This window comes from Notamacropus eugenii, chromosome 3 (genome assembly GCF_028372415.1).
Source record: "Notamacropus eugenii isolate mMacEug1 chromosome 3, mMacEug1.pri_v2, whole genome shotgun sequence".
NCBI lineage: Eukaryota > Metazoa > Chordata > Mammalia > Diprotodontia > Macropodidae > Notamacropus > Notamacropus eugenii.
In genome coordinates, this window is record NC_092874.1 from 396,328,837 (window position 1) to 396,430,761 (window position 101,925).

Sequence of the window (101,925 nt, forward strand, 5' to 3'; positions counted from 1 at the left end):
ACCAATATTTTCCCACTGATGTTATGTGGTTTCAAATGGCAGAATATTTTGATCTCAGAAGAACCATGATTACAGGCTTTGCTTAGTGAGTATAAACAGGCTGCAGCATATTATTAACATTGACTTGTGCATGTGGAACACAGTATCAAGGACATACATGAACGGAAAAGGACATGGGCCAGTTAGGTTTTGCGGGTGAAGAATACAGATGGAGAACTTGAGTGTAGCATTTTCATCTGTTAAATATTAAGAGAGTAAGACAAAGACTTCTAGTGCATTAGATAAATACTCTCTTAGAAAGTGCATGGACACATAACACGAGGGAAGATGCATAATTTGTAAAATATTAATCAATCAATAATCAATCAGCAAGCATTTATTAAACACTTACTACATGCCAGGTACTGTGCTAAGTGCTGGGGTTACAAAGAAAGGCAAAAACCATGGTCCCTGCCCTTAACAATCTTACATTCTAATGAAGGAGATAGCATGTTAACAACTATGCACATACAAGATATATACAGTGTGCAAAAGGGAGGTAATCTCATAGGCAAGGCACTAACAGGGACAGGAGGGTAGGATTTAAGATGAGTATTGGAGGAAGTCAGAGAAGTCAGGAGGCAGAAATGAGGAGGAAAATTCCAGGACAGCCAGTAAAAAGCACAGTCAGGAGATGGTACATTATGGGCAAGTAATAAGCAAAAAGGCCAGTGTTGTTGCATCATACAATCTGCAGAAGGGAGCAGTATAAGAAGACTAGAAAAGGCAGGAAGGAGACAGTTGTAAAGGGCTTCCAAAGGCAAATAGAAGATTTTAGACTTGATCCTAGAGGTAATAGAGGGCCACTGGAGTCTAATGAACGGAGAAGGCAGGATTTAGACAGACTTGCACTTTAGCAACTGAGTGGAGGATGGACTTGAGTGGGGAGGGACTTATGTCACAGAAACCAACCACAAAACTACTGTAGTGGCTTAGGGGTAAGGGGATGAGGGCCTACACTGAAGCGTCAGTTGTGTGAGCACAAAGAAAGGGAATATACAAGAAATGTTATGAAGGTAGAAATGACAAGAACTGACAAGAGACTGAATATATAGGATGAGTTGAAGCGTCAAGAAAGAATTAAATCACAAGCCTGAGATCATGGATACTTTTAAGAAATCCTTGAAATTCTTTAGCTCTTCAACAACTCTCTATACCTAACATCTCCAATATGATGGTTATTTCTGGATTATGCAGGAACATAGGAAAAGGAAAAAAAAGAGGAGGAAAAAAGGTGATGTAGGGGAACTATAAAATGTCTAGTGGAAACAAATGGTAAGGGTTTACAACAAAAGAGATGATCTTGAACTCTTTCATAGAGTAAAGCTCTCTTTTTCATTCTACAGATTCTTTTAACTCCTGCCTCCCCTGGTGGTTTAGATGGAGGATTTTATGTTCGTAGTAAGCTCACCGATGCTGTTCCAACAGGACCAACATTAGCCAACATAGCCAAAAGCTAGAGCCACTAAAGCCTGGAGCACCTAAAAAAAAGACACAAAGAACAATGTATCATGGCTACCATGATGGATGTGAAGCCCATCAAACATCCCATGGTCCTTACAAAGTGACAGAGCCAAAACATGAAAAACAACAATAAAATAATTTAAAGCATATCTCACCACCTCTACTTTACCCCAAGTACACAGACTCTAAATTATAGTTTTGAAGTTCAAAAGGACCTCAGAGATCATCTTGTCCCATTCCTTCTGAAGAAACTGATGATTTCAAGCAAGGTTAAATGACTTACCTTTAAGTAACTCAGGAGTCGCAACGACTCCTTCCTACCTTTCCAGGTTTCATACACATTATTTCTTTCCATGCATGGTATAGTCCATTGATATTAGACCATTTGCTGTTCCTCACATATGACACTCTACCTCCTGTCCATGTCTTTATAGTGGCTGACCTGGAGTCAAGAAGACTCATCTTACTGAGTTCAAATCTGGCCTCAGAAACTTACTAGCTATGTGATCCTGGGCAAGTCAATCCCGTTTTCCTCAATTCCTCATCTGTAAAATGAGCTGGAGAAGGAAATGGAAAATCCCTCCATTATCTTCACCAAGAAAACCCTAAATGAGATTATGAAGAGCTGGACATGACTGAAAGAATTAACAACAACCTATGTATCTGCATTATTCTCTCTTCTCACTTCTTGTTAGTCAGCCCAAAAGCATTGATTAATTGCTTACTATATGTCCAGCATTGTGCTAATCTCTGGGGGATAGAAAGAAAGACATGCACTGCTCTCAAAAAGCTCCCAGTCTGATCGAGAAGACAGCATGGGCACAACTCTGAAGTCTTTTACATGAGGCTTTTCCTGATCCTGACACTTGACTGACAGAATGACCAAGGTCAAATAGATAGTAAGTAGTAGATCCAGAACTTAAAATCAGGTCCTGGTGATTTCTTGTTTTTGTTTACTTACTTCTGCATCACTTCATGTCTGTCCATGCTTTTTTTCTGTATTCATCATCGTCAACACAGTAATGAATATTTTAATCCTTCATCCTTGCCTTTTTTTTTAAACAGACCAGACCAGACCTTCAGAGATCATACCTCCCTCTCTAAGGGAGTAAAATCTCCCCATCTTTGGAACTTCTCCCTGGGGGTGAGCCTAGCCATAGAAATTAATATGTGAATAAGTACATTCAAGTAAAAAAAATTTTAACCTCTGCTTTGGAAGTTTGGATATTTCTTAAAAATTTGTTATTGACATATTTTGGTTTTACATTGCCTAAATTTTCTCTTGTTCTGCTTTTTTCCCCTCCCAGAGAGACGTTGTTTTTTTCTTTTCATTTCCATTGTGGTAGTCATCGGGTATATTGTTTTATTAGCTCTGCTTACTTCACTCCGCATCAGTTCATGTAAGTCTTTCCAAACTTCCCTGTAGTTCTCATATTCATCAGCACAGTAATTAAGGCTATTTTTATTCTTTCTGGCTGCTTCTTTTAGTCAGTGCTAGTGCTACAAGTCATGCAGACACCTATATAAAAATATTTAACCATTGTTTATGTTTGCTATTTTGTTTTCCTTTGATGTTTTGTATTTTGAATTGAATTTAGCTCAATAGCTTTTGCCAGTATTAGGAAGATTAATTACTTGTCGACTTTTAAATTTTAATTTGGTTTTGTTGCATTTTACAGATTTGATACACAATTTGTTTTCTTTAAAAGTCTTTTTTCCCCTTCCTGCTATTTTATTTCTTCTCTTTAGCTGAAGTTTGTAGTTCAATTTTTGTTTTGAATACTGTTTCTGTTTTGTTTTTCTTGTTTTGTTTTTCTATTGATTGTATCTGGTCTTATAGCTTCCTCCTTGTACCTGGTCCCAGAGTGGTGGTGTTGTTCAGTCATTCAGTCATGTCTAACTCTTTGTGACCCTGTGAACCATACTGTCCATGGGTATTTCTTGGCAAGGATATTGGAATGATTTGCCATTTCCTTCTCCAGTGGATTCAGGCAAAGAGAGGTTAAGTGACTTATCCAGGGTCACACAGCAGTGTCTAAGGCTGTATTTGCACTCAGGTCTCACAGTACCTCTTCCCTTTGCACTCAATTTGCTGCATTCCTGTGTTTAATTTACATAAGAAAGCATGCGTTCAATGATGCCCATAGTGACCCTGCATATGATTTTGATGCTTGTTGGTGAAAATGGAATACTGCTACTGTACTCTGCCTATTGTTACTGTAGTTCATCTGCTTTACCTTATTCATTTTATTTAGGAGAGAGCACTGTTTTGTCATATCATTGTTATATAGTATTACACAGCTAATTCACATTCGTTATGTAGTTAATCCAATATTGTCATTGTGAACCAATATTTTGAAAAATAAGAGCTACATGTGAAATGAATTATTTTCTAATGAGCATAAAGTACAGACTCTGGATATGAGGCAAAGGATATTACAAAAAGATTCTCTTACAACATGGCCATAAACTGTTTGGGTGAATTTGTGAAGAGAATGATGATTGGTGATGCCAGTACAAATGCCCTGCTCCAAAGGCCAAGTAACACCAAAGCTATGGTAATATCTAAAAGAGTGAAAGATGCACATACACACATATACATATATGCACACCTGTCCATATAGGCAAATAGTGTACATATATTCATGTGTGTGCATGTACATGTGTAAACACATATGTACATATATATAATCTAGGCTACAAGCAAATGGCCCAGTAGCTGAATGTTTCAATTTCTACCAGACAGCATGTGAGCAGTTTATGTGAACCTTGCTTCACTGAATCAATGTTCTTTATCTCATTTGTTTGGATGACTGGAAGTGAAAGCAGATGACTGATGAAGGACTGAGAGAAGTGACACAATTTAGGAAGGGAGGTCAAAATGCTAAAAGACTCAGGCTTCAGACTTTGAAGGCATATTCTGTTGGGATAATGAGAGAAGGTGGACTTGTATAATAGCTTACTATGCTGGACTGGCTCTGATTCCACACAGGGTAGTTGTATTGAAGCAATCGAGAGTCCCTTGGCACATATTAGTTTATGGCAGGCCTGCATAACTTGTAGCCAGCACACCATTTACCACCTTTGGGACTCTTGCAGCACACCAAAGGATTTCTGGAGGTGAAAAATGGAGAGGAAAACATCCTTTGTATGTAGAGGAAATCCTTTGGTGTTCCTCGCGCCATAAATTGTGTAGGCATGGTCTATGGCCATGAAATCTTTACATGATTATTTTGGATCTATGGGTCAGAAGAGGACCCTAGCACTAGTAAGAAAGAGGTTGTAGTGACCCTAAGATAAGCTGCTGCTATCACCAAGAAGTGTGACACTTTGCCTTTTGTGTACTAAGGTAAGTATTACCAATTCATAGTGTATCTTTGGAGAATACAAACACAAGCAAACCTTTGGATTTGGTCATCATTGACTTCCTATCTCTGGAAGATCATAAAAACATGTATCCTATGTAGGTGATGACTGAACATTTCATAACATATGCACAAACATATCCAGCCAAGACCCAGAAAGCTGTCATCATTGTTAAAATGCTATGGGAAAAAATAGTTCTCAGTTCATAGACTTCCTCCTAAAATCCATTTAGAAGAAGGCATTGACCCTGAAAACCTATTGCTTGAGTTGATGTTAGCTTCAGATGACATCATCTGAAACCATCCACACTTTACTACCCTCAAGAGGACCCATAACTTGAGTCTCTGGTTGTATGCTGCTGAACAAATAAGGAACACAGATGGGAAGATCTCAGTGGAGGCAAGATGTGATTTTCTTAGTAAACAAGTACAACTCCACCAGGAATAATGACACAGGCTCCATATCCTTCCTTCTGGGTGAGAGCTACCTATGGAGACTCTGAGGATCCATAACCAGTACACTTCTTGTCTGAGAGAGAAGTTGAAAGAAGCTTAACACCTACTTACAACATCAGTTCAGAAGACTGCTTTAAGAAATAAATGAGCGTGGGGAGGGACAGGATCAAAAGAAAGAGAAGAAGCAATGGGGGGCAGGATGGGATGGAGGGAAATATAGTTAGTCTTACACAACACGACTATTATGGAAGTCATTTGCAAAACTACACAGATATGGCCTATATTGAATTGCTTGCCTTCCCAAAGGGAATGGGTGGGGAGGGAGGGAGGAAGAGAAGTTGGAACTCAAAGTTTTAGGAACAACTGTCGAGTACTGTTCTTGCTACTAGGAAATAAGAAATACAGGTAAAGGGGTATAGAAAGTTCTCTGGCCCTACAGGACAAAAGAGAAGATGGGGACAAGGGAAGGGAGGGATGATAGAAGAGAGGGCAGATTGGTGATAGGGGCAATCAGAATGCTCGGTGTTTTGGGGTGGGGGGAGGGGACAAATGGGGAGAAAATTTGGAACCCAAAATTTTGTGAAAATGAATGTTAAAAGTTAAATAAATTAATTTAAAAAAAAAAGAAATAAATGAGCGTATGATACTCAAATCTCATTGTCAAGACCTTCAACAAAAAAACAGTTTTTTCTGAGAAATCTTGATGCCCATGGGGACATACAAGTTAGCAGATAAATGGAAAGATCTCCATTCCTGGATGTGGAGTGACTGGACAATGTGCCTTTTTACAAAATAGTCCTAGAGATTTGTAGGGTCTCTCTAAAGGCAATTCACCACAACCAATTTTTGCTAAGTGAGTTGTTTAGACTCTGAGATATGTAGGTAGAGACTGATGGACATCTACCTCACTGGGTTCTTAACAAAAGAGGCCTCCCACAAGTTACACAAAGACTATCTGGATCATATTATGGCTCAGAAATGAACAGGTCAAGAGAAGAATTTGTTTCCAAACTACTCCAATATCTGTACCAAGAAAACCCCAAAATGAAGAGTAAGACACACCAAAAATGACTGAATAACAACAGTGACAAAAAACCCAACAAAGATTTAAAATAATGGGAGAAGATGAAACCCAGAGGAAACACTTTTCCTGCCTGAAACTTCAACTGTGGAGATGAGTAGGGCACAGAACACAATAACGCTGTTAGTCGGCCTGGGCCCTCCACAAGTAAAGGTTTAAGGATGAAAACTATAGCTCTCACTAGAACTCTGACAAGTCCTATCAGGGCAGATGGGTCAGCGTGTCAAAGGATATCTAAGTTTATTTGACTTTAGGACTAAATTGAAGGAGAAACTGGAGAAATGGTTCCTCATTGATGTTTACCAACTTAACATCCTTTGCATATAACTACATATAGACATGCACTTACGCATGTGTATGGACACATTTCTATAACATGTAATATGTTCTGCACAAAATTTAAACCTACATCACAAAAATTGCCTCTCAAGTAATACTTTTTCCATTCTATGTATATTCCATGTACTGTTGATATGTGTTTGCTGTTAATAATGCCCTGAGATGATTAGCTAGGATACTAAGTTAATGTTGCTTCTTCCATTAAGAGCTGATTTTGATGCTGTGATGTTTAATTTTACATGGCAAGCATGCCACAGATAATTTTGTAAGGGACTACAAAATTCTGACGTTCGGGAAGAAAGTAGTGGGGTGCCAGAAACTGGTATTCTATATTTATCTTCGGAGTCTCAGAAGACTTACCCATTACCCATTTCTAAGGGAGTAGGGGGAAAAAAGACATTTCCAGAGGGAACGATGTCAGAAAGGCTGGTGGGAATGAGGAGAGAGAGAGAGAGAGAGAGAGAGAGAGAGAGAGAGAGAGAGAGAGAGAGAGAGAGAGAGAGAGAGACAGAGAGAGACAGAGAGAGAGAGAGAGAGAGAGAGATGCCATGCAGAATGCTACTGCTGCTGAAACTGCCTCCCACTATTACCATGACTGAACTGGTAGAAGAGAATGGTGAAATAAAAAGATTAGTTGCTGAGTAGATACAGTTTTGTCATTTCTCTTGCCAAAGGGGGAAAAAGCCCTAGTAATATCCAAACTTTTTCTCACTATCACTCTTACATTCTCAGGAGAATGCTGAGCTGTATTCCCAATTTTTGTCCCATAAGTCTATTTGATTTCTAGGTGTAGGGGTTTGCTTTTACAATTTGTTTACAATTAGTTTTTGTAAACTACTGTGTCTTCTTAGGGTAGCATAGGCTTGTATATGTTCCCTGTGGGGTTAAACACAACCGAAAGGGAAACAACTGTGTGATAACTATAGCTGGGAGGTAATGGCAAAAATACAGAGGAACCATACTAAGAGATATTTCCAAATCTTTATTTTATAACTGTCCAACAGCAGAGAAAAAGGCCACATGAATCTGGACCACATGAACCTAGAAATAGCCTAAACCTAAAACAGCATATTTAGAAGAGGAGAAGAGATATTTGGAGTCTTTTTTAAGCTCTTTTGAGGCCCACTGCCTCAGGTATCTTCAGTTCTTTTGCACTCTTAGCTCCAGGATGAAATATAAAATGCTTTGTTCGGCATTCAAAACCCTTCACAACCCTAGTCCCCTCCTGTCTTTCCAGACTTCTTACACTTTACTCCTCTTCATATCCTTTGCCATCCAGCAATACCTTCCTTCTTCATCTCGTGACTCTGTGCCTTTTGACTAGATGTTCCCTATGTCTGGAATGTGCTCCCTCTTCATTTCGGTCTACTGGTTTCCCCGAGTTCCTTCAAATCTTGGCTCCAATCCCACCATCTACAGGAGGCCATTCCCATTTCTCACTGCTACTGCCTTCTTTTTAAGATTACCTCCCATCTACTCTATACAAATCTCATATGTACATAGTTGACCGTAAGGTGGCTCCTTCCATTAGAATCTTCTTGAAGGCAAGGACTATGTTTTCGTCTTTCTGTACATCTCCAGTGCTTAGCATAGTTCTTGACACATGGTAAGTGCTAATAAAGACTTGAGTAACTTTTAGTCTAGAAGGTTTAATGAAACTCCTTCCCCAAAGTGGGGAAAAGAAGGCAGAGACTAGAGAGAAAAACATACCTAATGCCTGATGGAGAAGTCTGGAATGAGGGGTGCCACTAACATAAAAGGAGGGGAGCCCATCAAGAAGGAGTAACTAGTTCTAAGCACAAGCACCTATTATCCCACACAACTGACAGACATTACATCCAGCCCTAAATCATGCTCCATATTCATGTAACCAGGACATCTGGCTATCTGCCCCATCACAATGCACAGGTATTCTCATCACTTCTTAAATGTTTCTATCACTTGTTCTGGGAATAGTAATTAGAAAACTATTTCCATCACTTCTGGAAAGAGTATGACAATCTATTCTCCATGGCTCCACTTACCATCCTTGTGACTTATCAGGCCAAAACTATCTTTTCTTGTCTACCTCTGCCTCATATGTGTTGTCTCCCCTTGTTAGAAGGTAAGCTTTTTGAAGACAGGGACTGTCTCATTTTTGTCTGTGTACCCTACCTCTCGGTACCTAGCACAATGCCTGGCACATAGTAAATGCTTATTAAATGCTTTTTCATTCATGGAGAAAAGACAGAGGAAAGGTAGTCTAAGTTCAGCGAGCTGAAGTTTCATCAATTCCCACCCTATATGATACTGCCCTCCTCATCTTTGAAATCTTGCTGTTTTTAAAAAAAACCCCATGGTGGGTCAGCAGAGGAGGAAGAAAGAGTAACAGAAGAGTGTATACTAGGTAACCAGATTACCCTGGTAATTGGTAGAGTAATTCTTCATCAGAAAAATAGACCCACAAGAATATTTATTTTAAGAGGAAAAAAAAAGATGAAGAAACTCTTTTGTGGGGGGGGGGGGAAAGGCTTCCTGCCCAAAATTGCACCTCTAAAATGTGGATCTTGCAGACTCAGTGGGCATTCAGACAGATTCTTGGTTACTCTGAAACTGCTAAACCATCGTGGGAATTATTTTGGCTTATTTGCTTCTCCTCCTCCTTGAATTCATTGCTCAACATTTTGTTGACATTTGTTGAGTTTTAGGTTGAAAAAGTAGATAAAATGTATACCAGGCAATATTACTTACTGGGTCCAGCTCTGGTAAATTAAATGTATTGGGGTACACAGACATGAGCTATAACTGTATGAAGTTGTGAAATTGATTTCATTCATGTCAGTGTGAAGGTGTGACCACACATCACCTGAACCTTTGATCCTGTGATAGTTTTTAATTACTAACATTTTAACTAAACTCTAACCTCAAGTGTTCAGGACATTGGTTTAGCAATCTAAAAATCAATTCAACGAGCATTTATTGAGTGTTTTTCTACGTGCAAGTCACTGTACTAAGCTCTAAGGGTACAAAGAAAGACAAAAAAAAATAGCCTTGGCTCTCAAAGAGCTCACAGACTAATGTCTTATAGTTTAATTCCTTTCAAAGGGTAGAGGGATCCCATATTTTGCTTGGCTCAAGATCAAAGTGGAAGTGGAAGTTACAAAGTGGCAGATTTAGGCTGATGGCCAGGAAATTTCCCAGAAATCAGACCTGTTCACAAAGGGCTATCTTGAGAGGTAAAGTTATCCTTCCCTGAAGTTCTTCTAAGTCTAGAGGTCCAGTTATCAGAAATATCAGTTTGATTATTTTTTCCATCAAGTTTCCATTTTAGGTGGCAAACCACTACTGTTCCTTCAAGTGTTTGGAAGGAACTAAGGGATTAACAGCTAGTTGCAACAGTTTGGGGTGGGCAGTAGGTTTGGAGTCCTTGCTTGGCAACAAATAAAATCGAATGATTGAGGGATGGGAGGGAAAAAACTGGGATGCCAAAGCTAAAGGAGCAGACAGAAAGTTATAATAAAGTCTGATTTAGGTGAGGCAGTGTGGTGTAGAGGAAAGAACGCTGAAATTGGAGTCATAAGACCTGGATCTAAATTTTAGCTTGGCTTGTTACTCATGGCTAGTGACTTCGATCAAGTTACAGTTTTAGGTATAAGTAAGACTAGATAGCCTCTGAAGTCCATTCCAACTCAGATTCTGACCTCATTGATAACTTCTTTGGGCCTCAGTTTCCTCATCTGTAAACTGAAAACATTATATAAATAATCAGTAATGTCCCTTCTTTTTCTAACTCCTATGATCCTCATTCAGGAGGCCTGAATCCAAAGCCAGCCTCCAAGATTTACTAGCTATGATACCTCGATTGGGTCATTTAAATCTCCAAATCTCTATTTCTTCATCAGTACGATAGGTAAAATAATACTTGTACTATATTCTTCATAATGTTTATCTGGGAAAATAGTCATAGAATTTCAGAATTAAAGGGGACCCCAGAGACTGCAAAGTCCAATAATAAATAAATGAATAATGACTAAAATTTTTTAAAATCTAGCCCCAAAACCTCAAAATATAAGCTCCCAGGCCATCACCAGTTGCCTTGGCTTTTGTCTTGTCATTAGACTTCAGTGACTAGAAGAAAGAAAGTAACTGATGACTTTGCACGGTTCTGCCTCACTTCAATTCAATTCATTCCCAAGACTCCTGATGTCACTGGTCCTCATCAAGAAAGGACAAACAAGGGGGTGGAGCCAAGATGGCAGAGTAGAAGGATGAACCAGCTCTAGCTCTACCCCCAGAGCCTATAAAATACTTGTAAAAAATTACTCTAAACAAATTCTAGAGCAGCAGAAGCCATAAAAACAACAGAGTGAAAGAGATTTTCAGCCCTAGACAGCCTGGAAGGCCGACAGGAAAGGTATATCGCACCAGGCTCAGAGAGGAGCGCAGCCCAGCCTGGGCCACACAGCAGGACTGGAGCAGGCTTCTGGGCGGGAAACCATGAGTAGCAGCTGCGGTTCCCAGATTTCTCAATGAACAAATGCCAAAGACAGCATTAAAGGTTAAGAAAGCTTTCTTCCCCTGGGTAAGAAGGGAGCCCAGTCTGGCCCTAGCTCCGGCCCTAACCCTGGTCCCAGGGTGGCAGCAACATCCACTTTTAGAGCTCTCGGCCTAAAGATCCTGGGGGAATCGAGTGGCTGAGCTGGGTCTCAGCCCTGAGTGGCGGTCCTGGGGAGAGGAGGAGCACTGGTGTGGCAGAACTGGTGGTGGCTCTGGAAAGGGAATCCTACTCGCAGTTCCAGGCCACAAAAGAGTGCTTGTGGTTGCTCACAGGCCAGAGTGCAGGCCAGGAGAGGAGTAAACTCCTGTCTCTTGATTAGGCCACCTTGAAGGAACTGAGAACTTACAGGTTCCTAGAGCATACCTTCCACTTGACAAAGGACTCAAAAGTCAAGTAACTGGCTGGGAAAATGCCCTCAAAAGTGGAAAAAGATAAGACTATAGAAGGTTACTTTCTTGGTGAACAAATATCTTCTCCCATCCTTTTGGATGAGGAAGAACAAAGCAGACCATCAGAGGAAGACCTAAAAGTCAAGGCTTCTACATCCAAAACCTCCAAGAAAAATATGCAATGGTCTCAGGCCATGGAGAAGCTCAAGAAGGATTTTGAAAATCAAGTGAGAGAGGTGGAGGAAAAGCTGGGAAGATAAATGAGAGCAATGCAAGAAAATCACGAAAAGTGAGTCAGCAGCCTGCTAAAGGAGACCAAAAAAATTGCTGAAGAAAATAACACCTTTAAAATAGACTAATCCAAATGGCAAAAGAGGTCCAAAAAGCCAATGAGGAGAAGAATGCTTTGAAAAGTTGAATGGGACAAATAGAAAAGGAGGTTCAAAAACTCAGTGAAGAAAATAGTTTTTAAAAATTAGAATGGAGCAGATGGAAGCTAATGACTCTGAGAAACCAAGAAATTATATAACAAAACCAAAAGAATGAAAAAATACAAGACAATGTGAAATATCTCATTGGAAAAACAACTGACCTGGAAAATAGATCCAAGAGAGATAATTTAAAAATTATTGGTATTGGTTGACCTGAAAACCATATAAAAAAAAGAGCCTAGACATCATCTTCCAAGAAATTATCAAGGAAAACTGCCATGATATTCTAAAACCAGAGGGTAAAATAAAAATGGAAAGAATTCACCAATCATGTCCTGAAAGAGAACCCAAAAGGAAATCTCCTAGGACTATTGTAACCAAATTCCAGAGTGCTCAGGTCAAGGAGAAAATATTATAAGGAACCGGAAAGAAACAATTCAACTACTGTGGAAATACAATCAAGATAACACAGAATTTAGCAGCTCCTACACTAAGGGACTGAAGGGCTTGGAATAGGATATTCCAGAGGTCAAAGGAGATAGGATTAAAACCAAGAATTACCTTCCCAGCAAAACTGAGTATAATACTTCAGGGGAAAAAATGGATTTTCAAAGAAATAGAGGACTTACAAGCATTCTTGTTGAAAAGACCAGAGCTGAATAGAAAATTTGACTTTCAATACAAGAATCAAGAGAAACATGAAAAAGTAAACAGGAAAGAGAAGCCTTATGGAACACATTAAATTTGAACTGTTTACATTCCTACATGGGATATTATTTGTAACTCATGCGACCTTTTTCAGTATTAGGGTAGTTAGAGGGAACATATATATATAGGTGGGTATAGGTATGTATGTATGTGTATATTATATATGTGTAAGTATGTATATGTACATGGATGTATGTGTGTATATACATGGACATATACATAGACAGGGCACAGGGTGAGCTTAATATGAAGGGAGAATACCTAAAAAAATAAAATTTACTGTTGAATGGAATGTACTAGGAATAAGAGAAAGAGAGAATATAACAAATCATCTCACATATAAGAGATAAGAAAAAGCTTTTACAATGCAGGGGAAGAGTGGGGAGATGAAAGGAAATAATTGAGCCTTACTCTCATGAGATTTGGCTTAAGGAGGAAATAACACACACTCAATTGGATATGGAAATCTATGTTACCCTGCAAGAAGGCAAGGGGGAACAGGATAGGAGAGGGAATATAATAGAAGGGACAGCAAATTGGGGAAAGGGATAATCAGAAGCAAACACTATTGTGGGAGTATAAGTCGAAGGAGAGAATGGAATAAATGAGGGGCAGGATAGGACAGAAGGAAATGTGGTTAGTCTTTTACAACATAACTATTATGGAAATGCTTTGCATTGTTACACATGTATGACATATTGAATTGCTTGTTTTCGCAGTGACGGTGGATGGGGAGGGAGGGAGAGAATATGGAACTCAAAGCTTGAAGAATGAATGTTAAAAATTGTTTTAGCATGCAACTGGAAATTAAGTTATGCAAGCAACAGAGTACAGGAATCTATTCTGCCCTACAGGAAAATAGAGGGGAAGGGGATGGAAGAAGGATGAGTAATGGAAGGGAGGACAGATTGGAAGAAGGGGTGGATAGGGTGCATGCTGTCCTGGGGTGGGGGATGGGGAGACATAGGAAGAAAATTTTGAATTCAAATTCTTGTGGAAGTGAGTCTTGAGAACTGAAAATAAATAAATTATATAGTTAAAAAAAAAAAAGAAAGGAAGGACAAACAACAACAAGCAAGTGATTATTCAGCTTCCACCTGGAAACTTCCAGAAAAAGAAAAGAAGAAAAAAAGAAGGAAGGAAAAAAGAAAGAAAGAAAGAAGAGAAAGGAAGGGAAGGAATAAGCAAAGAAGGAAGGAATGAAGGAAGGAAAGAGACCAAATTTGCCTCCTTACAACTCTGACCTTTTGCTTCTAGTTCTGACCTCTAATGCCACACAGAAGGCTAATCCCTCTTCTACATATCAGCTATCATGTTCCCCCTAATTCTTTTTACCAGTATAAACAACTCCAGTTCCTTCAAAGGTTTCTTAGGTGCTAAAATGAAACTAGGTTGAGGTGTTCAGAACTTTGACCCAGGGTGCTAAAATGTTGGAAGCACTGATAGTACCACACAAAAGCATAGAAAGAACAGAGTTTAACACCATTATCAAAACTGACTAAAATGGGAAGGTGCCACTAGATGTCAGCATGCCCCAGTTGAGCTGCTATAACAAAATGAGTTCTCCCTAGGGGACAGAACCTTCCTCAATTCTCTAACTGAATCTGTCATCTAAAAAAAAAAAGAAGAGGGTAGGGCATGAGTTTGGAGAAGCTTGATCTAGGGCATGAAAATGCCAGTTGTGGCTCTGTTGGTATGATATGATCTGTAGTCCCCATCCTGGCTATCTTCCCCTGGGCAAGTTCTACCAGCTCATTCTCTCCCTTCTGTCTCCTTCCCTTCCTTTGAGGTTTTCAGGTTTACTGGCTGGATGTCCTTCCTTCCCTCCCTCCCTCCCTCCCTCCCTTCTTCCTTCCTTCCTTCCTTCCTTCCTTCCTTCCTTCCTTCCTTCCTTCCTTCCTTCCTTCCTTCCTTCCTTCCTTCCTTCCTTCCTCCTTCTCATTCCCAAAACCTTAAACCCAGTGCACTCTGAAGCCCATGGGCTGGACAACAAAGGTCCTGCCCAAGCTCCACTTAATAGCTTAGAGTGACTATCACTAGTAACAGTGTCTGTAGATTTTTAGGCATTTTTTTCTTTTGTTCATTAAAAGGGCCATTCCCTGACTACTTCTTAAAGAGGCCTATTCACTCAATGGGCATTACTTCCCTCTAAGTGAGTACCTGAAAAGGCTAGCCTAAAAAGCCAAGATCTCCCATTGCATCCTGGGCCATCTCCAGTCAACCTGATGAACATCTGGTCACTGGACCCAGATGGCTCAGGAGGAGAAAGTGAGGCTGGTGACCTGCACAGCCCACCCTCACTCAAAACAAAGCCAAGCGTGAGTCACATCATCATTTCTCTGATATCATGGTCTTCTTCAAAATGAAGGACAAACACAGACAGACAGACCTTGTCAATATCCTATCAACTCCCTTGTCTGGCAAAACATGCCACTCTGATGCAGAATTTGTGGAGTTTTGTTTTGTTCTCTGTCCTAATCCACTGTTAACTTATTTTGAGCTCATGGTCTACTAAAAACTTACAATGGTTTTTTTTTTCACACGAATTACTAGATAGCCACATTATCCACATCACAGAATTTGTAAAGAAATTTTTTTATCCTGTGTTTTACATTTATTCCTATGAAAATTCAGTTTATTTAATTCACTTCATCATTCTAGTTTTAGTGACCTTTTTATATCTTTATTGTCATCAAAAATGTTAGCTCTCCCCTCCAAACTTCATGTCAAACTGCAAATTCAACAAATATAACATCTCTCTTTTCATCTGTCATGGCTAATAGTACTGGAAAACACAGGCTGAGTTCAGATCCCTGGGACCCTCCAAGTTGACATTGGCCTGTCAAGTCATTGATTTGGATTATCCAATCAGTTCTGAATCTGTGTGTGTGTGTGTGTGTGTGTGTGTGTCCATCCTATCCACATGGATGGCATGTGAGACTTACTCAAGTGCTTTGCATCTTGTAAATATCTAAATAATTTAGAAGTATCATTACTATTATTGTTAAAGCAACTGAAATGCAATCACACAACAGAGGAACCAGAACAGAAACCAGCAATCAGGATTTCAGGGAATTATTCAGAGATGAGCTCTCTGTCTCTCTGTCTCTCTGTCTCTGTCTCTGTCTCTCTCTCTCTCCCTCTTTCTTTTTCTCTCTCTGGCTTCCTCTTAACAACAAGTTGGAGCATGTTAAGCCAATCCTAGTGAACCTTCTCTCCCTTAAAGGAAACAACTCACTGGAATACAAAAGCTGTTTCCAAAGTCTTCCTTTTATAAATCAAATTCAATTAGGATAAAAATTTTGTAACTAAAAAATTTATAAACCCTAATCAATGATCCACTTGGCTGAAACAGTAGTACAACCAAATTCTAGTACAGCCAATGACTGGAGATGATTCCTGTCTATTTAGTGCTTGAAGATTTGTCCTAGGTAGACAGCAGATCACAGTAAATTATTAACTTCCTGAAGCTAGAAAAGCAGAAGAGGGTACAACATGATATCTCTGGCTCAGATCTATCTATCTATCTATCTATCCATCTATCTATCTATATCTCTGAAATGAAGGACGCACACATATGTATATATAAGTATACTCTTATACACACATATATATATGTGTGTGTATATATATCTATATCTATCTGCCTCTTTATTCAGAAACACAGTGTACTAACCCATTCTCTCCTTGTAGAAATGTAGACCTAGCCTGAAAAGATCAAGTCTGAGTTCTGATACAATCTCTTAGATTTCTGGAAAGAAATATACATATCACTCAAGCCACCTCCACCATTCCTCCCAACATCATATCACTTGCTTCTTAGGCAAAGCATTAATTCCACCTAATCAATCAATAAGAATTTATTGAGCACCTACTATGTCCAGACATAGTTTTGAAAATACAAATACAAAGAATGAAGTAATACCTATTCTCTAGGAACTTGAAGCAATGAAGGTGGATATTGTATGAATCCCAATTTTTGACAGTTCTGTCTTTTTAAGGACCTAAAAAAGTACATGTGCCAACCTACTCTTAAGGAGAAACTGTGCTCATTCTTCTTGCCTTACAAAAGCTGTCAAGTCTACCAAAAAACCCAGAATTAACACACTCTAATAATATCTCTAGAATTTTTGACTCATCCTTGTCTCTTCACATTCGTCCTATTTCCATTTTCCTCTGTTTACTCTGTGGTTCCCACTCTGCAAATTGTACCCACAGGTCACATTCCAGTACACCTTCTGTGGGGTAAACCTCACTTTTAGGTTACATTAGAATTTCGCTTTATTAACCATTGTTTTAAATAACTAGGCTGAGTTTAGAAACATTTCTGTTCACATAAATATGTATGTCATAATGGTATTTGTTCTTTGTTCAGCACTTTAAATGCAGGTTTGTTTCAGGTGATTTTAGAGTTCCTCTCTACAGGAACATTTTCCCAAAGGAAGTGGAGAGGGTGATTCTTTTGGAGATGTGTTTCTTCTCTTTAGAAGTCCTTGACTCTACTTCTGGCTAACATGTTTGAGGAACAACTAAAGTACTCAACAATGAAATAGCCCCTAACTCAAAATGCCACCAGGCACACATATTGCTTATGAACTAAGTAAGTGATCTGTATTTGTATATACGAGGAGTAACTTTCCACATTCCAAGGAGTCCAGAAGTCCATTTGTATAATATATGTTAAGTATCATTTGCATTTGTCCATATATACGGGATGACAATGTTCATCTTTATAAAATTTCCAAAGTAAAATTGGATTTGAGTCCATATTTAAGGTGCTAGTGAAGAGGAAGAAGGAGAAATAGCTCCAGATTGTCTTCTAGCAGCTTTGATGCTTTTCTAGCTTCTGAGTAGGTATCTAACATCTGTCCCACCTTTCCCTTCTCATGTTCTCTCTCTCTTTCTTTTCCTTCTTCTCTAAAATCCTAAATACGGAGATGGGATTGAGGAAAAGAATATGAACAAGACTGTGGAAGAGATTCATGGAATTCCTCTTTTTCTTCCCTCCTCCACCTTAAATTCAGGTTATTTTTAGAATATACACACAAATACACATATCAATCAACAACCAAATCAAATCAACATGTATATGGTATGTAGGTGTGTTCTGGAAATAAACAAAATCATTCTTTTATGTGGGACAGGAAAGAAAAAAGGGGGAATTGTCATGATTTTCTTTCCTAATCTTGACCATGTTGACCAGACAAATCAACAAAATTTATGAAGCACCTACCATGTGCCAGGCCCTGCGCTAAGTGCTAGGGATACAAAGAAAGGTAAAAACAGTCCCTGCTCTCAAGGAATTCATGTTCTAATGACAACATGGAAATAGTTATACACAAATAAGACAGATAGATATAGATGCATACATACATACACACAAACACACATGCATTTATATATATACACACACATATACATATGTATGTATGTATGTATGTATATGAATTGGAGTTCATCTAAGAGGGAAGGCACAAGCATTAAGGGTGCCTGGGAAAGGCTTCGTGCAGAAAAAGAGATTTTAGTTGAGACTTGAAGGAAGTCAGGGAAGCCAAGAGGCAAACAAAAAGAGGGTGAGAATTCCAGACCTGGGGGATACCCAGTGAAAATGCATGGCCTCAGGATATGGATGTATAGTACCAGACCTGTGACTTCGTTGGTACAGACAACCTGTAGTGAGAAAAGTGCTTCTCCTAATGCAAAAAGGCAACTATTTTGCACTTTCTGATTTTAAAGAGTAACCCAGCACACTGAGGTTTGGTGACTTCCTCATAGTCACATACTCTGCATGCATAAGAAGTGAGATGAGTCCAGGTATTCTTGACTCCGGGGTTAGCTCTCTCTCTACTATATCATGCTCCTTCTGATATCTATATCATGTTATTTACATTTCTATTATCAGTGATTCATGAACTATAACCCCTGAACTACATGTACATTCAAAGAAGAGGGAAAAAATATCAAGCCAGGGCAGGTGAGTCCTAGGTGGGTATGATATCCAAGCTCAATTCTAAGTGGATATGGGACCTTGTGCAAACTATATAGTGTCACTCCTCTTTTATTTCATACCACAACTCCTTATCAACACTTTCCTCCAGGTGAAATCTGGTTAAAATGAAAAGTCGAGGACAGTCTTGAAGAAGAACAGTGACCATGGACTCTAATGAGTATGAGAGAAGGGCATGATGCAGTTCTATTTGCTTTGCTTTAACTGATGGAAGCCTGTATTTTTTTTTTCTGTCTTTCAAAAGGACTGATCTTGTGTACACTCATAAAAAAGATGTGCTTTATTACCTGCTGGTAGAAGCTACTTTCCCTGTCACTAGTGTCACTAGCTAGCCAATGGTCACTACAGGTAAATGGGACCTTAGTCCCAGAACATGGGACCTGAGTATTTACCCTAATTTTAGGAATAACTTGGCCAGGGGAAGAGAAGGGGAAAGAACTGCCTGAAATTTGTTGGGCATTGAGTGGAAAATACCACCCTCAGACTCTCAATATCTCTCTGATACAGTGTACTGCATATATATGTGTTGTAGAGAGGAGAAAGGAGGGACAGAAATGTAGTTATGCTCACAGTCAGAGGACGGGGAATGTGCCATGCTGGTGGTGCCCATATTTAGCAGTGCCTCTAGCTGGAAGTTGGTCTTGGCGCCATCTAGAGCCATCTGGAGACTCTGCAGCTGCAGCATGTTGAGGTGTTTCCTCTGGGGTTCTGTCACCCAAGCAGCATTCTCAGGACCCAAACTGGAGATCTGCTCTGGAGACAGTTCCTGCAAGATGGGAAAGAAGAAAACATCCTCAAAACATGTCACCTCAAAAACGTAAAAACAAAACAAAACAACACTAGAAGCCTTCCGAGCCACATTGTTTTCTATCAATTGTTATGTAGACCCTTACAAATAGCTGACCTCCAATCTCCCGATACTCTTTACTCTACTGAACACTTATTGATTTAAGGGAGAACCTCATCTATAAAATGGGGATAAAATTACTGGTATTATTTTCTTTCACAGGGTTGTTGTGAGGCTCAAATAAAATAATGTGTCTAAAAACACTTTTTAAAAGATGCTGCAGAAATTAAGCTACAACGACTATTTTAGAAGAAGGATGATGAAGAATGCTACTCAGCTCTTGATGTAACGGAGTCAAGATGCCTAATGAGACATTTTTAGAGACATCCAATATGGGAATTATTTTGTTTGACTACATATATTTGTTATGAGGGTTTTGTTTTTCCCTTTTTCTTTCTCAGTGGGGAAGGGAGAATGTGGTGGGAGACTTGTTCATTTAATTGTTAATTGTTAATATTTGTTAATTTTTCAAAAGACTTAATTTAATAGAACTAAGTTATATCATTTCTCATAGATTTAGTAATAATGTTTATATGTAATTATTTTTTTCATTCTCAACTACTGCTTTACTGAGTTATTCCTCTCAATGCTAAAGTCCTTTTTTAAAATTTATTTAAGTTTTCAACATTCATTTCCACAAAATTTTGAGTTCCAAATTTTCTCCCCATTTCTCCCCTCCCTCCACCCTAAAACTCTGAGCATTCTAATTACCCCTATCACCAATCTGCCCTCCCTTCTAACATCCCTCCCTTCCCTTATCCCCATCTTCTCTTTTGTCCTGCAGGGCAAGATAAATTTCTATACCCCATTACCTGTATTTCTTATTTCCTAGTTGTATGAACAACAATATTCAACAGCTGTTCCTAAAACTTTGAGTTCCAACTTCTCTTCCTCCCTCCCTCTCTATCCATCCCCACTGGGAAGGCAAGCAATTCAATATAGGCCATATCTGTGTAGCTTTGCAAATGACTTCCATAATAGTCATGTTGTGTAAGACTAATTATATTTCCCTCCATCCTATCCTGCCCCCCATTTCTTCTATTCTCTCTTTTGACCTTGTCCCTTCCCAAGAGTGTTGACTTCTAATTGCTCCCTCCTCCCATTGCCCTCCCTTCCATCATCCCCCCACCCTACTTATCCCCTTCTCCCCCACTTTCCTGTATTGTAAGATAGGTTTTCATACCAAAATGAGTGTGCATTTTATTCCTTCCTTTAGTGGAATGTGATGAGAGTAAACTTCATGTTTTCTCTCTCACCTCCTCCCCTTTTTCCCTCCACTGAAAAATCTTTTACTTGCCTCTTTTATGAGAGATAATTTGCCCCATTCTATTTCTCCCTTTCTCCTTCCTCTCTCACCCCTTAATTTCATTTTTTTAGATATGATCCTATCCTATTCAACTCACCCTGTGTTCTGTGTGTGTGTGTGTGTGTGTGTGTGTGTGTGTATAATCCCACCAACTACCCAGATACTGAAAAAAGTTTCAAGAGTTACAAATATTGTCTTTCCATGTAGGAATCTAAACAGTTCAACTTTAGTAAGTCCCTTATGATATCTCTTTCCTGGTTACCTTTTCATACTTCTCTTGATTCTTGTGTTTGAAAGTCAAATTTTCTTTTCAGCTCTGATTTTCCCATCAAGAATGCTTGAAAGTCCTCTATTTCATTGAAAAACCATTTTTCCCCCTGAAGTATTATACTCAGTTTTACTGGGTAGGTGATTCTTGGTTTTAGTCCTAGTTCTTTTGACTTCTAGAATATCATATCCCATGCCCTTCAATCCCTTAATGTGGTTTATATGTAATTATTACTGTTATTACAAATAACCTCCATAAAATTCCTATTCTGATACCTTATTGTAGTATGGAGGTAGTCCACGAAATAGCCAAAAATACAAAATAGCCCTTAATCCTATGAAATCACCTTCAGCTTCTACAGCAATGGTGGCAGTCAGTCAATAAGAATGGCAGAAAAGAGGTTCATTTGGACTCTAGCAACTCAGAATACCTCATGTGCTAATAAAGGACTGGATGAAGCACTCAAGGAAATAAATTTAGGAAAAGCAACTGGACCTGATCAAATATATACTGAGAAAATAAAATTTATCCTAAAGAAGACAATCTAAAAAGTAAACACTTTTTAAAAATATATATCAAAGAAGAAAAGGGACTTATACAAATGAATGGAAAAGGTCATAGTCAAGGCTAATGTCAAAAAAGGCAATCAAAACCACATCAGTAACTACTGACTCATAGAGCTACTATTTTGTACTCTTCTCCCCCTGCCCAAGATTGTAAGATATCTGAAGGACAATACCACGATGTTTTTCTTTTCTTTGTATCTCTTTCAAGACCTAATACAATGTTTTACATATAGAAAATTCCCAGAAGTGTTTCTTGTTTTTTGTTGACCTGCCCTCCTACTTTTTAAGATTGACGATTAAGAATGACAGTGACAATGCCCGGTGATATAACATAATGAGAATTTGTTCAAGGGAAAGTCTTTTGGAGGGCAATAAGGAGACTGCATGGGGCAGTGGACAGTAATGAACATGAAACACTGAAATTGAGCTCTGGACCTAAACTTGAATCTTGGTTTTGCCAAGTGTGAACGTGGGCAAGTCATTTAACTTCTCCAGGACTCAGTTATCTCATCTTTAAAAGGAAAGGATTGGACCAGATGATCTTTAATGTCTCTTCCAGCTCTAGATCCTAAATCCAATAATCCAATTCACTAAGCATTGTCTTTTATCTGCCCATATTAGCATCCCGATACTAACAGTTTACCAATCTCTCTCTCTCTCTCTCACACACACACACACACACACACACACACACACACACACACACACACACACACACACCAGGGTGGTTGCATTAAAACTATCTTGTGCCTCAAGATGGTGAGGATGACATCACTGGGTTTTATTAGGAGAATCACAGAACTATGCAGATTCCCTCCAAGGTAAGAACCTAGTCCTCATCCCTCTCTTGTATGAGGAAAAATGGTTTTAACTCATATTTGTTCTTTAGAAACTGAATACTTACTTTGAAGATGTCTTCAGGAATGCATTTGATTGCTGATGGCTGGAAATAAGGCATTAAATCCTTATCAAGCATACTTAATTCTTCCTTTGTTAATCCAGCTAGGGAAGAAAAAAATTGTAAACCTCAGTCATTTCACTAATGTATTGCCTATGAGGCACACAAGTAGCTGTATGCTTATTAATATGTTGACTATAGGTGACAACAATTTGAAAAAGATCACAAAATTTAAAACTTGAATATATATACATAAAATATTTAAAACATACATATGTACATATATGCATATGCATATACACATCTTTGTATGTATAAAAACATTTAAAACATACATATATGTACATGCATATACACACATCTTTGTGCATACATACACATGTGTATGTACATACATACACATGTGTATTATATTGGGCAGGTAGGCATCCCAATGGATAAAATTCCAGGCTTGGAGTCAGAAAAGCCTGAGTTCAAATCTAGCCTCTGACACTGACTAGTTGTGTGACTCTGGGCAAATCACTTAGCCTTTATTTGCTTCAGTTTCCTCCTCTGTAAAGTGGATATAATTATAGCACCTACCTTCCAGAGTTGTTCCTTCCCCTTCTCCTTTTCCTTCCCTCCCCTCCCCCTTCATTTCCTTTCCTTCTCTATGATCCTGGACAAGTCACTTCACTTTGCCTCAGTTTCTGGATCTGTAACATGAGTTGGAAAAGAAAATGGCAAACCACTCTAGTATCTTTGTGAAGAAAACCCCAAAATGAGGTCATGAAGAGTAAGACGCAAATGAAAAACAAATTAACAATATTATAATATCTTAATGGCCAGATATTCTCATTAATGTTAGAATTAGAGTATGAGAATATGTTAGAATACATATACATGTATGTGTGTATATATACACATGTAAATATGCACACATGTGCATGTATATGTACGTATACATATACACATACATATGTAGAATTTTAGCTGTGATTTCACAGCTATAGGAAACTCCTGAGATGTAAATTCCCTTTGTCAAAGCAGACAGGGCACTTAAAGTTTAGATAACTTGCCCAGGGTCTGTGTCTGACATTAGTCAGTGTCTGAGGCCAGATCTGAACTTAGGTCTTCTGAACTCCAAGCTGAGAGATCCACTATACCACACAGCTACCGTTTAGCAGTGCAGAAGTTAATCTCATTCATTTACCTCCAGTTTGGATCTGAAACACGGTAGATTTTCTTGTTCTAATTAATACATGCTTTAGAGGAAAAGTGCAGCTCAAGACTAGTTGCATGAACCAGCAAGGTGTTCTATAATAGGGTTCTATTTTTATACTTAATGTTGGGAGGGGGTGGGGAGAGACATGGCAAGACCATGCTTCAATATCAGTACAGAACACATATTACCTGCAATGGTACCCAGCTCCCATATCACTGAACTGCTCCACTCAGTAGGATCCCCAAAAACAGCCTCTGCCTTCCTCTTGAATGCTCCCAGGATGGGAGTGCTGCAGAACAGAGTACCAATTCTAGCAGCAACAGTGCTAGGAAAAGAGAAGAATTGTAGAGTTACTTTGGTGCACCCTATAGGAAAATATTTCAAATGTGGTCTCCCTTTCCAAGATGGATTTGGTCAAACCCCATTCTTTGACTCATCCTGAGAGCTGGAACTAGATTAAGAAGTGGGAAATACCTAGGACTGACGATTTACGTGTTTGACTTTGTATTTTGTTTATCAACTGGAAAAAGACAACAGCCCATGGAATATACGTCCCCTCTGAAACCAGTAAGTTTTTCACAAATTTCTTGCCAAAAACAAAAAACAAAACACAACTTGTATAGCTAAGACTATTGAGAATTTCACTAGGGATAGGAAATGGTTGTCTAGTAGAGTACTAAGACACAAACACAAATACAAAATTTCACTCTTAAGTGCATTAAAAATACACAGATGAGATCTGAGGAAGGAATGGTTTTTGCTGATGGTGGGAGAGAGAAGAGAGAAATCGGGGAAAGCTTCATAGAAGAAACGGTATTTGAGTAATATTCAATGAAAAGGGAGAAGGTAAGGAAAGTACATTTATTTGAGGGATAGAGAGAGGTCCAATGTGGCCACAGTGTAACTTGTTTGGAGGGCAATTATACATGAGAAAGCTAGAAATATAGTAAAAATAGAAACAGATTGAGGAGGGCCTTAAATGCCAGGCCAAAGAGTTTGAGTTTTACTTAGTACGTGTTAGGAAACCACTAAAGATTTCTGAATCAAGACCTGATAAGATCAGTTCACTAAAATCAAGTCCACAGCCCATGTCATAATGTGCTCCTTATTTATTGAAAGAATGGTATGGAATCTTAATTTAGAGAATAAATAATGAAATATACTTCCCTCTTCTCAGTAGAGATGTGCAAGACTGTGGATATGGAAGGTATGATGCACTGTCAGGCTCAGTTGCTTTGTGGGAGGTTTTGTTTAACTTTTTCTTTTTTAAATAGAAAGAAAGGTTCAATTACAGGGTAGGGAGAGAAGTATTTTAGCAAATGACTGGTATAAAAAACAAACAAAAAAATCAATACAACTTCTAAATAGCAATGAAAACAAAGGGTGGTACATAAGAACTGTGATTATAACCATGATTGTATTCCTATGTTAGTATGACAAATCACTCATTTACATGAATGTTGTTCAAAGGACTGAAATGAGTACATGGCCTTCCAAGGTAACTATTATGAAGAGTTCAATACTCGTTCAAATTCTTAAGTTGTGGTATGTTTTTAAAAAATCGATTTCATTACTTTATAATCAAACGTCAATAACTGGATAAAGAATCCCGATGGGGTCTTTGAAGCAGTCCCTGAAATAGTGTTATGATACTTCATGTACCAAAATTAATCTAAATGAGAAAGTACTGAGTAAGTTTAGTTGTTTGTAGTGAGGCTCAATGTTAAGTTTTTATAAAACTTTTTTTTAATTAAAAAAATTTTTTAGAAAAGCATATAGCTTAGATACAAGGAATCACAGAGGAAAAATATTAAACAAACACTAGAACATGTCTTAGCTTCACATTCCATGTAGCTGGTTGGTCAGGCCATCAGCTCCTTCCCATCTGCATCTCGTTACCAGACTTTCTCGAGTCTAGAACACACTCCCTGTGACAGTTAACCTAGTCATTTCTGGAGCTCCATAAGATCCAACTGTATGTATGTGACACTGTATGTATGCAAACCAATCCACTTAGTTTATAAATAAATAATAATATAATATTAAATCAATCAATAAATTAAGTAACCAAATAATGAAAATAAACAAACAAATAAATACATGATAAAACAAAAATACTAAAATAAATACTGGCTGGCCCTAGATACCAGACCATGCTTTAGAACATTCATCTCATTCAACCATCCAAGCCATCTCAATGTCTGGATCATATCCACTCTTTTCCTTCTTCTGTCTTCCCAGAACAAAACTCCCTTCCCTGTTCACCTTTCTTTTTATATGCTGTCTTTCACTATTAGAATACAAACTCGTTGGGGGGAAAGACTGTCTCTATTTTAATATCACTGTCCCCAGAGCCTAGCATGGTGTCTGGCACCCATTTTAAAAAATGCATTTTCATTCATTTATTCAAATATTGGTGATAGCTTCGATAAACTTCTCTAAAGGCAGAATTTGATAATAAATGACATCTGGAGGACTTGATCCACTTGAATATACTATCGTTTAGGTCATTTCTTACCTAAATTCTGAGATACTTATCAATGGAACTTCATTAACGCTGATGGCACACAAATTTGCACCAAGTCCTACTAAATCAAAGCTCTTTAGTTCCTGTATTTGATGACCTGAGTCTTCCAGAAAACCTCGAAGAATGGCACTAGCCTGTAACAAGACAATCAGAGAAAAGGTAAAATAAACATTCAGGCATCAGGGAGGATGACAGAAAAATGAAAATTTGTTCCAGAATCACTATTCAAGTTGTTTTTAAAGGAGAAAACAAATTTACTATATTTTGAGTCATCATGAGAGCTACCTTAAATACATTGAATTTTAAATGAGGAAGGTACCTCATAGATTATTCAGTTCAATCCTACTCATTTTACAGATGAGGAAACCAAGGCCCATCGAGATGACTCAACTTATCTAAAATCACAAGAGAGAGGGAGCGCCAGCCTACTACATTTCTCTTGTAGTGCCTCCCTAATTAGTAAAAACAATTAAGCTAACTTCTTCTAAGAGTAAATTGACCTTCCATTTTAAACTAACTAAAACTATTGTTTTATTTTAAATACAAATTGACATTCCCCGATTGAGAAATGATCAATGGATATGAATAGGCAGCTTTTAGAGGAAGAAATCAAAGCTATAAATAGGCAGATAGAAAAATGCTCTAAATCACTAATAGAGAAATGCAAATGAAAACAACTGTGAGATACCAGCAGATTGGCTAAGATGACAAAAAAAGGAAAATGACAAATGCTAGAGGGGCTTTGGGAAAACAGGTACACTACTAATGCATTGTTGGTGGAATTGTGAACCATTCTAGAAAGGAATTTGTAAATATGCCTGAAAAGTTATTAAACTGTACATACCCTTTGATCCAGCAATATTGCTACTAGGCTGATATCCCAAAGAATTTTTTTTTAAAGAAGGATCTATATGTATAAAAATAACCATAACAGCTTTTTATGTGGTAGCAAAAAAATTGGAAACTAAGGAGATACCTATCAATTGGACATTCACTAAGCAAGTGAAATTATATAAATGTGATAGAATATTAATGTTCCATAAGAAATGATGAAGGGAATGGTTTCAAAAAATCTGAGACTTGTATGAATTGATACAAAGTAAACAGAACGAGGGGCATAATTTATATAGTAACTGAAATATTATAGAAATAATCAACTTTAAAAGACTTAGTATCTGATCAACACAATGACCAATCACAAATCCAAAAGGCTCTTGATAAAACATTTCCACACAGAGAGCTGATGGACTCAGAGGACAGACTGATGCCTATTTTCTTCTCTTTCTTCCTTTTTCTTTCTTTTTTTGGACACAGTGAATGTGGCAAATTGTTTTACATGATCATATATATTCGTAATGGGTTTTATCGTCTTGCTTTCTCAATTGGTGTAGGAGGGGGAAGAGAGATGGTGAGAATTCAGAGCTGAAAATAAAATAAAGTTGAATAAAAAATACAAATTTATAGTCATTATAGCCTCTGAGCTATTGTATTTTAAAACATGCTTGCCATTATGCTTTCTTACATGGACTCAAGTCATGGTTGGAGTTAGCATCCCCTCTATTTACCTCAAATAAGGTACCTTCACTTGGGACTTTTTATTGAAATTAAGAAAAAATGCAATTAAAATGCAAATTAATTAATTATAAAGGTCTGAATTGATGTCAACCATTCTATACATGAATTACCTAGAGTTCAACTTCCTTTTTACAAAGACTGCATAATTTTGGCATCAATGTCTTTGCCTGTCCTAGAATGGAATTCAAGAAAGGTTGACAGAAATCCTTCCCCTTCTTATTCCTAACCTCCTAAAGCAGGACTTGATAGTGTAGCTCCACTCTTTTCTTGGTAATAACTCAGATTCCTAGAATATTAGACATCCCTGTAATTAAAAGTGAATGCAAACAATACATTTCAAAGTTAAATTATTTTCTTGCTAGGCAGTATTAAATTGTTCTTGCCATTAATACCCATAAGAATGAAGCCCAGCATGAGAGAGAAATCAGAATGTATTCCCTCGTGTGACTCCACAGTCTTTTCCTAATGATTCCAAAGCAATTAATGCTAACACCTTGAAAGCAATACTAAGAGCTGAGAAATGAATTATTTTAAGATTTCCATCACTGTTCACAACTGCACTTTTGGCTTTTCTTTCTTGTAATGGTTCTTTGGCTAAAGTAGCCATTAATATAATTCTAGGAAAGCTGAATTTTCCTCTAACAGCATCCACTGAAGTGAGGTCATATCACCAAATAACTTACTAATGCAAGGAACATAATCACCTTGTCCAACTCCTTCATTTTACAAAGAAACAGAGGTTAAATAACTTGCCTAAAGTCAAAATGGCAGGTGGTGGTCAAGTTGCCACTAGAATTCAGGTCTCCTAACCACAGCCATAACTGGGGTGTGGGCATGGGAACAACTGAATCACTGGTTACCCTGAACTTGCACAAAGACAGAACTTAGCAACTGGTTAACAGAAATGATTAATTAAGAAACGAAGCTGCCAGATGGCAGACTCCTCCTCCATCCCACTTTGCTTCTCTTCTAGTTGAAGATATGTCTTATATCACGGGTCCTGGACACAAAAATTCCTAATGTGGGCTCTGTCCCTAATGCTCAGTCTAGTGTTCTAGATCAGAGGCATCTGTGCCCAGCAGGCCTCCTTAGGGCCAGCAATACTTCCTAGAACAGCAGAACCAGATTTAAATGTAATTGGGAAATAGTTAACAAAATAAAGATACAATAGAACATAGATAATGTTAATATGTGGTTTTCTAACTCAATAAGCAACCACCAGAGATTCTTATGTATATATGGCTTAGTGGCCTCATTTCTATTTGAGTTTGACTACACTGCTCTTGACAGCACACAAGTAGGGATCATTTGCACCTAGCCTTCCTCATTGTCTCACAAAGCTTCTCACACCCAACAGGGTACATGTGGAAGATGACTGGGTTAATTGAAGATACAGGCTAAGACCACAGAATAGAATGAAGCTGACTGACTATATCATCAGGAGACTGAATCATAGGCTTTGACAGGGCTTAAATAAGCACCACAGACCAACCAAGTAAACCAGCAATCGAGTACATATTACTATCAAAAATGATCCAAACCGACTGCCTTAAAAAATTCATTAAAGGTTTCCTAGAACTAGCAAGAAATAGAGAAGGAGAGGGGTTGGAAGACGAAAATTATAGTCCTGGTTCTTCTGCTGCCTTGGATAATTTATTTTATTTCTCAGAGCCTCAGTTTTTTTAGCTATAACATAAGGAGTTTAGGTTATATTGAAAGTCCTTTTTTTTTTTTTAAACAACAGCCTGAGTCTATATCACCTCAGTTTCTAGTGAACAGGTGTCGGTATGCTATGAAATCCCTCTATCCTCCCTCTCCATCTTCAATTGACACAATTTATAGATACTTTTGAATGAGGAATTATAACATCTCAATTACTTGTTCACTCTAGTTTCAGTGAGAAAGGCTGGCATAGTAGGCGAGGTGCTAGCCTAAGTTTGAATTTTGCCTACTTCTCTGAAAAATGGTATAATAGCACCTATGTGTACAGGGTTGCTATGAAAGTCAGATGAGATAATGTATGTGAAACCTGTGCAAATCTTAAAAGAGTCTACCTTTAGTTCTTCATCATTATTGCTTTTGTTTATTCATTGACTATTGTCTGACTCTTTGGGGTTTTCTTGGCAAAAATACTGGAGTGGTTTGCCATTTCTTTCTCCAGCTCATTTTACAGATGAGAAGACTGAAGCAAATAGAGTTAAGTGACTTGTCCAGGGTCACATAGCTAGTAAGTGCCTGAGATTGGATTTGAACTCAGATTTTCCAGACTTCAAGCCAAGTGTTCTATCCACTGTACCACTTAGTGGGCCCCACTATTGTTCCATTGTTTCCTTATTATAATGGAGTGTTTTGGGTCTTCCCCTATTGTGAATACCTTTTTGTCCCAGACAGAAGGATCTTGTGCATGTTAAGTTCAAATGTGATCCTTACAGGTGCTAATTTTCAGTGGACCAAAAATTGACTCTCAGGAAATAGAAATAGATGGTCAAATAAATTGATGCCAGTGTGGCTAGAGAGGTAGGAAAGAGAAAAAAAAAATGACTGCAAAAGGAGCTAAGGAGATAGGAAGAAAAATGGATGTCAGAAAATTATGACTTTGAGTCAAAAGGGATTGATGAGACTTAAAGCAATACAATACAGATTTGATTTATTTTGTTGTTTTGTTTTTGGAGGCAACTGGAATTAAGTGACTTGCCCAGGGCCACAAAGCTAGTATGGGTCTGAGGCCATATTTGAACTCAGGTCCTATTGCCGCTTGCCTCCTCTATCTACTGTACCACTTGGCTGCCTCCAGCTCAATTCATTTAAACAAACATTTGATACGCAACTACTTTGTACAAACCATCTGGGATACAGAAGAAAACAACATAGTAGCTACTCTCAAGATATTTATAATGTAATAGGGCAGATATAATACATAATGATAAATGTGATGCAAGGTGGAAAATGACAGGGTAAGTTTGTAAGAAATAGATAATGTAATTAGACAAAATTGAAAAGCTTTTGTCTAAACAAAATCAATGAAACTAAGATAAAGTGATTGGGGAAAACAATCTCCACATCAGCTATATATTTTAAGGTCTAATATTCACAACATATAGGGAATTAACTCAAGACCAAGAGCCATTTCCTAATGTAAAAACAGTTAAAGGATATAAACAGTTTTCAAAAGATAGATGCAAACTACTAATAATCTTATAAAAGATCGCTCCCAATCAACAATAAGAGAAATGCAAATCAAAACAGATTTGAGGGTTTAAGATGAAAGATGAAAATAATGCTGGAGGAACTATGGTAACAAAGGCACACTAACACACTGTCAGCAGAGCCAAGAATTACTCTATTTTGTAAAGCAATTTGGAATTATGCCTCTTTTAAAAAAATTATGCCTCCAATATACATACCTTTTGACTCAGAGATCCCTGCCCTAAGCATTTATCCCAAAGAGGTCAAAAGACAGAAAGGTCCCATATATCTAAAAATATTAATTGAGGTACTTTTTGTGGTAGCAAACAACTGGAAAACAGGATCGATGAACTGCAGAATGGCTAAACAAATTGTGATCTATGAATGTATCAGATTCTAATAAATTGTAACATAAGATACAAAGACTATGAATAATTCAGAGAAACATGGTAAAGCATATAAACTGAGATACAGTGAAGTAAACAGAACTAGGAAATTTTATATATATATGTATGTGTGTACATATATACACACTATGTAACATATACATATATACATGTACATCTGTATAAATTCACATCTATCTTATGTAGGTACATATATATATATATATATATATATATAGAGAGAGAGAGAGAGAGAGAGAGAGAGAGAGAGAGAGAGAGAGAGAGAGAGAGAAACTATAATAATGTAAATTCTAAGAATAAAAAGAAGCTACACACTGGATAATTAAAATCAATTGATCCAAGTTGAAAAAATACACCTCCTCTTCATTGCCGGAGTAGAGGACAACAGCATTCATGTGTTGGCTGGTTTTTCTGAACATGTTTGTCTTTGTTACAAGGGATAGCTTGCTTAGGAAAGGCCAATGGGGAGGCATAAATGTGGAAGTGAATGTGATATTAAAAACTAAAAAGGCGTCAATAATGAAACTCAAAACAGAATTTGACACGCATTTATTAAGCATCTATGACACACGAGCAAGCTGTCAGGGATACAAAGACAAAAGGAAAAAACATTCAAAGTCAGAGTAAGTTTCTAAATATAAAAACATATTACATTTTAGAATTAATGTAATAAAGAGAATCATGAGACCCATACACATGCAGGCATGTGAGAGTGCTCGCGTACATGCATGAACGTGTATGCCCATGCATGTGTGCGTGCATGCGCACGCGCACACACACACACACACACACACACACACACACACACACACCCCTGCCTCTTCATGGTCTTGTTTTAACAGTCATTTCCAAAATTATTTTAGTTCTAATATTGCAAGTGACCAGTGAAAAAAGAAAGTTTCTAGTTTCTACAAGCCCACAGCTGTATGGCTCAGTCTCCAGAATTGTTCCAAGTAGCTTTAAGTATGGGGGTATTTTAAAATGGACAATGGATAATATCACTAACAGAAAACTTCTGGTGTGGGGCCAAACACATAGGGCAAAAGGGCACAATAGAAGAATGCAGAAGGTCTGTGAGGCGTGGCAGGAAGAAAGAAAATTGCATTTAAAAGCAGGAAAAAAGGAATGCAGACATCTAGAGAAATACAATTAAAATAAGATTTCTGGCAATAGTAATCAGCGAGGAAAATGCAGCCAACTCTGGGTTGTTTGGATCAATAATACTGGCTGAAATTCAGGGGTTTTATCTGGAGCCACCACCAAAAAGAACCAAAAGAACTCTTTCCTCCTCAAGGACCATGGGGATGAGAAAATCTAGATGGTCTAGGATAGGAGCAGTATGAAATCAAGAAGAGAAAACAGATTTCTCTTTCAAACTGAGAAAAGGTAGATTCCATAGCTATGCCAGGTACATGTTATTTGCCAGCTTGTGTGTGGTTTGTATCTAAAGATTCCTCATGGAAGTAGTAGCTTAACTTCTACAGTACTGAGTGGATTTCACTGCTTCTTTTTTCCCTTTAAAAATTTTTGACATAATTTGTTATTACTTGCTTAATTTCTTCTAGTACACCTCTCCCTTTATGAGAGCCACTCCATATAAGAAAGACTATTTTTTTGAAGGATAAAAAATAGATAAAGAAAACCTTCTAACAAAACTGATAGATAAGCAATAAGAATGAATCTTAGGTTTTGAGCCTGAGGGACTAGGAGGAGGTTTTGTTTTCTTATTCAATCTATAACTCCCTTTTTTTATTGGATAATTTAATCTATTCACATGTAAAGTTATGAGACTTAGGTTTATATTTTTATCCTTGTCTCTAATAGGGCTTTATTTTTTTTGTAATTAGCTGCTTCCAAGGTCTTACTATAGAAGAAAGGTCAATATCAACAAATCAAGGATTTTATTGGTGTGGAAACTTAGCCCACCCAAAGAGACTACAACAAACCTGTCTCAATCACCCTGCTTCAGCCTCAGTCCTTCTGGAGGTTCAGAGGTTTTCACTGGCTTACCCACGTTAACACAGTTAGAAAGTGTCTGAGGCAAGACTGGAATGTAGGTTTTGCTGATTCCAAGCTCTGTGGAATCTACTGTACTGTACCCGTGGAAGAGGGAGAGCTGAAGAGAATTATGCGTCAAAATCACGTTGCAAAGATTTCACTCTTCCAGAGAAAGAGAGACAGAGTCTGAGAGAGACAGACATAGAGGCAGAGAGAGATGGAGACTCTTCATTTAATTAATTCATTCAGTAAACATTTATTAAGTACCTGCTATGTGTCAGTCACTGTGTTAAGTGCTGGGGATACAAAAAGAGGCAAAAGACAGTCTTTATTCTCAAGGAGCTTCCAAGGTAATGGGGAAGAAAGCATGCAAACAAAATGTATAAAAGGCAAACCACATGTATACATGGGATAAAAAATAATTAACAGAGGGAAAGCACTGGAATTATGAGGAGTTAAAGAAGCCTCTGATAGAAAGCAGGATTTTAGTTGAGACTAAGAAGGAAGTCAAGGAGGTCAGTCATTGGAATGCATGAGGGAAAGTGTTCCAGGCATGGGGTAGGACCAAAGAAAATGCCTGGAGCTGAGATATGGAGTGCCTTGTTCATGTAACAGTCAGGAGGCTAGTGGCACTATATCAAAGGGTATGTGTTGGAGAGTAAGGAGTAAGAAGACTACGACTAGGAGGGCTTTGAATGCTAAAGAAAGCATTTTGTATTTGGTCCTGGAGGCAATTGGGAGCCCATGGAGTTTACTGAGTAGGGGGCTGACCTGATCAGACCTACACTTTAGGAAAATCACTTTAGTGACTGAATGGAGAATGGATTGGAGTGCACAGAGACATGAAACTGGTAGACTCACCAGCAGAGTATTACAGAAATCAAGGCATGAGGTGATGAGGGAATGTACTAGAGTGGTGTCAGTGTCAGAGAGGAAAAGAGGATGTATTCAAGAGATATTACAAAGGTAAAATCAATAGGCCTTGATAACAGATTGGATATAGGGGGTAAGAGATAGTGATGAATCCAGAATGAATCTGAGGTTTCAAGCCTGAAGGACCTGGAAGGTGATGTTGCCTTTACAGTAATATGGAAAGTGGGACAGCTAGGTGGTACAGTGGATAGAGCACCAGTACAAGAGTCAGGAAGACCTGAGTTCAAATCTCACCTCAGACACTTGACACTCACGAGCTGTGTGACCTTGGGCAAATCACTTAATCCCAATTGCCTCATCTTGGGTCATCTCCAGTCATCCTGATGAATATCTGGTCACTGGATTCAGATGCTCTGGAGGAGAAGCGAGGCTGGTGACCTGCACAGCCCTCCCTCACTCAAAACAAAGTCAAGTGCAAGTCATGTCATTATTTCTCTGATGGCACGGTCTTCTTCGGCAACGAAGGACAAACACACAATAGGGAAAGTAGGAAGTGGAAAATGTTTAGAGGAGAAAAGATAATGAGTTCTGTTTTGGACATATTATGTTTAAGGTGTCTACTGGATATCTGGTTTGAGACGTCTGAAAGGCAGTTGGGGATGCTAGATTGGAGGTCAGCAGAGAGACTGGGGAAGGATAGGTAGATTTGAGAATCCTTAGCACAAAGATAGTATTTAAATCCATGGGAGCTCATGAGATCATTGACTGAAGCAGTATAGAGAGTGAAGCCCGTAGTACGACCGAACAGAACACTGAGGGACACTTCCTGTTACAGGGAGGGATCTGTAGGAGGATCAGGCAAAAGAGAAGTAAAGAGTCCAACAAATGGCCGAACAAGATTAGCAGCAAAACAATTCCCAGATGATAAAAATAAGTTTTCAACCTAAAATATTTCAGGACTGAATAGACCCACTCAAATGCAACACACTAGTAGAAGGAAAGAGCTGGATTTGATGTTCTGTTGAGCAAGGTGCAGAGCGAGCTTGGATGAGGCAGGAAGGAGACCAGGATTTCCTTAGTCTACCAATTCAGGACCGTGGCGCTACACACAGTTTTAAAAGCAAAGTTCCTCCTAGGATAATATGTTCTTCTAGGACAAAACAACCTGATCCTCACAAGTCATGAAAATGAATCAAAATCTTGGTCTAAAACTATCTCTAGGGCATGTGGGAAGAAACTTCTGTTTCTAGGATGGATCTTTTCTTCTAAAAATTAAGCGCTCTCCCCCAGCTTCTGGGATAAGAACTCATTGTTTGACAAAAATTGCTGGGAAAACTGGATAACAGTGTGGCAGAAATTAGGCATAGACCCATACCTGACACCGTACACAAGAATAAAGTCCAAATGGGTACATGATTTAGGTATAAAGATCGATACCATGAATAAACTGGAGAAGCAAGGAATAGTGTATTTATCAGATCTATGGAGAAGGGAAGAATTCTTTACTAAAGGAGAGATAGAATGCATTATGAAATGCAAAATGGATAACTTTGATTACATTAAACTGAGAAGTTTTTGCACAACCAAACCCAATGCAACCAAAATCCGGAGGGATGTAGTAAATTGGGAAAGAATTTTTACAGCTAAGCTCGGGGATAAAGGCCTCATTTCTAGAATATATAGAGAACTGATCCAAATGTATAATCATACAAGTCATTCCCCAATTGATAAATGGTCAAAGGATATGAACAGGAAATTTTCAGAGGAAGAAATTAAAGCTATCTATAATCATATGAAAAAATGCTCTGGGTCACTATTGGTTGGAGAGACGCGGATCAGGACAACTCTGGGGTACCACATCACACCTATAGGATTGGCAAACATGACAGAACAGGAGAATGATGAATGCTGGAGAGGATGTGGGAAAGTTGGAACACTGGTTCATTGTTGGTGGAGCTGCGGGCGCATCCAACCATTCTGGAGAGCAATTTGGAACTATGCCCAAAGGGCTACAAAAATGTGCATACCCTTTGACCCAGCAATATCCCTACTAGGACTATATCCCCAAGAGATCATAAAAATGGGAAAGGGTCCCACATGTACAAAAATATTTATAGCAGCACTCTTTGTAGTTGCCAAAAACTGGAAGTCAAGGGGATGTCCATCAATTGGGGAATGGCTGAATAAATTATGGTATATGAATGTAATGGAGTACTATTGTGCCATAAGAAATGATGAACAAGAAGACTTCAGAGAGGCCTGGAAGGACTTATATGACCTGATGCTGAGTGAAAGGAGCAGAACCAGGAGAACTTTATGCACAGCAACAACCACAGTGTGTGAGAGTTTTTTCTGGTAGACTTAGATTTTTGTAATAACACAAGAACTTCTTACCAAAAAAAAAAAAAAAAAAAAATCCCAATGGAGGATCTCAAGGCAAAATGCCTGCCACACTCAGAGAGAGAAATATGGAAGTCACTCACATATTGTAGCAGATCATGTTTGTGTATGTGTATGTGTTTGTGTATCATGTTCTGATTTGTTATACGATTTCTTTCATTTATCTTAGTCTGACTACACAGCATGACTATAGTGAAAATATACTCAACAGGAAAGTATATGTAGAATCTATACAGAATTGTATGCAGTCGTGGGGAGGGAGGGGGGGAGTGGGGGGGTAGGTGGGGAGGGATAAAATCGCAATTGTATGGCAGTGATTGTTAAACATTACAAAATAAAAAAAAAATAAAAAAAATAAAAAAATAAAAATTAAGCGCTCTCTCTCTTTTTCTCTCTCTCTCTTTCTCTCTCTCTCTCCCCCTCTTTGTCTCTCTCCCTCTTTCTTTATGTCTCTCTCCCTCTCTGTCTGTCTGTCTCTCTCCTTCTCTGAGGGAACTAAATTCCACCGGTGACACTAGCTGTGTGACCCTCAACAAGTCACTTCACTGCTCTGTGCCACAGTTTTCTCATCTGTAAAATGAGGGAGTTGACTTTAATGGTGTTCAAGATCCTTTCCATCTCTAGATCTATGAGGATCCTAAATTCCTGGTAGAATCTGCTTACCTGTCCCACAGTCCACTCTGTGTGCTGGCTCAGGGAGGCCACTGTGTCAATCGAACTGAGGTCCAGCTGTTTTAGCTCATTCTCATTCAGAGCCAGAGCAATGCGGCCCAGGGAGACAATGTGATGATTTTTCCAATAAGACGGAACATTCCAGACCTTGGAAAACAAACCCAGATTCAAAGTAAATTGGTATAATATGTACTATACTCTCCCAATGTTCAACAGCGTTGGCAACTGGTAGCTGTTGTACTATTGTCTCTTGCACAGTACTTATATTTAGGACCTAAAATAAACCCTAAAATGAGTCCCTAAAGGTATTTAAGCCAACTCTGCCTCTCCTCTTTCACCATCTTTCTGTTAGGTTTTAAAGAGAAGTGGTAGGAATCTGGCATTTTCTATAAACAGGAACTTTGTTCTTTTAGTCTAACAAAGTCAGGGAATCCTCAGCTCCCCTTGTACCCTGCCTTGGAACTGTTTAGTTTTTATAGGCAAATGTCATTTAGAATGTAAGCTCCTTAAGAACAGGGACTGTTTGGCTCTTTTCTTTGTACCTGCCCCAAAGTCTAGCACATAGTACATGCTTAGCTTTCTTTGATTAATTGCTAAGGGGCAAAGAAGAAAGAAAAGTAACCCTAGGAAATGTAGGTTGTTAATGCTAATTCTGAAGGCTGAAGAAGAGGTTGGGTACCTTTTCTGTAAAACGGAGCTCTGTCAATAGAAATTGGCAGGTTTGGAATAACCAGTGGCATGGAATAGGCCCTGGATTTTCCTGAACAACTAACTATGTGCCTTTCAGGTGAGGAAACTGATGCATTTTGCTTCTTTCTCTCTCTCTCTTTCTCTCTCTCTCTCTCATCTATCTCTCTCACATACACATATGCAGATATATGTATGTATATATGAAATATATATACACACATGTTATATATATCATCTCTACCAAAACAAAGATGTAAAAAATAAAAGAAAATGAAACTTCAAACTGGGATTGGGTTCAAATTCTAGCTCTTGCTATCTGTCTGACCATGGTTGTGACCAAGTCACAACCTCTTTGAACTTAAATTTCCTCATCTATAGAGGAGAGAGTTGGATTACATGACCTCTGAAGTCTTCCAGTTCTAAATCTATGGTGCTACATACTTTTGAAATAGGCTTGTTTGTAAACATTATTAGCAAACATGGAGTTTGTGAGTGACCAGACAGCAATGGCCTCTCAGTCTTTTTCCTGCTAAACCTTGGCCATTACCCTGACTAGAGTAAATGGGAGCTTTTATTACTCCTTATATGAGGCAAGGTTGACCTGTTTTGCTTTCTCCTTCAGAGCCATCAGTTGCAGCTGGCTGAAACTCAGGATGGTCCCTAGCATCTCAACATTCTTGGTAAATGTGTCCTCTTCCATACACAGCAGTTCTTGAGGAGACCAGCAGGCATTGGCCTCTGCTAACTTCCAGATGTCATCTGAACTCGGAATTGTGACTCCTTGGCATTCTAGAGGGGGAGAGAAGAAAAACACTCTTCAGAGGGATCATTTTGGAAGAAGTTTTTAAGAGCTGGAAGGGGTTCTAACAGTGCTCATCCATCCAGGCTTGGAGGTAAAGCAGCAAAGCAGAGATCTTATTACAAAGACAGGTCTCATAGATTTTTCCTCTTGCAATTAAAATTACTTGGATGGAGAGGTTAAGGACTACAGACTGAAATTCACAAGCTATGTTGGCTTGAAGGTTCTAAACCTTGGCAAACTGCTTCCTTAGGGCAGCTAGGTGGCACAGTGGGTAGAGCGCTGGCCCTGGACTCAGGAGGACCTGTGTTTAAATCCAGCCTCAGACACTTGACACTTATTGGCTACATGGTCCTGAACAAGTCACATAATCCCGACTGCCTTGCCAAAAAAGCAAAAACCTTTTTTCTTGTTGGAATCCTTCTAATTGCCATGTTATGAAGAAAATATATAAAGGGAATTGTATGAAGGGTCTATAAGGAAGTAACAGGAACAGTGTATCTTTTAGACGTTGGCTGGGACTACTGAGAGGTAGAAAAAAGAAAAAACCACTAATCCTGAGGAGAAATAATGAGAAAATTTTTGAAGGACTTTAACCAGTATTTCAAGTGACCTGAATTGTGTAAGATTGAGTTTTTAGACAAGCACAGAAGAGTCCACTATGGCCACACTGAGGGTCTGAAGTGACTCAGGCTGGGATCAGTCATAGCCAAAATACTGTAGACAGTTACATATCTTCATATGCTTATTATTGCTCTCATTTATTCATAAATAATATCTGGCAAGTTTATGATTTCCTTATAGATAAATAAGAATAATTACTACTGAGGAAGAAGTTTTATTCATTTAATTATGTAATTGAATATTAAAGAACTGTGGTAAGGGCTCAAGCTAATCAATTAGTGGCAGTTAGATGGTACAGCTGATAGAACAATAAACCTGGAATTAGGAAGACCTGAATTCAAATCCTGCCTCAGATGCTTACTAGCTGTGTGACCCTGGGTAAGCCACTGAGCTGCTAAATGCCTCAGTTTCCTCAGCTGTCAGTGGGGATAATAATCGCACCCACCTCCCAGGTTTGTAGTGAGGATCAAATGAGATAACATGTACAAAGCTCTGTAAACCTTAAAAACGATTTAAGGGCTAGTTATTATTAATATTGTTGCTATTAGAGGACAAGATGGCAAATTTATTCATGAGAAATAATTTATATAAATTATGACTACACCTCTAGGTCCCTATAGAGTTTGAAAGGATAAAATTAAAATATATAGCAATGAAGCCAAGGGCAAGCTAAGGTTGAACAGCCTATAGGTAAGTATGGTCAGGTCCAAGATTCCATTTACTTTGTTAAGTGTGAAGGGATGAGGTACAGACTTTCTACAACCTGGTATGTATCTTGAGAACTTTGTAAACTTAAGTGTTGTATAACATCAGCTAGTACTGCAATTTGGAGGGTGCGGGGGGCACATCACTGAGATCACAAATTTCAGCAGGGGAGGATGACCTTCCTCTTCCTACAAGGGAGCCCTAGTACATTCCCATGATGCCGGACCATTCAAAAGACTGTAGAGACAGTAGGTCACTGATGTTCTACTTTGCTAAAATGTAAAAGAAGTAACATTTCATTCACAGGCCCGATGGTACCCATTTTCAACCTTTTTTGTGTGTCATGAACTCCTTTGCTTCACCCTTCTGGTGAAGGCTATGGAACCCTTCTCAGAATAATGTTTTTCAAATGCATAAGGTAAAATATATAGGATTATAAATGCAACCAATTATTAAAATACAGTTATTTTTAAAAAACCAAGTTCATGGATTATAAGTTAAGAAACCTAGCAAGGGGTCCTAACCCTATTTATCATGAATTGGGAGATTTCAGAGAATTAGAGATTCATAGGAGGCTCAGTGGATAGAGTGCCCAAGCCTGGAGGCAGGAAGACTCATCTTCCTGAGTTCCAAATCTGACCTCAGATGCTTACTAGCCATGTGCCCCTGAGCAAGTCATTCAACTCTGTTTGCCTCAGTTTCCTCATCTGTAAAATGAGCTGGAGAAGGAAATGGCAAGTCACTCCAGTATCTTTGCCAAGAAAATCCCAAATGGGATTATGAACAACCGGACAGAACTGAAAAACAACTGAACAACCAGGCTATTAGAGTTGAAAGAGACCTGAGAAATCAGCTAGTCTAACTCCCTCATTTTCCAGAAAAGGAAACCGGGATCAAGAAACTTGATTTCATGGACATTAGATTACCTTTTTCAGGACGATTCAGTTCAACAAGAACTAATGAGGGTCAATTAGGTACCCTACAATTTTCCTAGGAATTTTTAAAATGACATCTTCCCATGACATGAAGCAGAGAAAAATGGGAGTGAGAACAGGACCAGGATCATGGTTAAATCTTTAAGAACTCTTCCTAAGCTTCCTGCTCTGTGATAGTCCCAACTACTACCACCACTTGCTACCACTTAACCCAATAATAAAAACTGAGCCTCAGAGGTCCTAGACTATAGTGAAGTCCTTCAAAGACTCCCTTCAGCTCAAATGCAGGAAACTTATTTGTACCCTCTATCTCTAGTATATGCCAGTTTTACACTATTAAACTGTTTAAGGGAAGGGATTGTGTCTCCTATAGACTACAAACTCAGTATGAACTATGCATAGTGTTCTGCATAGAGAAGGTATTTAATAAATGGCGGCTGAATTGAATTGAACTCAATCTAGCCAGTCCCACAACTTCATCTATACTTTCTGATTTTTAATATGTCCCTCATTCTTTGGAGAAAAGTGTCCAAATCTAATTGTCACGTGGTAGCTTAATTGAATGTTTGTTGGCTTGACAAATATATGTTGACTATAGGCCCTGTCCTGGCTTCAGTCCCCCCACATCTGGTTCAGTAGATTAGAGGTGTCAAGAAGGTTTCCTGAGGGACAAATTCATATCTGGTTTTCTAAGCCAACATGAGCTGGCAGGGATTCTTATCTTCCCTTATATATGGTTTAGTGGCCCCATTTCTATTCGAGTTTGACACTACAATAGAGGAATACTTAGAGCCTGAGAATTTGAACAAACAATCCATTTAATAAATATATGTTTAAATGCCCCTGGCAAAAGCGGTTCCCAAGGGGTTGATCAGGAAGATAAAGTAAATAAAAGCCTCCAGGAAGGAGGTTAAAAGCACTTGGCAGGAAGGTTCCCTGGAGTTTCAGGAGCTCCTGCCCAAGTCCTAAAAACTGCTTTTATAATTTTCTTGCCCAAAGAGCCCACAGATCTGGATGCCAGATCAGTCCATAACAGTTGCAAAGTTAACCCCAGCTGCTCCAGAGCTGCACCACAACCTCCTTGCTCATGACAGTCCCAGGCGCTGTTATGGGAGGGTGGGGGGTTAACTCTTGCCTCCCCAGTTCCACCAGTTTTGTAACTAAAAGACCATCTATAACTGATGCTTCTACTTCCTTTCCTCTCATTCTCTTTTTAATTCTCTACAGTTTGCCTTCCGGTTTCATCACCTGACTGAAACCATTTTCTCCAGACTTACCAGTGATCTCGTAACTGCCAGATCCTTATTCACCTCTCTGCAGTCTTTTATACTGAGGATTCCCCTCTTTTTCCTGATACCCTCTTTTCTTTAAGACAATATTCTATCCTGGTTCTCCTGTTACCTGTCTAACTGGTCTTTCTCAGTCTCCTTGCTAGAGATCTTCATTCAGGTCACATCTCCCAATACTGTCAGTGTTTCCCAGGACTCTGTCCTGGGCCCTGACCTCCCTCCCTTTCCCTCATTTTTCTACTTTCCTCCCTTCTCTTTTCCTCCTACTATTTCATTTGGTGATGTCATCAGCTTCCATGGGGTCAGTAATCATCTCTATGAGGATTATTCTCAGATCTACTTACTCATTCCTAATCTTACTCTTAACTTCTTTTCCAATTGCCCATTAGACATTTCAAACTGGATGTCCCACAGACATCTTTTACTCAATATGTCCAAAACTGAGCTCATTATCTTTCCTTCCAAACCCTTCTTCCCTTTCAAACTTCCCTATTACTGCTGAGGGCACCACTAGTCCCCCGGGCTCAAAACCTAAGTGTCATCTTCTCAGCCCCTCATTCTTTCCCTCTCCATATCTAATTTGTTACCAAGGTCTATTGATTTTACCTTGGGAACATCTCTTACATATGCCTTGTTAACATCTCTTGTATATGCTTTCTTCTTTCCTCTGAAACTACCACCACTCTGGTGCCCTCCTCACCTCCCATCTGGACTGTGGCAACAGTGGTTGGCCTCCTTGCCACAAGTCTCTCCCCACTCCAGTTCATCTTCTAGTCAGCTGTCAGATTGATCTTCTTAAAGCACAGGTATGAGATCACACACACACACACACACACACACACACACACACACACCTCATTCATTAAATTCCCATATGTTTCTATTACCTTCAAGATCAAATAGAACATCTTCTGTATGGTATTCAAAGCCCTTGATAACCTGGTCCCTTCCTACTTTTCTGCTTTTCCTATACCTTACTCCCAATTATGTACTCTGATCTCATTATTATTTTCTCATCTCCTCTCCATCTCCATCACCCCCCATCTCTCAACCCTAAGCATTTTCATGGGATGTCCTCCATGCCTGGGATGCTCTCTCTCTTCATCTCTGCCTCCTGGCTCTTTAAGTTCCAACTAAAATCCTACCTCCTACAGGAAGCCTTTCCCAATTCCCCTTAATTCTAATGCCTTCCCTCTGTTGATTATTTCCAATTTATCCTGTATATAGCTTGTTTGTATACAGTTGTCTGCATGTGGTCTCACGAATTAGATTGTAAGCTTGAGGGTAAGGACCGTCTTTTGCCTTTTTTTGTATCTCCAGTGCTTATCACTGCCTGGCACATAGTAGGTGTTTAACAAATAGTTATTGACTGATTAATTGACTGATTAGCATCCTGAGGCCTAAAAAGGCCAAGCAGAAGCACTCTGGTATAAGAAAGTGCTGAACTAAGCCTAGGGAGATCTGAGTTCTAGATCTGGTCTGCTGTTAGCGATGTGAACCTCAGTAAGTCACTTTATCTCTCAAGGCTTGAGTTTCCCAATATAAAAACACAAGGCGGTTTCTGGATCAGATGCCTTTTAAAGTCTTTTCCAGTTCTAAAATTCTATGCTTCAAAAGCAGCTCACACATTAACACACAAACTAAACCTTTAGACTTAAGGAGAATCCTCAGATAAATAAGGTAATAGAAGAATTGCTTAACTTTTATAAAGTCTAAGAAAGGAGATAATGAACAAGACTGCTTCTCCTTTCAGACAGGCCAGGCCAGCAGACCTCCTTGGCTTTCTCTAAGTGACTGGAAAAGCAAAGTAATTCCCCATATAGTCGATAGTCTCAGGTTTCCTTTGTCAAAAGAGCTCCATTTTTTATACAAATGAGACTGTGTTTGCTGGTCCCAGCTATGGGCTGTATAATGGACAACCAACAAACTGTGTTTAGAGAAAGTCTGGATTTATTTCCTGGGAACTTTCAACTAGAAATGCCATCTTCTAGTAGATACCTGTGGTTATTTTTTCCAGATGGAAAGTGAGTCCTTTTCTGTGGAACCTATTTCTCTTCTATTCAACTTGACTGGATACTGGTAGTTATACATATTGCTAAATCTGAGTGGTTATACATGATGTTCAGCTATTGGTACATCATGCCGGGATGTACAATGCTAAAGTCAATTCAGTCAAGTAAGCTAATGAAGAAAGAATAGTAAATGAAACACCAACTCCTCACGCTGGGGGCTTTGAGGAAAGCAGTTAAGAGCTGTAAGAGGATATTAAATATCAAGACAGAGTCCTGGTGCTAAACACACAAGTTTGGAAGATACTGGGAATAAATGCTTCTCAGATCATCGACACCTAATGCTTATCACCAATCAAAAGGTCAAACTGGCATTAAGGTACTGCTACAGTACATAGGAAGTATTTATAAAGAAAAACTTCCTAAGGTATATAGTTATCTAAATAACTTCCTTAAGGAATCTTCCCTATCTAAAAATTTTCTTTTACACTTTTAAAAAAGGGTATACTTTTTAAAAAATTTTATTTTTAGTTCCAAATTCTCTACCTCCACCCCCTCCTCCACCCATTGAGAATGCATGAAATAATGATACTCATTATGTATATGAAGCCATGCAAAACATATTTCCATAAGGGATATAGTTATCTAAATAGATGGTGGGTCTTAGGAGGTAGCAGGCTCTCTCTTACTAAAGATCCAGGCAACCATTTCTTAGACATGTTATAGAATGGATTCCTGTTGAGATACAGGTTGGATCAGATGACTTCTGAAGCTGTAAATGAGAAGTGGCATATACATTTATTTCTACACCATCTCCCTGTTTCTCAGTGATCTTTGTAGGTTGCTGTTGTAAGAGGTTCCATCCAGAACAGTGCTCTGTAAACAGTGGGCATTTGATAAATACTATTGGTTGACTGATTCTTATCCTGAAAAATTCTCCCTTAGTTCTTCCCACAGTCTCCAGGGTCATGGTAATGATCCACCTGGCATGTAGGTCAGTCTTATTCATAAAAGGATGATGACTTCAGGAAGGTTCTGCTGCATCCTTAAAATATTGCCTTCCTTTGCTGATTGGTGCCTGAAATTCTAGTTTAGGGGAAATACTTAATCATTAATCTTTCTTGCTGTTCTGTCATTTCAGTCATGTCTGACTCTTTGTGATTTCATTTGGGGTTTTCTCAGCAAAGATACTGGAGTGGTTTACATGGATCTTTTACATTTTTAGTAAAAATGAATCTCAGACCTTTTCCTGAGAGCAGGTTTCAACTGGGCTTAGAGGAAGAGATAATTAAGGAACTGAAGGAAGGAGTTGAAATCTTGACCCTAATGGGAAAAGAATGGTACAGAAGAGGAAAACTAGTGGGGCTAAACACAAACCTTCCAGATTTCACAATTTTCCTTACAGTCATTCTAGGTGGGAATGTTAGGAACTTAGAGAACCTATTCAGTTGACCAATTTCAATTGCAAACTCATTCCCTGCTAAAACATGGCCCAAGCATTTTTTTTCCTATGCAAAGGAGGATATAAATAAAAAAAAAATAACATAGTATGAAACTTGTTTATCTGTGATAAAGCTCTGGTCAGCAGCTCTGGTCAGCAGCACTGAGCCCTGACTAAAATATCTTTCAAAAAGTTGAAATTATTTGACATTTGACTTTTTGTAACTCTTTCATTTGATAGCCATTCAATCAAGCCCTGTGAAAACAAGAGGCCCTCAACCTGCTGGGAACTCAGCCAGAAATACCACTACTATGGAATTGGCCCAGGTACCAAAAACACACTCACCATCTCTAGAATCAGATGTGTGAACATTTCTGCTGGTGTTCTGGATGGATGCAAAAAGAGTCCAGAGAAACTCTTTAGGGAGTTGGGTTTCCATCATTTTGGCAGCTGTTTGCTGAAGGATATCAGGGAACTGTGTGAGGGTGGGAGATTGGAGGGATGGGGATGGGGGGAGTGGAAAGCATGGAGGGGAAAGTGAAACATATTCATTAAAGCAAATAAACGCAACAAAAGATCACATTCATCTTTATTTAAATGGCAGCCCTATTACTTTCTCCCACAGTAGCTTCTCCTATTGATTAAACTCACTGCATAGTTAATCCCAGTCGGTTTATAAATGTGGGGCACTAGCAATTACCCTAGGCAATGGACTCCCAAGGAGTTGACGTTCAGTTGTTTCTTCAGTCGAGTTCAACTCTTTGTAACCCCATTTAGGGTTTTCTTGGCAAAAAAACCTGAGTGCTTTGTCATTTCCTTTTCCATCTCATTTTACGGATGAGGAAACTGAGGCAAATTGTAAATGATTTGCCCAAGGTCACAAAGCTAGCAAATGTCTGAGGCTTGATTTGAACTCAGGAAGATAAGTCTTCCTAACTCCAGGCCCAGCACTATCCACTTCACTACCTAGCTGCGTCGTAACAGTAGTAATAGACAATAGAGTTGGAGTTGGGAAAACCTGATTTTTGAAACCTATCTCTGATGTTTATTAGCTTATTATACTTATTGCATACCCATGATCATGGATAAGTCAGCTAATATCTCTGAGGTTTTAGAAATTTACTTTTCTTTTTTTCAAAGTAAATTTCTATTTTTCAGTTTTACATCATGTTCATCTCTCTCTCTCTCTCTCTCTCTCTCTCTCTCTCTCTCTCTCTCTCTCTCTCTCTCTCTCTCTCTCTTCGGCCCTTCCTCATTCCCTCCCCACTTCCTAGAAAGCCGTTCCTTATCACAAAGAATATAAAAAATAATAACGGCTAATATAAATATGGTGCTTTAAGGTTTGCAAAAAGCTTGACCTTATTTTATCCCCACAATATTGGGAAGTAGGTGCTATTATTATCCTCACTTAACAGATGTGGAAACTGAGGTTTAGAGACATTAAAATGATTTTCCCAGGGTCAGCTGGGAAAAGCCTGAGGCTGGGTTTGAACAAATACAGTCCCGCCAAACTGTTCATATACTAAACAACGTGTAGAAAAAGTCTGACGGTACATGTACTGTTTCACATCCACAGTCTCCCCACCACCTCCACCTCTGCAAAGAAGAGAGGTAGGTATCAGGCAACTTCATAAGGCCATAATTCACAGGACTTTACCTGCCAATGGTTGAGAGGGCTTCCAGATAAATGAAATCATAAATCCCTGACATCAGCATATGACCTCCTTCAAAGAGATGGGGATGGGGATGAACTCTAATCTAGAATTTTAGGTACCAAATCAAAGAGGAAGACATTTTTTGAGGGCCAGCTTTTGGAGCAGAAAGGCCTTCCTAGCATCCTTGAAACTATTATACCTGATCTAGAACAAATGTACTTTTTTTCAAACCTGAAATTCCCCAAACTTCACATAATACTTTGCTTTGTACCACTCTGATGTACTTATTAATACTGTACATAACAGTCACCCATGATGCCACCTCCCTCCAGAAGGCCTCGTGGAGAAGTCAAATTTAATTAAGTTGCTATTTTACTGCTTCCTGGGTCTCTGCTTGCTTGAATTTCACTGGCACAAAAGTCCATTCCAAAAATTTAGTGAGAAGCTGGGCCCTCTAAGATGGGGCAAAGATGCTTCCACCCTCACTAACTGTAAACCCCTCTGATACATTAATTATGTCATATGCTGTCTGTCATCACTCAATTTAATCTCCTAAAATCTCTGAAACCAGGGACTGAGAGGTACCTTAGCAGCAATGACATTCAATTCATCTCTTGAAAAGAGAATTAGAAATGGCCCAATGTCCTTTGTCGTTTCAACCGTCCAATTTTGGGGGAGCCTGGTAAGGAAGGAGAAAAGTGAAAACCACAAGGAATTACAAGAATGTAAGAGGAAAGCCACATGTTTTGTCTATGTTAGCAACACAGACTTTCTTGTATGAGACAGAGTTTTACTGGCTCAAAAATAACTTCCTCTCATATTTGATAGGAAGAAGCCCATAGCTTATTATGGGATATTATTTTCCCACAATTAATTCTGCAGGACGGCCCATTTAAAGTGAAAAAGAGGTGGTTAAAAACCACATCACATTTGGTGGAGTCTTTTAAAGGAGCCTACCACATTGGCAATTGGGCTTCTCCCTTTGTGCTGGAGAAAGATAGGATCCTTTAGCTGGAGAAGTGCTTATTATTCAGATAGCTGAAAAATAGAAAAGTAGAAAAATAGAAGTACTGCCCTGGCTGCTGTTGCTGTTGCTACTTAATCCTTTCAGTCATGTGTGACTCTCTGTGACTCCATTTGGGGTTTTCCTGGCAAAGATACTAGAGTGGTTTGCCATTTCCTTCTCTAGCTCATTTTAGAGATGAGAAACTAAGGCAAACAGGGTAAAGTGACTTGCCCAGGGTCACACTTTAAGAGCACACTTGAACTCAGGAAGATGAGTCTTCCTGACTCCAGGCCTGGCACTCTATCCACATGCCACCTAGCTGCCCATTACCCTGATACCTGGCCAAAAAACTCAGACATTTTTCTCTCAGTTTCAAATTCTGTTTTTTCCAGAGAGATTTCTCTTGCCTAAAAGTGAAAGTTCATTAATAATTTTATAATGAACATTATTAATTTTCTTTTTCTTCAGAGACAGATGCATGGCATAGTGGATAAAGCCAACCTCCAAGCCAGGAAGGCAGAGGTTCAAATCCCAATTCTGACATACATTAGCTATGTGGCCCTGGTCAAGCCACTTGACCTCTTAGTGGTCTAGGCAACTCTCTCAAATTGTAGCATAATATGAGACCCCAAGCTCATTGGTATGGGACTCTTTCCCCCACTGGTGGAGACCAGTGCCCTGAGCCTGCCTGAGGGATGGAGTAGAGTTGGTGAGACAGAGAGAGAGAAGTCTTCAAGTCTCTTTAAGCTCCTGGGTCTCTCCAAGCTCTTGAGTCCTTGGATATCTACCAATGAGGAGAGAATCCCATGCCAAATGGGCATTGGGAATTACAACAGATTGAAGAAAAAGTCCTGACCTGCATTGATAGAGGGAGTTGCCTTTACTACTGAAATCACTGGTCTACTCCCTTTCCCTATTCATCATGAAGACCAACGATAATGCCAGAGATTTGTATAGCCTTTAACAATTTTCAAAGCTTGATAACAATTGCCTACCTTTAACCCAGGAAGGGCAGGTACTGTTATCCCACTTTTACAGATGAGGAAAGCTAAATGAATCCCTAAGGCCACCTAATGAATCAGAGGAGGAGCCAAGACAAAGGCTCCTGAGCATGGTGTGGAAAGAAAGGTATGCCAATATCTAATATCAGGAGGAATCGGACTTCTGAATCAATTCAAGAGTCTCTCTGTTGCTAGAAATTTGTGTTTCTTTGCATTATGTCAGCAAGAAAACAGAGTGAAAGCCATTAACTAGGAAAAACAAAGACAGACTGACCCAGGCTGTGGGTAAAGCCAAAGGCTGACCATCTCACCCATGCAGCTCCAGGAGTTTGTGCTTCACTTCAGTCTTCTGCTCAGGGCTGAGGCTGGTGCAGAATTTGAGTCTGTCCATTGCTGTGGCCAAGGCCCTAGGGTGAATCCCACTTTGGATAATGGCTGGAGGCAAATGGCAGATGAGGTTTCCAATGATGTCAATGTCGTATTCATCAGTAATAGAATCATTCTGAAACCAAGAGGCCAGAGCTGGGAAAACCGTCTCCCAGGCACAGCTAGGAGAATGTTTTGTTATAGTCACTTGACAGGAGGTGGTTTTACTTACAACCCTATCATATGCTTTGGTTGTTACAAGACCTTCAGTCTCTTGGATTAGGCGAAAATGGAACATGACCTGAATTTATCCCAGTGATGCAAGCATCACGTTTTTGGAAAAGTGCATTGTAGACTTGGCATGCATAAGATACAAAATCTTAAAGAGACTGGAATGTGTGAGTGGGGATGGCTAGGAAACAAACAGAAGGTGGGTGCTTCATAGATGCATTAGATATTTGGATAATTGGATAACTATTTTTTTTAAAAAGAGGAACACTTGATGAGTCTCCCTTCTAACACAGCTTGAATATACTGTCACTGAAAATGGGCTGCTTCAATCCCTCTAAGGAATTAAATGGATATGGTTGGTCTTCATGCATACATCCATGGAGTGGGAAGCAGTCAACATCCTGTAATTTGAAGACTGCTCCTTCAAACTCTTCCCCACTGAGATCTGACATTCCATCATTAGTGACTCATGCTTTGGTATTAAGCATTATACTCAGCACGGAATCTTCTTTTTAAATGAATCTATCAAATTACTTTCCTTTCTCACAGGAGAGACTGGGACGATATGAGAAATAAAGGTATCCTAGGGCAAAATCATAAGCCAAAAGGGAGAAAGGAGGTGGGGCAGAGAAAGAATAAGGAGGCAGAGAGTATCAAATATAAACTTTGCTGCCTCTACAATTTTGTGTGGTATCAGCCAGACTGGGTCTTTTCTTTTTCTTTAGGATGCTGATGCTTCAGTGTAAAAGAATATCACTTCACCCTGAGAAAGAATGAATTGTGAAGAACTCAAAGAAGAATAGGAAAACTTATATGATCTGATACAGAGTGAAGTAAACAGAACCATGCTCACAGCATGCACAATGTTTATGATAATGTATTGGGAAAGAACAAGAAAAAATGAAATGGAACACTGGGTAACTATAATTAAAAATAGATGTAATAACCACAATGACCAATCTTAAACCCAAAGAAGAGATGATAAAATGTACCTCTCCTCCCTCTGCATAGGTTTTTTTTTTTTCTCTTTAGGCAGAAGGAGACTATAGGTTTGTAACATATAGGTTTGTATGTATGATCAGACTACATTGATATGTGGATTAATTTTGCTGAGCTAATTTTCCCTCTTCTTTCATTTTTATTTTTTGTCACAAGAGATAGCTTTCTGGGGGAGGAGATCAGAAAGGTATGCATGTGGAAGGAAGGTGATATAAAACCAAAAAAATGAATAATTTTTTAAAAAAGTATGCTAATTCAGAACACTATTTTCCTCACTATTCTGGGGATACGCCAGATTTCCGAGGGGTGTCATGAAATGCAAGACTTGAATACCATTTGGAATTTTTGCCAAACTGTTACTATCCATTCCTTCCCCTATTGTGCAGATGAAGAGGTGGTTGCTGTCATCCTTCATTGCCAAAGAAGACCATGCCATCAGAGAAATAATGACATGACTTGCACTTGACTTTGTTTTCAGTGAGGGAGGGCTGTGCAAGGTCACCAGCCTCACTTCTCCTCCAGAGCCATCTGAATCCAGTGACCAGATATTCATCAGGATGACTGGAGACGACCCAGGTTGCCCTGGAAGACCTTGGCCCTACTGAGACTTTACAGAAAGGATAACCAGTGTCTACTTTGGATAACAGAAAACACTTGGGGAAGTGTAAGCATCATGCAACAGAGGAGGGTGAAACACAAACCTCTTTCAGAGCAGGAAGGACCTTTTCTTACCAAGCACTGCTGTACTTTTCTGATAATTGAATTCTTTTTGTGAGAATCTAAAACGAGAGTGTTCAGCTGGATCTTCCCTAGGCTAATCAGAAAGGGAACACACTGAGAGGCTGAGACCAGCTCCAAATAGCGGGCCCTGGAAAGAGAGAAATGGAAATTGAGGAGGAAAAATACAGTTTTTCCCCTGCCTTTATCAGCCATATCACAGTTTTGTACTTAATTATGTTCAAGTTGATTCCTGGGGGATTCCTTCCTCAAATTAATTAAAAACTCCTATTAGTCAGAGACCATGTTTGATACCCACAATGCCTAGCACACCTATAATTCCACCAGGCTTCTGACTTAAGCTGTAAAATTCTACCCAGAATGAAGAGCCATCTGTTAATTCTTCAATTCACAAGGAATGAAGAGTCTCTTTCTGATTTGTTTTTTTGCACAGAGATCCAAAATTTAAATATTGATCCTAGATTCCTAAGTGTAAAGATGAACTTTATTTTTCTGGAATTATAATGATATTTTAGTCTGTACATTAAAATTACATTCATTTTTCTCATCAAAAGATTAAGAAAAGTCCAACTTACTGCCTTTAGATTCCCCTAAATCATTAGTTCATTATTGGTGCTTCTCACTTCTATCTTGATGTTCAAAATGAACTTTCTAGGCTGCTGAGGTCTCTGAGATATTTAAAGGACTAGCAGCTTACAGATCAAGCTGGCTTCTATTTAATAATAATAGTAGCTAATATTTCTATAATGCTTTTAGTTTGCAAAGTGCTTAACATTTTCTATGTTGTTTGATCCTTAAAACCACCTTGTAAGGCAGGTGTTGCTATTATCCCCGTTTCACAAGGGAGGAAACTGTGGCTAAGAAAGGTTAAGTGACTTGCCCACAGTCACGCAGCTAGTGTCTAAGGTAGAATCAATATAGAGTGAGTGTATGTAAACTTTGAAGTACTCCATGCAGGTAAGTAAGGGAGAATTATGATAAATTATGATATTATATAAATTATGATAAATTCCCATCAGTGTAACTGCCAAGCCAGGTTTAGAATCCTGACAACGCTTACTTACGGGAGTGCCGATAGGAGAAAGAGAGGCAGAGATGAGCGAGACTCCTTCCAGTACTTCCAAGCTAAACAATTAACCTGAAAGAATAAAGCCTTATGAGATCTGAATGAGCCAAGCCTAGCTTGTTACAAGTAATTTAAGATGAGCTTGACTTCTTCAAAATAATAACAGTAATAATAACAGCCAGCACTTATAGAGTGCTTTAAAGTTTGCAAAGCACTTTAATTATGCTAACTCATTTGAATCTCACAACAACTCTGTGAGTTAGGTGCTATTATTATCCCCATTTTACAGATAAAGCATAGTCTCAGAATGTCCGATCCCCACCAATTTAACTGGGCAGGGCAGAGCCTTTCATGCGTCTAAGAAACAGATGCCAGGTCCTTCATCAAAGCTTTACAGCCTCTTCTAATAGAGCTATAAAACAAATATAAATCTTCTTTTTCCATCATCCCTCAAAGAAAGAACTGAGTGAACTAATGGCATAGAGATCTTTTAATTCTAATTTCAAATATATCTGAGTAAATGGAAGAAAACTACTCTCCATATTCACCTAGGAAGAGGTACCGTGCCCAAGGCCTTGGGTTCTGCAGATATTTCCAACTCATGACATATATACTATTAACTCCAGTCATATTTATACTCTCTCAAAAACGATGATAGATAAGGTATACTGATGACACATCTCATTCACAGCATCAAATAATCTCACACTTTTTTAGGAGATAAAGTTTTATATGAAAAATATTCTTAGAGCAGTTTTTAATCAAATACTCTAATAATAAAGGACGGTAGTATGTATGGGGGGGGTTGGTGGACATTTTTAAATTCAAATAATTATCAGCATATATATAGTAATTTTAAAAACAATCACTCTTCTCACACATTACAAATGTATTTCTTAGTTCAATTATGAATTTGGAATAACCATGCCATGCTGGCTTTGGTTGCCAAGATATAAAGGTCACCAAGTCCAAATACTTTGCCCCCTTTAAAAATATGAAACTGGAGAAAACTTGGCTTGAGTCAGACAGTTGGCCCCAAACTATCACTGGCATCTGAAAATTCCTAGGAAAAAGTCTTCAACCAGAGCAACTGACATGAACCCACTTATGGGGGATGGGCAGAAACAAAATTAGAACTGGAAAAAAGGCTGCTAATGGTACCTGATATGGAGAAAGCAGGTGGAGATTGTTTTCAAAATACTTGAAATGGGCCAAAAATGAGTCAGAGCTCATGCTCTCAATCTGCTGGCATGTTATTCCTTTAACCAACTGCCCTACACTGAAAAGAGAGATGGGAGAGGAGGGTAGGGGGAAGTGGGGGGGAATCAAGTTAGAGGCAAGAGGGATATTAAAAGGACACAGAGACTCTTTCATATCACTCTGAGACACTGGGGTAGGACCCTAGTGGAGGATCCCACGGACACTAGTTAGTTATTCTTTCTTACCTTAGGAGGTCATCAGGCTTTCTCGTCGTTCTTGACAAAAAATCATATAGAAACAAGGCCTATAGTGAGAACAGTCAAAAGTAAATACGTGTGGGTGTGTTTGTCATGGAGCAGAATGTTGAAAAACAAGTCTGAAATTCTGTCTCAATTTCTTTTTCTACAAATTGAGGACTTATCTCCGAGGATTTTTGCCATGATCAAAATTTTGCCAGGATCTGTTTTTCACATCCTACTTATTAATTAGAAGGGGACTAAATCTGGTTGTATTTCTTCTGAGACTCAATTTACATTCCACTGTTCTTCTTGACCTTCATTCCTACCCCACCCCAGGAAGAAAAAATTTGAAGGAAAATCAAGGAACCTTGTATAAACAAACCGGAACAGAATTCTAAGGAAAGGTATTCCTATCTCCCAAGGGGCTATATCCAAACCCTTCTCCTGCCAGTATTTTTAGAGCAAAAACTATACATTTGGCTGACTCCTGTTTCAAGGAGAAATACAGTTGCAGAATCTCTAACTCGTAGACTAGGGCATCTATTTGTTTTTACAGAATCTGTAATTTAACCCTAAGTAATTTCCAGAGTCAAGTAAATCATGTGATAGATGGGGACTTGCCAGCTCTGTAATTCTACTATAGGATTTTGGAGATGGAAAGGAACTTAAAATTCACTTAGTACAACCAATACCTGAACAGAAGTTTCATATACTACATTCCAGTAAGTAGATATCTAGTCCTTACTTGAAAATTTCCTTTGATAAGAGGCTCAACACCACTTGAAGCAGCCTTCTCCACTTTTGGACACCTCTAATTGTTTGGAAGTTCTGTTTTTGTCTTTTCTCCACAAAAGCTGGGTAGTGAGGTGAGTGGAAAAACTCAAGTTTGAATCCTGCCTTATACACTCCTCCGCTGTGTGACCCTTGGCAAGCATTTAATCTCTCTGTATCTCAGTTTCCTCATCTATCAAATGGGGATAATACATTATTCCCTACCTCACAAAGTTCTTGTGAGGATCAAGTAATTTAACCTATGTAAAGCACTACGCAAATCCTTAATGAGTGATATAAGTGCTAGCTATCATTATTATTCTTGCCATCATTAGAATTATCAATATTACTATAAGTGGAGCTGATATCTAGCTTCTCAGCTCATTGTCCTCTAGGGGCTAAGTACAACTAGTGTTATCCCGTTACTACGTAACAGCTCTCATATCTGATCTTGTAAAGGGGCATAGCACTGGATATGCTGTAAGGAAGACCTGTGGTAGAATCTTACCCTAGACACTTACCATCCATGTGCTCCTATGTACTCCCTAGTACCTAACCTCACAGGGTCTCAACTTCTTTTTCTATAAATTGAGGACTTATCTTGGAGGATTTTTGCCAGGATCAAATGAGATAATACATTTAAAGCTTCAAACCTGGAAGTGCTCTATCAGTGTGAATTATTGCCACGTATGTCCCTTCTAAATTTTTGTTATCCAGACTAAACATCACTATTATAAATACTCAGAGAAAAAGAAATGTCAGAGAGTTTCAGAGGATAGAGTGCCAGGTCTGAAGTCAGGAAGACTCAGATTCCTGAGTTGAAATCCAGTCCCAGACATTTACTAGCTGTATGGTCCTGGGCAAGCCCCTAACTCTGTTTGCCTCAGTTTCTTCATCTGTAAAATGAGCTAGAAAAGGAAATGACAAACCACACCACTATCTCTTCCAAGAAAACCCCAAATGAGGTCACAAAAAGTTGTACATAACAAACAAATGAACAACAATAAATATTTCGAGATCTATTTACATATAACATATGATATAATACAACAACATTAATATATAATACAATATATAATAATGTATTATATGATGTATAATATTATACATTTTACAAAGAGGTTCCTGAGTCAAAAAAATATGGCAAAATTTTGCTTTGACATTCCTGATACCACTATACTCACTTTGGCCATAATGATGGCCACAGCGTTCATTAAAACTTTTCTCATTATAAATATCCATCTTAATCTGCTGTAGTGGATTATATATCTAATCTGATTACATAGGGCTAGGTAATACCTAGGTGAAGAAACTTCTATTACCAATGTAAGTTGGCACCAGGAGGTGCCAAAGTTGAAATGAATTGCCACTTGACCTTAGAAAGTTACTTTGAGTACCAAGAGGTTAAGGGACTTGCCCAGGGTCACATAGCTAGTATTATCAGAAGCTAAATTTATCTTCCAGAGTCTTCCTGGTTTTAACACCAGCTCTCTATTCATTATGTATGGCAATAGTAAAATAGTGCTATCCTTCAGAAGGCCAACTTACAGTTCACTTTGCCAGCATGAACTTCTCTAGAGGAGCAGACTCATGTCTACTACTAATTACCTGGCTTCTCCTGAGCTCCTTTTCTTTGACAACTGTAGAGTTAAAGCCTGGTTCCTTCCATAAATCAAAGAGAGATACTTCCTTAAAGAAAACTCCTTGTATATCCATGACTGTTGAAGAAGCATCACCTGCTTCAAGCATCTAACCAAAAACAAGAAAAAGACAGGCATAGTACAAAAGGTATATGATGAGGCTTTTAGGTCTAGTGTCTTGAAATTTCTGCCATTGTACATAACATTCTGATGACTAGATGGGCCCTGAAGACTTAAAACTAGGATTTAGGATCCTAAGAAAAACACTGATGTGGTGGGGGAGGGGTCCAATACTGGCCTTTGGGGGGCAGGTAAGTATAGGGAGAGATGGAGGACATCTCGATGGCAACATCTCGATGGCAACACCAAGGTCCCTTCTAGCTCTAGTATTTTATGATAATATTGCTAATCAGTCATCATTCACTAAGCATCTACTATGTGCAAGACCCTGGGGATACAAATAGTCCAATCCTCAAAGAATTGACATGCTCCTGTGGGGGAGGGGGGGCAAGAAATCACGATCGGAGATAAATCAGTAAATAGAGAACACATATAGAATAAATACAAACTTACGGAGCGTAGCACCAACAAATGGGGGAATCAGGAAAGACTCTTCAGAGTCAGAAGAGGTCCCAAGCAAAGCGATTTTTTTAGTTGTTCTGTTTTTGTTTTCGTTTTGTGCTGAAGAGACATCTAACCCAGAATTAATCCCATAGCCAAAATCACGTTTCACCTACAGGGATTCTGAAACCAAGAGCTCTGGTTTGAAATGACTATTTATCAGAGAGTTTCTCATTACCTTGCTGAGGATACCTTGTTGCTGGACGGGTGACAAATCAGATACATGTTGGGAGATGGTGCCTTTAATGACATGTGAGAGCTCCTTTGGATCCATGCTGTAGAAAGCTTGGGTGCTGATACCAGCCAGCAACGCGCCCATCTGGCTGACGTTGTAGAATGATATGACCTAGGAGAGAGAACAAGAAGCCTCATGGAACAGAAGCTTTACAAGAAGATTTGGAGAGAATTTAGGTCACTTTTTTTCATCATTAAAACCTATCTAAACTTTACAGTAGGAAAGACAATAAAGGAAAATGGAAGGAGCCTAATTCTCCTTAGTGTTACGTCAATGGAACATAATGGGCAACAATGTAATAACTCCTTGTATTTCTATAGGGCTTGATATTTTTCATAGCAATCAATAAATCAAAGAGCATTTATTGAGTGACTATTATATGCCAACCACTGTGCTAAGTATTGAGGATTCAAAGACAAAACTGAATAGTTCTACCCTCATGGAACTTATATTCTGTTAGGAGAGACAAAATGTGTGTCTAAGTATATACAGAATACATTTGTTAAATGCATCGTAGTTATAGGGGTGGAGAGAGGGGAGACAAGCCTTCAGAAAAGGCAAAGGTGGTACCTGAGCTGAGTGTAGATGGAAGAGACTCCAGGAAGTAGAAGGGAGGAGGGAGTGCATTGCAAGAATGGAAGACAGGAAACAAAGGATTGGAGACATATGTGAGGCATGGCAAAAAGGCAGTCTGTGTGGATGGCAGCATGAGGGATGGGGAGTAAAGTATAATGAGGCTGGAAAGGTAGGTTGGGGCCAGATTGCAAAGAGCTTTCAATGACAGAGGAATTCACATGGTAGAGACCCACAGAGGAGAATTAGGTAGGGAGACAAGGTCAGATCTGCTCTTAAGGAAAAGCCCTTGGGAAGCCATGTAGGAAATGGATTGGAAAGGGGATAGATTCAAGATGGAGATCAATTAGGAAGCTATTACAATGAACCATTCAAGAGATGATAAGGGCCTGAATTAAGGTAGTGACTGTAAGGAATGATAAGGAGGTTGTTGATGCAAGAGATATTTTTGGAGGAATTAACAGAATGATTTTGGCAGCTTATCGGATATGTGGGACAAAGAAGAATGAGACGTTGGGGATAATTTAAAAAGTCCAATAGGCAGTTAGTGACGCAGAACTGAAACTCAGGGGAGATTCTGTGGCTGGAGATACAGATCTGTGAGTAATCTGCATAGAAATGATAATTAAGCCAATGGGAATTAATGAAGTCATCCAGCAAGAGAATGCAAAAAGAGAAAAGCGTCAGCGACAGAGCTATCATATCCATTATTTCACTTCAGCCTCTCAACAATCCTATGAGGGAGAGAGTGGGGGCAGCCATCATTATCATCTCCCAAATTTTACAGATGAGAAAAGTGAGTACCAGAGAAGTGAAGATCCCTGAGGACAGCTGTCACAGGACAAAACAGCAAAACTGGCAAAAACAGGACTAGATAATCTCCCACCCCCACCTCCAGACCCCTGGATTCCTAGTCCAGTGCCTTTTTCATATAATATTTAAATAAAAAGTAATTGTGGGAGGACCCACTGAAAACACATCTACCTGGTTAGGTCAAAGATCCTGGACTTGGTTTAGAATTTGAAAATAACTGCTTTAAAAGAAAGTGTATGGATCCTAGACACTTAAGCTGGTGCTAAATTTCCTTGTATCTATCATTTAAAGTACTTTTTGTGTGATTCCAATATTGACCCATATAGTTTTTAAAAGTCCCAGTATTTAGATGGTCTTTACTACATTCAAGAAGTCATGAACTGAACTGACCTTCTCATGGGTCAAGTACTTGGTGGACAAGATAATGACCTGGCTCTTGGCCCACCCTGAGACCTGGTTGAGAGTTGAGATGGCACTGTGCACTGCTTCTGGAGACAGGGTCTCTAGCTGGCTGCACGTCAGACCCACCACTGCATCAGACAAAGAGCCAAGGGTATCATTCAGGGTCTGGTTCTCCATAGCAATGTCCACAAGTTCAGCCTTGAGCTGAAACAAAAACATCATAGAATGAATAAAACAGAAAATAAGGGTTCATCTACTTGGGCAAGTTTGCTGAGATGTCATTGTGTGATTTCCTGACATACTATGACTTAACAGTTAAGTCTCAGAAAGGGGTTCCAAGGGGTTAAGTGAGGAGGCCAGAATCATAAAGCTAACAACTGTCAGAGGAAAGATTTAATCTAACATCAAGACTGCTTCTATGATCTGCTTACTTCCTAAGAAATCTCTACTGTCTGATTTCTTCAGCATAATCTGTAGCACTCTCAGTCAAATGTTGATGACCAGAAATAGCATGCAGAAGGAAGTGTTATAAGCACAGCAAAGCAAAAGTGCTGCAGAAAATACTTTTTCTGGCTTTAACTTCACTTTGTCGTAGTTTACTTTGAATCATCACTTTATGTGTTTTTGCTAAAAGTTCCTAGCAGAGCAAGGGAGGATTTGACCATTTCAAATTCAGAAAGGAAGGAAAGGGGATATATAAGCATTTTTTAAAAAATCTTTTTATATCTTTTACTTTAACATCAAATTCATTTCTGAATATATCCCTACCCAGTTAGCCATCTTTTTCTATATCTACATCTACACACACACACGAAGCTTTAATACATTAAAAGTATACCAAGACTTTTGGGACACCCTGTATATTTCCATTTATTTATCCATCTACCTATCTATCTAAAACTCATTTTAGATAATGTACATGCACATACTCTGTGCAATGCCTAGGTGGTAGCTGAAAGGCAATGTGACCTAACCAAAAGATTACTAGCCTCGATTTCAGAAGATCCTGGCTCTGCCACTCACTGACTGTGTAACTTAAGGTGTCATCTGTGCTTTTTGGGCCTCAGTTTCCTCATCTGCAAAATAAAGGAGTCCACAGTCCTTCCACTTCTGTGACAATTTATGACTAGCCATTTGTTATCACTCTTGATCAGGACTGAACCTACCAAAAATGGACAAACAACCAAAAAAAAGGGGGGGGGGAACTGAACTACACATTGAAAGGGATAGCAAAAAACACCACAGTTGGAATGACTTTTGGTAGAACCCTGTCAACAAGCCTTTAAGTGAAACCAATTCCCCTGGCTCATGAGCCCTTCCCAGAAGTCATGTCTTGCATCCATGCTGTGGGTCTAGAATTGGCTCTCCTCATTATTTTTCTCCTCGTTATTATTTTGCCATGAGGACTCTACTACCTGACAACTCCACAGTGGGTGGGTGGGAGAGAGGAAGGGGGAGGAAAAGAAGGGAAATCAGAGAGACACCAAGAAAAAAAAAGACCCACCTAGAGGAGTTAGAGGTTATTTGACCAGCTCAACAGTACAGACAACATCTCTCCACTGTGACTTCCTTAGAGCTGCCGTGGCAGGTGAGTTGCCCTTGTATAAAAGTGAAGATTTGTGCTGACCTTTACTTCCCAGGTTTCATTCTGCAGATGCTGCCTAGCCAAGGTAAGGCCCTTCACAGCTGCCTTTTTCTGTTTCTTGGGGTAGGGAAGGAAGTCAGTACAATGACTCCTATTTGAAAATGGAGGAAAAGCCTAGTACGGACTCTGTGTTCCATATATTACTACCAGGGTGTAGAAAAAGCATCATCAGATCTTGATCCATGTTTTTAAATTATACCCCTCTCTGTATTTGAAAATGACACCTGCTTTATGGATGTAGTGCATAGAGTGCTGGGTCCGGAATAATGAAAAGCTGGGTTCTAATCTCATTTTTATAATAATAATATCACCTAAAATTTATATAGTACTTACAATGTGCCAGACTCTATCCTAAGCACTTGACAGCTATATTGATCCCTGTAACAACCCTGGAAGTAGACACTATTCCTATCCCTATTTTCATAGATGAAATAACTTGGGCAAATAGAGGCGAAATGACTGGCCCAGAATCATACAGCTCGTAAGCATCTAAAGCCAGATTTGAACTCATGTCTTCCTGACACAGGCCCAAATCTCTATCCACTGTGATGATGGGCAAGTCATTTAACTTCTATAAACCTCAATTTCTTCATCTGTAAAATGGGGATGGTAATAATTATTATGCCTCAGAGGTTTCTTGTGAAGTTCAAATGAGATGCTGTATGAAAACACGTTGCCAGCTTAAATGCCAGTAACTATTATTATTGTCCTCTAAAGGCTTTAAATTTTCCTTATAATATGACTACCTTATCACAAATAAATATATCTACATGTTACAGAAAATCAGATTTTATGACATTAAAATATGAAGGGTTGGGATTGAACCTGTGGTATAGGAAACTCCTCAGTGAGGAAACTCCTCTACCAGTACTGATCAGTACCTTTGTGTAATTTATAGCCCCAGACTGGCTTAGATGAGAAGCGTCAAACATAGGCCAGCAGGGAACGTGGCCCAGTTGGGAGATGTTAACAAGACAAACAAAAACACAATTTTTTGTTATTCAGTCATTTTCAGTCAAGTCTGACTCTCTGTGACCCCATTTGAGATTTTCTTTGCAAAGGCACTGAAGATGAGCGTGTGACTACAAGCTTGGCACTCTATCCATTGCACCACTTTACTTTGTATGTTTCCTCCTCCCCCTCCCCCACCACAGAACATAGATAATGCTAACATGTGACTTTCTAAGTCACTTTGAAGCCCATAGGGATGTACAGCGTAACAGTCCCTCTTTCTGTTTGATTTTTACACGAGTGGTTTATAACACTGAAAGGTTCAATGAGTTGTCCAGGGTCATACAGGCAGAGGTGAGATGAACTCAGGTCTTCCTGACTTTGAGGCCAGTTCTCTCACCTGTGCCAAGTTGCCTTTCATTAAAATACACAAAAAGTCATTTTTAAAAGTGTCTTTTGCTGTCCCCATCCCTTCCCTGGCTGATATTATTGAATGCTCTGATCTTCATGTTATATCCTGGGTATCTGCTTACCTTTCCTCATGTCTAGTTCTGAATATCACAGAGTGGACATTAAAGAAATATAGTAGGTGGTGATAAAATATACATTATAGCCCTGGACTATTACAGTAACTTAACTGGTCTCTTCCCTGTCCAATTTATCATTTCCACAGCAGACAAATGAATCTTTCTTTGGCTTGGCATTAACCATACCATTCTCCTATTGAGTGCTAAACTCTGAGGACCTTGGAGTTGAAAAGCAGACAGCTATGAAGACTGGGGAGGTTAGGGAAATATTGAGATAATGCTCACTATGTGGTAGGCATTATGCTAAGCACTTTACAAATATTATCTCATTTGATCCTCACAACAACCCTGCAAGTTGGTGTTTATTATCCCCACTATATAGTTGAGGAAACTGTGGTGAATAGAGGTTAAGTTAACTTGTACAAGGTCACACAGCTAGTAAGTATCTGAGGCTAGATTTGAACTCAGGTCTTAGGGAAGGAAAGTTAGCTAATAGGTTTGCAAATTCCTCATTTATTTTTTTGTTCAGTCATATCTGACTCATCATGACCCCATCTGGGGTTTTCTTGGCAAAGATACTGAAGTAGTTTACCATTTCCTTCTCCAACTTATTTTACAGATGAGGAAACTGAGGCAAACAGGGTTAAGTGATTTGCCAAGGGTCACGAAGTTAGTTAGTATCAGAGGCTAGATAGGATTTCACGGAGATGAATCTTCCTGACTTCTGACTTGGTACTCTTTCCAGTAGACCACCTAGCTGCCCATTTATTTAGGCAGCATCAAAACATCCCTTTGATCCTAGCAATCATTCTAGCATGATTATAGATTAACTATCCCTTATTAGTCATGACTGAGTGTGTTGAGATCAGAGTATAGAACCTGGGGAGAACCTAATGTGGATGGAGAATTTTTAGCCTCCTGGTCAGAATGACTGAGTTAATGCAGAGACTGAGGGTATATTAGGGGAAGAAGATATGGCATGTTATTGAGTAGGCATGCGGATTGTGTACATTTAAAGAGTGTGTTTGGCTGTGGATCCCCAGAAGGTTGAGTTTGCTCTTAATGTGAACGTTGATTTAGGGAGCACAGAAAAAGACATAGAGTTAGGTGCCTCTTGTCTGTGGAACTAACCAGCAAGATTGCGTGCATGTTGGGGTGCTAGTCTCCCTTTCAGAAAATGATTCCAATACTTAAGGATCAAAGAGATTTAACAAATACTCAGTTTGAATGATGCAATTCTGAGCCCTCCAATAATCTTTTCACAAGGAAAGAGTATATCCCTCAGGGTGCAAGCAGACCAGGAATTTGGAATATGTTTAAGAGCAATGAGCATGGGAAAGATTTGAAACAACAGAAAAATCTTTAGTAGTTCCCTATTGTCTCTGGGGTAAAATTTATACTCCTTAGCTTAGCATTTAAAGTCCATAATCTGGCTCCAATCTACCTTTTCCACCTGCTTTTATATCACTTCTCTTCATACCAACTGAATTATTAGCTATTTCCTCAGTGAGACTGGTCATCTCTTACTTCTTACATTCATATAGTCTATCTCATACACCTAGAAAGTAATTCCTCCTTATTCCCACCTTTCAAATTTCTTCTCTAGTTCATAATTCAATCAGTGTTACCTCCTCCATATGTACTCTTCCAATTACCCTAGATTAAGATGTTTTCTCCATCAATTATTCCTAGAACATGTTGCCTATGTCCCTATAACTCTCTACACTATATGGTATTTATCTGTGTACGTATCAGTAGGACATAAGGTCTGTGAAGACAGGAACTATTTCAGGGCTGTTCTGGAGCCTGCTCCCAGGTGCCTAGAGCAGATAAATTACATTTTTAGAGTGAAGCTTTTACACCTTGGAAAGGGACAAGTACTACATATCAAGGCTTGATTTATTATTCTGCTGACTGCTTAGACTTAAGAAAGTATTGAAGAAATGGTAGTAATACAGATTAAATTTAAAAGTGTATTGTACACACTTTTTTCCCCTAGAAAGCCAGTTGCTAAACACTTACCAGCGCACCTTTGGTATATTTAACTTTTTTCTTTTTCCTTTTTGTATCCTCAGCACTGAGCATAGTGCCTTGTACACTGTATTACAGGTGCTTGATAAATGTTCATATGGTTGAACTGAAGTGGAAAAGGAAAGCAAAGAGGGAATGAGGGGGGAAGAAGAGAGAAAGAGAAAGCTGAAGTGGAAAAAAGGAATGGGAGATAAAGAACGACAAATATTGCTGGTGAGGGGGCACCACTGTACATCTGATTCTGCACAAGAGACAAGGTGCCTGAATCCCACCACCAACATATGCAGAGAATTGGGCAAGTGGCTCCTTATAGGCATAAGAATAACTAGCTGATGGCTAAACGATGGGCATGAACAGTGGCCACAGGCATTTCTAGAGCCTCCTGTGTTCTATTTCTCATCTCCAACTCTGGCATCCCCCATGCTCTGAATCTCCTTTGTGAGGTCCCTGATCTAATCTCCTGATTCCCATGCAGTTAAGACTCCATCCCCTCATTTGGAATTTTCTTGGTTTGGATTCCTGGCTTATATTCTCTTGCTCTAACCCAGCATTCTTCTCCATTCCAAGTCCCAGGGTCCTCACAAGCCTGCCCTCTCCCTTCCCTCCAAAAAAAGATCCTGCCCTTTCTTCATCAACTAAAGCCTTCTGAGTCTTCTCTATATCCCTACCAGTTTGAAACACAAACTATCATGGGCCAGAAGTGGGGACACCCAGTCTTCTTCACCTTCTGAACATCAGCCTGGAAGCCTCTAAGTTGGTTGCACTTAATCATTTGATGTAGTAAGACTTGGGCTACTGTGGCTTCCAGCTCCTCCAGATCACCATAGAAACAAACGAGCAGCCCCAACCTAGGTAAGGAAATGAGACAAGGTTGGCCAATAATCCAAAAGAATCAAAGTGACACAGGAAACAGGACGCAACTCATTCTGTTTAATAGCTCAGTTACAGTATAACTCTCTACAATCCACAAGGAGGTTATTCACTTTGTAGATTACTTAAGCAAAATTTTATTAATAGATCAGTTGCATCTGTCACCTGGAGTTCCTCCTTCCCACCTTCAGTCAATATGTATTCAGGAAGTACTAAGTACTACAGAGACCAAACAAGATATTTTGAAACATAAATTTGCTAAGGGAAGAAAAAAATCTCATACATACAAAAATGAAAACCAGAATTCAACAATAGGCACAAATAACCTGGAGGTCATATGTGGTCTCCTTGCTATGGTCCTACTATATGATCATCTCCAGCTCATCAGAAACTTCAGATTCTCCCCCTCTAATTGGTGAGGCTTTTTCCTTATTTTTCTGGGAACCAGATCTCCAAATTACTTCCTAAAGGCTCCTCACCTTCCCCCACATCCACAAGCACTTCCTACTTTCTATTAAAACTTAATAAATGTTTTGTAGATCTATATACCACCCCCTCTCTGCTTTTAGAGGGTTTACATGCCATTGCTTCTCCAACTTAAAATAGATAATTGAGTCTGCTGTATTTTCAGCAGCAGAATCTAAATTCCAGAGAAGATACCAAAGAATAAAGGGGTACAAGGCCTTACCCTCAAAGCAGTTCTCCTAAGTACAAAGAAGGGCTGCTCTTTCCAATCCTAGAGCTAAACTGAGGAATTCAGCTCTAGGGACTTGCCAAAGATCATTTCTTAGACTACAGGTATAGTAGAAGCTGCTGTTATCACTTGTGAGTTCCTGGCTCCAAGAAGAGCAGCCAACGGTGTTATTAGGCTGGTCACCCAGATGGACAGCTGATGCTGTGCCCACAGTTGACCTCTATATCATACACACTGACTTCCCTGACATGAAATGAGTTCACGGGGCCATGCTTAAAAACAGCTAATAAAATCTCATTCTGGAAGGAACTTTAGTGATCAGCCAGCCCATAAGTTCTTAACCTGGGATCCATGAACTTTTTAAAAAACATAAATTACAAAGCAAACCAATTGTGTTGAAATATAGTTGCCAAATATTTCAACACAATTGGTTTGCTTTGTAATCCTATATATTTTACTTCATACATTGACAAATATTATTTTGAAAAAAAGCCTTCACAGGTTTCATTTGAGGGCCAAAGGGGTCTGTCACACACAAAAAATTAAGAATTTGTAATCTAGCCCAATCTTTTCATTTCACAGATAAGGAAACTGAAGCCCAGAGAGGTTAAATGACTTGCTGATGGTTACACATCCAGCTAGTGGCAGTCAAGACTAGAACCCACGCGTACTGATGTCCAAATGAACAAACAGATGAATGAATGAATGAATGAATGAATGAATGAATGAATGAATGAACGAATGAATGGATAAATGATCTATTTTTATTTACATCTTTTATTTTATATTACCTTCATTTCTGAACGTATTCCTTTTCCTCCCTTGGTCAACAAGCTTTTCATTTTAACAAAAAAAAAAAGGAGGGGGAAATGTAGTTCAGCAAAACCAAACATCAATTGTATCTGACAGCATAAACCGCATTCTATCTCAATATTCTCCAACCCGGAAAGAGGAGAGGGGGTTGCGCTTCCTTTCTTTTTTTTCCCAGGGCCAACCTTAGTCATTACAACCATATGGCATTCAAGGGTTTTTCTTTGTTTACTCTTGTTACTCTTGACATGGCCATCTTTCCTCTAGCAAATGTCATCTCCTTCATGTCACTTCCAAAAAGCAATGCTTGGGGAAAGGGAGGGAGAAAATGATACCAGCACGATATTTTGTGGGTAAACTAAAAGAACAAAACTACAGTTGTTCCCTTTTTGCCAGAATAAAACCCCCTTATTTACAAAGAAAAGGTTGTCTTGTGCTTATAGACTATCTGTGAGGAGCTGGTACTTTCAGAGAATTAGAAAACGGTTGGTTCTCACCTGTGAATGGTAGAGGTATTCCTCATATCAAAGCTAGAAGAGTTGATCCTTTCCAGGAAAGCATGGGCCAGCTTTGGTGTGATGTCATAAACTGTGTCTAGCTGCTTGGTGGCATTGTCATAGCTGATGAACAGCCCAATCTAATGGACAGAGATCAGAAAGCAGGTCATGAGGTCCCAAATGCTGTAACAACGATGACATTCATTTATATTTATAGTAATAATTTATATAATGTCTATTTATCGTTTGTAAAATTCCTTACCCACAGTATCTCGTTAGATCATCATAACAACCCAAGAAGTAAATATGAACAAGAATGACTACTCCCATTTTTCAGCTGAGGAAACTGCGGCTTGATGGGATTAAGCGACTTGCTCATGGTCACATGTCAAGTAAATATTGGAAGCAGGAAGTCCTTGGCGCACATATTCTCCCTCCTCCATTCTTGACTACTGACCTTCCTGGATTCCTTTAAGTCTCAACTAAAAATCCCATTTTCTGGATGCCTTCCCCAGGCCTTTTTCATTCTAGTGCCTTCCCTCGGCTAATATTTCCTATTTATCCTGTATTTAGCTTGGTTTGTATATATTTGTTTGCATGTTATCTCCCCCATTGGACTATAAGTTCCTTGAAAGCAAGGACTATCTTTTGCTTCTTTTGTCTCCCCAAGGCTTAGTACAATGCCTGACGCATGGTAAGTACTTAATAAGTGTTCACTGATTGATTGCTATTTCTACAACCTCATGATGCCTCTCTTGGGTTTAGGTGCTTAGTACTTGAGTGACCTTGGTCAAGACACTTAACCTCTATAGGCCCATTCTGCCTCATCTGTAAAACAAGGGGATTGGACAAGGTTGACTCTGGGATCCTTCTTATTCTAAATCCACTAATGACAGAGAACTGAGGGGTTTAGAGCACTTCTCACTGTAATCAAAATGGGTATGACAGCATGAATGAAATCTTCCACTTACCTCAACAGGACTAATTTTTGTAATTTCTTCAAATGGGAGGTGAACCATGTATCTTCCCAAAATCCATAGGTTTTCCGCACTAACCCATGACATAGAGTCATCTGCCCAGTAAAAGAAAACACTAAAAATATTCACACAGCTTTGGAATATTCACAGACATCTTTGCTGCCAATGATATATTCAATTAAAATTTACTAAGAGTCTACTGGATGCATTCACTAGGGGTCAGTGAGCCACAGTTGAAAGAGCATTGCCCTTAGAGTGGTAAGGGTTTAAGTCCAAGCTCTGCCACTTAACTATGTGGCAAGTTACCTCCTTTCTTTGGGCCTCAGTCTTTTGTCTCTAAAATAAGAAGGTTAGATAAGATGTTTTTGAAGATCCCTTCTAGGTGCAGTTAGGTGGTACAGTAGATAAGAGTGCTGGACCTACAGTCAGGAAGATTCATCTTCCTGAGTTCAAATCTGGCCTTAGAGACTTATTAGCTATGTGATCCTGAGCAAGTCACTTAACCCTATTTGCCTTAGTTTCCTCATCTGTAAAATGAGTTGAAGAGAAAAATGGCAAACCTTTCCAGTATCTTTACCATGAAAATCCCAAAAGGAGCCATGAAGAGTTAACCATGACTGAAAATGACTGATCAATAACAACAAAATCTAGGCCAAATGTTCTGGTAAGGCATTGCCATAGGTAAAATTAATAACAGGTTTTCAACACTTCAGGGAATTTCAGTTCTCCCATTCTAGACCCTTTTAGTGTTATGAGCCACACTCATCTGCAATGGAATATCAGAGCTTCATGAATCTAACAAGGGGATTGGACTAGATGACCCTATGGTATTTACAACTTATCATTAATTTTATAGACACTTAAAGGAAAGGTAATATGTCACTACATGGATATTTCTGTATCAGCATGTTCTTTTCTCAGGTAAGAACATCTGGAAACTCAAAGTTAATGTTAAGATGTCTATGAATGTAGCATGTTTCACAATGTCTGCTCTTATGAAATTCTAGGAGCAAACATTCTTGAACTTGACCCTTCTAGTAAGGAAGACATTAACTGATCATCATTTAGATTTTCGAGAGATATCCATCCACTTGGAACACTAGAGTCCACCATGAAAATTATTTCTTCTGATTCATTAAGGTATTAATTGTAACCGAGCATCCTTAAATTCAAGTCAGTAGATCCCAGATTCTACCTGTTGCTGACAATGTGACCAAAGCCAACTACTCATTAATTGGAACTACAATTCTCACTAGGTTGTCTTCATAGAGACCAGTTTTGTGACTTTCTAACGTATCTCCACTGATCTCAGGGATGTTATAAAATAATAAAAAATAATAGTGACATATCTATACATCTATATTATGCTTTACAATTACAGAACTTTTTATATCCATTTCCTCATTGTGCTATTATAATGACCCTTTGAGATAGGCAGTGAAACTATTAATATTCCCACTTTAGAGATGAGGAAACTGAGGCTCGCAAAGGAAAAATGATTTGTTCATTGGTGGCAGAAACAGGACTCAAATGTGCAAAGTAAATTGTTTTAAATTAACTTTGGTTAAAGATGAAATATGTTCTGTGAAGGGTTTTTAAGAGAAAAGTGTCAAAATCTCCTAAAATCAAAGGCAATTAAATGTCATAATTCCCAGAAGTTTTGGAATTGCTGGTTTAGACAGAAAATGAGTTGTCAGCATGAGAAAAGTTGTTCACACCCACCTTCTTTAAAGCAGTTCAGCTTATACGAAGGATTTAATTAATTTACAAATGATACATTAGCTATGACATTTTTGCCCTAGCAGACACCCACACCTTCTGAATGTACTCATTAACTACAGAGAATTTTGCTCTTTTAATCACTGGTAGAAATGGTCCCATTATTTCTGATTTATAATGGAAAATACAAAAAAAGTATAAAAAGCTTGGGTCTTGACTTTGGCTAGCTAATAGGTCATGCAAACAAAGTATTAAGCAAGTCCTTTTTTTCTCTCCCTTCCACAGAGGGGATAAGCTGGTATTTCGAAAGCTTTCCCTCTTCCTAACACAAAGACAAACCCCATGGCAATGTTCTGTAGACTTTTGGTCTTACCAGTTGAGTTGGCAGATTTCTGTAAAATCTGAGTCATCCAGGAGTAGAGTGCCCTTTGTGAATGAGCAGAGGTCTTGTCATAGAGATCTTTAAACACTGAAGACCTAAAGGACCCAAACAAATGTCAAGAGGGGAAAGAAAAAGATGGAGATTCATTTCCCATCAGGTTGCTCTCCTGGACTTCACCATGATCTCTAGAAATTCATGATCCTGCAAGATCATATCAACTCTGAAAGTCATACCTCTCTCAGTACTCCCTAAACACCCTCCCTCCCTCTGATGAGAATGGATATTGAATAATGGAGAGTTCCTTGAAGATCCTCCATTTAAGGATTGTGCCCAGGGCAGCCATCTCATCATTTTCTATCTGACTTTAGGACTTCATTATGACCCCCATGCTGGGTATTCTCCCTCCCTCACCATTCCCCATTAGATTATAAACTCCTTAGGATGACAACTGCTATCCATTTCCAGAGAAAGAACTGATGGAGTCTGAATGTATACTGAAACCTTTAAAAATTTTTCTTTGTTACTTTTTTTAAGGCTGGGTTTTCTTTTGCTACACGGCTAACATAGAAATGTTTTGCATGACTGCGTATGGATAATCTATATCAAACTGCTTACCTTCTCAAGGAGAGGGAGGGGAACTCAAAATATTAAAAAAAATGTTTAAAATGTTTCTTTTCATGTAATTGAGAAAAAACAAAAGTTAAACATAAATATAGCTCCCCAAAAAAGTTATTTAGTGTAGACAAGCAAAACACTAATAAGATGGCAAAATACAGGGAATAAATGAAAACACACATACTCACACACAAAGATTATAAGCTCCTTGAGGGCAAGAACTATCTTTTGCCTTTCTTTGTGTCCCCAGCTATTGCCACAGTACCTGGTACATGGTAGGTTCTTAATAAATTTTTACTGATTGACTATATAGGTTCATTGAACAGAAAGGGACCTTAGAGAAAAGTTAGTCCAACTTTCTTATTGCATCATTAAAGAAAGTGAGATGGAGAGGGAAAATGACTTGCCCAAGGTCATATGATGTCTTAATGGGAGAAGAGAGCAGGTACACAAACAGATATGGGAAACTTAGAAGGGTAGTGAATATAAAAGTCAGCCTCAACAGAAAGAATCCATTTTCTCCCCTAGAGGAACACTTTAAACCATCGTCAGTTATTCCTCCATTGTAAATGAGTTTCAGATCCTTTACTGAAATTAGACTTTAACTGGAGGGGAGGGACTGAGGCACTGATCACCTAAGGGAAATCAGAGAGGGAAACCCTTCAGGAAAGGGAAAAGCAATAGCTAGAAAAGTCAATGTAGAAAAAAGGTGAAATAAGGCAGAAGAGCTGGTTTCGATTCCAAGTTCCTTCATTTCCTAGCTACATGACCATGAACAAATCACTTCACCATTCTGGGCCTCAGTTTTCCTCATTTGTAAAATGGGACAGGGAGCTGACATGATTGGACAAGATGATCTTTAAGATCCATGAGAGCTGTAATGTTCCATGAGTTCTAGATTAATTATCCCTACTTTGTAATTTGGCCTAGACCTGAAATCATCATCCTCTTGAGCCCCTGCTCTGGGAAGGACATTGTGGTAGAATGGTTCTCCTCTACGTCTTCTCATCACAAAAAACATTCTAAGTGCAATGAAACTTCACTTATTCAGCTCTCCTAGTTTGGAATTCAAGATAATTTAGATTTCGGTTTGTTAAGCAAATAGTGAAAAGATTACATTTTCCCCACAGGCTTCTATTTAAGAAAGCACAAAGCAGCAGGAATCTGCTAAGAATGACAGGGCCGTAGGAACAAGGCTGTTTGGAAGCCTCTAACTCCTAACCTCCCTCATCACTGACATAAATCCAGAAGTAGCAATCAGCTGGGGCAGGTGAGCTGGAGGCATTAACCTCTTCAGGAACTGTTGGGCCTCTCTACAAAAATGAGCTGATTTTTAGTACTTTTACAAACTCTTTGCACCTTAACAACAAATTGTTTGAACTTTACTTAGGCAATCGTTATATGTCTTCCCTTCTTCCCTAAACTGTAAGCTCCCAAAAACTGTAAACTGTATGTATGTTGGGACCATACATAAAGCTCTGGACCTGGAGTCAGGAAGACTCCTCTTCCTTAGTTCAAATCCAGCCCCAGACATCGAGTAAATGCGTGACCCTGGGCAAGTCACTTAATCCTGTTTGCCTCAGTTTTCTCATCTGTAAAATGAGCTGGAGAAAGAAATGGCAAACCATTCCAGTATCTTTGCCAAAAACATCCCAAACGATGTCACAAAGAGTCAGACAAAACTAGAAAATGACTCAACAACTTATATGTTTTATACATCTAATATGTCACTGTACTTGGTGAAGAAGGACAATTTTTTGCACGGTGGGTTATTTAATAAGTGTATGAAGGTATCATCTACTCTGTCATAGTACCATGCTAATGAGAATCATACTAAGTTTATACAGCTACTGTAGCTTGAACACCCAGTCTCATTCAGCTATCTGATAAATAAGTACTGACAACAGAACTCCATAAAAAGGACTCCAGTATTATGTTATGATGATGTCAGTAGCATAAGGTCTATATATGGTCAGGAATCTTCCATTAAAACTATTTCAGCTTACAGATTTTACTGAAATCTACTGTATATCTAGTACCCCTCTGAATCTTAATTTACCCTCTATCCTCCAAAAGGCACTTCCTATCCAGCCTAAACTCCCCATCACAATGCTCATCTCTTTCTCACCTGCCCTGACAAATATGTATCCACTTCATCGTTATCCCTTCCACATCACAACTTTCCCCATCATATTTTCCATATATTGCAGGTTGGTGTAAGAAATTAAATGGGAATTTGGGAGGAGTTTTACAAAAGCAGCAGATATCATGTGAAAGCCAACAGATGACACAGAAAAAGTTTAGAAACTCAGAAATGCACAAAACATATGTATAGTATTGTATAATATTAACTCAAGTTGCACAATAAAATACTATAAATACCCCATTAAAAAAAGAAATAATTCAGACTTCTTCTCTGGTACAAAGGGAGGGCCAAGAAATTTTACATGGATTTTCCAGATTAGGAGGGAGGCATACCCCTAAATCCCTCTCCCCCATCCCATTGTGGAAGGGATAACTGTATTTTCTGCAGTATCAGGTCTTCAAATCACTTTCCAGTCATTTCCAAATTGCTGCCCCCCTCAACTTTTATAGTCTCTATGTCTTATCTTCCTCCATTATAATATAAGCTCTTTGAGTGTAGGTGTCTTGTCTGTTTGTATTTGTATCCCCAGCATTTAGCATGGTGCCTGGCAAATAAACAGTAAGTGCTTAATAGATGCTTTATGTTTCTTTCACTCCCAAGACCATCCACTGAAGAAAACTACAAGGCACTCACAGATTCTTAAAGGAATCTTCCTGGAGGTTTGTGGGAAGGCTCCCAATGATCTCTGGCTGGAGAAAGTTTCCGGGGGAAACCCTTAGTAACCGGCCTAGTATATCCACACACTCAATGGAACTCATGACCAGGAAGCATTTCTCTAGGGTGATGAGGAACAGAGTTCGGTTCACCCCAGGTGTCTGTAAGGCATGGTCTTGGATTTCCTCCAGATCAATCACTATGTTGTCTAGCTCCTGCAGAAACCAAGAAAGGAGAGATAGGGTGATTAGTTGGATCAGAACTCTTGGGGAAACAATACTTTGTGGGCATGGAAATAACAGGGAAAATCAATGCAACTTGGCTTAGAGATATCTCAGTTCTACCAGCATCAAGTCTTAAGAGTAACACAAGACAAAAATTTGAAGTCCTTCAAAACCTGAATCCGTTCAGCCTTCTAGGTTTATTATATAATTATTCCCCTTCATGTATTCTACTCATACTCAACTTCTGCTGACCTCCAACTGTCTTTCTGACATCTCAAACTTGAGGTCAAATAGACATCTTAAATTCAACATGTCCAAAACTGAACTTAATATCTTTCTGTCTGAATCCTCTCCACCTCCTACATTCTCTATTGCTATAAAGGGTAACATCATCCTTTCAGGTCCTCAGGCTCTCAACCTAGGAGTCATCCTGGACTCCTCATTATCTCTTAGCCCTCATATCTAATCTGTTACCAAGGTCTGTTGATTGCACCCTTCTATCCTCTGACACTAACACCAACCCTCATCACCTCCTCCTCAATTCTTTCTAGAGTCTGCAGGTGGGTCTGCCTACCTTGTCTTCTCTGCACTCCAATCCATTCTCCATCCAGCCACTAAAGTGATTTTCCTAAAGAACAAATCTGATTGTGTCCCCCTCCCCAACTCAATAAACTCCAGTGGCTCGCTATTGCCTCCATGATCAAATACAAAATGCTCTGTTTGGCATTCAGAGCCCTTCATAACCTTGCCCAGTCTTCCTATGCCTCACTCCCCACTACATATTCTTCTATCCAGTGACATTGGCCTCCTGGCTGTTCCTTGAACAAGATACTCTCTCTCTCCTAACTATTTTCTTTGACTATCCCCCATGCCTAGAATGCTCTCCCTCCTTATCTCCTAACCTCCTTGGCTTCCTTAAGTTTCAACTAAAATCCCATCTTTTACAGGAAGTCTTTCCTAATTTCATTATATTCTAATGCCTTCTCCGAAGTGATTATTTCCTTTATCCTATACATAGCTTGTTTGAACATATTTGTTTGCTTGTGAGCCCCTTCAAGGCAAGGGCTTATCTTTTTCCTCTTTGTGTATGCCCTGCATGTAGCATAGTGCCTGACCTGTAGGAGGCATTCAATAAATGCTGAGTGATGGAATTCAGCAAAACTGGCCTACTTCTTGTTTCTAACACAACAATCTGTTTCCTACCTCCATGCTTTTGTGTTGGCTGTCCTCCAAGCCTGGAATGCATGCCCTCTTCACCTCTGCCTCTTGGAATACTTGTTTTCCTTCAAAACTCAGCTCAAAAGCCATGACCCATGGGAAACCTTTCCTGATGGCCCCAGTTGCTAAGGTCTCCTTTCTCTAGGCATGTGTGTGCTGCTAAATGTTTAATAACCAACTCTCCCCATGCAACACACTTCTAAGTTTAATTTGCATTATTGTTTTCACTATCATTTTCTTAAATCTAGACAATCAGCAAAACAACAAATCAAGCCTTGTTTGTAGTTTGCTGATTTTTGAGCTATAAATGTTAACAGTGAAAATTTAATGACGGGCTCTTCAGCCAGTACAAGCCAGCTCCAGCAGAGCACTGGTCATGAATACATGTAACACAAGAGCTACCTCATGGAGTAAGTATGGGGTAAATAAATAAGTCTTGGCTCTGTCCCTTCTGGCAGATTCTTTAATAAAGAGATAACGGGTCACTCAGTATACTTTAAAGGGAGGAAAAACTTCTGTTCCCATTCTCTTTTGAGCATGTGGCTTAAAACTTCAACAGCTCTTTCACATGGGGGCCCCCAGAAAGAAAGCCTATCCCATGTTCCACTGCATGGCCACCATTAACCTGTACCACCTTATTTCCTGTCTATAGAAGGACTTTTTTCACTTTTGTCTTTGTATCTCTAGCACCTAGCATAGGGCCTGGTATTTAGCAGGGAATTAATGCTTGCTGATTGATGACTAGGGGTTGAGAAACTGAGAAAATCAAATTGATTCTATGGATTCAGTTTTGGTACTGAATCTATTCTGTACCACTGTCACCATTTTACATAACTGCCAAAGTCATGTTTGTTTGTTTTTGAGGTAAGTTCAGTTTTTCCTGAGGGAAGGGCCCTATAAATCACTTTAATTGAAAGAAAATCTGTTATCTCTATACCACTAGCTGTCCTTATACCATTAGAGGAATTCTGCTATCCATATACCATTAGTTAGTCTTGGAGGTGAACTCAATCAGCATTTCCTAGTGACAAGATGAAAGGAGGGATTGTTGTTAGGGCCACAGTCTAGATTTCCACTCACTCATTTTGTCTTCTCCATGATGACACAGACTTTGTAATCAATCAAATGATTTTCCTCATTTAGATGCTGTCTTCTAGTTTGAATGTTCCTCCTTTTGCCTATAAAAATGATCTGTCAGCCCTTATTCAGGGTCTTAGCTTGCTGAGGAGACTGAGATCCTATTTATTGGCAAATTCATGCTTTGCTAATAAGTTGATCCTGTTTGGAACTTTGTACCTCAATTTATTTCTATGGTGATGGCCTGTTGCTTATACTTCATGATAATTGGCTTTGTTAGATAATACGTGTTTCTATGTACTTCTGACATTGGAATTCAAGAACTTTTGAGAAAATATGTTTTAAAATATGTTCATGACCCATGATATCTTCTCATTAGCCAGCTCTGAAGTCAACTAATTTTGCCTTGCGAAGAACTTTTATTTCATCTTTTTTTATCTGATCAAAATAATGGGATAGTTATTAAGCATTAGTCTTCTGTAATCATCACCACAATGTATTTAGACAAAAACTGAATCATCTTCAGCTAACTCACTTCTAGGAGATTATCTGTGAAGAAGGTGGCTTTCATTACAGTACAGTCAGACAGATCTGAGATATCTCAAAATCTGAATGGTCAATTATCCTCTTCAACGTCTGTCTTCAAAATAGGAAATCTTTCAAAATTTCTATCTTTCTGAGTCCCAAGAACCCTCATATTCACTTACTCCTTACTGCCTACAAGAAAATCATTCACAAGTTACTTTGGAATGACCTAGGGCTAGTAAAGTTTCCCTGTCTTTTCCTTTCCTTATTCCACTCCTTATCAGAGCCTCCTCTGGTGTTTTTCTTAGTTCCTGAGGACAGGGGAAAGAGGAAAACCCAGTAGCTGTTTCTCCTTAGATACACTTGGGTAACTGTAGGAAAAGGAGAAGGCAGATGCTGGGTGTTATTCCCTCAAGGGATAAGGCAGGGATTGTGTCAGTTAGGTATTCATATGCCCACCACAGTGCACAACGACTAGTTCATAGTAGGTGCTTAATAATAAAACCTTATCGACTGCCTGCAGCATCCCTGGTACTGAGGCAGACTGAGTTGTTTGAAGGGCCTAGTTCCTCTTTATCTCCAGGTCCACTAGGTCCCCTTACCAATCGGCTCTTTTTGTCTTCAAATAGGCATTTCATGGCAGTCCGGAATTGTTGGTCATCAGTCTGTCGGAAATCTGCCAGTAGCTTCTGGGGCTGGTACGGAAGGTTCTCCAGGTAATTTTCCATGGTAGCCTGAGAACAAAGGGGATAAAAGAAAATTGACCCAGGACGGATGCAAGGATGCCTTTCAGATAGTTTGGCTGGTCGCCATGCTTTTCAGTTTCCCTAGAGGCCTACATTTAAAGAAAACACAAAGCCATTGAGGCCTGCCAAGCATGGCAGGGCCCAGAATCAGGGATAGCTTAGAAGCTTCTGTCTCATAACCCATCACATGAGCCCAACAAGAGATGTAGGGAGCTGGAGAGAGCAAACATGAATCCCTGTTCCTTGGGATAATATGGTCCTTCTAGTTGACATGGGTACTTCTTGGGAGATGGTTTTGAGTCTTGCTTAGACAGGGCACCTCATTCTTCCTGGGCTTTCTGGGGAGAGAAGCTCACATTGTAGAGGTTTCTGTTCTGGATTCCTCCCTGCAGAGACACTGACAACAGCCAAGAAAACTGGCTGTGCAACTACTCACAAGTGTTCAAATCAATCAGGGCACAAAGAAAATATTGCCTTTCCAGCAATCACTCTTTCAGGTCAACCCCCTCCCCCCCATCCCCACAGGATGAATACAAAGGAAAAAGCAAACATGCTTCCATGCCTTAGGGGGTTTACCCTTTAAACATATAGGAAAACACATGCACACATAACAACTCCAAAAAAAAGCCACATCTGACACCTCACTCATATAATCAGAAACACTACTCTTATGGAGCTGCCAGAAGATCCTCCCTAAGCCTAGGCCCACTTTGGGTCACCGTAGGAAAAGAGAAGGAGATGCTATGTGTTGTATTCCCCCATTAGAACATAAGCTTCTTGAGAAGAAAGATTTTCTCACTTCTGTGTTTGTCTCCCTATAGCTTGGCAGAATGCTAATCAATACTTGCTGAATGATTGATTTCAGCCCAAACAATCACTACCATAAACAATTCTAGAACAATCTTCCTGAGTCCATGGGAAGCCAGGGTGAGAGCCCAAGAGATGTTTTTAATGGCAGCGGCAGCTACAAAATTTTCAAGGATCCAGGACAAAGAAATAGGTCTCGTGATATGACTATGCCTTGAAGGTAAGAATGCACAAACCTGAAGACTGCTCACAGTAAACGTGACGTTTCGTGAATGGAAATAGGCCATGAGTCTTTGGGATAGGTCCGAGGTCCACACGTTAGAACTTTAATTGGAAACAGAGAGAAGAGAGAAGTCAAAGGATCTGTTGTGGTCAATTACTGATTGCCTGAGTTAATGAGAAACAGGGATGTGAAGAAAATGGGCAATCAAGATAAATTAGTAGTAGAATACTATAAGAGTGAGGACGAGGATGATAATTCACCAAATATCCAATAACAATAATAATCCACCAAAATTAAGATAAAAGCCTTAAAACTTCAGGGGAATCTTGTTTGGGGGGTTTATTACAGTCCCAAGTCTATGATCCTATTTTATGACTATTATTAAAAATGTATTACGCTCCCATGATATTCTGCATCCTATGAAAGACATTAACCTGCACCAACCTCATCTTTCTCTCCCAAACCCACAGTTCTTAGAGGAATGTTCTGGAATGTATAGAACCTGGTATTCTTTGTGTTACCTCTGAAACTGGATCAAATCCAGGAAAGCTGCACAGGGAAATAAAACAGAAAGATAGCTTAAAATGGAATTACCGCAGAGAGATCAATGTTGCAATTACGTTTGAAACCAAAATGAGAAGCAAGATCCTATGGAACATATTACCGTTCAGATATCTTCCCTCTATTATTTCTTCCTAGAAGGCACAAGAGATAAAGTCAAGTATTAGCCCCCAATGTTAGTATGTTATGGTAGAAGGAATTTTGGTTAAAAGAAGATTGAATACTCACTGCCATTTTCTGCAGTAATGGATGCAAATCTGTTTTAAAAAAAATCCAGTGAGCATTATAAAGTTAGATTATTCAACCTTCTAAAATATGAGTACCATAAGTGAAGAGCAAGAAGTGACATATAAGGGTAATTTTTGATGAATTATCACCACAAATACCAACCTGTACGTAGGATGAGACATTTAGTATAACTCTGAAATCTTGAAACATATCCACATGACTAGACACAAACTTCTCCCCCCATCTTATTGATCTAAACTTATTATAATACATTCCAGAGAACTTTCTCAAGGCATGGAAAATCACGTCTCCTTTAGGACTTACCTTGCCTAGAATTTGGAGATTTCAAAGCTACCACCGAACGGCCCATCAAGAAAAGAAGCAGGAAATAAATTCTGGGTTTGCTGAACATCATTCTGTGGTTGACTCAGGTAAAAGAGACATTTAGGTTTGCAAGAAGAAACAAAGAAAGAAAGAAAATTATGAAGACAAAGGAAAGAATTTCAAATGACCACATGCCCCTTAAACTTTTATTATAATAAACAGTGAAATTTTTATTTTTAATATAAGCCAGACTTTTTCACATGTGCACCATTTATGTGTTTACACAAATATATAGATGTGGGGGGAAAATGTTGATTTTGGAGTTAGCCAACCAAAGTTCAAATCCCAGCTTGCCTGATTACCTGTTATGTGACCTTGGGCAGTCCTTCCTAGGCCTTAGTTTTTCTTATCTGTAAAATGAGAGAATTAGAGGATCTCTGATGTCCCTGTCCAACTCTAATTCCTATGATCTTTGATCTCCTATATAAAGTTTCCAAATGTTTAGCAACTTAGTTTTTATTGGGTAAATTAGGTTATCAGTTGGATAATATCCCTGTCTCCCTTAGTGATCTTAAGCATCTTGAAGGCAGGGGCTATTTCTTCACAAACTATATAAAAATCACCAAGGAACTAAATGTGTCACTCACACAGCTCAATAAATGTGGTCTTAAGTGACATTACAAGTATGCTTTCTGTCTCATAGCAGTCATTGCCTCAGTCTGTACTGAGGTTTAACTGCTCTCAAGGAATGATCACCCATGAGTGTTAAGACTGTGCTGTTCTTTTTTAATCACACCAAATCTTGAATTTTCATGGGTTTACAGGATTTCCAGCTGGAAGGACCTTAGAGATGATCTAGTCTAGCTTCTTCATTTTATACTGGAAGAAACTGCAATCTAGAGAGGGTACCAACCTATTAAATGAGTCGAGCCAATGGAATTTGCTGCTAGCAATGGATAAGTCCTCATCCATCAACGTGGCTCTCTAAGGTTGTCTTCCATTTGAGCAGGGACATGTTGTGCCAGCCCAGAGAAAACTCTTGTATACCTCAGGCTGCACCCACGCCTGTGAAGTAGAATGCTGCCAGACCTGGGAATGTCAGAGAAGAATGAATGAAACTACCTTTGTGGATGACCTGAACACTGCCACCACTCAAGCCCCTGCTCAAAATCTTTTAGTGTTCTTCTATCACCTTCTATCACACAGTAAATAAATAAATAAAATTGAGAGCTTGGCAATTAAACCCCTTTATAATCAGGTTCTACCTTACCCATCCAATTTTAATTCTCACTATTCCCCTGCAGGAGCCCTTTGCTCCAATATTATGAGAAGAGTAAGTACACTAACAAACCTTAAAGTTCTACATAGATTTATGAGTTTTGTGGTTCACTTGTTTCAGTTGTGTTAGACTCTTTGTGACTCCATTTGGGGTTTTCTTGGCAAAGAAAGTGGTTTGGCATTTCTTTCTCCAGCTCATTTTACAGATGAAGAAACTGAGGCAAACAGGATTAAGTGACTTGCCCAGGATCACATAGCCTCTAAGTGTCTGTGACTGTATTTGAACTCAGATCTTCCTGATTCCAGGTTTGGCACTCTGTCCACTGTCACCTAGGTGTCCTAGATTTGTGTTAGCTATATCCTTATTATGTTTGTTTGATTCCTACATTTTATATTATTATTTGTCACATGTCTAACTTAGACAGCAAGGTATCAAGATCTGAATTTGAATCTTGCCTTGGACACTTAATAGCTGCATGACTCTGATCAAGTCACTTAAACTCTCTCAGCCTCAGTTTCTCCATTTGTAAAAAACAGGGATAATAATACTTTGCAGAATTGTTGTGAGAACCAAATGAGATAATATGCAAAAAAGCATTTTATAAACCCTAAAAGGCATCATATAAACGCCAGATATTATCTTATTTTGTCATGAGTATTTTAAAACTAAGTAAAAATTAAGATTATATTAATAAAACCAAAATGAGATTAATAAAATTAATCTACAATGTCCCAATTAGATTACAAATTCTCTATAAGAAAAGACTAAGTTCCATTTCCCTCATTTCCCATAAAGCTACTACACTCCATTGTGCTTCCTGAACAAAGTGCAACTCTAGACACCCAGAATTTGAGTTGGAAGGGATCTCAAAGATCATACCTCTAAAAGATTCCTCACTATAGCTTGTCAGACAAATCCAACTTTTTCTGGAAGGCCTCCAGCGAGGGAGTAGCTACTATTACCTAAGGTAGCCCATTTTACCTTTTAGCTAACCTTAATTATTAGGATATTTTTATGGCAGGGAGTTTCCTATCAAGCCTAAATTTTCCTCTTACTATTGTCTCTCCTTATTTCTAGCTCTGTTTTCTGTGGCTAAAATAAATAAATGTGATCGTTTTTCTATATTACAGCCTTTTGTAGCAAGAGCCACTCCCCTGGAGTGAGTGTGGACTTGAGCTGAATTTCCCAGGCACACATTTGGAGTTGAAGGATTTGGAGGTGACACAGCAATCCTCCAGTCCCTGTGAGGGCACCAAGGGAGAGGGCTGCATCAAAGAGGATGAAGCACTGAGCCAGGAAGAGTAGTCCACTCAGCACACTTTAACAGGAGTGACTCTGCTTCTCTGATTCTCTTTCTCTTCCCATCTGCCAAATGTGTGGAAACTTTTTGGAGCCTCTCTTCTGGACATTCTGTGGTGTAGAGAGACCCTTATCTTCCTTTGTACCACATCCTCCACAGCTATGGAAGCAGTAGTCATATGTTTGGCTTATGTGAGCCTGAGCCTAGACCTCAGGTCCCTGGCTGCCTCTTGGGCTTGTGTTTCTTTTTCGGAGCATAGGTAACTAAACAGCAATCTGGAGATGGAATCCCAGAGTCCTTTGAGGTTATGTTTTGGCTCATCCTTCTGTCAGTGTTCATCTTCTCTGAGAAAGCAGAAAGCATCACCTGCAGCCAATCAACTCTGATAGAGGGACTCAAGAGCTCTGGACCTCTTAAACTCACGTTGTCTCAAACGCTGAAAATATGCATCATAGCATTGCTGTCCCACCCTATCCTCCAAGGGGAAGTCTGGTGCCCTTATGGGACTAAACATTGCTGTATCGTTCCAAAGTCCTTCAGCTCTGAGCACACTTCCCCTAAAGAGGCCAGAAGAGCTCAGCTCAAATCCATTCATGCTCCCTGGGTTGAGCCCCCAACTACATTTTCAAGTACTTGAAGAAAGCTATTATGTCTCCTTCATCAATTAGAAATCTCTTTCAGAACTGATGAACTCTGAGGGCAAATTAAAGTATAATTTTTTCACTTTATTGTTCTGGTGTTTTGTAACACAGCTAATATGGAAATGTTTTGCATGATTTCACATGTATAATTGATATCATATGGCTTGCCTTCTCAATTTTAAAAAGAACTCTCTCCCCTCCTTCCCTCTGTTCCTCCTTCCCTCTCTTCCTCTGTCTGTCTCACCCCCTGTGTGTCTCTCTCTGTGTCTATTTCCTTGTCCTTCCTTCCCTCCCTTCCTACCTCCCTTCTTCCCCTCCCCATCTCTCTTTCTCTCTCTCTCTCTCTCTCACTGTATGTCTCTCATAGGATCTGTGACTACACTGGTGTAATACATTCCTGGAAAGGAAAATTCTTCCACAAATACATACTGGCAGCTGCTCTATAACTTAAAGAGTGTTAGAAAGTTGTTCAAGGGGCACTGAAAGCTTCAGTGACTTGCCTGGGTCATACAACCAATATACATCTGAGGTAGATCCTGAACTCAGCCTTCCTAGGCCACCTCTCTGATCACTGTGCCACACTGCCTCATCAGAAATTATATTGTCCTTTACTGGGAGAATAAAATAATGATAACTTAGAGGACAGAATCCCAGGGCTATATTCTTGAGAGATCACAGTCCCTGCTTTATAGGCTCACACCTAAATACTCCTAGGAAATTGTCAAGAAGGGGATCCTGATACCTTGTGTCTTCGTTATAATATGTTTGCCCTTTCTGAAGAAACACAGCTAGAGCAAAGCATCAAGGTCCTGCCGGGGAGGTACCAGGAAGGCCCTCTTTACACAACAAGTTTTTTTTAACAACCTTTAGGGGAACCGCAATCCCTTTCTCTCACCCATTATGGGGTCTCACAATCCTCACCAGCACAAAAGTCTTCCTTAAAGCTGACCTAATTCCTCCATACTGTAACTTAAGCTTATCATCTTTGGTTTCACCAAGTAGAAAAAAGTTGGCCACTAACCTTCCATGCAATAACCCTACATGGCCTTGAAGGCTGACACATAATGTCTCCATGTATTTTAAGTATTTTAAAATGCTTCTTACAGAGGATACAAGAGTAGGGACAGAACTTCACTATGTTGCCTTATTTGCTCTGCTCTACTTACTGGGAAAAGTGGAGTTTCCCAAGGTGACTTCCATAGCCTGGTTTGGAAAGAATTGCTTTAATTCTATTGCACTCTGCAGTTACAGAACTAAAATTTTAAGTGTCAAACGCTAAAATGAATGGAAAACTTCTTTCAGATTCTAGAATCATACCTTCTAAACTTGGGTTATAAAAATTATTGGGAAGATCTTGTTTTGAGGTTATTCATGCCTTCATTCAGCAAGCATTTGAGTCCAAAAGATCCCTCAAAATTGTGCTTTCTAGAAACTTTTGCTTCTGGTGGGACATGGTGATCCATACCTGTAATTCTTGCTCCTTGGAGGGGCTGGAGTGGGGGTGAGGCTGGTGAATCACTTGAGTTTCGGAGTTCTAAGCTGTAGTATTTCTAAACTTGAGCAGATGTCCATACTAAGTTCAGCATCCAATTTAGTGAATTGCCAGTAGTAGGGGACCACCAGCATGTCTAAGGCGGGGTGAACCAGCCCAGATTAAAAACTGAGCAAATCAAAGCTTCTTTGTGAATCAGGAGGGGGATTAAGCCCATGAAGAGCAGCTATACTTCCAAACTGGATGAGATGGGGAGACCCACCCTCAAAAAAGAAAAGGAAGGAAAAAAAATGAAACTTTTGCTTTTGACCCTCTATTTCACAGAATCTCCTGGACAGCTGTTCCATTGGGTGCTCAACAGGGCACTGGCCTCATTCAGAAAGATCTAGTTTCCCAGACAATGAGGTTTCTTGTATTTGTTGCTGCTTTCTCCCTATTAACTTCACTGGGAGAGTTTAAAATTACACTAACAAGTGTTTCTACTGCTTTCTACCAGGGATAATTTATTCATTCAAACTAAACTTCAACAGATTATCAGCATAGAATTTGCTTTTAATTCAAAGCATTTCAGGTCACTCTATTTTTAGGAAATTAGCAAACATCCCCCCAAACCTGAGGAAAATGGTTGTTTGGAAGTGAATAGTTTCTCCCCTACCCCATTCCTTCCCCATCAAAAACAAAACTAAATTTAAAAAAATCATTCTGTGGCTACATGAGAACATCTGCACACACCGAAATTCTCATTTAATGAAAACAAGGAAAAGGCACACATATGGCTACAGACAGAGGTGCCTATCCTCTTTCTCTCTATATACACACAATGAAATCTTCTACAAGGACTTTATAAAGTTCCAAAAGGTCCATTTGGAAAGATAACCAGTCTTCTCCTCATAATTAGCACACTGCCAAATCTGAGGCATAACTGTAACTGACTCTTCTTACACTTTCATAGGAAAGGTTATGATTTTCTTATCCCTTGTACAGTACTATAGATGACTTATTGTGGCACTTTTCCATGGAAGGGATGAAAATTCAACCCAGTAAAAATGGAAGAAGCAGGATAGTGTTTCTTATTTGTATTACTTTCCTGCAAGGATGTGTTTTCAAACAGCCATCAGTATTCAGATACTGGACTCTACCACATGTCATCTGAGGTTTGATTCCATTAAAGTAGAGGCAGCAGTAAACAGTGGTAAAGAACAATGTCCTTTCAGAGTAAGGACCTTAGGAAAGTCCAGTAATCTCAGGTAGATGTTGCCATCTCTGAAATACTGTTTTTTACTATTACAAATAGCAATGCTTATGGCATTCAGCCAATATTAGTTTGAACTGGGAAAAAAACAAAGTATGTTTTATTTTAAAATAAAATTTAAATCAATGATGCACTTATTTACCTATAAGTTCTTCACATTTGAAACTTCCATTGATATGGATTTTGGGAATTAGCAAGACAAGGGCTTATGTATTTTTATAATAAACATAAGAAATTTGACAAACAAAGCAGAACATGAACTTCAGATATTTAGGTCTTTATAATATTATAATATCCTCATAACTGCTGCCTACTTCCTTATATACCGAAATAAATTAAAAAACCAAAGATACATTCGGGCATCAAATAACTTTGTTCAAAATGTAACATTATATCAAAAAATGTTACAGTAGAAAGAGTACTGGACACGGAGTCAGAACAGTTGGGTTTGAATTCTTCCTAATTCTCTGGCTATCCTGTAAGACCATAAATGCTCAGCCTCCCAGAGCATCAGTTTAATCACGTGTAAAATGGGCACAATTCTTGAATTACCTCATTAGCGTGACTGCAGAGAATGCACTTTGCAAACCTTAAAGTGCAATGTAATCACAAGTTATTACATACATGACAGTTTAAAATTGAAGATCCTATGATCTCCATACTTTACCTTGTAATACAATTTGACTATGTTTGTCTATAAAGGTGCTTTTCAATATGGAACTCAAAGCCAAAAGGGAATACTTTTATGTATGTGTGTGAGTGTGTGTGTATGGAGAGGAGGACAGGGCGGTTCTGTGAAGGCCTTTTCTACATTACATCCCTCCTTACAGAATGTAGAGAGTCAAAGAGTAAACTTAATTTCTGTCAAACCTGCAAACACACTGAAGGGAGACTGCTGAGAGATGGGAACACCCCACAATATTTCTACAGATCTTCTAAAGTTTTTTTCCTTAGGGTTTTCTCAGGATCATGGGGCTTTAGAATACCATAAGAAATAAAGAATGCTACAAAACAGAACATCTAGTTAGATGAGAAGTAGACTTCACTTTTATTTTAAACTTGTAATCAAACACTGTTAAGAGGTCATAGAAACCAAGAAAATCAGCAGTCACACCTAATGAAATTCAGGAAACACTTGCTCAATTTTCATCAGATCGTAGATTTAAAAGTCATTTTAGTCCAATCCTCACATTTCCCATAGGAAGGAGAAAACTGAAGTGAAGAAAAGTTGGTACCTAAGCACGCAGTATTTGAATCCAGGTTCAAAACCAGCTGGTCCAGGTTCTGATTCCAAGCTGACCTTCCAGGTGATCTGGGTTTCCGGTAACAGTCTGAGGTAACCTCCCCACCAAAGGCAGCCCCCTTAGTTCCCAGAATCATACCTCTTCCCAAAATACTATTATCATTTACCTAGAGATGGCCAGCCACAGGGCATGGAGGCAAGAAACCTTCCTGAGAATTATTAGCGGCATAACCATGAAGGCGCGTCCCCCCAGCTCTCAAGGCTGCAGCCAGGTTCCTAAGTTGAGGCCAGGAAGATGCAGGGCTGCATCTTTGGGGGCAGCTGGTCAGTTTCCCTACCTCCCTATGTCCCCCCAGTGCGACCTCTAACCACAGTTATTAGTGCGTAAACTTAGTCTCTTCCACAGTTCTCACAGACCCAGAAGGCTCCCATCACATAGCTCGGTGTCTTTCTCTCCTACACGTTTCCTCCCCAAACTCACCTCCTCCTGGTTCTGTGGATGAAACAGCCCAGTTCCCCTTTCCCCTTCTCACTCTTTCCTGCCGACCCTTAGGAGTCCAGGTGTGGAGGGAAGTCTTGGGATGCTGAATGCCTGTGCTCAGTGGGAGGACTCGTGTCCTTGATCCCTGCACCTCCTTCGGAACTAGTGCCAGCGATTGGCTGAGTTCGAACTCTTTCCTCTGGCCCCTTCCCCAGAGACCCCCATCCCCGCCGGTCCCCTGCGTCTCACCTGCTCACTCCCTCTGCGGTAGCCGCACTAAGCCAGCCCTGAGCAGGACGGGGTTGGATCGGCTGCCTCACCAGCACCGGACACACCCAGAGCTCCCCCCGCCCCGCACCCCCCACCCCCACCCCTACTGGTTACCACTGCAAAAGGACTAGCAAGAATGAACTAACTTTTCTCCTTAACCTTAAGTACTCCATAAGGGACTGTAATCTGAGCCGTCCTCCTGAACATTCCCTGCCGGAATTCTTCTTCCTTCGCCATAAATTTGGCAACTGAGCCACTGGAAACAGTGACAGGTCTGAGACCAAGCTCCTACTTGGGGGCTTTGTTAGACCTCTGTAACTATGTATCTGCTCTCTCGGTTTAAGAAAAAAATGTTCATATGCCCAAAGGGCTGCAAAAATGTACATACCCTTTGATCCAGCAATATCACTTGGAGGACTGTGTCCCAAAGAGATCATAAAAATGAGAAAGGGTCCCACATGTACAAAAATATTTATGGCAGATGTCTTTGTGGTGGCCAAGGAGTGGAAATTGAGGGAATGCCCATCAATTGGGGAATGACTGAACAAGTTGTGATATATGAATGTAATGGAATACTATTGTGCTATAGGAAATGATGAACAGGAAGACTTTAGAGAGGCCTGGAAGGATTTATATGAACTGATTCTGAGTGAAAGGAGCAGAACCAGGAGAACTTTGTACACAGTAACAACCACAGTGTAGGATGCATTTTTCTGGTAGACTTAGCTCTTCACAGCAATGCAAGGACCTAAAACATTCCTAATGGACTCTTGAGGCAAAATGTCATCCACATCCAGAGAAAGAACTATGGAATTGGATTACAGAATGAAGCAGACCATTTTCTCTTATGTTTTTCTTTGTTTTGTTTCATTTTTCATGGTTTTTCCCATTCATTTTAATTCTTCTATGCAACATGACTAGGGTGAAAATGTATTTAATAAGAATGTATGTGTACAATCTATATAAGATTGCATGCTGTCTCAGGGAGGGAGGGGGGTGAGAGGGGGAAGAAAGGGGAAAAATCCAAGATATATGGAAGTGATTGTAGAAAACTGAAAAATTAATTAATTAATTTTTAAAAAGTTCACCTGAAGGGCTAAATCACATCTTCACTGGCTGAGTAAAATAGAAATAGGTAAATGTAAATTCAAAATAAAAATATAAATGTTAGTTACAAATGTAACTATAACAGTGATCATGCTTGGTTTATACACAGCAAGATAAACGTTCCCAGTCCAATCCTGACATTCCCCTGCAGCTGTTTCTATTCTGGCAGAGCTGAGTACCTATTTTCAAAAGTTCTGGCTATGATCAAGCTTTATTTTTTTTTAACGCAGATCTAGGGAAATATTTGTAAGTTTCTTCTTCCCAGTCCCTAGTTTCCTCCCCATACACATCATGTGGTCATAGTTTGTAGTTTTTGTTTTTTTAACAAAAGCTTCAAGAGGCCCACGTAGAAAAGACTATATTGCGCTGAATTCTCAAAAATCTTCAGTTTATTTCATCAGTGACATTTTCCTAAGGCTTGGAGGTTTTTTGGTTGTTGTTCAGTTGTGTCCAGCTCTTCCTGACCCCATATGGGGTTTTCTTGGCAAAGATGTGATTTGCCATTTTCTTCTTCCACTTATTTTACAGATAAGGAAACTGAGGTAAGTGACTTGTCCAGCTAGTAAGTGCCTGAGGCTGTATTTGAGTCCATGAAGATTAGTATGACTCTAGGTCTGGCACTCAATGCATTGTACCATCTAGCTGTCCTGAGTGAATGGTATACATGATGATATTGGACTTGGAGTCAGGAATACTTGCATTCAAATCTTATGGCTGATATTTACCTCTGTGGCCACTGAGAAGTCACTGATTGAGGGAAGAGAAATGCAGAAATGACTGATGTAAGAACAAAAATATCAATAAGATATTTTTTAAAAAACAGAAATGAGATATTTGTATCCTTAGTCCTTGGAACAGTGCCTGGCACACAGTAGGTGCTTAATAAATGTTTATTGAATTGAATTGAGGTAATCAAGTGGGCAGCTAGGTGGCAAAGTAGATAGAGCACTGGGCTTGAAATCAGGAAGACTCATTTTCATGAGTTCAAATCCAGTCTCAGACACTTAGTAGTTACGTAACCTTGAACAAGTCACTTAACCCTGTTTACCTCAGATCCTCATCTGTAAAATGAACTAGAGAAGGAAATGGCAAGTCACTCCAGGATCTTTGTCAAGAAAACCCCAAAATGAGGTCACAAAGAGTCAGGAACAACTGAACAGAAATAGAACAAAGTGAATGGTAATATACATTGTATACATTCTCAAGTTACCTACCTTTGCTTCCATCTTTTATATATGTATTTTTAATTTTAAAAAAAGTGAATTTAAATTTTAAAAAATTTAATTTTCACACCTATCAGATTGCCTAACTTGACAAAACAGGAAGGTGATAAATGTTGGAGAAAATGTGGGAGAGCTGGAACACTAATTCATTGCTGGTGGAGCTGTGAGGTGATCCAACCGTTCTGGAGAGCAATTAGGAACTATGCCCAAAGGGCAACAAAAATGTACATACCCTTTGACTCAGCAATATCACTTCTAGGACTGTATCCCAAAGAGATCATAAAAATGGGAAAAGGTCCCACATGTACAAAAATATTTATAGCAGCCCTTTTTGTGATGACCAAGAGCTGGAAATTGAGGCAATGCCCTTCAATTGGGGAATGGTTGAACAAGTTGTGGTATGTGAATGTAATGGAATACTATTGTGCTATAAGAAATGATGGATAGTCGGACTTCAGAAAAACCTGGAATGACTTACATGAACTGATCCTGAGTGAAATGAGCAGATTCAGGAGAACATTGTACACAGTAACGGCCACAGTGTGAGGGACTGTTTCTGACAGACTAAGGCCTTCACAGCATCGCAAGGACCTAAGACATTCTCAAAGGACTCTTGAGGCAAAATGCCATCCACATCCAGAGAGAGAACTATAGAATCGGAACACTGAATGAAGCAATTATCTCTTGTGTTTTGTTTTGGTTTGGTTTTTCTCATGGTTTCTCCCATTCATTTTAATTCTTCTATGAAAATGTGTTTAATAAGAATGTATATACATATAAGATCTCAGGGAGGAGAGGGGGAGAAAATTTAAGACTTATGGAAGTGATTGTTGAAAAGTGAAAACAAATTAATTAATTTTAAAAAGAGCTCCTATAAAAATTTAATTTTGTTAAATATTTCCTAGTTCCATTTAAGATTTTTAACATTCATTTTTTAAAGAAATTGAGTTCCAAATTCTCTCCCACCCTTCTCCCAGCTCTTGAGAAGGTAAGCAATATATCAATTATACACATCAAAACGTGAAACATGTTCCCATGTTAGCCATGATGCAAAAGAAAACACACAAAAAAGCAAGAAAAATAAAGTGAAAAGAAGTATGTTTCAATCTGCATTCAGAGTTCATCTGTTCTCTCTTTGGAAGTGGATAGCGTTCTTCACCATGAGTCCCCTGGCATTGTCTTGGACCATTGTCTTGATCAGAATACCCAAGGCTTTCACAGTTGATCATCATTGCAATATTGCTGTTACTGTTTTTGTATGTCTTAAAAAAAAAAAACTAAGTTGGGGGGCAGAGCCAAGATGGTGGAGTAGAAAGACCCATATACTCTAGTGCTTCCCCCACAGCCCACAAAATACCTGTAAAAAATGGCTCTCAACAAATTCTAGAGCAGCAGAAGCCACAGAACAACAGAGTGAAAGAGGTTTCCAGCCAAAGGTAACCTGGAAGGCTGACAGGAAAGGTCTATCCCATAGGACACTGAGCAGAGCAGAGCCCCAGTCATGGTCATGCAGCACTGGGAAGAACAGGACCTGAACAGAGGTCTGGGGCAGAATTCCCAGAAGGGAGGATCCCAGATCCCTCAACCCACAAGTGACAAAGAAAGTTCCAAAGGTCAGTGTGGAAGGGCTTTGCCAGCTGGCAGAGAGGGGAATGAAGTTCCCCCAGCACTGGCCCCAGGCTGCAGCAGCAGTGGGCAGCTACAGTGGCCACAGAAGCAGCCTGGATCCATTGTCCAGGCAGCTCAGTTTAAAGCCTCTGAGGGAACTGAGCAGTTGATCTGAACCTCAGCCCTGAGTGGCTGCCCCACCCCCACTCAAGGCCCCTGGGGCAGTTTAGCAGGTGATCTGAATCTCAGCCTTGAGCACAGTACTGGAGAAAGGAGGAGCACTAAGACCCTCCTCTTGACAAAGGATTCAGAAATCAAGTAACTGGCTGGGAAAATGCCTAAAAAAGGGGAAAAAAATAATACCATAGAAGGTTACTTTCTTGGTGAACAGGTGTCTCCGAAGAACAACATATACTGTCAGAGGAAGTCAAGGCTTCTGCCTCCAGTACCTCCAAAATGAATATGAAATGGGTTCAAGCCATAGAAGAGCTTGAAAAGCATGTCAGCAGCCTGCTAAAGGAGAACCAAAAAAATGCTGAGGAAAATAACACCTTTAAAAAGAGGCTCACTCAATTGGAAAAAGAGGTCCAAAAAATCAATGAGGAAAAGGAGGCTTTAAAAAGCAGAATTAGGGGGCGGAGCCAAGATGGCAAAGTAGAAAGACGCACATACACATAGCTCCGAACCCACAAACCACAGAACGGCTAGAGGGGACCAAGCCAGGGCGAATTCTGCACCCAGAGACCACGGAATATTGGAGCGAGGGAGATTCCTGCTCTGGAGAGACCTGCGGACCTCTTGCGGGGGGTCCTTCGCGCCGCGGACTGGGCGCCAGGACAGGGAGCGGAGTGCGGCCCTGCCGCGGCCGTGACACTGAGGGGAGGAGATCTGAGAGGGCTACGGGGACGGGATCTCCAGTGGCCACGCGGGTCCCCCCACCCACAGAGGGACCTGCAAACCTCTCGCAAAAGGTCCGTCGCGCTGCAGACGCGGAGCCCAGCCCGGACCTGCGGCGGCGGCGGCGGTGGCCATGGCTCCGAGAGGCACAGATCTGAGAGGGCTCTGGAGGCGGGATCTTCAGCAGCGGCACGGCCCCCCCACCAACAGGTGACTGACGGGGGTGGGTGAGAGAGTCTTTTTGGCAGGTTGAGAGGGGAGTGGGGTGCCCCCAAGGCTCGGGCCCCCCCGGGAGGTGGGGGCTGAGAGGCGGCTGCAGACGGGGGCTCCCCAAACGGGCAGGAGTCTGGATCCATTGTGGAAGGTCTGTGCATAAACCCCCAGAGGGATCTATGCCTGAGAGGCGGCCCTGCCCCTGACCACCTGAACTTAATTCTCACACTGAATAGCAGCCCTGCCCCCGCCAAAAATCCTAAGGCGGGAAGCAGCATTTGAATCTCAGTCCCCAAATGCTGGCTGGGAGGACCAGGAGGCGAGGTGGGTGTGAGGAGAACATTCAGAGGTCAGGCCACTGGATGGAGAAAATGCCAAGAAAAGGGAAAAGAAATAAAACTATTGAAGGGTACTTTATCGGAGAAAAGACACTTCCTCCCTTCCTTTCTGATGGGGAGGAACAATGCTTGCCATCAGGCAAAGACACAGAAATCGAGGATTCTGTGTCCCAGCCCACCCAATGGGCTCGGGCCATGGAAGAGCTCAAGAGGAATTTTGAAAATCAAGTTAGAGAGGTGGAGGAAAGACTGGGAAGGGAAATGAGAGGGATGAGGGAGAAGCATGAAAAGCAGATCAGCTCCCTGCTAAAGAGAACCAAAAAAATCTTGAAGAAATTGGCACCTTGAGAACTAGCCTAACTCAGCTGGCAAGGGAGGTGCAAGGGGCCAATGAGGAGAAGAATGCTTTCAAAAGCAGAATTAACCAAATGGAAAAGGAGATTCAAAAGCTCACTGAAGAAAATAGATCTTTCAAAACTGGAATGGTACGGATGGACGCTAAGGACTTTTCGAGAAAGACAGATATCTCAGAACATACCGCGCAGATTCAAAAAATGGAAGATAATGTGAAATATCTTATTGGAAAAACAACTGACCTGGAAAATAGAATCAGGAGAGACAATGTAAAAATTCTGGGACTACCTGAAAACCATGATCAAAAGAAGAGCCTAGACATCATCTTCCATGAAATTATCAAGGAAAACTGCCCTGAGATTCTAGAACCAGAAGGCAAAATAAATATTCAAGGAATCTGCAGAACACCGCATGAAAGAGATCCAAAAAGAGAAACTCCTAGGAGCATTGTGGCCAAATTCCAGAATTCCCAGGTGAAAGAGAAAATATTGCAAGCAGCTAGAAAGAAACAATTCAAGTATTGTGGAAATATAATCAGGATAGCACAAGATCTGGCACCCTCTACATTGAGGGATAGAAGGGAATGGAATAGGATATTCCAGAAGTCAAAGGAACTAGGACTGAAGCCAAGAATCACCTACCCAGCAAAACTGAGTATAATACTTCAGGAGAAAAAATGGTCTTTCAATGAAATAGAAGACTTTCAAATTTTCCTGATGAAAAGACCAGAGCTGGAAAGAAGAGAACCATGAAAAGGCGAACAGCAAAGAGAAATCATAAGGGACTTACTAAAGTTGAACAGTTTACATTCCTACATGGAAAGACAATATTTATAACTCTTGAAACATTTCAGTATCTGGGCACTGGGTGGGAGTACACACACACACACACACACATGCACACACGCACACATACATAGAGACAGTGTGCACAGAGTGAATTGAAGAGGATGGGATCATATATTAAAAAAAAATGAAATTAAGCAGTGAGAGAGAAATATTGGGAGGAGAAAGGGAGAAGTTATATGGGGCAAATTATCTCTCATAAAAGAGGCAAGCAAAAGACTTATTAGTGGTGGGATAAAGAGGGGAGGCAAGAGAAAAACATGAGGTCTACTCTCATCACATTCCACTAAAGGAAAGAATATAATGCACACTCATTTTGATAGGAAAACCTATCTCATAATACAGGAGAGTGGGGGACAGGGGCACAAGCAGGGTGGGGGGGAGGATGGAGGGGAGGGCATGGGGAGGAGAATGCAATACGAGGTCAACACTCATGGGGAGGGAAAGGACCATAAGAAAATAGAATTAAAGGGGGACAGGATAGGATGGAGGGAAATACAATTAGTCCTATACAACACAACTAGTATGGAAATCATTTGCAAAACTAAACAGATATGGCCTATATTGAATTGCCTGTCTTTCAAGGGGAAGGGGTGGAGAGGGAGGGAGCTAAGGAGGTTAGAACTCAAAGTGTTAAGACCAAATGTAATGTTCTTACCACTGGGTAACAAGAAATACAGGTTAAGGGGTCAAGAAAGCTATCTGGTCCTACAGGACAAAAGAGAAGACGGAGACAAGGGCAGGGAGGGAGGATAGAGGAGAGAGCAGATAGGTCACAGGGGCAATTAGAAAGCTCGGGTTTGGGGAGGGAGGGGATAAAAGGGGAGAAAATTTGTAACCCAAAATTGTGTGAAAATAAATGTTAAAAATTAATAAAAAAAATAAAAATAAAAAAATAAAAAATAAAAAGCAGAATTAGCCAAATGGAATAGGAGGTTCAAAAGCTCACTGAACAAAATAGTTCTTTAAAAGAGAGAATCAAATTCAGGAAAGCTAATGACTATGAGATAAACCAAGAAGTTAGAAAGCAAAGCAAAAGTTTGAAAAAATAGAAGATAATGTGAAACATCTCACTGAAAAAACAACTGACCTGGAAAATAGATCCAGGAAAGATGATTTAAAAATTGTGGGACTACCTGAAAGCCATGATCAAAAAAAGAGCTTAGACATTATCTTTCATGAAATTATCAAGGAAAACTGCCCTGATATTCTAAAAACAGAGGGTAAAATAAATATTGAAAGAATCCACATATCACCTCCTGAAAGAGATCCAAAAAGGAAAACTCCTAGGAATATTGTGGCCAAATTTCAGAGTTCCCAGGTCAAGGAGAAAATATTGCAAGCAGCTAGAAAGAAACAATTTGAGTATTGTGGAAATACAATCAGGATAACACAGGATCTGGAAGCTTGTACATTAAGGGATCACAGGGCTTGGAATAGGATATTCCAGAAAATTAAAGGAACTAGGACTAAAACCAAGAATCACTTACCCAGCAAAACCGAGTATAATACTTCAAGGGAATAAATGGTCATTCAATGATATAGAGGACTTTCAAGCATTCTTGATGAAAAGACCAGAACTGAATAGAAAATTTGACTTTCAAACACAAGAATCAAGAGAAGCATGAAAAGGTAAACAGGAAAGAGAAATCATAAAGGACTTTCTAAAGCTGATCTGTTTACATTCCTACATGGAAAGACAATATTTGTAACTCTTGAGACTTTTCTCAGTATTTGGGTAGGTGGAGGGATTATACACACACACACACACACACACACACACACACATATTTATAGACAGAGACTACAGGTTGAGTTGAATCAGAAGAGATGATTTCCATTAAAAAATGAAAATTAACAGGTGAAGGAGGAAAATATTGGGAGGAGAAAGGGAGAAATGGAATGGGGCAGGCTATAATTCACAAAAGAGATAAGAAAAATCCTGTTCAATGGAGAAGAAAAGGGAGAAGGTGAGAGGGGAAAAGTGAAGCTTACTCTCTTCACATATCACTTAAGGAGGGAATAACATGCTCACTAAATTTGGTATGAAAATCTATCTTACACTACAAGAAAGTAGTGGAGGAGGGGACAAGTGGGGTGAGGGGGATGATAGAAGGGAGGGCAAATGGGAGAAGGATGCAACTAGAAATAAACACTTTTGGGAAGGGACAAGGTCAAATGAGAGAATAAAAATAAAAGGGGGGACAGGGTAGGATAGAGGACAATATAGTTAGTATTACACAACATGATTATTATGGAAGTCTTTTGCAAAATGACACATATATAGCCTGTATTGAATTGCTTGCCTTCTCAGTGGGGATGGGGAAGGAGGGAGGGAGGGAGAGAAGTTGGAATTCAAAGTATTAGAAATGAATGTTGAGAATTATTACTGCATATAACTGGGAAATAAGAAACACAGTTAATGGGGTATAGAAGTTTATCTTGCCCTACAAGAAAAGAGAGAAGATGGGGATAAGGGAAGGGTGGGGTGTGACAGAAGGGAGGGTACATTGAGGGAAGGGGTAATCAGAATGCAAGGTATTATGGGGTGGGGGGAGGGAAGAGATAGGGAGAAAAATTGGAACTCAAAATTTTATGGAAATGAATGTCAAAATCTAAAAATAAATAAATAAATACAATTTTAAAGAAAACCCCAAAACTAAGTTGGTTGATGAGATTGCTGGATATTCACATCTATCTTTTTAGGTAATCCCCCTTTTCCCTCCAACAGAAATTTTGTCTCTAGAATTTCATTATGAGTATACCACCTCTGGCACATAGTAGGTATTTGATAAATGCTTACTTGATTAGTACAAATTCTTCTTAGGTCCTAAAGAATTTTAGTTTATGGGACCCTATCTATTCATTCTCTGCACCCTTCTGAATCTGTTTTGAAAATAAATCTAGGGTGATTATCAGATTATGTCCAACCTTCCTCTCTTCTGACACAAATTCTAAGATGGAGGGGTCACTTCCCTCAACGGTTCCCATTGTTGCAGCAGCCAGTTACTCTTTGTTAGTAACAATCAAGTACAGAACAGCAGTTTCCCTTGTTTCCTCTTCTACTTTTTGAAGGATGAAATTATCACTAAGGTAAACCAAGAACTTATTAGTTATTCTTTCTTGGTCAGGGAGAAATATAGCAGATGTAGAGATAACTAAAATCTCCCATTGCTATTATAACACACCTCTGACAGGACTATGATCTTCTCTGTCTAGGTGGCCTGTACATATTCTGATGATATCACATCTTTTTTTCTTTGATGGATATTTATCTAAATGCTCTCTCCCCCATGCTTTCCAACTGGAGTTCCTGGATTTCCCCATCTTAATATTCAGGGTCACTAACTACCCCAAGGCCCCAAACCCTTAACCTATCCCACCTCTTCTGAATAATAAGATATATTCATCTGGTCATAGGCCCTTTCCCTCCAAGTAAAAATGAAACCAAAGAAAAAAAATTTGTTTTTATAAGATCTTCAGCTCATCGCGCTTGTTATTCGTATTTTGTACATTTACATAGATGTTTGACGCCATGGGTTTTAATTCCTGGTTCATTTAAAAAGAAAAAAGTTGTGTCCTGTGAACTTCTGATGTCTACTTCTATACTTTCTACATTTTCACTATTTGTTACGGTTATTCAGCTTGGAAGACATATGGGCAGTTTTATCTCCTTCCCTTCCTTTCTGTTTTAAAACTCTATTAGATTTTCTATAGAGCTGAACTGGACCTGAAAGGTCATCTAATCTAACTCCCTCATTTTATAAATAAGGAAACTGCAACCCAGAGAACTTAAATGACTTGTCTACGGCAACGCAGATAATAAGGAGTAAAGGAGGGATTAGGATCCAATCTGATTCCAAAGCCAGTATTTCTTTCATAGTAATAACTTGTAAGACTATAGGTAAATAGCTCTTATTAATCCCTCTGTGGTCAACAGCCCATCATTCCCATATTTTAAGCTCTGGGGTCCTAAAATCCCAAAGTCTTTTTCAGAAACTATCTTCTTAAATAGCAGCTCACTTTGCAAATATGGCTCTCCATTTTGAAGCCTTTACCTTTGATTTGTATTAGGAATGAAAAGAACAAGCTAGACCGCTCCCTCCCTGCCAAGATCTTGCTCAAGACCCCATAATCCTTTGCAGTGCTTTCTTGACTGCTCTTAGAAATATCCTTTGTCACCAGAAGTGAAGACCAGACACTAGGTGTGCTAATCTTGGGAGTGTCTCCCTCCTGTCCCAGAAAAGCTGAAAAATTTCGTTGCTGTTGATATCAGATTAAAAAAAAAATAACAACACAGCAGCCCCAGTTCCCCTGAGCAGGGAGTCACTATAAAAATAGTAAGCATCCATATAGCACTTTAAAGTTTGTAAAGCTCTCTACAATATCATTTGATCCTCACAACCATGAAAAATAGATGCTATTATACCCATTTTACAGATGAGAAAACAGAGGCATGGGAGAGTCAAGTGACTTGCCCAGAATCACACAGCTAAAGGGTATGAGGCAAAATGTGAATTCGGGTCTTCTTGGTTTCAAATCTAGCACTGTGCCACCTAGCTGCCACTAGTCTTCTCTTCTTTCTCTGATTCTTACTGGCTAATCCCCCATCTTACCATACCTTGGTGGACCCAAATCACCATTCCCACAAGATAAGCAGTTGCTCCCTTTTTTAGAAGACCCAGATGCCTCCTCTTTGGTAAGACCTTCATATTATGATTTAGTCTCCTCCAAGTGTGTAGAGCTTCATCTTTATGTTCTTGTTGCATTCTTCTACCCTCCAACTTCTGGAAGAAAATCACTTAAGGACTTTTTTTCTCTTGTTAAAGCCCTGAGTGAATAAAATCATAGCTCTTAAGACAGAAGGAAATTAGGAGGCCCTCTAGTCCAACCCCTTCATTTTACAGATGAGGAATCAGAAGCCCAGGGAGATAAAGTGATTTTTCATGGTCACACAGGTAGTAAGTGTCATAAATGGGACTTGAACCCAGGTCTTATGAACCCTTGAGTCAGTATTCTCACCAGACCACATTTCATTTGCTCTGATGACTTTAAGAGTGGAGAGGCATTCCTAAAGCCCAACTAACCTTCTCTTCTAAGAGGGAGAGCAGCCTACACCCAGAGCGTAAATTAGTTACTTGGCTAGGGAAAAATTAACACTACACATTTTAGGCAGGCCATTGAAAAATTCATGTTTTCCATACTTGGTAGGGCAAAATCTTCAGTCTTTTGTTATTCTTGCTGTCTCTTCAGAGAGATTATAAATCACAAGGGACACAGTTGCAAGTATAGTATGCCATGAAATGAGTCTATTTACATATCCTTATTATGACGATTACCATCACCTTCATAGCCTAAGCTTCAACCAAATATGACTGCTTGTCGTTACCATCTTTCTCTTGTCTCCATCCCTTTATTTATACAATCCCTCCTGTCTAGAATAGATTCTACCTTTAATAATAATAGCTATATACTAGTTATATAGCATGTACTATGTGCTAGGCACTGTGCTAAGCATTTTATAAGTATCTCATTTCATCCTGACAGCAATCCTGGGAGGAAGGTGTCATATTCCCACTTTATAAATGAGGGAACTAAGGCAAAGAGGTTAAAATGACTTGCCCACTCCACCTACTTCTACTGGCATCTGCTGAAACAATTCTAATTCTTTTTCCTTAAGACTCATCTCTGGTAATGCCACATTCATGAAACCCTTCCTAATTTCCCCAGATGAAAGTGGTCTCTCCTTTATAAAAATCATTTTATTTCTCCTTATTGGATTGCAAGATTTAAGAAAGCAGAATTTGTTTTATTTCATCTTTGTGCCTGCCAAACACGAAAGGAATTAATAAATGTTCAATTGTTGAAGACTATATATCCTCACAATACTACACTTATTTTGCCTAATAAATGAAGTTCTCTCATTGGTTGAATATAAAAGGTTTACATCAGGAAGTTAATTAAATATCTACTCTGTGCAGGGCACTCTGCTAGGCTCTGGAGAATGGTGTTATTGATGGTATAACCAAAAGCTGAATACCTTCAGTGAATTCTGAAGATGACAGTAATTCCTCTGGAAAATGTGGATGAATTTATCAGACCACAGCTGAACTATAATGCCATCTAGTGGAAGGATGTTTCTCCCAATCTGTAGGAAATTCTTATTAAACTATTTGCACAATCTAGTCTTTAATGTTCACCATAAACCCTCTCTTTAAAAAATGCCAATCTTCAGAAGGGCTCTATATTTTCTTTACTGAATGGAAGTTGATTTATATCTTAAATACTGAATGTAAGTTTGAGTCAATTACGTTTTGTCTTTAAGAATTGTGAAATTAAAAAATTAAATCTTAAATTCATCCTTGATTTGGAAGGCATGAGACCTCGTTGGAGTAAATTCAAATACTTATACTAACACCTCTTTGAACTTTTAACTATACCCACGTTCAATACGCAGGAACAATACTCAAGAAAGGGCTTCATAAAGAAACAAAGATAGTCCTTATGCAACTGAAATTATTAAGTATACTTTTCTCTCAAGTTTTTATTTTTATAATGCAGGATGAAGTGTTTGAACTTCATTTATTTGAATACCTGAAAAATGAAACATAAAACATGGATATACACCAATAACAATTTTGAGTAAGGCACATAACCCAACTCTGGTTATAATACCATGATAATGGAGGAGCATATTGGAGAGGAGAGAATGCAGTCCTTAATGTATAATAAAAAGTTTTTTTCATGGTTATATTTCCCTTTTTATCTAGCTGTTACTGTTAACTGTTTTAATTTGAAGTCATCCATGAATATATAAAGAAAAAAACACCATGATGGAACACCTGGATAAAAAAATCAAGTTGTGAAAAGAGTAACTTTATGTTAATATCTATATTCTCAAATAGGCATTTCCATTATTTCAAAGCTATAAAGGGATTTGAGTTAAGGGGTTGTGCCTTTTTAAGTTATCCACAATGGTTATTGATCTCTCTCTCTCTAATGATCTCCCTGCCTCAATATCATTTTGAGGTATATAATTAGAAGCACTTACATTTTAGAGAATGTAGGAGTGAAACATAATCTGTTGACAAAAACACAATCAACCCTGTTCTTTGTTAATAATAAGTAGGTGTTGTTGAAAGGATTTCTGAAAGGAATAGGAGTGGCCAGACAACAGAAAGAAAAATTAAATGATCCCATTCACAGTTTGTTTTATTGTTGTAGACAACTACAAATGTGTATCCTAAACAACAAAAACAGTGAGTCTGTCTCACCTAGGATGGAAGGGCAGGGAGCTATTCACAGGCCTGATTTGCCTCTCTTTAAGCCACCTTATCCTC

General features: G+C 39.3%; 1 protein-coding gene across 3 annotated transcripts; it reads right to left on the bottom strand.

Moving 5' to 3' along the window:
- Window positions 1–358: 358 nt before the first annotated feature.
- OTOA (otoancorin) lies at window positions 359–88,059 on the bottom strand. Of its 3 annotated transcripts, none has more exons than XM_072597865.1 (31): window positions 87,980–88,059; window positions 80,956–81,131; window positions 80,405–80,452; window positions 80,043–80,134; window positions 79,719–79,747; window positions 79,594–79,624; window positions 79,451–79,478; window positions 78,943–79,030; window positions 77,756–77,887; window positions 74,089–74,324; window positions 70,686–70,789; window positions 68,588–68,688; window positions 67,617–67,756; window positions 65,470–65,593; window positions 59,580–59,795; window positions 57,747–57,914; window positions 56,916–57,056; window positions 54,543–54,601; window positions 54,259–54,376; window positions 53,096–53,169; window positions 52,026–52,161; window positions 50,009–50,199; window positions 48,276–48,369; window positions 46,381–46,510; window positions 38,835–39,022; window positions 37,535–37,690; window positions 26,424–26,566; window positions 24,094–24,230; window positions 22,708–22,805; window positions 19,387–19,582; window positions 359–1,520 (listed from the first exon to the last, which is right to left on the bottom strand). In XM_072597865.1, exons 4-31 carry the CDS (start codon window positions 80,131–80,133, stop codon window positions 1,447–1,449), a joined length of 3,423 nt encoding a protein of 1,140 aa, XP_072453966.1. In that variant the 5' UTR covers window position 80,134; window positions 80,405–80,452; window positions 80,956–81,131; window positions 87,980–88,059; the 3' UTR covers window positions 359–1,446. The 3 variants fall into 3 exon arrangements, with proteins under 3 accessions (XP_072453966.1, XP_072453967.1, XP_072453968.1); XM_072597866.1 differs by lacking the exon at window positions 87,980–88,059 and adding an exon at window positions 87,731–87,950; XM_072597867.1 differs by lacking the exon at window positions 359–1,520 and adding an exon at window positions 16,217–17,734.
- Window positions 88,060–101,925: the final 13,866 nt, after the last annotated feature.

Coding starts and splice junctions, on each gene's coding strand:
- OTOA (XM_072597865.1), bottom strand. CDS start 80,133: ATGATGTTCAGCAAACCCAGAATTTATTTCCTGCTTCTTTTCTTGATG. Junction 77,888..78,942: donor TTACTGTGAGCAGTCTTCAG/GTTTGTGCATTC, acceptor CTTTGTTCTCAG/GCTACCATGGAAAATTACCT. Junction 1,521..19,386: donor ACATTCCCCGTCCTCTGACT/GTGAGCATAACT, acceptor TCTTTTTTTTAG/GTGCTCCAGGCTTTAGTGGC.